Source organism: Hippocampus guttulatus, chromosome 3 (genome assembly GCF_054856545.1).
Source record: "Hippocampus guttulatus isolate MCC_2025c chromosome 3, RoL_Hgut_1.0, whole genome shotgun sequence".
Taxonomy (NCBI): domain Eukaryota; kingdom Metazoa; phylum Chordata; class Actinopteri; order Syngnathiformes; family Syngnathidae; genus Hippocampus; species Hippocampus guttulatus.
In genome coordinates, this window is record NC_141263.1 from 11,591,689 (window position 1) to 11,735,867 (window position 144,179).

The 144,179-nt window shown below is 41.3% G+C and overlaps 4 protein-coding genes across 10 annotated transcripts; 1 reads left to right on the forward strand and 3 right to left on the reverse strand.

The window, feature by feature from the left end:
- Positions 1–2,679: 2,679 nt before the first annotated feature.
- tnfaip8l3 (tumor necrosis factor, alpha-induced protein 8-like 3) lies at positions 2,680–27,280 on the reverse strand. Of its 3 annotated transcripts, none has more exons than XM_086106773.1 (2): positions 26,931–27,280; positions 2,680–5,895 (listed from the first exon to the last, which is right to left on the reverse strand). In XM_086106773.1, the coding sequence occupies exons 1-2, from the start codon at positions 26,974–26,976 to the stop codon at positions 5,333–5,335; spliced, it is 609 nt and encodes a 202-aa protein (XP_085962899.1). In that variant the 5' UTR covers positions 26,977–27,280; the 3' UTR covers positions 2,680–5,332. The 3 variants fall into 3 exon arrangements, with proteins under 3 accessions (XP_085962899.1, XP_085962902.1, XP_085962900.1); XM_086106776.1 differs by lacking the exon at positions 26,931–27,280 and adding an exon at positions 26,782–26,874; XM_086106774.1 differs by lacking the exon at positions 26,931–27,280 and adding an exon at positions 25,354–25,497.
- Positions 27,281–38,875: 11,595 nt separating this feature from the next.
- Positions 38,876–45,697, reverse strand: cyp19a1a (cytochrome P450, family 19, subfamily A, polypeptide 1a). The gene is made up of 9 exons (XM_086106777.1): positions 45,502–45,697; positions 45,244–45,394; positions 43,959–44,113; positions 43,712–43,894; positions 42,063–42,177; positions 41,865–41,976; positions 41,631–41,793; positions 40,394–40,635; positions 38,876–39,133 (listed from the first exon to the last, which is right to left on the reverse strand). Exons 1-9 carry the CDS (start codon positions 45,695–45,697, stop codon positions 38,876–38,878), a joined length of 1,575 nt encoding a protein of 524 aa, XP_085962903.1.
- Positions 45,698–52,463: 6,766 nt separating this feature from the next.
- On the forward strand, positions 52,464–59,017 carry gldn (gliomedin). Its single transcript, XM_086106785.1, has 10 exons — positions 52,464–53,366; positions 54,041–54,092; positions 54,168–54,185; positions 54,275–54,373; positions 54,626–54,727; positions 54,793–54,909; positions 55,022–55,105; positions 55,355–55,480; positions 55,551–55,701; positions 57,330–59,017. The coding sequence occupies exons 1-10, from the start codon at positions 52,767–52,769 to the stop codon at positions 57,793–57,795; spliced, it is 1,815 nt and encodes a 604-aa protein (XP_085962911.1). The 5' UTR covers positions 52,464–52,766; the 3' UTR covers positions 57,796–59,017.
- Positions 59,018–59,738: 721 nt separating this feature from the next.
- dmxl2 (Dmx-like 2) lies at positions 59,739–98,100 on the reverse strand. Of its 5 annotated transcripts, none has more exons than XM_086106780.1 (55): positions 97,651–98,100; positions 89,440–89,565; positions 88,919–88,990; positions 88,714–88,792; positions 88,338–88,482; positions 87,882–87,948; positions 87,608–87,780; positions 87,340–87,520; positions 87,040–87,220; positions 86,706–86,924; positions 86,342–86,613; positions 85,629–85,895; positions 85,301–85,530; positions 85,004–85,206; positions 84,604–84,725; positions 84,243–84,332; positions 84,012–84,120; positions 83,784–83,903; positions 83,415–83,642; positions 82,919–83,205; positions 82,040–82,206; positions 81,303–81,954; positions 80,360–80,689; positions 80,159–80,278; positions 79,787–79,922; positions 78,893–79,003; positions 78,604–78,773; positions 78,069–78,166; positions 77,762–77,927; positions 77,175–77,439; positions 76,845–77,047; positions 76,282–76,650; positions 75,912–76,094; positions 75,548–75,838; positions 75,238–75,429; positions 75,070–75,146; positions 74,712–74,839; positions 74,051–74,296; positions 73,259–73,339; positions 72,160–72,350; positions 71,727–71,860; positions 71,553–71,638; positions 71,237–71,438; positions 70,311–70,428; positions 69,387–69,452; positions 68,638–68,724; positions 68,026–68,147; positions 67,784–67,922; positions 66,054–66,114; positions 64,778–64,905; positions 64,616–64,693; positions 63,501–63,592; positions 63,365–63,417; positions 63,055–63,272; positions 59,739–61,630 (listed from the first exon to the last, which is right to left on the reverse strand). In XM_086106780.1, the coding sequence occupies exons 1-55, from the start codon at positions 97,735–97,737 to the stop codon at positions 61,421–61,423; spliced, it is 9,228 nt and encodes a 3,075-aa protein (XP_085962906.1). In that variant the 5' UTR covers positions 97,738–98,100; the 3' UTR covers positions 59,739–61,420. The 5 variants fall into 5 exon arrangements, with proteins under 5 accessions (XP_085962906.1, XP_085962905.1, XP_085962909.1 ...); XM_086106779.1 differs by having other exon boundaries at positions 74,712–74,842; XM_086106783.1 differs by lacking the exon at positions 73,259–73,339 and adding an exon at positions 73,619–73,801 and having other exon boundaries at positions 74,712–74,842.
- Between the last annotated feature and the right edge of the window lie 46,079 nt (positions 98,101–144,179).

The window sequence follows — 144,179 nt, forward strand, 5'->3', positions numbered from 1 at the left end:
AACGTCTGGTATAGACTGCTGGGTTTGGGTTTCATCATCAATGTTGGTTTAAGATAAGATAAGAAAACCTCGATTTGTCTCACAATGGAGAAATTCCCACTTTACAGCAATGATTGAGAAAAACTGCAATAATTAAATTAGCATTTGAAATCTGTTGTTTTGGCAATTATTGCCTTGGCCATATGTTTTTTTTTTAAGTGCAATACTTACAAATTCTATAGATGGGGATAGAAAAAAATAAATTTCGATTCAGAGTCACCAGAAATAGATTATATTTTACATTGTCCAACACAATTTATGAATGATGTGTTGATGAATAATAGAATACTCTTCCCCTTCTTAGTCGAGTTTATTCTGTTTCGTGAGAATAGGGAGGTGGATCCCAACTGTATTTCACTAGAATTAGCGTGTTTTATTTTGCAGCGGTTTGCAACTGCACAGCACATGATAATATAATCGATAATTGAATTAATTAAAACGGGTATTCAAGTCAAGAGGAGGGTCATGAAAGTTACAAAAAAAAATGAAAAAAATGAATTAGTTGTAATGTAATGCAGCATTTTCTGTACTTTTCTATATTTAGGTCTCCTCCTTAGTACTTTTTAAAAAAATGAAGGCAACCTTCATCTGAGCCCTCAAAGACTACTTGTATGACTCATATTACAGCATTTCCATCCCTTTCAAGTTTCTTCCAAGTCCCACCTGTGATCAAAACATTTGAAAACATCAGCTTGTTATCCATTCACAATCTGCTTGCGTTGCCTTATTCCAAATGCACTTTGTGATCACCAGGCCAGATTATGTTTGTGAAGTTTGCTTTGTTCTATAATTGGTCGTCTCAGCATGATTTAGATTTGTTCTTGGTTTTACTGTTTGGTGCTTTCTAACGTCTTTATTACCGATTTGTTTTACCGTTTTTTTGTATATGTTAAATTGCTCCATGTACAGCACTTTGTATGCAGCGATGGTTGTTTGAAAGTGCTCTATAAATACAGTTGAGTTGAGCATTTATTGAGTCATTCTTAAATTAGATCCTTTCTCTCCAGGTTATAGTACACTTGTATCCTCTTTGTCCTCTTGAGTATTGTTGACTTACCACTAGAGGGCATAGCTTGACATATTTTATATCCATCCATCCATTTTCTAATCTCCTTATTCTCACCAAGGTCGGGGGCGTGCTGGAGCCTATTCCCGCTGTCATCGGGGGTACGCCGTGAACTGGTTGCTAGCCAATCACAGATGAACAACCATTCACGCTCACAATCACATAAAGACAATTTAAAGCAATGGTGGGCAATTCCAGTCCTGGAGGGCCACCATCCTGCAGGTTTTTTCCAGCTCTCCCTGTTGCAACACACCTGATTCAAATGATCAGATCATCAGCAAGCTCTGCTGAAGCCTGATATTGAACCTGTTCATCTGAAACAGGTTTGTTGCCCGCCCCTGATTTTGAGTGTTCCGTTACCCTGCCTGTTAATGCATGTTTTTGGAAGGTGGGAGGAAACCGGAGTACCCGGAGAAAACCCACGCAAGCACGGGCAGAACATGCAAACTCCACACAGGGAGGCCGGAGTCGGAATAGAACCCTGCACCTGTGCGCTGTGAAATTGACGCGCTAATTATTATTATTTATTAGTATTATTTATTTTAAATTTAATATATTATATATTTATGTCTTATGGAATTTTTACGTAAATTTTAGCTGTGTGTGTTCAATGCACTTCATGTTTGCACTGTGGTTGAGAGAGGAAAGTAATTTCATCTGTGCTGTATGTTCCACATAGAGCAGATTTGACAATAAATGCTGACTTGACTTGACTAACCACTTGGCCCGCCATTGAGTAACTATTCAATCAAAATGCTTAGCATATAAAAGTTAAATAAGAATGTTGCCAAAATGTTTTAAAAACATGTCTTCAAGATTAAATGCGAATGTATTGAAGTTAAAAGTGAAACTACACAGAACTGTATGTAGTCAGTGATTCTTTTGCATAGCACGAGAGCCCAAGTTCCACATTTTGGAATCACTCTTCTCTTGGGTGGTTTTGTATCTTGGTGGTCTAAGTTTGAGTGACAGGAAAGTGTACTAGTTGAACTAAAAAGTGGGTTTTTTTAAAGTCTTTTTTTTTCAATCTTTTAACTATTTTTTTTAAATAAAGAATAACCACAAAGCAAATTTTGATGTTTTCATCTTTTAGCATAAAAGAATGAGAGGGACAATGCTGACATGATGTCTGCAGGCCAAAGCACAACAGGACATCCCGGGAACCAGAAATGGTTTGTATGATGATATTTCAAAACGCATGTCGGCAAAGTCATGGTTCGCGTGCATCTTTGTGAAGCCAACAGGAAACTTGTGGCCTCATGTGCAATTTGTGGTTTATTTTCCCAATTCAATCCATCCATATAATTCCTGTCTTGGATGCAATTTCAGCGACCCTAGTGAGGATAAAAGCGGTTCGGAAAATGAATGAATGAAAAAAAAAAGACAGAAAAGCGGAGTTATTGAAGCCTGTGTTGTGCAAAAGAGTGGCTAATGTTGGAAGCGTATTTGACCATAGCAGGCATAGAAATTGTTTTTTCCCCCTGATATGCTGCCTAAAAACATCAATCAATGTTGACAGTGAACACCAAGAAGAGACCATTTTTGTGCTATTGTTGTCAGATGGAATGACAAGATGACATTGACGGGACATTTTTAATAAAAGGCAAGTGACACACTCTGGAGAAATTTGACTTGTCATTGGTTTTATGTACAGATGATTTATGCGAAGCCATATAACCACACACACACACACACACACACACACACACACACACACACACACACACACACACACACACACAGACACATGCACAGGAGTGATTACCATAATCTTTGAAATATACCTTCAATTTTTTGGGGGCCATTGGTGCATTTTTTTGCACACAGAAATGCAAATGAAAAGCCTCGGATCATTTATTCAACATCTTTCCTATCCAGCTTTAGGCCCAAGGAAATTCATCACACTAGTGGAATGACTAGGGAGCACTAGTAAAACTGATTTGATAGTAATGCTTTTCAACTACTGCTATTCATTAATGTGCCCAAGTTCCACAACTTGAACATAGTAGTCAGAAAACTGAATGTTACTCAGCACTAGCTTACATCTACATGCTGCTAGTACTACTAGTGATGTGCTGGGTGTCAACTGGTAGAATTTTATCTCGCTACTAGTGGTAGTAGTATCACATAGGCGTCAACTAGTGCACAGTTTTTCCTCATTAGTAACATGAATTTGTCCTACTAGTAGTAGAACAACACAGTGGTTCTACTACTGTATTGAATTGCCCTAAGATGGGATCAGCAGATCGAGCTTGAAATGGATATTAAGAACATTGAGTAAACGCTCAAACAGGTTTCTATAAAGCAGACTTCCTCAACTGGCGGACCGCGATCCACGACCGGACCGCCGACCTCCTCTGTCCGGACCTCCTCTGTCCGGACCCTCGGCAAATTGTATAAAATAAAGAAATTATAGTGATTTTTACGTTATAAATTTTTATATTTTTGGACTATAATCTGCGCATTACCGCGATCGCTTGTATTCTTTGCGTGCACTAACAGATGTAATGCAGAGGACCGCAGCAGCGCGACTTTGTGTGTATAATGTTTGACTAACTGGAGACCCTGGCTGAGCATGTCGGCGACAACGATGCGCTGATTGGCTCCTCTGAACTTAAGGTGTGTCCATACATAAGCGTCAGCACGCGTCTATCCCAATACACACGCATTCAAAATGGATGATTGTGTCAGGAAACGGACGCATGCTCGACGCCACGTTGTGCTCACAGCTTCAGCCCAGGAGAGCCGCACACAGACAATTAGACAAAACGAATCGCGGGAGGTTTCGATTGTGTGCAGTTCTGCTCCAGTCTACGCGGGGATCTTTGCAGCTGTTTAACAGCAGAACACCGCAACATGGTAAATGAACATCCCAATGGCGTCCTCAAATAATATTTGCATGCCTCAGACATTGCATTCACCTTTAGTGGAAGAACAGCACTGCACATTCCTGTGCTCCCTTGTGTCAGTATTTAAAATGGTTCTTAACTCCTCTTCTGATATTTTTAAGTGATTTCAGAGGGGATGTGAAAAGCGGAATTGTACAAATGAAAAGGATATTTTTGTTTTCATGTTTAGTATTTATTTTGGTAAAATTAGTATTTTGTTTTGTTTTTGTTAAATTAAGGGAAAAAAAAGACAACTACTGTTTAACAAAGTTAAAGTAAAAATGTCTTATTTCCCTAAAAGGGCTATTTCTATTATTAAGCAGGCACAACTTAACAAAATAAAAGAGTTCCTGTGCCTCAACACAATACCTCTCATTATTTGCTGTGTACTGGCAAAGTGAATAATTGTTATTTTCATGCACCCCATTATTGGTTGGTTGTGAGGAGTGTTGATTTGTATAAGCTTGGCTTTACCATACTAAATGGGCATATAGCCCTGCTCCCCATGACCGCCGTGCATGGGATCGGACCTTGGTCTTATTAAAAAAAAAAAAAAGTGGACCTACAGCATTTCTAGTTGAGGACCACTGCTATAAAGTGTTTGTGGGTCCATACAAGTGCAGTCTCTGTCCTCACTTTTAAACGGAAGCACGCGTGCCCCCTAATGGAGCCGACTAGTGTTACTTGAGCAGCACAGTACTGTAATTTGATAGAAAGGTGCAATTTCATATGGTATTAGTAGGATGACAGTGGCACAAGTAGTGGGGAAAAATCTTACTGGTAACATACAGTCGTTCTACTAATGCAATGAATTGTCTTACTAGTGAGAATACATAGCAAACTAGTATATGGACCTTAAGATGGGAACCAAGGATATGGAAGAAATGCTTTTTTTTTTCCATAGAGCAAAGAACAACTTTCTGTAAATCCATGATATCCTGTCTTAGGCTGTACTAGGAGGCCAAAATTTGCACTAGAAAATCTACTAGTCGGGCACAATCATTCTGCTTGTGCACAGAATTGTCTTAGGAGTGAGAGCAAAGGGCATACGAGTACATGGACCTTTAGCTGTATATCAAGGAGATGGAATGAGTGCTCATACGGCTTCCCGTGAATGCATACATAACACACATTGTCCAAGGGTGCACATGGGGACACATGGTCTGAATGAAACAATCCTCAGTGAGCCACAGCTGCAGGATGTTATAACTAGCTCCATGGAAACGGATGCAGGAAACAGGAAGTTGACAGAAACTAAGGAGGAAGTGACACAAGCAGTCCGAAGAAGGTGAACAGGAAGCGATTGGATGCGGCGAAGTGACGTAATACAGGTGAAAGGTTAAAGCGTCCCCTCGTCCAGCAGTTTGTTGATGCCGTTGCAGATCTTCCTCAGAGACAGTCTATACTCGTCTCCGTCCCCGTACAGCTCGGCCAGGAACTCGCCGTGGGCAAAATGGTTGAAAACGTGGTTGATGCGAGCGTGCGAGCGAGCCGTCAGGTGCTGCTCGACCAGCATGTGAAGCAGGTCCCGGCACTCCAGCAGGAGCTCGGAAAGAATATTCCGGTCAAAGGTGTACTCCACCTCGTAGAAGGACACCGCCGTCATGGCCGCCTGGTTCAACTTCTTCTTGAAGCGCTCCACCGTGTCCAGCTCGTCGGGGCTGAACTGGTGGTTGCGGTACAGGATGCCAATCTTCAGCGCGATCTTGATGACATCCTTGATGATCTTGTGGGCCTCCTTCTTGCTCTTGGTAAACTCTCGACTGGTCTTGTAGAGCTCATCCAAGATCTCGCTGCTGGTGTCGTCCGTGAGCATGTTGGCCACTACCATGGTCGCCATTTTGCTCAGGATCTTCTTCTGTGCCTGCAGAGCCAAGGAGCGCGAGTTGAAGCTCTCATGTCCTTGGGGAGGGAGAAGAAACGGCAAGAAATGAGAAGGCTGGTCAAAAATAAAAGTTGCTAGGTTTTACAGCTGTACTTTTGATGCAAACAGCACACAAAGGTGGCAAAAGCGCTCCACCTCTATACTTAAGTAGAAGTACAAATACTTGAAATGAGTAAAAAGTAATTGGTGAAAGTAGAAGTTCTCACTCCTGTACTTAAAGACCTTATTGAGCAGAGGTGTCCAAAATCCGTGTTGGGTGTGAAGATATCACCTATGTTATATGTTTAGCTTAAAACTTTGTATCATAGACAGGTCGACCTTGACTATTAGGTCTCTGTCCTGAACATCCGCTACTTAAAACAAAGAATGTAGTGTGAAGCTGGGCTCCTATTTCCCCTTGAGTGATTAACAGCCCCCCAAGTGTTTTCTTTTGCGTCTCCCACCTTGGGAAAGTCCCTGAAGGCTGTCAAGTGCCTTCGAAGAGGAACCCTAATCTCAAGATTTGTGGACCAACAGATATGGTCTGTACTTTGTCAAAATGCCAAAATCGAACTTTGCTTGACTTTCTTTGTTTCCGATTTTTACATAAGGGGAAGGACTGCCCGCCCCTAATTAATATAATTAACATACTATGCCTATATGTACGTGTGACTGTAGTTGCTCGGGGCTTCCTGATGAAATCTTAGACTCACAGGAGCCCGAATCGATTCGTGTTGTGCCCTGAACGTTCAGTAAAACATCTTGCAAGAACTTCTCCATTTCCAGCCTCTGACTTTTGCACATCAACTCAGCCCGAATCAAACGAACACGCGGAGGACCTGGGGAAGTGGAGAACGGTCAAGGGATCCCGCCGTGTCGACAACAACACGCTTCCCCCTGTTTGATCATCCTCCAACAGGTGCCATTTGTGGTATGCGGCAAGTTTTTCATTTGCTCACCGCATATTCAAATAAAACAACAGAAACATGGCTTGCATTAGAAGTTGACAAGAAAAAGTTAAAATCCTGAAGAATGTCATCACATTTTCGTTTTTTTTTTTTTTTAATTTCCTGATCCACTCTATCCCATGTTTTTGGAATGTGACAGGAAACCGGAGTACCTGGAGAAAACCCACGCAGGCCTGGGGAGAACATGCAAACTCCACACAGGAAGACCGGAGCCGGAATCGAACCCATGACCTCTGCACTGTGAGGCAGACACGGTAACCACTGGCCGCCCTGATGTAAATATGGTATTTTTTTCTCACTGAATAAATGCATTTGAATTTAGGTGAGAGACTATTTTGAAAAAAAAATATTAGAGGCTAATGGAGGGCAGTGTAAAAAGAAATAATCAAAAAATGTGTATATTAACTGGGATTATCAATCTATCCATCCAATGTATAGGTTTGTGAACAAACTACAGTACTTAAATCTTGACACAACTATAGAAATAAGTCATCGCGTAGTGTGGAGCTGACCAGATGTACAGTACAGAAGCGCGGTGCAAGCGCATTCTCAAACAGGGCGGCGGCCTTCTTGGAGTTGGCTGCAATGCGGTGGGCTGACTGAGGGAGGAATGATTACTATCTACTGTGGAGAACATCAAACAGCTGCAGAGAGATAACAAAGCCTCTGCACACTCTCTTTCCACATGCTTCACAGCTGTGAATGCGTGGCAGTAACTATACTTAGCCAATGTTGTCAAGAACAGTGATGTCGAACATGTGAGGAGCTGGCTAATGAAAGGTTTACTGTATTTTTATTTTATGCTCGAGCAGATGTCGCACTGTGACAAAAGTATTAGGATTCTCAACAGTTGGGGAAGTGCTAGCATGGCAGCAATAGGTTGGTCACGATAGAAACATTTTAAAATCAAGTTGGAGTCGTTGCTACACTCTTTGGACAAAAGTGTTGAGACACATGGTCAAACAAGTTAGTTTAAAAAAAAAGTATTTATGAACTACTTTTCACCAAGGGGACACACAGTTATATAATTGACATACCTGTACATAAAGTACAGACATACAAAATACAGAAAAGAAAAAAAAAAGCAGGCAATGTGTTTATGTCCACTGAAGAAGTAGCCTTGAGCTTCGTGGGCAAGGGAAGGGACTCCAAGGCCTTTTCATGTTTCGTTTTCAATTTCATGTTGGGGACCTAACCGGACAATTTTATTTACACCAAATCCGATAAAGACATCTTAAATAGGTGGTAAATTTTGGAGCCAAGCTGTCGGGGGACACAATCCGTCACTTATTGCCACATTCAACTGAAGCACATTTTGAGACATTCATTGAAGTCAAGCAATGAATTGTTCTCATGGCTCCTTTAAGGATTAAAACGAAAATGAATCTATTAGTCATTTGCATACAAATTTGCGGTTGAAATCTCTTAGTGCTTGTAGTGTGTGAAAAGAATGGGACCTAATTTTGACCCTTGAGGAATGCCGCAGGGAAGGGGAACAAACTCTGACTTGTGGGGAGGGGGCAAAAACCACAGAAAAAATATGTATTTTAAAGAAAAGAAGAAATAAAAATACCAAATAAAATGCTAATTGTTCCAAAACACTTTTTTTTCCCCCAAATGCATCATGGGACTTAGAAGTGGAACACCATTTTAATGTTGTTTCATTGTGGTGGTACTTGGAGATCTAAGTATTTAATTAGGTGGTACTTAGTGTAAAAAAACTGAGAACCATTGGAGCACATCATCTGAACATGTTTTTGTGTGTGGGTGCAAATTCACAAGAGGCCCAAAGCTGTGCCACAACTGCCGATCAGTGGCATTTCGTGTGTTAGTTTAAAGCAAAATGACATTTCATGCACATATAATTAGCCCAGAATGACATTTAACAACAAAAAAGCTCATGTCTGTCTGCAATCATTTCAAGTTGCAAAGGACGGCATGTGCCCTCTTTGTGCTCTTTTGTATGGCATCATGGGAGGCCAAGTGAGACCTCAAAAGACACTCAACAGTAGGGAGGTTGGTTTGAAGTTGTCAAACAAACAACAGAATTAAAAAAAAAAATTCATGCTACGCATGCATTAATTAGTATAATTTGGCCATACAGTGATTAATTAGTTGTTAAAAATGAAGTCACGCTTTATACCACGGGTGTCTATTTTCTATATTGCATTTATGTTGCGAATAAATGGAATGGAAATGCAGACACAGACACAGCTTACACTGGATGGCTTGCTCACTCAAAAGCAAGTTGATGTGTAAGGGGGCATTTACTGCACCAACTTGAGGAAATGAGTGGCGGCATACAGAAATCGTTTTTTCTTTTTTTTTCCCGGGGTGCTCGTGTGCCCCCTGATAGACTGCGCCCTGGGCGCCCACCCACTTTGCCCATAGCAAAAACCAGCCCAAAAGTTGCAATTGAAATACATTTAGATCTCACAACATGGATGTCATGGTACACATTATGTCCCATGCAGTAGCCAAGTCAGGATAGAACAGTGTGGTCTGCATTAGGACGATCTGTGCTTTTCATCAACAGGCGCTTTATCACTGTCATTTCCTGTTGTTCTTTGTTGTTGTGAGCCTCTGATATTCCTAAAGCAAATTGGAACGATTTGTGGAAGCACAATGATGGAAGCAACAGTTTTACAAACCACGAAGAATGCATGCGCTACCAACTTAAATGAATCACTGTTGAGTGAAATCTGTCAGGAGAGTTGAAAAACCAAGTACAAACACCAGAAATGGAAAAAGTAGTCAAACTCTGTACTTAAGTAGACATACAGATCATGTAATGAAAAAAATCTATTTAGGTGGTCAAGGAAAATAAAATTTAAAAAATCTATCACTTATACATATCTACTGTATTTCGACACTTGCGTGGGGGGGGGGACCTCTGCCTTGTGTATGAAATGTGCTGTATTAATAAAGCTGCCTCACTTATATTAACTGTAATAATCTACAAAAAAAAGTTGGACCAAAATTCTGCTGCAGAGCTTTGCAATGCTTGTTTTTCCACATAAACTAAAGTTGCAGACTCACACACTCTGTTTAGAAATATTTTGACATGATGGTGGCCAGCCAGGAGGAAGGAATGCGTAAAAGACAGACTGTCCAAAGTTTTGGTTCATCTAACAAACCACATCAGTAAAACTAGAATTGCCAACACAAGGTTCGGATGTTAGATAATTTTAGAGACATTCAGCAGTCAACATACAGATTGGCTAATGGATTGGAAGAACGGTAAACTATATCGGTTGCCATTGTTAGCCTCGTATTTTGTTTGCTATTTGATGCTGTGCCGTGCTGCAAATTGCACACGATGGGATTACCTACTTGGTCCATGTATTCCCACTAGCACTGTGAGTACACGTCATAGTGGGTTGGTGCCCTTTATTGTCATTGCTAAGGTAGTTTTGTTGCATTGTCGGCCACTCCGTACATGATATCGGCAGCATTGTTCATTCCAAACTATTGCAGAGAATTCCATCCATGCACTCATATAGTTTGATTACTCATGAAGTCATACATGATGACATCCTTGTACGTGTATAATACTTTGAATTGAATATTTTGATTAACAACAGCCAGTTATTCATTGATTAGCACACCCACCTTTTTTGCAAATCTGGTTGAGAAAACAGAGGTCTTCTAAATGCTTGTAACAAAGAATGCTCGAAGACATCGGTGTAAAATTCACTTACTATCATTCCAATTCGCTGGTTCATTTATGTGCCCTATTCTTTTCTTTTGACCCCTCAAACAACTGTTTGTCCCAATTATGAACAGTGCATCGCCACGCAGCTCTGAGGCATTTCGCTAACTCAATAACAATGACAAAGAGCAGTTAACAGGACAATCAACAATGAATTGCACTGGGTGACTGGCGCCTCGGCATTCTGTAAATGACGTCACTTGCCAGAGAATGCCAAACAGAAGCATTTTTGTTGATAAGTGCATTGCTATCACCATAACGATAAACCTGGGTGAGTTGTGTAAAAAAAAAACAAAAAAACCTAATGATAGTATGCTTGAAATATATTTAGCCGTAAGAATGACTCAAAAGATCTCTAGACAAATTTACTTCACACCTGACTTTTAAGTATATATACCTGAAACATCTACTAATGTGCAGTGACAAAGTATTTGTACTTATTATTTCCCACCACTGACAAACAACCATTGCGAAGAAAAAGTATAAAGCCACGAGGTGCCAAGCAACTCTTTGACCCCAGGCTTGACTCCCTTTTCAAAGAGTTGCTAGACCGAAAACAACATGGAGAAAGACGGTGAAGAACACTTTGAAATGTGAGTCAGAGTGTTGGATGGAGAAGGATGCGTGTGAGTCATTAAATCCAGGACGTCATAACCGACACCTAAAGCCTCTCGGCTGCAGGGTCAAAGAGGTTTTCGTGGCCACCTGCCACAGCGGGCATCCCAGTTCTTATAACAATTAATAAATAAACATGTCTTCGTCAGTGTGGACAGACTGCAGAGCGAAATACGCGCATCACGGAACAAATTAGCACTTCCGTGCAGTATGTCTTCTGTCACACCGATCCTGGAACTTTTCTGACACGCCCAATTTGAAATGCATACTTTCTTCTTTTGGTGAATGCGGCCCATCATGTGCAAAATGAAGTGTTTCATACAGTATGTGCTTGTGGAAGAAGAGCTCTCCACAGAGGACCATCCAACCATAGAAGCCATGTGTCATGGGCCATCAAAGTGGTTACATAAGAGTCTTTTGAAAGTTCATTTTTCATTTCAGGATTAGGAAGGTGACCACCGGCATTGGCCGTTGACTACACAGTCCCTCTTTGTTCCGCCTGATGTTTCTCGAGTGCTGAGTCAACACTTTCTACTGCATTACATCAAAATATACATAAAGTGTGGAACATGGACAGCAGCCAAAGCTGCCCTGCAAAAATTAAAAAAAAAATTATATGTCACCCTCTATCAAGTACATCTGGATTTAGTTATTCACTTTTAGTCTGGCAATGAGTTGTTACAGGAAATACATGTAGAGGAAACTAAATGTTAGCCTAAAGCATAACACTTAATCAACAGTTAACATTTTAACAAGACATGCTGTATCCGAACACATATCTTAGTGAGTGAACATCTCCTGCGCTGCTGCTGCACAGCATCGTATTTCTTTGATTTTCTGGCGCGATGCGGCGATTGTGTGAGATGTGATTGAAAAGAATGCAACGTCAGAACTGACTGCAGATGAGAAATGACAACATTCTGCCTTTAGATGTACAGTAAGCCGCCTACATTTTGGGGGAATTGCATATTTTCATGGTTCTACTCGTCATATACCACAATCTATGACCCCTTAAACATCTACGTAACCCTTAAAAATAAATTGCTCGCAGATGATTTCTTTTTGAAAAAATGCAGCAGAAGTGCGCATGTACTATACATGCATATGTTTCTCAGTAACTTTCACGACCAGCCCAGGCTAAACTTACAGTGCTGTGAGAGAGTATTTGCCCCCTTTCTAATTTCGGTGTTCTTTGTATCACACACACAAAGGTTCCGGTTCCTCAAACCAATTTGAATATCACACGAAGACAACGCAAATGCACTTTCTACATTCCAATTTAATTTATTAAGGCACCAAAATTTTTTTCGAAACTACCCTATGAGAAAAAGTAATTGCCCCCCCCCCACCCCTCCTCTTGTTAAATCACATAGTAACAAATAACAACAGTGAATCACTACATTTGAATTCACCCAGGGAAAAAACAGCCAATTTAATGCACTAAATATTACAGAAATTCATTGTGGTTGCTGAGCCCTAAAACACGCCAGAATGCTTTTGCGGTGCTTCTCCTGTCTGGATCAGATATCTCACACTCACACGCGAACGCACCACTACGCAGCCGTTGCTCGTGACAACATGCAGATGTTCAGCATTGGATGACACGCCGCAGGTGCATGCGTTGTTTTTCTGCAGGGCACAAAACCCCACAGTAACCATGACCGCACGTCTATGTGCTGTATGAGGACCTTTTTGTCCCGCTCTAAATATTATCAGTACAAACAGTCAAAGAACCGAGATGCTAAAGGGTAGGTGTGTTGTTGGCAAGCGATGATGGTAGCATCTCGGAAATATACACTTTTTTTTTTTTAATCTACAGTACTTTTGCAGTCAATATTCCTCAGATGTGAATAGCCCAATAAAGCCGTCATTGAATCTTTTGAAATGTCACAGTGATTGAGAATGTTCCATGTATGGTAATCACTGTTATGCTTCGTGGTGCTTTGGGAGCAAGCCAAATATGCAGTTTAAGAGGTTTGAATGAAACACGAGGCACCGTGTTATATCAATACCATGGAACCGAGATGAGCGGTTTGACGACTACAGGTGCACCTACCTGCGCTCTTAAAACTGTTGGGTTAAAAGTAACCCAAATTGGGTGAAACAGCTAAGCGCTGGGTCCAAAGGGGACTGAACGAATGCTGGGTTTTTATTTTTTATTTAATTTTTTTTATACCCAGCACAATGGATTGAGGATTTGACCCCAAAAGGTAAGGTCAAGATTTGGATCAACAAGGGGTAAGAACTACTCATACAAATGAGTTAAAGCTACCAAAAAAGTAGTTACCAGGTTATCAGTATAGCTGTGGTTAAAATAGTTATTACCAACATTTTTTAAGAAGCACGAACAAATTTCCTCGGCCAGGGGTCGCCACAGCAAGTCACTCCATGAGACGTTTGGTGCAGTTTATGCAACATCCCTTTTTAAAGGACTAGAAATGGCTCGGAACCACCGTGCAGTTTAAAAGGGTCTTGCCTTTGAACCACAATGCCCATGTCCAAAGTCAGCGGTGTTACAACGAATTTTACATTCAATGTACTTTATCTTCATTACTTCAACGCATTCTGCTGCACTATAAATAACATTGGTGAACAATTTTTTTAACTGAAGAGCCCCAAAAATATGTATTGATGAATTCTTTGCCCTGATTCCAAACCCGCCCTAGTTTTTCTCCAGCACATCACTTTTTCATAATAATAATAATATGTAGTACAGTAATATATTTAATAACATGTATGAATTAAGGCAGGGTGGACCAAACCAAGTGTGTGCTTTTATCAGTCAAATTTTAAAATGAAAATATCCTAAAAACCTGATGTACGAGCTCGACGAAAAGTTAAAAAGGCATTTTGTGCTGATGATCCATCAAATAGTTTTTTGCGGGGTTCGCCGTACTGCTTCCCGCTGGTTAGGGTTGAATTATCTTTGGGAAAGCCCGGATAGTTGACACAGTTCTTGCTTTGGATCCAATACGATTTAGTTGACCGAATATTTGGCCGGTGGTGTGAAACCGCATGTGATTGCAGACAGATCCATTCCTGTGAATCTGCCAGTTGATGTCTGCTTGTTCTGTGGACAGAAATGACTGGATCTGCTCCAAGTTGATAAGTGTCTCCTCCCCCGGGGACCCAACCTCGCAGCAATACTAACAAAATGTCAGAGAAAATTCACTTCAACCAAACTTGCCTGGCAGTTTGCATTTCACAGTTTTTCCTCTGGCCTTATCTTTACATTCCGACTCTCTTTCATATTTCTCTGGGCCGCAACTGGAAAATAACATTTTCATGACCTTCTTGCTTAACAAGCCTGCTGAGGATGGCCCACCACAGCTTGACTGGTGCAATTGGAGGAGTATTTGTTTATTATCTTTTCGTCATTCCAGGTCTCTCCTCCTCTCAATCTGTCCTGTAAAAATGCATTTGCCTATTTTTAAATGCCACTGTCACATAATGACTCAAACACGCAAGGCCTGCTTTACTCCATCTGTAAATATGAAGAACAAGAAAAAAAATCCTGGTTATTGAGAAAGCGATGGGCTCCACGGAGAAAGGGGATAAGTAAGATGTCTTGTTCATGTCACGCCTTGTTCAACCTTTTCCAAGGCGTTGTAGTCTGAAGGAGGTCATTCACCTCAGCACTAACAACTACGCAGGATGGAGAGGGACAATCAGGGTTGCAGGCTTCATGAATAATTCCCTTTTAATTGCTCTAATGGTTTTCATTAGCATGAGTTAAAAGTCCTTTCACTTTAGTGGATGTGGATTATTTAGTGTGGTAGAAACTGGAAGGCGCACATATTTATTGATATATATATTTTTAATCGAGTTTCAGCTCCACGAGGAGATGGTGTACATCCTCCTGATGGATCGCGAAGCTATTCTGCTTATTTGAAAGAAAAAAAAATAGCTTCAGAAATGAATGTTGGGCTTTGGGTGCAAACTGCTGGTGTTCACACTAAGACTTTTTTGAATGGATGTGGCTCGGCACAAACAGCAAACTCATAATTTACACTTACTCATTTGTATGATTTGTTTGATTCTCTGTCAGAAATTAGTTTTTGCCCAATAATGAAATATCGTGATTCTTATTGCAAAGACTTGGTACTGGTGTACACAAGCTTTTCGGCATTTATGCAAAAGAACATGTTAAAATATTTTCATTTTTGTGTACTGAAGGCCACTTCAGGAAAAGTCATTTCATTGCATTACGATATTTTTTATTACTGACACATTTTAAAACAAGTTACTTTACACACAGTTTATGATTATTAGTATGGTAAAACTTCCAGTCTTAAACTCCTCGCAAACCACTTCCAGTAAAAGCCTTTTTCAGTCAGAAAGAGACACGATCACAAAACGCCTTGAGGCTTATTTAATAGTTTGTCCCTCATCTGCGTGACTGCCTTTTAACGGCTATGTCCCTGAAGAGTTGAGACCAGAACAGGAAGTGGCAGGAGATGCGACTGATTAATGCACCGTTGGCTTGATTGCCTGTCACGAGGAAAATGGAAGAAAGAGACATCAGCGACCTCCACCTCGGCTCCCATCACAGCCACTCCGCCCAATGAAGGACAACGAAACCCAATCCAGTCCTCTGGGGATAACAAATGCTATTCAAGACATCCCGTCTTATCAGAGAACGGAGCTTGTGGGTTTGCTGCCCTTTGACCTCTATCTGCTATAAGATTAATTTTTCAACCAGCTGTGGACTGCTACTGTTTGGTTCGCACAGAGCCAGGCCCACTCAGCTGGTTAGTCGGGCATGGGAAACTGGCCGCGGGCTTTTTCTGCTTCTTTCCCGTCAGTGTGGGAGCTTTTCTCTACCACTCTGCTCTGCCAAATTCACATCACTGACGCATAGCAATACACAGGACTGATACACAGGAACAAAATACAGTGAACATCTCCGTTAAAGATGGATGGATGGATATATGAGGATTTAATTAGACATCATAGTGTTTTCGTAGAGAGGCGGACGTGCTAACCAGTCGACCACCGTGCCGCCCAATTCACATCATATGGTAGTATTAAGCACACTCAGTTAAACATTTCGGTGCTTAAATATATACTGTACAATGTTTAATGTCTTGAAACTTTGCATTTGATTGAAGGTTTCGATTGGAAACACATGTCTGGGTTTAAAACCCCACTTTGGAGCCTAGCTTAAATGCCCACTTTGAAACCTTAACACTAGTGTAAAAAAAACCTGACTTTGGAACTGAACACTAGTTTAAAACCCAACTTGGAAAGCCAAACACTCCTTTGATTTCCAAACCGTATTTTAAAACCCACCTTGGACCCTCGCCCTAGTTGAAACTCTGCTTTGGAACCTCAAACCTAGTTTCAAGTGTGGGAGGTAAAACTGTATGGAAAAGCAATTGCCGGTATATGGTTTCACGATATTTATGGATTTTCGCAAACACCCCTAACGATAAAGACGGGTTCATTTTATGTCTTTTTCCATAGTGCATGACAAGATTTCAGAACCTTTAAAAACTTGACCTTGAGATTTATTACCCTGAGATTGTCTCCATTGCAAGTCCTCAAGGATCACATACACACTGAAAAATGTTGAAAACAATATTACTAGTCCTCATACTACTCCGAATATAAATAATTAATACCAAGAGGATGGACAATTGGTGCAAATGCCGTTTTGCAGGTCCATGTAAATATTGTTTTGATGATGCCGTCTCAGTGCAAATTTAAGAAAAAAAGTCAGTCGATAAGTCAATTTCAATGTTTAAAGAAGGACTCGTGTATTGCTGCCATTGTGTCAAATTCTCATGTTGCCCATGTTGAGTTCAAAACTTTATAGAGATGTGACTCATGTGTCTTCTTTAAATGAATGAAAAGGCCGATTATCTTTCTATTTTTTTTCTTATTTTGGACTTTGTGTGAAATGAATCTGATTTACAATAGATGTAGATTTCATTTTAAACCATTCAATTAAGGACAGAAAGGTGGTAGAAGAAAAGTGACCAACACTGGAGCTCCTGTCAAAGTCCCTTTTGCATCAAATCTACTTTCTCACTCACTATCTTTTCTCCTCTAGCATCATCGCATCTGACTCTTTCATTTTGCCAATCTCTTCCTCTGCATCTCCATTTCACTGAGCCGAACGTCAAGGAAGTAAATGTTTTCCGGCCCTGGTTGAGCCGCTTCTGTCATTAGCCCTCGCCAAGTCTCAGCATGGCGTAGCAGTGCTTTAAAAGAGACCCACACGGCGCTGCAAAGGCTCTCACTACTCACAAGCACAATCATCCAGGCAATGCCAACCTTCCCCATAACTCTGGCCTCCAGTTGGCCCGTTTACTTGTTAACCTATTTGGACTCAGTTTACATCCAAGTGGGCCTGTGGGAAAGCTCCAAAGAGGACCAGGATCTAGATGGAACAGCTGCTGGTCTTCTTTTGATTCTTTTTCTGACTTTATTAATCCTTATCCCACAATTAATTTGCCTTTTAATTATATTTATGTATAATTTATTAGTTTTGTATTATAACGGAACATCCATTATTTTTTCTCAGCTTAAATTCAAAATGCCTTTCAGTCTCATGCGCAAAGAAATCTGACCCTGGGCTAAATCCGATGTCGTGCTGTCACTTTGTGGCTTCGACGTTACAATTAGTAACCACCATCGGGCACATCTGCTCTTCTCACATGTTGAATGAGTATCCACTGAGCTTGTACCACTTGGATTTTTTTATATTCAACAGCCATTACGAATAAAAATAACCTGAGCGATTATAGACAGATTGAGAGAGCGGTGGTGCATATTCAGCAGAACACAGACCGCTCAGAACACAGATCCGAGGAACTCATCCAATGGTATGTGGGCAAGTGCTTCGTAAGAATGAACTGACATCAAATGCCAAAAAGAAAATATGAATAGTGGAACCTTTAAAATATAATGTCTCTGGAGTTGTACTGTTCGGAACTGAATCACACATCAAGAACCAACGTCATGGAAGATGTCGACATATCTTGCTAGTAGCCCTCAACATATAGCAAGCATCTAAGGATCAATTCCAGATCTAGTTTTGTATTTTTCCAGAGAATTTTTTTGTTGTATTTTTCCAACTGCAATTGTAAAAGAAGGATGAGCCACAATAAGGGGTGTGAAGAGGGAATTTAATTGAACAATAAACCCATTTTAACCCAATGGATGCATTCATGACCCACCTGTGGTATTTGAAAATCTGTGATATACATTCGCTAAACCACATTATAAAGATTTTGGTTTTCATAGTTCTATCCCCCACATTTTAAACTCATTAACACCACCTTTTCAAGTATTTCATAGCACATATAACACAGTTCTCAGTCATGTTCTCTCAAGGCATGAGAGACTCTCCCATAACATCACTTTTAGTGAACAAAAACAACTGAGACTCTTGCTGGTTGCATGGTTCTACAATTTAGAGGCACAGTGTACTTTCTTCAAACCGTTAATTCGACAACTCCCAGTTCATTTATGGTAAAAATAGCACATCAAAAAGAGAATTAAACATGCTACACCAAAATGTTCAACCAAACCATATCATTTCCCTTCATGAAAGTCCGCTAGCTTTATGCCAACATAAAATGCGCAAAGCTTATCAAGGAAATGGAATAAATGCTCAAACGACTAGCCATAAAGCAGCAGCACAGACCACATGTCTTTTACCGATTATACACCTTAGGAAGCCTCGACTGAAATAAAAGCATCCGATGAGAGGTAAATACAGCAGGACTGGCTAATAAGGTTTCTTCAAAAAATGAGCTGGAGAGATTTGAAAGTGGATGTTGAAAATGATTGGAAGCAAAGGACAGAGGAGTTAGGGTGTCAACGTTCTGGGTCAACTTAATTAAAACCTTTTAATTGAGGTGTTTCACTCTGGCCTTGACGGCCTGATAGCACTGAGTGCAAAGCCCAAGTGCTGCTCTCCTCATGGCTGCGGGCCCAAGCACCGCAGCTAACTAATGACAAGGAAATAACTGTGGTTTACGTCCTCTCTCTCTCTCCCTCACACACACACACACACACACACACACACACACACACACTTGAAAAGTTGTCCCAGCCTCAGAGGGAATCCATTTCTCCTGGAAACTTAACCCTCTCCGCTGACAGCATAAATCCAATCCCCCACATGCATTCACTCTCATCCAAGACTTGGAGAAAAACTCTCACATTTGAGCCTCCCTTTCCTCATTCCCATTAAAATGTCATAAACCACAGATATTTCTGGTTTTCCTTTTGCTTCCCACAGGCCATATTGGATAGCAATAGTGGAAATGATATATAATTGAGAAAGGAACACTTTACAATAAAGCAGTTTTAAATGATTTATAATGGGTTGCTAATGATGTAATAAATAGTTCAACAAAATGTCTGGGATCACTATTTGGCAAGTTGAAGCTGTTGCCGAAGATTTCTACCTGCTCACTACTATGTTGCTAAAATTCATAAGCAGCCAAGGGAGCCTTCTCTCATGATTGACTTCTATCTAGAATTTAGAAAGGGGCAGGGCTAGGTCATAGTGCACACTAATTCTTGTCTTGGGCTACATTAGTGTGTCGACCTCACAGTGCAGAGGTCGTGGGTTCAATCCCGGCTCCGGCCTCCGTGTGTGGAGTTTGCATGTTCTCCCTGGGCCTGCGTGGGTTTTCTGCGGGTAGTCCGGTTTCCTCCCACATTCCAAAAACATGCAAGGCAGGCTGATTGAACATTCTAAATTGCCCCTAGGTGGGAGTGTGAGCGCGGATGGTTGTTTGTCCCTATGTACCTTGTGATTGGCTGGCAACCGGTTCAGGGTTTTTTGTGGAAACCTTGTTCACCTCTAAAATATTGCTGTGGTGGCATCTTGTGGCATTTTGGTGTCAAGCAACTATGTTGAAGTGAGGAAAGGAGCTTCATTAAGTTAGGTCATAGCCTTGTATAGAAAAAGTGATTTGCCGCCATCTTGTGACATCTATAGAGAATTATAAACCTTTTTGGGTGGGTGTCGGTTGCGTGCAGATTTTTTGCCATTCATGATATATGCCTCTGGGCATTGTAATATTGTCTGTCTGCATGTGATGCTCCATCCTTTGTGTTTAAATATCTGTTGCTTCAAAGAGTTATAACATTTGTATTGTGTGCATTAAACTGGCGAATATTGGAAGGCCAAGTAATGTAGTTCGTTTTAAATACACATTTCTCTTTGTTTCACAGTAAACTTCAACTTATAGGGCATAAACAGCTTGAAGTATTTTTTGACAAAAAAGCAGAAGTGGGGGGAAAAAAGAGAACATTCTTTTCTTAATGAAGCTTGTTAGTGTCAATGGTAATAGTGAAACAAAACAAGGGATTTGTCCCGTTTCTCTGGAAATGATCTTGAATGCAAGAATTTTAAGGTAACAAGTTCATCCCGTTTTTGTTTGGTTAAACAAGTGTATGTTATTAAAAAAAAAGATGTTTTTTGAATTTATAGCTACAAGGTAATTCATCAAAGTTGTTGTTGATGCTGAACACTGAGAATAACATTATATGAGGTAATTCCAAGGTAATGCCTCCATATTTTCCATTTCACACTTTATGATCACGATTAGTTGTGTTGTGCCAGAGTTGGGTGTGTGTGTGTGTGTCTCTCTCTCTACGGGGGCAGGGGTAATGTGGAGTTGTCCTTCATGCCACCTCGTTTCTTATATCTGCTATTCACCACAATCATGACCTACCGATACTTTATGCCACCCATTTTAAAACCAGAACTGATCATCAAACTAATAGTCCAATAGGAAGTCACTGTATTCTTTGTGTCACCGATCAAACCACAGACTTCTCCAAGGCCTGGCGAGAGTACCTCTGCCGTTTAAGTACATGTTTTAGAAACCAAATTCCTCTCTGAACGTCCCATAGAATACGCGTGGCATGATGCATATAACACCTGGAAGTCTTAAGGTTTGTCTTGTGCAACAACACGGGGAAAAAAAAATCTCCTGAGTTGCCTTTTCCATTTTCGGCTATGCTTTTTTTTTTCTAATACCGTTTGTGTTAGAATTTTCCAGAAGCACCTCTTGGAGTCTGGGATGTGGGTGTATGTCATGTGCAGGGGCGCAGTAAGCACTCTCCATCTGCGAATGAGATTAAAGAACTGGGGGATGCATGCAAAATCAACACACTGTCTCTTATGGAAAGTCTTTTGAATATTTATTCCTGAAACTCCACATCCAGCCTCATGTCCATGTGCTAGTATGTTCTTTGCCCTACCAATAAGACAGTTTAGCTCATTGGTCCAAAGCAGAATGATTCAGACACATTAGTAAAACAACTGTCTTACTAGTAATGGTTTTTCCACTGCTCGTGCCACTTTTGATCTATAAGTATGCAATTAAACCCTCACCTAAACTACTGTACTGCATTAATAACACGAACAGCATGTGTTGTTTTACTAGTCTGATGAATTGTCTTAGTAGTGAGGACAAATAATATACTAGTGCATGGACCTTAATATGGATTTCAAGGGTGAAGCTGTTTGAGCATTTCTTTGATTTCATTTATACAGGAGATGGTACTAATATGCTCTTTCTTATGAGTAGGACCATTCGGGCATAGTAGTAGGACAATAATAAAGTCATTTGAGCACTTATTTGATATTGCTGCTTTCAAGCTCAAGGTGCATGGACTCATATGTCTTTTGTCCACAGGAGTACGACAACTGTGGCATACTCGTAGGATAAATACATGTTTAGTGAGGTAAAACTGAACTTGTTGACAACTGCGTGCTACTAGTACTACTAATGAAATGATACAATTATCGTTAAGACCGAGCACTTCACTAGAAGCACTTGCAAAAAAAATAAATAAATAAAATAAAAACGAAACAAAAAAAAACCTCGAAGAGATTCATTCTACAAGTGCATTAAACTGACCTACGACATTCTTAACATTCCATAGTCTCTCATATGTAAAACATGTCGTGACAACACTATGGGACGTGTAATGAAGTTTGATTTTATTTGTGACTTTGGCCGATTGTTAATAGATACAAAAATGTCCTGGCTGAGGATGACATTTGTATTGTGCCATCAAGCAACAGCTTTAGTTTCTTTGTTTATAATACAACCCAAAAGAAGCAGCCCTCATGCCCCTATGTCATGACTGGACTACACTTCACAACATGACATGACACTGCACGATACACTCCGCTAAACTACCAAACAGTTTCTGAGCAAGTCTGAGTTCCAATGCGATGTTGAAGTCGACAAAGATGTATGGACATAACATCGGTAGATGGCAGATTGATTTCTGGGTGAGTGAATCATCCTGATTCTGTAGCCAAAATAGGCTGTGAGCTGACTCACTGTCCGCCAGCATACCAGCAATGTTGTTATAAGAATCATTTTCGCCACCAAGGAGGAATATTGTGAGGGAAGGCGTAACAAGTGGACACAAAATAACGGAATGAGTCATTGAAATAACAACACAACCATTTTAAATTTCCACCTGCAGCTCCTGGAAAGGCTAGCAATCATTCAAATATACAAACACTACAAAAGTGCAAGGAAATACTGTATACATTAATGTGACACCAGGCGAATGAAATTATGGCTTGCCCCTAACATATAAAGTGTCACTGCATCTACTTCTACTGCTGCTCAAGAAATGTTTGATAATGTTAGTTATCGGCAAACGACTGATTCACTTTCCGTCCTTTTTACTGAAACATGCAAAAGAGCATCTTAATCACATCCACATTGCACAGAGCATCCAATGACCCTAAAGTTGCTTTCAGGTTGAGTTGCGTGCACCCAAATGTTTTGACAATTTAAACATCTCACTGGGCACCCATGGCAATCACAGCTGGTCACCACTGACTCTCATTTTGTCTATGGTGGCCTGAAACGGGACTGCTGAGAATGTAGTGGGGTAGGCTGATAAAATATGCCTTCCTCAAGAAAGTCATCAACCTCTTTTTATTCTCGTATGGCAGTAAAATGTTAAACTGCTTCCAAAATGGAATGTGCAGCATCCCGAAAGAGGCTCTGATTGCTCGTTCCAGTAAGTGGCACTCGAACACTTGAGCGCAAATGATCTTGTTTTGCAACGGGCTGTATGACCTGCCTGGATCAAACATCTTCCCCGATGCAACGTTAGGGGGTCACTGAGAAGAATGCGGAGGCGAGTTACATCATGAAATATGCTTACTAACAACAACCATAAACTGCTCAAGCCAGAAAGGTCACCTGAAAACAAAACATCAATATTTACTCTTTTGGTGTAGCATACATAATACGTGCACATTTCTCATTTGACAAAAAGTTATTTGTTGAACCGAAAGGCACTTTCGTAGTAGTGCATCTTGACTTCATTAAAAATCATAATCCAAAAATGTTGACCTTTACAAGGCAGTCGAGCTACTTTTTTTCCCCCTTGACAGTAGACTGAATGATAAAAAGTGTGGTGCAGCCACAAGGCAGGATGCATTTATGTATGAGTCAGACTCTACTGGTTGAAGAAATTTCATTTTCCTTCATTCTCACTACACAATCCAGACAGTCAAATCTCCGAGACTTTACTTCATCTGGTTTCATGAAGACTTCTACAGTCTTGGACATAACAGAAAGTTAAGTAGATAGTCTCAGCCTGTGGCTGCATATGAAAGTCGGCTTTCAAACCTGGACGTTTCCATGCCACATTTACACTGCCGCCTGGCTCGCTTATCAGGCTACCTTTGCCAGGGGATCAAAAGACAGACAATGTGCCAGATGGACAAACAGATGGTGGGGTTCAACGGAGCATCATTAACATACAAAGCCCAAAAAACCCCCAAAACAAAAACTGTATTTGGTGTAACATTGATAACATTTTCGATACCGTCATTCTATTGGAGACATAATTGACTTGTGAAGCCACGACAAACCTTTGCTTGCCAACTAGGGGAAACCATTCAAGCACTTATTCGATGTCCTGGCTATTCAGCTTAAGGTTCATGTACTCGTATACTCTTTGTCTTCACGAGTAAGATAATTCAGCACACTAATAGAACTACTCTGGCCCACAAGTACAAGTATGGAAAATGCTAAATCGAAGTCATCAATAATATTAAATAAGGGTTCAAATGGCTTTCCATGAAGAATTCTATACATCTTTGACGTCCAGCTCAAGGTGGAACTACTATGCATGAAGTCTAACTAATAGTGGGCAAGACAGTTGTTTGACTAGTGCAGTGATTCTAAAAGTGCGGTGGGAGCTCCACTAGTGGTATGTGGACTCCCTCTAGTGGTACTTAAAAGAATCACTGAATTAAATGTTCAAATTGTGCATGTTATTGTGGCAGCATGGTGTATTTTTGTTCGGTCCAGTTGTATTGAACGTTTATGTAAACTCAATTTGTATTTAATCATAAAGAAATGTTTGACATTCATTGGGGCAACATTTTTATCATTCAAGTACAATTTGAATCTTGCTATGTTTAAGTGCAGTGTTAATGTTCAAATGTTATTGAGGCCAAAGCCTCAGTCTCATTTTGAATAACATGTTTGTCATCATGATGTAACTTGGGAAGAATTTTTGTGGGTGGTACTTGGTGTCAAAAGAATGAGATCCGCTGGACTAATGCATCCTGGTCAATCTACTAGTGCACTGAATTGTCTTACTTGTGAGGATCGAGAGCGTACTAGTACATTGATGTTAAGATGGGAATCCACGGAATAAATATTCCAACGGCATTTTATAGCTGACTACATAACACTCTGAACCACAACACTCCAATAAAACTGATCACGTATTTATACGAGATGCGTCGGAGAGAAGCATTCAGGGACACCGCACGCTCCCTCGCCCCACTCGGATGTGTTGATGACCAAACAAATGTTGGAGTTCGCCAGTAACTGGCGGCGACTGGGCCGCCTTTCACCAGCAGACTACCCAGCCGGGCTCGCTGGATCCACACAGTAAATAGTTTTTTTTTTTGGAGTAATTACAGAACTGATGAAAACATAGTTCAGGTGTTTGGAAATGTCATGGAAAATGGCACCCAGTGGACAATAACAAAACAAATCAAAATAAGCTTTTTAAAAAAATGATTAAATCATAATGTATAGAGTAGAATGTATGTCTGGGTTTGATACCAGTCCTGATTAGTAGTAGTCAAGAAGGCTGATATTTGGAGCCGCTATGTCAGGAGAGCAGGGTGGACTGGACTGAGCAAAGTATATTAACAAAAAAATACTTACAGGAGTACACTGGAACAACTAACTGAAGTACACAAACAAAGTCCTGAAAACCACTAAAGTAGAAGAAAAAAAAATCCTCCAAGAGAAACAACCCATGACCGGAGCACACGAATAGACACACAGATCCAACAGAACCCAGGGAACTAAATACAAGCAAAGTGACGAGACAATGAGAAACACCTGGACAAGACACAAAGGTTTGAGGGAGCTGATTGGTTAAACACAAGGGCACGGATGACGGGAACAGGTGGAGACAAAAAGGGCATATGAGAGAACAAGCCCAAATGTAATCTAAACAGAAACACAACACGACATTCATTTTCAAGGGAAAATATTGGTGACAAATAAAAATACTCCAACTTCAGCTCTTAACTTTGTTGAAATGTCATTAAGAATATTTCTGGTGAACAACATTTCAGATTTGCAAAATGTTTACGCAATTATTAATGTATCTTATCGGTTGTAAGATATTTTAAAAAGGCACATGTCGATATTTGTCATAACTTCATAACTGCCACTCTGTCATCTGAGTGTCCACTTCATGGCAGTGATCTGTGATTGGCCTGGCCAACTCAACATCATCCGCCCGTGGAGGTCTGCTTGCAGTCCCTTATAAATGTACAGTACTTTACGCACTTGGATCTTCTGCATGGACTCCTGCGAATCAATGTCAAAGACTTGCTGAATTGAAAGGGAATGAATGGAGCTGCATTCATTGACCAAGGTAAATCGGCTGTGTCTACTCCCACAGCGGCGCCAACGCCCTGTTCTAACGACACGTATCTATGAAAATACCCCCCCCCCCCAAAAAAAATTAATTGAAAGAAAAAAGAAAACTCCATGTAGCACACAATTTGATTGCACTTCGCACTAGACTTGCACTGGAAACGAAAATATAGCCCTGAGAGATACTTTTTATACTGTACCTAATATTAAATCAAGAGTACCCTTTAGTTTCTTTATTATTAAATCAAGAACATCCTTTAGAGTTACTTCCAATAAGATTACCCTTTATACTTATTTTTCATTGCATTTTATTTTGTTACATTATTATATTTATTAAATCTAGAGTATCCATGAACATTATTTTGAATATTAAGTCAAGTATACCGATTAATTACTTTACTTCAAATGTAGTATAGAGTTCGTGCTAATAGTAAATCTAGAAATACCCATTAGAGTTACTGATGACATTATGTCAAGTGTATTGACTACAGTGTACTCATCAGACTTAGGATCAATATTAAATGTAGAATACTCATATGATTACTTCTTAATATTGACACTCAATTACTCATTAGAGCTACAGTAGTTTTAATATTACATCAAGAAAATCCATTAGTTATTTCATTTTTAAATCTTGAATACCATAACAGTAACTTTGAATTAATGTACAATACTTGCAGGGTTATGAATAATAATACTTACCCAGAGAGACGTTAAATCACCTGTAGAGTCAGTGCGATGCTTCAAATGAGTTGCGGGCTACTTGCAGAGTACGTGTGATACATGAAATGTAATGAAGAGTATGATGTGTAGCGTTAGGTTAAGAAGTGAAATGAAGGAGAGTTGTGTACCTGGCGAGAGGTCCCCATCACTTTGCTCTCCGGAGTCAGAGTCCATGTTCTCCTGCGGGACACAAGGAGGTTGCAATAGCGCTCTGATTCCTTTTCTGTCACGCTCCCTTCTTCCCCTCTCCTCTTCTGATTTTCTTCTCTCCACGCAAAAAAATAAAAAAGATGGAAACCACAATTTATTTTCTCCCCGCTGAACTTCTCTTCCCCACCCAGCCCTTGGGTCACTGCAGCGGTGGGAGGAATGCGTTCAGGATCATTTGCTGAGCTGTCCTTTTGGTCTTTCTTTTTTTTTTTTCAGCTTGCGCTCCCTTCCCCTGACTCCTTCACTTTCCTTGTTTCTTCTCCCTCTCATCTACTTTTCTGATGCCCACTCTTCTCCCCTCCCCTCCAAACATCTCAGTCCGCCCCCTCTCTTTCTCGTCCCACCTCTTCCTCCTCCTCCTCCTCCTCTCATCCGGTGCTGTCCACTCCAATTCTTTCTGTACCTCTTTCTGTATGCAGCCTGTTCCTCCCTCTCTCTTTCTCTCTTCCTCCGCTCGCTCTCTCTGGGTGAGAGCGCTGCTTGTGTGTTTTAGCGGAGCGGTGGGAGAGACTTATTCGAGGCAATTTAAAATTCATCCCAGCATATGAATCCCATGACCTCTTGTTACTGGCTCTCATAAAATGAGGCCCTAACTATCCACGGTGGTCATATGATGTAAGGTCAGTTGCTGTTTAACCATAGGCAGTAAATGTTCCTTGCACATCATCTCCAAGTCCAATCTGGGCCTCTTTAGGGTTGTAAATAAACTTGAAGCAGTGTTATGTAAACATGGTGTTGGTCAGGGAACCACAATTGATCTATTTATCATGGTTGTTTTTAATGTTGGCCCTGGTGGTGTTGTAAACTCTGCTGTGTGGTGGAGTGTCCTTGAATGAACTATTACCGTATTGGCCTGAATATAAGACGGCCCTGATTATAAGACAACCCCCTCTTATTCAAGAGTCAAGTTTGAAAAAAGAGTTTTTGAACACTAAATTAATTTTTATACAGAAAATAATTACAGTACATCTGAAACAAATGATTATAACAATATATTTGATAGAAAAAGCATGTTATTTGCCTCATTCAAATCTTAATATCTTAAGATTTAAATATGTAAACTAAAGTGCAATCACATTCGTAAATGAATGGCTTCTGGTTTTTGAAACGTAAATTACATCATAACTTCTCATCTGCTGGTTAACCTGGCCGATCTTCGACCCACTTTTCTCCAGATTGTCGCTACGTTTCCCCATTTTCTGTTACCTCTTCTATTATTTTCTTCTCTTTTCTGTCTTACCTCAATTTTTTATTTTTCTTCTTTGTGCTACCGCTATTTTTATTTTTATTCTTCATGACGGGTTCACTTTGGCCTGGGGAGTCAAGTTCAGCATTCTCTTCAATGATATCTGGCGTCATCTAGCGTCTTGAATGGGTATAATGTCTAGACCCCGAATATAAGACGACCCACACTTTTTCAGTCTTATTTTAATGCAAAAAAAACCACCGTCTTATATTCGGGCCAATACGGTAATTTAACCCCCCGAAAAATCATTTACTCCACTATGCACATGTGGCAACTTCCCACATTTAATTTCCTGAGTGTGACCAAAATAATAATTATTTTTCTTAACAAGCTGGACAAAAATGATAGTCCTTCAAGAAAAGACCGAAAATGATTTGACCACAAAGATGTTCAACTAACGTACAGTATGTCCTTTGGTGACAAGCAGTCACTGTACCTTGTGCTGACATTGCATGTACCACACTAAATATGGACTAAACGAAGCAAAGGGGAGAGTTGTCCCCAAGCATGTTAAAGGTAAAGTAAATGAGACCATCTCCAAGCATCTTGAAGTTCCAATGATTATTATGTCATTGTCCCCAAGCAGTGGTTCTTGTGCCCAACCTGTTCATTTGCACATTCCCTGAAGCCTTCATTAGTCAAAAACAAAAATATGACTTTTTACAAATTCAGGACATAAAAAAAACACATTTATTAAAAACAGAAACAAGTAAATTCAATTTCAAGACATAAGTATACGTTTTTTAAAATTTTACGACGTACTCTCACGGCAGTCACACGGTGACTACTGAGCGAACTAAATTTCCCGCAGGACTGATTGGACAAGTACTGTAATGTGATCATCTGCAGCCAGTGATGGCCAAGCAGGCGCGTCATAGCTAATTGACATGATGTATTAACCTCCATGGCAGATGCTCCGTCGAACCCCTCAAACCGATTCAACGAACCCCTAGCGTTCGATCGAACCCAGGTTAAGAAACACTGTTCCCCAAGGGACCCACAATGGTCATCATAATTCAAGCACAGCTACAAGTAAATCTTGAAGCATCACATGGCCTACTTTCAAAACTGAGTCTCACCACCCACCACTTTTTGCTGCATACCATTTCAGCTTGGAAGTGATGCATAGAAAGCTATTCCTCATGGTGTGGAAATGACTGAAAGCACAACGGTCTATTGTCTGCACTCGGTCTTCTGCTATGCGGTGTGTTTTCCACACGGATTCCAGCGTGCGGGGGCAGGTGCGTGTGCAGTTGGTGGCCTGACAACAGTTGCAGGCCAAAGCGGCCCCCAGGTGTGGAGTAGATGGATGCGCAGCAGGAACGTTGGACACCAGATGCCATTAACGGGCCTTGGGCTTCCAGAGAGCTTCAATATTAACCCGCGCCCAAGTGTGTGTTGATGTATTCAGAATCCTTGATATCCAGCTTAAGCTCCACTTGTAAATATGCTCTTTGTCCTCGCCAATAAAACAATTCGATGCACGAGTAGAATGACAAGCGTGAAAAAGTGGAACAAGTGCCTGACTTGTAAAGTTTCTTTTCTGCAACTGTATCACATTTCTGCATACGGGTAGGACAACATACTGGTAGGACAACTACATTTTTGGAGTGAGGCAAAACTCTTCACTGACTAACTAGTGCAATTTCATCATGTAACTTGCAGCATGGCAAGCAGTTTGATCATTTATTCAAGAACTAATAGCATGCTGCGGTCAACTAGTGCAGCTTTGCTTCACTACCCAGTCAGCGAAGGCATCTGGCCCGGATTTGGCATCAAGCTGGCATATCTGGCCTTGAGTCGGCACTGGCATAATGCATGTGGGCCGAACACGGCCCGGGAGTGGCAAAGGAGGCACTGGCTTGACTCTGGCAAACCAGATGAGGGCCAGTTGTGGAGTGAAGTATTTGGGCCAGAAATCAATTTACAACTCCGGCCCGTATATGGCCAGCCAGTATTGAGCCACCCTTAAATGCAGTTTCAGATTTATTTTTTCAACACACAGCCTTGTTTTACAATTGCATACCGATGCGGAATTCCATTCATCACACACGCACACACACACAGACACACATACACACACACACACACACACAGCTGTATAGTAAGGTATTTTGAGCCGAAAAAAACGACCATGAAGAGTAAGGTGTTTTTAGCCGAATAAAACCCCGACTATGTATAGTAAGGCGTTTTTAGACGAAAAAAAAAATCAACCACATATAGTAAGGTGTTTTTAGCCCATAAAAACGACCATGTATAGAAAGGCGTTTTAGCCGAAGAAAATGACCATGTATAGTAAGGCGTTTTTAGCTGAAAAAAACGAACATGTATATAGTAAGGCATTTTTAGCCGAAAAAAAACGACCATGTAGAGTAAGGCATTTTTAGCCCCAAAAAAACGACCATGTATATATAGTAAGGCGTTTTTCGACGAAAAAAACGGCCATGTAAAGAAAGGTGTTTTGAGCCGAAAAAAAAAGGACCACGCATAGTCAGGCGTTTTTAGCCTAAAAAAAAGACCATGTCTCGTAAGCCGTTTTTAGCCGAAATAAAACCTGACCATGTATAGTAAGGCCTTTTTGGACGAAAAAAACGACCATGTATAGTAGGGCATTTTTGGACGAATTTTTTAGCCGAATAAACGACCATGTATAGTAAGGTGTTTTTAGACGAAAAAAATGACCATGTACAGTATAGTAAGGCGTTTTTAGCAGAAAAAAAAAACGACCATGTATAGTAAGGCGTTTTTAGCCGAAAAAAACCTATCATGATTAATAAAAAAAATCACAACTCCGCTGCTCTATGTGGTGCTTTGGCTCAGTGGTAGAGTGATGGAGTGCCACACCAGAGGTTGAGTGTTCGATCACTTATTATTGCAACAATGTCTACTCTTGATCCGCCATATACAACTTATTTGAGGAAAAACACAAAACAACCCAAAGGTTCATTGTGGTGGGTTAGCTCAGTGGTAGAAAGCTGAAGTCCCAAATCTAACGTTTGTTCAATTCCCATTTGCAGCTTTATTGAAGACAACACAAAACAAACGATAAGTTATGTGGTGGTGTGGCTCAGGGGTAGAGAAACCATTTCCCAAACTAGCGGTTGGATGTTCAATCCCCAGAGGTTGCAACCACATCCCTTCTTTCTTTGACCAACATGATACTTAAGGCTTATTGAAGTCGTTTTTTTGTATAGTAAGGCGTTTTTCGCCGAAAAAAACGACCATGTATAGTAAGGCATTTTTGGATGAGATTTTTAGCCGAATAAAACGACCATGTATAGTCAGGCGTTTTTAGCCGAAAAAAATGACCATGTATAGTAAGGCGTTTTTAGCCGGAAAAAAAAACGACCATGTATCGTAAGGCGTTTTTGGAGGAAATTTTTAGCCGAAAAAAACGACCATGTATAGTAAGGCGTTTTTAGCTGAAAAAAAAGACCATGTATAGTAAGGCGTTTTTAGCCGCAAAAAACGACCATGTATATATAGTAAGGCGTTTTTAGCCGAAAAAAAAACGACCATGTATAGTAAGCCGTTTTTAGCCGTAAAAAACGACCATGTATACATGGTCATTTTTTCGAGTAAAAAGGCCGTACTCTACGTGGTCGATTTTTTCGGCTAAAAACGGCTTACTATACATGGTCGTTTTTTTTTTCGGCTAAAAATTTCGTCCAAAAATGCCTTACTATACACGGTCGTTTTTTTCGTCCAAAAACGCCTTTTAATACATGGTCGTTTTTTTCCGCCTAAAAACGGCTTACTATACATGGTCGTTTTTTTTTTTTCGGCTAAAAATTTCGTCCAAAAATGCCTTACTATACACGGTCGTTTTTTTCGGTCAAAAACGCCTTACTATACATGGTCGTTTTTTCGGTAAAAAACGCCTTACTATACAAGGTCGTTTTTTTGCGGCTAAAAACGCCTTACTATACATGGTCGTTTTTTTCGGCAAAACATTTCGTCCAAAAACGCCTTACTATACATGGTCGTTTTTTCCGGCTAAAAGATTCGTCCAAAAATGTCTTACTATACATGGTCATTTTTTTCGTCCAAAAAGGCCTTATAATACATGGTCGTTTTTTTCCGCCTTTTTTCGGCAAAAAATTTCGTCCAAAAATGCCTTATATACATGGTCGTTTTTTTCGGGTAAAAACTCCTTACTTCACATGGTCGTTTTTTTTTCGGTCAAAAACGCCTTACTATACATGGTCGTTTTTTCGGTAAAAAACGCCTTACTATACAAGGTCGTTTTTTTCGGCTAAAAACACCTTGCTATAACATGGTCGTTTTTTTGTATTTTCTTTTTTTTGTTAAAACGCCTTACTATTCATGGTCGTTTTTTTCGGCTAAAAACACCTTACTATTCATGGTCGTTTTTTTCGTCGAAAAACGCCTTACTACACATGGTCGTTTTTTTTCGGCTAAAAACGCCTTACTATACATGGTCGTTTTTTGGGGCTAAAAACGCCTTACTACACATGGTCGGTTTTTTTTCGGCCAAAAACGGCTCATCGTTCACTTCAAAGAGCCGCCTCTTTGTACCGGCTCGTTTGCGACCGACACATCAGCCTCAGACCAGGAAATATATGTCACAATCAAAAGATGGCTACATCTGGCTCCTGATCGGGATGCTGACAGGAAGGAGACCATGAGAAGAAAAGAGGACAAGGAGAGCGCAACAATTTGATGGACAGAAAAATACCGTTCAAGAGTAAGCTGCATCCCAATTTGGACTTTGTGTTCACTGTAAAAATAAAGAAAAGTGCATTTTTCCAGTGTATGTGGAGTTATACAGTATGTGAGGTTCACAAATTATGACAATAAACATTTTTATCACAGTCGTTTTTGAGACTTTTTTTTCATGTGGGTCAACTATGGCTCATGAAAGATGTGGCTTTGTTGAGGTTGAATTCAGGCTGATATCAGGAACCTGTTCTGGCCCAGCGTCGGACCGGAGTAGGGCCAGATATGGTTTTACAATGCGGCTCAGATCTGGGCCGAATGCGGCCCACATCATGGATGCCAGACGTGGGCCACTGCAGGACCGTCATTCATTGAGGTATGTGGGCCGAGTGTACGTGCCGTGTCTGCCCCAGAGCTGGGCCAGACCAATTTTGCTGACTGGGTAGTAACATGCAAGCAGCTACTAGTGAGGACAAATAGCATACTAGTACATGAACCTGAAACAGTTTAATATAATACAATACATCTTTATTTATAGAGCTTCCACAACGGTTGCAGCTGTAACAAAGTGGTTTACAGAACAGTTAACATGAAATGACAAAATAATATAACAGAACAGATAACATAAAACATGTAGTAGATTGATTGCAAAAATGGGGCCAAGAGTGATGTGGAAGTGGAAAAGTCATTATACTAGTGAGCTCAATTGTCTTAGCAGTGAGGACAACAAATGTAACAGTACATGGACCTTAAACTGGATTAAAAAAAAAACATCTCAAAACTGCTATATGGAAAGCTTCCAATGGGCATTTTGGTCGTTAAATAGATAACAGACTTCTCATGAAGCAATGACGGCGTACATTTGATAGAAACCTTTTGTGATGTGTCCACATTTCCAAATGCTTTTTGAAGTGTGCCACTTGAGAGTAAAAAAAATAAAATAAAAATCGGAATTTTGTCATTTAAAGCATACAAGCAGCCTGGTGACTAATTAACATTGGAGTTCTCACCCCCAAATAACATTTCACCTCTTTTACTGCAGCAATAATTGCAGAGAGACGATCTGAAGCATCTTTTTCTGACAGTATGAACTCTCATTTGTTGTGATCCAGTCATTGCGGTTAACATTCCGGACTGAGTTTCTTTGGACCTCCGTGCTGGAGAAATGGTATGCATTTTTATGAGATACTCTTTGAAACTATTTTATACCAATGATCAAAATCGCAAGCTCATATAAACACATCCGGTGAACTTATAAAGGCTAATAAGTATGCACCATGGAAAATGCCACTCAGTATTACACTATTAAACGACTAGCACTGTAGAGAAATTAGTAGATTTGCCTGTTAGATTTCCATGGCAACTACAGCTTTTACTGACGCGGTATTCCAACAGGGCCGAGAGATAAGATGGGGACTGGCATTTGAGAATTTTCACACTTTGTGTGTTGCGTCCAAAAAACAGCACCAAGTCTGTCAGAGAGCAGAGATGAGGAGAAATACTCACTTTTTGTTACAACACTCTTACATTAGGGATATTTGGAAGGCTCACGGGCATCACGCCAAAGCAAACCTGTCATGTATACGCAAGCACATGGAACACCTACTGTGTATGATGAGGGAAAGCGGCATTTGAACTGCAAAGATAACAAGAAGCAGATTCAGTTGAAAACTAAGGTTAAACAATAAAAATAATGTTTGTTTTTGTTCATTTTATTTTTGTGGAAATGTACCATTTTGGAACATAGCAGAGGGAATGGTTCCTATGTGACACAATGGCAAAAAAGACAAAATAATTCTTTCAAAAAAAAATCAAAAGCCATGTTAGCAAGATATTTCCTTCTTCAAGTTGGATGATTACAAGAGAACAGACGACCCTGGAGATCAGAAAGTTCCAGTGCTTGCAATAATCTCCTGTTCTCCTTGTTTACAAATCGAGAAAGAGATTGGGAGTGTCCGGAGAGTTGGTTTGGCATGTGTGTGTGTGCGCGTGTGTGCGTGTGTGCGTTTGTCTGTGTGTGCGTGCGTGTGTGTGTGTGTGTGTGTGCGCACAGCATTTGATTGGCAATAGGAAATGACAGCATCAGGCCCTCATGTGACAAAGCAAAGTGATAATGAAGGCGGTTCACCCTGGAGATGGTAAATGCCAATATGTATGAGTGTTCCTTTTTAAAAATAAAATGTACCTGTTAAATATTTATTATCTCGACCTCATTGTTTGCTTGCGTTATGTAACCGGATATTAAAACTGAATATAAATGGTTTAAAAATAGTATACTGAGAAGTTAGATTTTCTAGGAAGTAGAAAAGGCAAACTGAAAACAGCATACATTAATAACGAATAAAGTTATGCAGCATCCAAAGTGCTAAGCTCTCCCTGCAGGTACTGTAGCGAATTAACTTGTACATTAAACTGACCTTTCAGCAGAGCAATAAGCATCAGAATAGAACAGAAAAAAAGTGAGTTGAGGAGCTTTGTTTTGATAAAATTAGTGCTTTGGAACTTTCTTGTGTCACCTTCGTGCCGAGGAACCATGTTGATGTGAGTTGAAGCTATTAATTCAGACAAAGGTGGTGCTTTGTCGCTGTCTTGTGGCATCTTCGTGCCAAGGATCAATGTGGAAGTGAGTTTAGGAGCTTAATTTGGACAAAACCAGTGATTGTAGCCATCTTGTGCCATCTAAAAGGAACTATAAACCTTTTTGGTGGGGCGTCATTTACACATTTTTGCAATTTTTCCAAAACAAAAATAAAAACATCCTCCATTCTCGCTGAAAACTCACCTATTCATTTTTTTGTGCTCAGGCCAAAGCAACAAAAGCATTATTTAGGTGCCTTCTTGTGGCATCTCGGTGCTAAGGAACTACATTGAAGTGAGCCTCACACATTTACAATGAGGGGCTTCAGGTAAACAAAAGTCAAGTGTAGCCAGCATCTCGTGGCATCATTGCGCCAAGGAACTATGTCGAAATTAGTTGAGGGGCTTCATGTAGACAAAAATAGTTCTTTGCTGCCATCGTGTGGCATTTAGAGACAAATACAAAGTCGGGGTGTCTATGACCATTCAATTTTTTTCTTTTTGCAGCAATGCTCGGACACTACCCCACCCAGAATTGAGATAGCTGGTACTGCAAGTCAATGTTTTCCAGTTTGCCACGGCACATATTTTACACTTGAAAAATCTAATGGCACACCACTAAACACATTTGTCACAAAATGAATACATTATATACTGAGATAATTATCTCATAAGTTGGCGATCACTGCATGTGTAGCGCCTCAAACAGGCCATGTAAAAAGGTAGCTGGTTCATTCCAACCGTTGCGGGCTAAAATATAACCAGAACACAATCCGAGTAGTCGGCCACTTGTTTCCGATGCACCTGGTATGAGGACTTCCTCATAGTTCCTCATGAGCGATCAGATTGGGGGTCTTTTGGGGGGATAAAATCATCATCTGAGCTCCCAGGTGAACTTTTCTGGAGATTCCATTACCTCTTTCAGCAGAGAACACATTTGTCCTTGATCCAGGCGCAATTGCGCGCCATGGCTGCAAAGGGAGGAAGGTGCACACTCGTGCTGAGAGCTAGCCTACATCCTATCTGTCTGTCACGACCAAACTGAACTTGAATTTCTCAGAAAGACACAAAGTAACTTCGAACGTCGAAATTCTCATCCACCAGTCATTTCAATCACAAGAAGTTAGAACTTTCCTTTAAAGGCACAAACAAGAACTGTAAACCACAGAGAATTTATCACAATGCTTGGCTAACAATACACAAGCTTCGTAGTCTGGCAGACAGCGACACAAATACCGCGATCACCAAACATCACGGAGCACAGTTCATTGTTTGTCCACAAAGGAGACGTCCCGACTCCCAAAGCAGACCAAAGCCAAGCACATAGTAAAGCCAACAAAGAAAAATAACATCAGTGAACATACACCTCAAAGCAAAATAACAAATGCCGGAAACTTGTAAAAACGATGAAACACAGGAAACAAACTCAAAATAAAAACACACCCAAACAGGCAGTCCAACACAGATGAAAGCAACACCATAAAAACAGAAGCTTTTTGGCCAAGGGTGCTATGAAAAGCAGTTTCATTTATTTGTCAAGATTTTAGGGTCCATGTACTAGAACGCTCTTTGTCTTCTGAGTAGTAGAATGCCAAGGGTGCACTAGTAGAAAAACGGTTTTACTTGGAACGTTTTTTGGGGGTTATTTTGGCGAGACTATGATATTTCTTCACTCTACTAAGGCAACCGCACGTTACGAGTGAAGCAAAACATCTCGTGGGCATATTCTTGCTAGTAGTAAGCCCTGTGAGGCTACTATTGTGTGACATGTGCCTACTACTTGGTCCTAGTAGTGTTACTAGTGCAGCACAGTCATTGTACTAGAAGGCCAAAAGTGGAAAAGCCATAGTGGAAAAAAACATTTTTTGCCGAGATTCACATTTAGGTATAAAAATTGTCTTCGTTCTATTTAAAGACATCACACCGGATTTGTCAAAAACGTTTCTGTGTAAGATGATTTACTAGAATTGAGTGGAACATTATGAACATCAATTCAAATCACTGGACTGCATGTTGAGGTTCTCAGCACTCAGTATTACTGTATGTTACAGTGACCTCTTCTTTGGTGATGGACAGATTGACAGATGACAGATGAGGTCAGACAGGAGTCTCCCTGTACTATGAAGTTTGCAGATGACATTGTGATCTGTAGTGAGAGTAGGCAGCAGCTACAAGAAAATCTAGAAAGGTGGAGGTTTGCACTAGAGAGAGAGAGAGAGAGAGAGAAGAGGAATGAATGTCAGTCATAGTCATAATAAGACAGAGTACATGTGCATAAATGAAAGGGAGACCAGTGGAACGGTGAGGTTACAGGGAGAAGAGGTGGCGAAACGTACAGGAATCTAAGTACCTAGGATCAACAGTGCAGAGCGGCGGAGAGTGTGGAAGAGAAGTGAAGAGTAGAGTGCAGGCAGGATGGAACAGCTGGAGAAAAGTGTCAGGAGCGATTTGTCATAGAAGAGTATCAGCTAAGGTGAAGGGAAAAGTTTACAGAACAGTTGTGAGACCAGCCATGATGTATGGTCTGGAGACACTAGCAATAGGCAAAAGACAGGAGGCTGAGTTAAAGATGCTGAGATTCTCCTTAGGAGTGACAAGGATGGACAGGATCAGAAATGAGGTCATCAGAGGGACAACTCAGACAGCAAAGTTTGGAGAAAACGTTAGAGAGGCCAGACTGAGATGGTTTGGACACGTACAGAGGAGGGACAGTGGATACATTGGTAGGAGAATGTTAGAGATGGAGCTACCAGGTAGGAGACAGAGAGGAAGGCCAAAGAGGAGATTCATGGATGCCGTGAGCGAAGACATGCAGGTAGTTGGAGTCAGAGTAGAGGATGCAGAGAACAGGGAAAGATGGAAATGAATGACTCGCTGTGGCAACCCCTGAAAAGGGACAAGCCGAAAGGAGAAGAAGAACAAGACAGTGACCTCTTCTGGCCACTATAAGGAAAGACAACTTTATGTTCAACAGGATGAGAACACTTCTGTTGGATTGCCTCCTTCACAAGAGTGCTAATTTTCCCCATTCCTGACATCGATCATCGACAGACGGCGACAACGTTGCACAACACGACGCAAAATATTGCCACAATCCTCAGCAATAATTTATTGAAAGTGAAAAATATAATAATAATAAAATACAGTTTAATGTATGATAGTGAATTCAATACACACGCAAATAAGCCCAGTACAGCCACACAACAGCAAAACACAAAGTAGCTCACTGTATCTAATGCATTCATTTGGCAATTGTTTATCATGAATAATGTGTACCCAATAAATAGGGAAGCAGTATTGTATTGTACGTATGTGGTCACGATATAAATGTCTGGGAAGAGAGAAGGCAAACAAAAAGCCTCAAAGAGGGTCCCAGTGTCCTCTCTTTCTGGGTAAGAATGTCATGGTGAGACTTTGGCTGTCGTGCTGGTGCGCCACAGGCTGCTGGGAGAGGTTGTTAGTCTGCGGGAGGCAGTCCAAAGTCAGACCCTCGTGAGGGCACACGGAATACTGGGAGAGCAGCGTCACCAGGATTGATTTCATCATGACCAAAGCAACATGTTTGCCCACGCAGGCTCGAGGACCGGATCCGAATGGCTGGAAGTAACGGCGTGGAGCCTGGAGAAGGAAAGACACTTAGAAAGTTATCAAACCATTCCATCCAGTCTTCTTTCCAGTGAACGTTCACATGTCAACTGTTTGGCATTTACAGATTTATTTTTTCTCTAAATCTTCCATGTATAAAAATATGAGGCATTTAATTCAGACAAAAGTAGTGCTTTGCCATCATCTTGTTGCCTCTTGATGCAAAGGAACTAATTTGATGTGAGCTGAGGAGTTTATTTTAGACAGACATAGTGCTTTGATGCCGTCTTGCAGCGTGTTGGTACGAAGGAATTATGTTGAAGTCAGTTAAGGGGCTTCATCTAGACACTAGTTGTGCTTTGTTGCCATCTTGTGGCATCTTGGTGCCAAGGAGCTCAGTGCAAGTGAGGTGAGGAGCTTCATTCAAGCTAAAGTAGTGATTTCCCACCATCTTGTGGCATCTTTAGGCAATTATAAACCTTTTAGCCGGGGTATCAATTTCAGTGAAGTCAGCATATTCGCGATTGAATATAAGAACATTATTTTGGTGACATCTGCCCACATGGTGGCGCCACACATCTACGGTATATTGAACTGATGGGAGAAGCTTCATTTTAGCCAGGTCACAGCCTTGTCTCAGAGAAAATTGTGCTTTGCCGCCATCTTGTGGCATCTCTAGGCAATTCTAAACTTTTTATAGAGGGCCCAGCAATCTTGCCGCAGATTTTGGCTAATTTTGAGATAACGCACAAAGCAGGCTCAGAACATGAGGTATATTTCTCGGAAGAAGCATTGAAATGCACTGGGAAAATTGGAGAATCTCTCCCTCACTTTCATTGTAGTAGAGGAAACATGTTGAAATTGCCCCACAGCAACCGCCCCCCCCCCCAAAAAAAAAAACATCTGAAAATATTATAATTTGGTATAATTCATCGAGGCCCCGTGAGCCACTCGTTGCCCATCCCTGACATAAGTGATCTTGTGCCTTGGGCACCAAGATGGTATGAGCAAAGTACTAATTTGGTCTAAATGAAGTGCTCAACTCACTTCAACAGCTTCTTGGCACCATAATACCACAAGATGGCACTCAAGTAATAACATTATTGTGTTTGAATACTTTATGAGATGGAAACTATCTGTTGGACCAAAATATGAATCCCATTAACAGAATTAAGAAAAAGAAAGGTAAAAGCAAAACACGGTGTGAATATCGCTTCTGAAAATGCAGATTCTAAGATGGGTTTTGTTCCTCTTAACGCATTTTATTGTACTTCAAGGAAAATGTCTACTTACATTCTTTTCAAAGTTTTTTAGATTCAATTCGTTGGGTTTGGGGAAGAACTCTGTGCGATGCATTCGGCCGGTGTTCAGAATGATATTTGTGCCCTTTGGGACCCTGTAGCCATCAATGACATCGTCAGACAGTGCACGCCGCATGGTAAAGTCGACCACTGGGTGGTAACGCAAGCATTCATTGATGAAGCTCTCCAGAACTTGCAGCTTGTTAAGGTCATCGTTTTGCAGGGGTCGGTCACCTAAAAGAAAATAATTCACCCTCTGTTAAAAACTGCTATTTTGTCATATTGGCAGTGAGGTCCTTTCATTTGGTACGTGGGTTCCATCAGCGGACTTAATCCACCTCTTCATACCATCAAAATCATGTTGCAGCTGTACAAAAAAAATCCAAAATATATAAAAATGCAAACTAGTATCACACAACTGTGCTACATGTATATTTTCGGGCAGTTTAGAATCAATATTTATAAAATACAATGATAAAAAAATGAAATAAAATAAATCATACTCATCAGGGATGCTGATCATTAAATGTATTAATGAGTGCAGTTTGTTACAGAGACGTATTTTGTTAGTTGTTCTGACCAAGTAATTTGAGGTTTCCTCACACATTCCAAAACACGCATGGCAGTTTAATGGAACACTCTAAATTGTCCCTCTACATTTGATCTGCTTATCCTCGCGAGGGTTGAGGGTGTGCTGGAGCCTAACCCAGCTATCATCGGGCAGTAGGAACTGGTTGCCAGCCAATCGCAGGTCACGCATAGACAAACAACCACTCGCGCTCACAATCACATTTAGTGCCCAATCAACCTGCCATGCATGTTTTATTTTTTGGGGGGAATGTGGGAGGAAACCGGATCACCCGGAGAAAACCCACACAGGCATGGGGAGAACATGCAAACTCCACACAGAAAGGCCTGCACTGTTCGGCGGAGGTGCTAACCAGTTGATTACCATGCTATCTATCTATCTACAGTATATATACAGTATATATATATATCTATATCTATCTCTCTTTCTCTCTCTCTCTATATACATATATATATATATATATATATATATATATATATATATATATACACACACACACACACACACACACACACACACACACACACACACACACACACACACACACACTGTATATAAGGATGGAGTGAGGGAGGGCCGGATGGATATCTGTGACCGGCCTCCTCTGCATGTTGTCATAACATTTCCTGCAAATCCTCACCCTTGGCACTGTCTATCTCCTGAAGGAGCTGCAGCTCCACGCGTGGATGCTGTTTGAGAAGCAGCAGCATGAAGAAGAGGCTGACCGATAGAGTGTCGGGTGCGGCGATCACCATCTCCAGCACACACTGAGTCACGTTCTCAGCAGAAATTTCGCCGCAATTCTAAAACCAAATGGGAACAGTCAAACCATTTTATCCTTGTGAGGCAGAGGAGTCTGTTGTTTTTGTCCAACCTGTGCGAATATGAGCTCGGCAGTGAAGTTGATGTTGTCCAGTTTATCCGCCTGCTCTATTTCTCTTCTTTTATGCTCCACAAGGCCCTCGATGGCATCTTGGAGCTCCTGGCTGCAAAGTGAACGATAACTTGAGCAGAGAATTTTTTTTTGAGGGGGGGTGGATTTTATGGGGTCTATTCCAATCATGGGACTCACGCTGCTGTCTTGTGCCTTTGGTAAATCCAGTCAAGTTTAAAGTAGACGTCTGGTTTGATCAGGACACTCTGCCATGTCTCGAAATACTTCAAAATCTTCTGCATCAGCTGTTTTTCTGGACAGAAATGCATCGTTAGAAAAGCTTGGTTAAGCTAGATAGCAAGTGTTAAAATCAATAAAATAAAATCGATTGCTTCTTTATTGCTAAATGGGTTTGTTCCTCTCATACTGCACTCAATTTACAATTGCTCTTCTATTTTAAGAGTTGCTTTCTTAGCTTCCTTGACAAACAGTCCGTCTTTGTCACTCAAGCTGTCTTTCGTGTTAATGCCACTGGAGAAAGCCGAAATTAAGTTGTTGCAATGCACCAGGGGAATCTGTGAGTGCCAGGATGAGGCAACAGTGTCGCATTTACACAATCGACAGTAAATTAAATCATATTAGTTTTGAGACACGCGTGAATTTGTGAACGTGTTGGAACGATTGCAAGCCTTTATTGTGATTATGATGTGTAATGAGCAGGTACGATCATTTATCCGTTCCTATCCACAGTCTGCAGGGCAACACATGAGAATTGTGCAACTCACAGGATTTTTATGAAGCTGCTTGTCTTAACCGTTACGCAAGACGTGTATTTCAGTGGGCCACCCCCTATCTGTCAGTCAGGTTTGCCTCCACTATGAATGTCTAAAATTTGAAATCACCAATACATTTTTGGCGGTGAGACTTTAACTCATTCACTCCCAAAGACGTTTTAAAACGTCTTTTCAGACTTGGTCCAGAATTGGCTGGTACTGAATGAGTTAAGCACGGCTGTTTCTGCATCGGAGACTTTACAATTAGATGAAGTGAATGACTCATTCTAAATACAACCAAACTCAGGGATATTTGAGTTGCTGACAACTACACTGGGTCATCTGCATGTCAATATAAGTGAATGTTATCTATCATATTTCAGGATATAGTGATAGATCCATCCATCCATCCATTTTCCGAACCGCTTGATCCTCACTAGGGTCGCGGGGGGTGCTGGAGCCTATCCCAGCCGTCTTCGGGCAGTAGGCGGGGCACACCCTGAACCGGTTGCCAGTCAGTCGCAGCGCACACAGAGACAAACAACCATCTGCACGCTCACACTCACACCTAGGGACAATTTAGAGTGTTCAATCAGCCTCCCATGCATGTTTTTGGAATGTGGGAGGAAACCAGAGTACCCAGAGAAAACCCACACAGGCATGGGGAGAACATGCAAACTATTACACTAAAGGTTTTTTAAATGTTTTCTTTCATGCAGCCTACCGTAGATATTTATACTGACTGGGATCCAACCTATGAAACAATACCTCACTTGTGGATAAAAGTATGATTTTAGCTCATCAAAATCATTCTTCTTGTCAAAATACCAAAATCTCACAAAAACACTATTTTTGTTAAAAGCAAGTCTCATGAAGAAGTAGTTATTGCCATCTAAATTATCAAGATATGAGTTGCCCTTATTTTATATCCGCCATATAACTTTAACCCTTTGATGCGCCCTGTAACCTGATAACATGATTAGCTGTCCACTGTAGTTACCGCTATCCACGAAAAGGGTGAAACTACTTTCCAGCAAGATTCCAAAAACGGAATTCCAGTTACATTCCACTTACCATTGAAGGGCACATCCAAGAAGAGTCTATTGGAGATGTCGACCACAGTGCAGCGGAGCAGACTGAGGACATCCACGTTTGTCAATGCATCCCCTCCCGCAGCCTTCCTCAAGTTCTCCAGGTGTTTCTGCGTCGAGGAGACGCACACCTCCGAGGTCTGTTGAAGGCCCCGGCCTGTCAAGGCTGCAGAAGAATGTCGAGGTCGGTGGCGTCCTTCTCATTGAGCCGGTGGAATTGCAATTGTTACCTTTGGTGAAATAGCTGCGTGTCTTTTTCCACTGGGTGACATTGTTGTTAAATATAATCCCCCTCTCGTTCATGCCGATGCAGCTTAGTCCTAATTTGCTCCCAAACCGTGAGGTGTAGTGTCCATGCTTTAAAACGTGGTGCACCGCCGATGCTCTGGCGAGAATAATAATATCATTTTTAGGGTTATGAAATTACAGGATTTAACAATTCATGGGGATGAGTCAGGTATTTACGAAACCGAAGGTAGGTTCTTAACCGGGAAATTACTGGGGGAAATATTTTTCAGCATTTTCTTGCCTAAAACCACATATGGTTCAAGTACAGTGCCATGCAAGAAAGATATTTTTTGGAGGGGGTTGGGGGAGGGGTTCTTTTGCGAAGTAGCATAACTATGTTGTTTTTCACGTATGTCACATCAATATATAAAATCCCAATGCTCAAAATGTTGAGTTTTTTTCTCTATGCTTTTCTAGTTTCACAGTTGTGTAGGTCATGGTAATTCACAAAGTTTGGATTAAAGCAAACTGACTGTTTTTGTATTAAGTTATTGTGGGTGTTTTTTCTTTTTCTTGTTTAAACCTTTTGAATATGGTCGAGGCCAGAGATTCTCAAATTGTGGTAAAAGTTCGCAGAACGTGGTCTGCCACGGGTGCAATTCAAACTGCATAATGTCAAACAAACAAAAACGTCAATATTTGTTGAAATCAATTGTAGTGTACGTATTGGTTAAGTATAATTGTTGTATATTTAACTTTGAAGTGCAAAACTTGTTTTCAAACACTTATTGATGTACTTTGTCTTTTAAGGTAATACTTTGTGCATAAAGTTTGATATTTACTGTATGCAATGATGCTATTAGGCAAAGGATTTGCATTTTGAATGGCATTATGTTGGAAATTCATGTTAATTTTTGAATGGCTCGAGTCAGGGAAATAAGTAAGAATGAACTCAACATTAATGTTTTTGTTATTCCATGAAACAGTTGTTCAATCAAATCTTTAGTAATTCTAGGAAGCAAATCAAATCTGTTGAAATGTTATGCTGTTTAGTTATATTCTTTTGCATGGGTCTCTGCTTATGTTTATCATTTATGCTTGGATATAATACCTTTCCATGAAACTACCCTCCTTTCAGGTTCATTCCCTCGTAATGCCTTTTGTAAGTTTCCGATTGGAGATATTTCCAAAATTCCCCCCACCTCATCTTCTCATGAAATAATAGCAATGCTATTGCATTTTACAATATGAATCGTTGCCCTCTTCAAAGTTAAGTAAAGAGCCAACCTGCTGAGAATGAGAGTCTCTTCCCCATCAATCCAAACTCTGACAATGTCACCATACTTGTCGTTGTAATAATTGCTGGCTGTGCCGATGCCCGTCCAAATAAATCTCACATATGAAAGAAGCGGCCCCAATCCCAGGCAAAAATATGGACCTGTAGAAAAGAAACGTGTAAAAAAACCCCAGTCAATTAACTTCCTCTTCTGACAACTGACTGAGAAAGACATGATTCATCTTGAGAGTTTATTCGAGATGACCCACCTGGTACGCGTCGCTTGTCCATGTGTCCCCAAGCCACCAGCAGTAGACAGACAAGTAAAAGCAGAGTTCTGGTTGCCAGGGAAATCCCAACCGCTGCTCCCACAGTTGCATTCTGGGACGTGGGCGCCAGTTCGGACGCTATCGCCTCAAAGTCAACCACAGTCATGGTCCGTTCACAAGCGGAGATCAGCTCCATAAGAAGGTGGATTGAAGAGATGCAGGACGCAAACTCCGCGATGAAAGCTGCGCAAGCACAAGTGCTTCTTTATTGGCTGTCGACGTTGGTTATGAGCCAGGTCAGGGCAACGCAAAAGCCACAACACATGGGGGGAAAAAGGTAAACAATACACTCGTAACCTTGACGCTTGGATTGAGGCCGGTGTCCCTGAGCATACACTACAGTGCCGTATTTGACATTTGGCTGATGAGAAGAAGGTGTTGCACTCTTGCTTTGAACATCAAATGATTCTGCTTGGAAATCTCTCAAGCGAACACCTGCTTGAGTCACTGACTGAGCAGCGAGGGAGGGAAAGTTTCTCATGACACTCATTCTGGTTGTATCTTGCAATTATAAACTCACACAGGTCACGGCAGAATGTACATGACACCTGCACAATCTATCAAAATCCAGAAGTAGCAAAAACATTCGAACTACCACTTAAATTTTGTGTAAGTGAAAATAAATATATTGTAAATTTGACACAAATTATAGAAGAGTGTGATGAATTCATTCATTTTCCGATCTGCTTTATCCTCACAAGGGTCACTGGGGGTGCTGGAGCATATGCAAGCTGTTTTCAGGCAGGAGGCGGGGGACACCCTGAGCTGGTTGCAAGCAAATTGCAGGACAGATATAGACAAACACAAAACTGGGCCGCCCGAGTGCTACTAATAAGCCTGCTTAATTTGAATGATTTAAAAAATCCTCACTGTTTAGAAAGCTTGGTGGTGGCAAAGCTCCCGAGGTGGGTGAGATCTGCCTCGATTTCTGACTCTGGATGTTGTGGGGCTTGCATGGACATTAGGGGCAATGCCTTTGGATTGGCAAATTGTGGTGGTGCTCACCCTTTTTAAGAAGGTGGACTACAGGGGAATGCTATTCCTCAGCCCCCCCCTGGAAAAAGTCTATTCAGGGGTGCTGGAATGGAGGGCCCACCAGGGAGTCGGATCTCAGATTCAGGAGGAACAATGTGGCTTTCATCTTGGCCATGGAACAGTGGCCCAGCTCTACACGCCCAACAGGGTCCACATGGGTGCATGGGAGTTTGCCCAACAAGTCTACATGTGTTTTGTGCACCTGGAGAAGGTGTTCAACCGCATCCCTCGGGAGTTCTGTGGGAGGTGCTTTGGGAGTGGGGAGTACCAAACCCCTTGATATGGGCTGTTTGTTCCCTGTAAGACCAAAGTCTGAGTTTGGCCCGCACTGCCAGAAGCAAGTCGGATTCATTTCCAATGAGGGTTACACTTTGCTAAGGCTGCCCTTTGTCACCGATTCTGTTCATCACCTTTATGAACAGAATTTCTCGGTTGAGCGGGTCCAGGGTGGGGGTCTCAGTGTCACGTCTCTACTTTTTGCAGATGATGTCGTACTGTTGGTTTCATCAAGCCCCGATCTACAACACTCATTGGAGCGGCTCGCAGGCATGTGTGAAATGGTTGGCATGAAAATCACTACAGGTGCCTCCAAATCTAAGACCATGGTCCTCAGTCAGAAAAGGGTGGAGTTCCCCTCTCTAGGTCGGGAATGAGATCCTGACCCAAGTGGAGGAGTTCCAGTAACTTGGGGTCTTGTTCAGAAATGAGGCCAGGATGGAGCGGCAGATTGGCAGACAGATCGGTGTTGTGTCTGCAGTGATGTGAACTCTTCATTGGTGAAGAAGGAGCTAAGCCCAAAGGCAAAGCTCTCGATTTACATTCCTATTCTCACCTATGGTCACAAGCTGTGGTGCGTGTGTGCCAAAAGAAGGAAATCCCGGATACAATCGGCCGAAATGAGTCACCTTCGCAGTGCGAGTTGGCTCTTCCTTACAGATATGGTGAGATTTATTCATCCAGGAGGGGCTCAGAGTACAGCCGTTGTTCCTCCGGAGAGACGATGCTTCCCAGCTGGCCTTGGGAATGGCTTGGGAGATATATATTAGTAAATAAATTATAATAAAACAACTTTATTTCATAACTGTTTTTAAAAAAAAATTAAGAAAAAAATATTTAATTAAAATTATTTAATTTTGACATTTGTCTTTTTTTTTTTTTTTTGTAAATGGCAAACAAATGTATCTTCTTTTGTATTTAATTTAATTTCATAAACTCTCTGGGATTGGCTGGCAACCAGTTCACGGTGTACTCGGCCTCGTGCCCGAAGTCAGATGTGGGATAGGCTCGCGCAACCCTCGCAAGGATAAAGTGGTTCAGAAAATGGATGAATGGATCATAAACTTGATCACCTTTTTAACACACTCTCATTTCAAGTTCCAAATTGCACACAATTTGTTGACTTTGGTAATGAGATGAATGTCGGGAAAGAGTAACTGCAGTTGAGTGACAAAGTCTTTGTTGTTAGAAGGAAAAGTGTCTCTGTTATGTCGAGTATCAATCAGCCACCGCCCACTCTTGTCCAAGAATGTGCCGTGTTTAAATGGCCCACTGTGTGCTGAGACCCTGATATGATGGTGGTGTTCCACATGATGTCGGAGACCCAGATTGTTTAGCATGATTAAGCGATGCGCCTTGTGAGCAGATGTTAATCTAACCTCATCTCTGGGCTCTGTATTGTGGTAAACCGCATCCCCCTGTCTTGAGGGGTCAACGAGCACATTTAACAGCATACTGTAAATTATGGATGTGCCAACAAGAAGTAAATATATTTATACATAGCATTGACATAACATCAAAATAAATAAGGGGATATAATGGTCAGTATTAAACTACTATCGAATGGAGCTAAGGAAATGTAGGTTAACCACAAAGGCTTTGTTTGATTTTTTTATTTTTATTTTTGGTGCTGTTTAACATTTTTCAACTATTTCCTCTTTCCGTGCGTATAAAATATCCATCAATCCATTTCCTTTAGCGCTGATGTTGACTGGGATCAATTGTGAGCTAAGCCTATCCCAGATGACTTTAGGAGAGAGGTACAAGGTTTGAAGCCTTCACATTCTAGTTACTTTGCACCACAATAAAAATGTTTACAGCCAGTGAACACCCACTAGTGGCACGGTAAGGGGAATAATTGATGCCCCCCACCAAGGTCAAGAGTATATGCCACAAGTAGTGACAAAGCACTACTTTTGTCCAAATGAAATTCCTCAGATCACTCCAACATGGTTACTTGGCACCAATGCATTGGGAAAAAAAGTCACTGTCATAACAATAATGCATCTGTTTATCATTTGAAATATAAAGACTTTCGTCCTTGTCTGGAGCAACAAAGCCTGACATCATAGCTTGTGTTTGGAAGAAGATAAGAGAGACAGCTGCACCTCAGGAAGGGTGGAGGTGGGGGCAGAGCAAAACATTCACTATGTACTGTACTTGTGTTGACTTTTTTTTAAACCTTTTTAGAGTAGCTACACTTCATGGATAAACCTTTTCAGTTCATCATCTAATATAGCAGACTTCCATCTTCTATAGCGCTTGTCCTCACCGGAGTCGAGGGTGAGCTGAAGCACATTCACACAAATAAAAAGGTTTATTTTCTGTCATTTCCCCTTATCCTTCCAGCGGCTACTGGCGAGGCGTCTCAATACTTTTGTCCACATTATGAATCTCCTTGCAGTGCACGCATATAAAAGACGTGCACCTTACCTAGATAAGCACGCGATCACAGTGTGTTATGCTTGCTCTTTTATTTGTTTTTTGTTCATTTTGCCCCCAGCCTCGATTGCCTGGGAGCACCGTGAATGAAAGGCAACAAAGAAGAGAGCTCTGATGTGTGCACACATGTGCGGGAGGGATTCAAGCTGGTCAACAACTGTCTATCAGTGACCCACAGCTTCAGGCAAGAACAACAACAACTCTGCTCCACAGAATGCAGGACCTGGAATGAACTGTAATCTTACACTTGAAGCCATCTCTTCATATGTGTATATGGACAAGAGTGCTTTGACTTTAGTAGAAAACGCGTGTGATCGCATTTGTGAATGAAGCATTGGTTTTCTTAAACCCTTCAACTGCTGTTTGATTCAAATTTCACCAGTTGTAACATTTGACGGCAAGACATGACTGCATGACTCCAGATGCAGTGGGGGCTATCTATCTATACCGCCTCCCTCCATCCAAAATGCTGTGTTACATTTACATCAGATGAAACAAGAAACCTACCAGAAAGTTCAACTTCCCTTGGGTCAGTTCATAGAATATTTTACCAAAAGTCTTTGGATTCATTCATATGTTGTTTTGCAGGGTCAGGGTTTGGGGTTAGGGTTAGAGGGTTAGGATTAGGGCAGTGTTTTTCAAACTTTTTTGAGCCAAGGCACACTTCTTTCATTGAAAAAATCTCGCAGCACACGACAAGCTGAAAATGTGAAAAAAAACCCCGCAACAATTAACGTGTTATATTGTTACTATAACCGTTTTTAACATTGAAGAATGACGTTATATCAGCTCGAATTGGAATCAAATGAACACGAAGAAAAAAGTATTTTATCGTCTTTAACATTTATTGTTTCACCGTCGTCCTGCATTCATACGTCACAAATTCGCTTGTCTCTCGTCTAAACACAAGGCAATTGGCTAGCTGTTGCTGCTCCCTAGCGGTATTGGAGGGGACTCCACGATTACTTTCTGGACAGGTGCACCGCTGGACGGAACCAGCGGTGCACCTGTCACTCATTACAATATACCATTTACGGTTGTAGTAGCCCTGGTCCCAAGTCGATTGCGGGTGTTACGGGGGGGTAAGGCTATGCACGTTATTCATATCATATATTTTTGTGTTTGTGTACACTGCATCCTATCAGTTTCAGTGTCACAACAAAGTATTTAAAAAATAAAAGAAACTAATAAAAGCAGGTCACCTTTAACCTCCGGTGGCGCGTGACCTCCATCATCGGAAGTTGTTAGCGGTCAGCAGTCTGTGCTTGTAGCTTGCAATCAAAGCTGTTGTGATACATTTTTTTTTTTAAATTGTTCTCATTCAGTTTCTTTCATGTACGAGTGCATGGGCGCATGCAGTAACGGTCGATCGCAGAGGTTGGTTGGCTTGAAAAGTACATGTTAGGAACCCCAGATTTAAGGGCTACCAAACTGGCAAGCCGCTGTTGGATTCTTCCACATCTTGCTCATATAATTGTCTCAAGTGTTGAATATTATCAAGTTTCTATCTCATTCACGGCATATATTTTGGTGCGTCGTTTCTGCATTTTCATAGTGTTTATGTTGTTGAAGCTTATTCTCGGTTTTCTATCTTTCGTGGTTTGGCTTTCCTCTTGTCCTTTCACATCAAGCTATTTCCGTTTATATTACCCTTGCCTTTTTCAAGCATTTTTGGTTTGACTTATTTTAGCGTCATTTGTTGTACGTCGTCGGTCTTGCGTATTTTTGTATCAATCAAATATTTTTGTTTTGAAGCAAACCAGAGAACTGCGTACGTTTGAGGTATCTCGAACCATCGACAGGTTAACACAGCATTAGAGAGATCATGCACACTCAACATCAGTAACAGACGTCAGAGGGGGCCTTGATACCCGCGCCAGAGCTGCACCTTTAAAATACTTTCACTTAAAGATTAAGGAGTAATCATGTATTTATTCATGTCAGAAAGGCTATTATTACATTTTGAAATTATATTTCGTTCAGAATTTGATATCGGTGATTATGAGGAGATTCTTGACATGGCTCAATATACTGTATGTGTGCATGGAAAATGAAAAGTTAAAAGATGAGGCATTTAGTTATGACGGAAATGCACAGAGTCCCTTCGGTTCAAGTGGTATGACATTTCAGGATCCTGCATTTATTATAGTTTAATTGGAACAGGAAGTAGCCGATTTTTCACCGTCAAGGAGAATGCATCAAGGCCTCCGGCAACTATGCAGACTTGTCATTTTCCTACAGAAATGTCACTTTTATGGCCCAAATCGAAGCAATGGAAACAGGTCATTGTCACAGTTGGTGGATGGAGGCTGCAAAGATGTGACAAGGACGAGGGCTGCAGGGGTGGGAGGTGGGGGGGGGGTGTTGTAGTGGCGGGGGGCGGGGACGCCTTGCTGGAGGAGAGGTCATGAACTGACTTGTGAAAAAGTCTGCCGCTTTAACACATTGATTACTGATGTAAATCATTGATCATCATCAGGAGCACACTGACAGAAGTGAAATGCCAGTCAAAGTCCTTTCAGTTTAATTGAAAACGGTGGTTTCCGGTTCCAACTTGTCCTATTCATTTAGACTGAAACCAAACTTCACTCGACTTGAACTGAATCAAAAACCGAGAGTTTACATGAAACAGCACCTTGAGGTTTCAAGAAAACTACACTGTTGAAAATGGGTAAATGGTGCTCAGTGGTAGTTGCTGGGAGAATGGGCAATGCCTTTACAGACTGCTTTTGAATTTTGGAAAAAAAATAATAAAACAGAAGGAAGGACAGAGAAGGGAATGAAGATGAAAGGAATGAAAAATAAAGACAATGAACTAGTCCATAAGGGAAGTATGAAAGAAAAATGAAATTAAACCAGATTCAATCCTGGAAAGCAAAGGAAATGGACAGCCAGATTTGCATGTGTGCCTCACACTTCTAGGTTTTGGTTTGAATCTCCAATCAGAAGCAAAAAAGTAACGAGGAAGGACAAAGAGGTGCAGTTTGAAAGGGACAGAAGTAAATATCAAAAGAAGATGAAGAAGGCGGTCTTAAATAAATAAGAAAATTATTATATGTTGTGCTATGACTGAATATGTACAGTATGTGAGTGCTGCGTGAGTGTGTGTGTGTGCGTGTGTGTGTCTGCCCACGGCGATGCTCTAGAATGGACTGTGCTGAATATAAATCAGGTGACTGAACAGGCGGGGGCTTCTTCACAGACAAGCCCAGAAGATTGTGTCATGCCCACTCCAACATAACTGACACATACACACACATGTACGCATCCCACTTGGCGAGCAACACAACAGGCACTGTAGTTACCAGCCAGCCTTTACAGAGCCCGGACTGACTGACTGACTCGCCTCTTTGGAGTGCTCATCTTATCCGTGCAAGGAAGGACTACCGGTACTTATTTTTTGTGAAATCCACTGTGGTGGTTGTAAATATTTTCCAAGTGGTAGACCGCTGATGCTGAGGTGTATGGGTGACTCCAAGAGAAGAGCAGGTGACGCAGTAACCATGTGGATCCCGATCCCCAGCATGACTCGTCCTCAGCGGCTGGTGCTGTATGGGACATGTGCACTGGCATTATTAAACTCTGTGGGCCTTTTAATGCTTCTGATCCAGCAGAATCAACAACACATCCTCCTGGAGCAGGCGGGAGACAGGCTGACTCAGGTGGAGCAGAGCTCAGTGGTGGAGTTTCTCCAGGAGGTGCCCAGAGAACGAGCTGAGAGGAATGTGGGTAAACCGCAGTATCAATACTCCAGAAACAAGAGGAGTGATGCACTTGAGCTGGATGAGGGGCAGGAGAAGACGTTAGAGGTGACGCAAGAGAAGGAGATAGGGACGGATGAGGAGCAGGAGGTAGAGCGAGAGGTGGAGAAGGAGCTCGACCGTCAAGAAGATGTGGAGACCGAGCAGCAGGAGGTCAGCCTGGAAGTCGGAGAGGAAACTGAGATGAAACCAAAGCACAATCGGAAATACAAGCACCGTCATAATCATCGTTACCACAAGCAAGACGTGCACGATGATATGATGATGATGCTCACTTATTCCATGGTGCCGGTAAGATGACATCCAACTGGATGGATGGATAGATAGATAGATAAACACAGGCATGTATTCTTTATCTTCTGCAAAAAAGGCTAATATTACTGCAGCTTACTGAGTCAGTTGTGATACTGTTCTTCGTATGTCTCTGTGTGCATGATACTGCCACCTAGTGGGCAAGGAGTGCACTCCACAAAGAGCAGCACATTGTCCATTGAATTGAAGCAGCAAAATGTGGTATAAACTAACTGTTTAATTATTTACTTTCGATTTCATTGTGTTATGAGGTTATGGTTTTATGAAGTACAGTACAGTATGTTATTTTTTGGAATTAAAAACACTTTTTTGGAGGTGAGGATGGAACATATTAATGGCATTTTCATTCGTGTCAATGGAAAAATAGCATTTTGAGTTTTGAGCAAGGGCAAAGCCAGAAATTTTATAGAGGGGTGGCCAAAGTGATACACCACCTCAGTGAGGGGTGGCTGTGCTTGCGTCCTTTTTTTCCTTTTTTTTTTTACTTCAAATACAGAAAATCTAGCCCATCAAATTAATCAATTTTTTAGCCAAACCTCTTAATCCATTTTAAAAATGGAATGGGGCAGCAGATATTTTAATTCCACATTTGTGACAACATGGTACATTGTGTTAAAATTATAAATGCGTTTAAAATGCTCTTTTTTTTCCAGATTAAATTGTTGGTCGACATTTGTAACAGCACCAAAGGAGTCTGCCTCGCTGGTACTGTCTGATCTACACGTGCATGTTTTAGATTCGCCTTCATATTTATTAATGCTCCTCAATTATCTCTCACAGGGCCCCCAGGACCACCTGGTATGTGACAATCAATCTCGCCATTATGTTCTGTAAATTGTGTATTCTCGCTCCAGTTCAGAGCCTACCAATTTTTTGTGTTATTGTAGGTTTGCCCGGTGCAGACGGCATGCCTGGCATTAATGGGACGGATGGCATTCCTGGGCTGAACGGGCTTCCTGGAGCTGATGGTAAACGAGGAAAAAGGGGTAAGGATGAGGTGGTACTGTGGTACACTTTACGAGGCTTATTCACATTTCCCACAATTATCATGTCACTTTTCACTCACACTTGATCACTGCTTAGCGATGTTTTGCGAGCACAAGCTATGCAAAGCTAAGTTCGATGGAGAAGCTTTGACAAGTTTAACCGGTCATGACAATTTAGTGAACTTTCCAGTTCATGGGATGTTTTTAGAGTTGTGTTGAGTGCATGAACACAGTTATGGTTGTCACCTACAGGACTGCCTGGTGAAAAAGGAGAACCGGGGGATAAGGGAGAGCAAGGAGAGCAAGGGCCCCCCGGAGAAGATGGCCAACCAACCAATGATGTCATCATCAAGGGTGAGTCGCGACGGGCTGTTCTCACTCGGATAAGAATGACCCATGAGGCTTTTATTTTTGTTCAGGCCCCCCTGGCCCTCCTGGACCCCCTGGACCTGTGGGGCCCCCTGGACCTGCAGGACCTCAGGGACCCCCAAGAATGAGGCACCATAGAGCCCACCTACAAGCGGCTCAGACCATGGGTGAGGGACAAGAGATAGATGGGGGGGGGGAAGAAAATTGTAGGGTGTGTGAAACAGCTATTGGGAATTTGAAGTAACTTTCTTTAATTCCTCTCTTTAATGCCTTTTCCAGAACCATTATATTCAATTCCAAATGATGAGACCTTGTTTGTGAAGATAGCTGGGAAACTTCATGAGAAGGCCCCTAAGAGGAATGGTGTGTTCAAAAATTCATTATAGTTAACCCGACAAGATCATGCAAAAAAGTCCTGGCAGGGGAAAAACATCTTGTAACTAGGCAAAGCAATGACATCTCAAACATTTCATACACAGAGTAATTCAATGTGCTTCAGACAACCAAAAGTGTGTCATGTAAAAGCATTAACAAACAGAAATATTATATATATCACACACATAATTGGTCGGTCTGGCCCTACTTATAACTTTCATTTTGTTCTCCCCTTAGAGTGCCTGATAAAGTCTCTGATCAACCCCAGAAATGTGACAAAGATGGAGAGCACATTTGGCACATGGATGAAGGACACTGCCGTGCTCAATGACGAACGCGTATGGGTGGCGGAGCACTTTTCGGGTTTGTTGACGGGCATCACGCTGTAGAACAGATATGCTTTGAAGGAGGAATGAGATGTCTTTGCTCACAGGTCGTCTGCTGAGGGAGTATCAGAGCATTGCGGCATTGCAATCCAACAGCAGTGAGATTGTGAATGTTCGAAAGTTCTACCAGGGGTGTGGTCACACAGTGCACGGTGGCTACTTCTACTATCAGATTGCTGGCACGTCCAGCATTGCCAGGTAAGCAATACCACACAAACTCATGGACAGCCATTTTCACCTTTATTCCACACCCTTGATTTACTAATTGGCTCGGTGTCCTCACCAGTAAGACAATTCAGCGCACTACAATAACTTTGTAGTACCGTTTTTCCCGCTACATCTCCCACTCTGTTACAAAAGACAATTCTGATGTTGTAGTACTGTACGCTCTTTGTTTTTACTTGTAGGAAAACTTTGGCATACAGGTAAGAGAACTGCATTTTACTAGTGAGGCAAAGGTATGCCAAAGTGCAACAGGTGAGGACAAAGAGCGTACTAATATATGTACCTTATGTTGATGGTCATGGGAAGTAGAACTTTGAAGTATTAGAATGACTAAGGTGCACTAGTAGAACGACAGTGTCTTACAAGTAATGCCCCCCTCCCCCCAACTATTGTTTCATATTCCTGCACACATTGTTGGTGAAACCTGGCTTTCCTGGATGACAACTACATTACTCGTGATGCATAACTACCAGTGAACATTTTCGTACTACAGGTTCAGAATCTAGTGCATGCCACATGCCGACTAGTCGGTCATGTGCATAATGTTTCAGTGGCTTAAACCTTTCTCCAGTACAGTTAAGTTGGGGGATGGCTTGACTCGAGTGAGACTCAAGTCGCTATATTCGGGGCTTGCAATTTGCTTGCAGAAAACTTGGGAACACCTTAACTTGAATTGGGACTTGGTAATTGACTCGACTTGAACTGCATGACAAGTCATCGTTTTGATAGTGTGAAATCTGCATTTTACGAAGGAAAGCAAGAAAGACAGAAGAAGAATGTTTTTGTTTCCTTCACGCCAATGTGACAAACCGATCGTCATTTTTTGGTCGTGAGCATGTCCGCCATATTTGATGTGGCAACGCCACCGTAAACACGTCGACTTAACTCAACATTAAACAACTGACAACTTACAAAGGGCAAAAGGTGAATACATCTCAGTCACCCATAGACAGGCACTTATTCGATTTGTTTAAGGGATAGCCACCAGAACCCCCCCCCCCCCCCAAAACATACTGTATGTAGTTTTTAAATCTGATGATCATACATGTTTACACCCACATTCAACATATTTCAATATTTATCACATTAACAGTGTGCCACTCAATGAAGTGTGGACATTCAACAAGTTGAATTTCATTTCACTTTTAGAGATGTAAAGGTTCACTTAATTTTTAGAGTTCAGTGAAAAACAATATCGTCACTCCAATCAATGTTGTGACTGAGCAAGATTGTGTGACTTGACGTTCGACTTGCTTAAACAAAGTAACGACTCGACTTTGAAATTTGGTGGTGACTAGACTTGACTTGCTTCCTTTTTTTCCACAGTGACTAGAGACTTAAAGGTTGCTGCTTAAGACTTGAATGTAATGTGACTGCTTCCCATCTCTGAGATGTACTGTATTCATACTGTATTTAGGAATAGAATCTTTGCCTCGTTATTGATTAAGATTTATGGGTACTGTACTAGCTCTACTGTATATTTTTCTTGTAAATTTTGGTGGTAGCTAAATATTAATTAAGGTTTTACTTGGTGTTAAAAAAAAAGAGGTACTGATTTAGTTCTTTAATGCAAATAACTGGCGTGTTGTGTTTTGTGACAGATTTGACTTGGACACTAAGAAGCTCCTCACACTCACTATAGATGACGCTCTCTATCACAACCGTGCCTATCTGCTGCATAATTCCAAGACCTATTTCAAAATGGCGGCGGACGAGAACGGCCTGTGGTTGATCTACGCCTCCAACTTGGACGAGAGCATCGTGGTGGCCCAATTGGACCAAAAGACTTTCTCCATCACCTCCTATATAAACACCACCTATCCACGCACTAAGGCCGGCAACGCCTTCATCGCCTGCGGCGTTCTGTATGTCACGGACACCAAGGACGCCAGAGTCACTTTTGCGTATGACCTGCTGAAGGGTAAACCGGTTAATGTAACCTTTGACCTGAGGCCTCCAGGTGGAGTGTTGGCAATGCTCTCCTACAGCCCCAAGGACAGACACCTGTATGTGTGGGACAACAACTACGTCAAACTCTACGTGGTCCATTTCATCTCTGATGAGTGATGACTGATAATCAAACTCTAGATTAAAAAAAATATATGTCCAAGCACATAGTTAGCTCTTAGACCAGGGATTCTCAAAGTGTACGCAAAAAGGGTCAATCACTGAAAAGTACAAACTATACATATTGCGGCAGTGGCATAAACTTCCAGTGTACAGTGGATTAAGCATGAAATGACAGTGGTGCCTTGAGATACGATGCATCATTCAGCAGACTTTTTTTTTTGCTTTGACTAGCAAACAAATATTTCATACATCCCTGCTAAAAACAACAACAACACCATACATTAGCATGGTTTTGTTGTGATTTCGTGGTGACCGGCAGCAAAAGTAAAACGGCCGAGATTCAAACAGCCAAACTTTTGGTCACTGGGCAACTTACTCCGAACTAGCCCACAGCCGCCCAACAGATAAGTGTGGCTCAGTTGATAAGGGAGGGTTACCCAGTGTCCGAAGTTTCAGATGTTTGAATCTGGACTTTTGCTGACGGTCTTGCTAGTGACACCAGTAAGACCAAGATACTGCTGTTGCGCTGCTAGACACTGGTGACACCGGCAAGACCAGCATGAAAACACAACAAAACCATGCTGGTCTACGCAGTTTTGTATTTATTTATTGAAAAATGGGACAAGTGCTGTATATTTGAAGGTTGCTGTCAAACTAAACATAAAACAAAGAGATTTGTACCTTGTGTATTTAAAACAACCACGTTTGCCCAAGTCTGCTAGCTTAATGCTAACACATAGGCTAAATCAGGGATCTCCAAGTCTGGTCCTCATGAGCCCCTCTGCTTAACACCCTCCGTTTGCTGCTGCGCGCGAGAGGATTACTGAGAGGAAACTAACGACCAGGGATGCCTCCAGGATTTTCTACTCTCCCGGGGCTAAAGGGGGGTTTGACTGATACAAAGGGGAGGGGGGCAATTTGTAAATATATTGTAATATTGGGACACCAAGTACAATGTTGGAGGAGCTAAATTGGGGTTGCACAGATTTCTGATGAGGCTACAGCACCACCCAGTCCTGCTGTAGCGTCATCCCTGCTCGCGACAGAGACATTCCCAAGATTGACTGCATTGCACTGCTGAACTGTTTATTGAATGCCCAATTGTTGGCTAACTATTCGCACACACCCACACATACACAACTTCCAGGTAAATTGATCAAAGGATCAAAGGAAATTGATCACCTGCCTCCACACACACACACACACACACACACACACACACACACACACACACACACAAACACCAAATATCTACCTGACACATACTAAAATATTATTCAGTGCAGTTTTCCTTATTAGAAACACATTACAAAATGATTACACATCTCTTTGGAAAGGCAAAAGTAGATTTGAGGGTGGTTACGGAATGAATTCAACACCATCCTTTTTAAGTCCAGTGCATTTGCATTTAATTTTTCACTATTTAGGGTACATCTTAAGTGGATCGTACTTTATGTGAAGTTTTCCCCCTGTGTTTAAGAGCAGCGTTAAGGTTAAAACTGTAAATAATTTGCCGTACGATAATAGAGAAAACACTATTTAGCAATAAAACCTCTGCCTCATTTTATCAACATTTAGTACTACTAGCTACTGTGTTTTAATGTTGGTCATTAAGTTGGTACTTGATATAAAATGTTCAAGAACCACTGCATTAGAGAACAATTATCAGGATTTGTGTAATTAGAAAAAAAGTGCTGTTCGTTATATCCCATTTGCAATGTTTATTAATGTGTCTTTCTGGAGTTCCTAACATTTTCACAACTTCTATCAAACAAAATATCATTTGTACCAACTTTTTTTAAGCTATGAGTTGATATAACATTTGTAGGATTTTATCTAAGTGTATGTGATCTCTTTATATCCTGTACATATTATGCAATAGAAGCAGAAGCCAGGGACATGAAGAAAAAGGAAGAACTAATGACAACAGTGCTAAATCACCAGATGAAATAAAAATAATTTATTCACTTTACAAAGGTAAATCTCACATCATGACCTTCTTTCTGGCATCAGTGCCTTTGCAAGCACCTGCCCGTGATACTTGTTTGTGTTGCCGTGCATGCACACACACTAATACACACTGATGCACACACACACACACACACACACACACACACCAGACACCAGTAGGGTTAGTGGTAGAACATATACAATACATATTGTGGGCAAAAGTATAGGGACAGAAACATAAAATTTGTTTCATAAATAACTTCCATACACCTAACAAAAGCTACAACTAATTCAGCCGATATGATACAAACCAAAAAAAAAAAAAAAGAAATGCTTTCATGTTAGATGTTTTATATATATATATATATATAGGAGAGAGAGAGATTGTATACTTCTATAATTTATATATTAAAACTATTTCAAACATTTGACTACTAGGCCAAATAAGCCAGACATTCATTTGTATTTAACAGTTTCTTCTTCCGTAATCTATTTGAAATAAATCCTTTTAGTGTCTCCAGAATGTGAGTGCAAGTATCTTATTTTTTCTGGTCGAACAATAAAAACAACTAGCAAGGTATCACACACTTACAGACAAATAGACTTATGTTGCACGTGTCCCAGTCAAGTCAGATACAGTAAAACCCCTTACATTCCTAAAATAAAAGGCATTTAGTTCCAGTTTTCAACACAGGAATTGTCAATCCAACAAACACATCAATAAATAATAAAATTCAATTATCAAAAACAAACAAACCCTAAAACACAATTTATCTTCTTGTGCAAAAAATATCAGAAGTGAACTTTTGTTTCCGCTGTGGGTGAATGATGATGTGTGGGGGTGTCAGACGGATGAAAACATTGAAATCACAGTCACAAGAATACATCATCTTCCCAACGGGAATGTTTAAGCAGTGAAGCTGCCACACAAACAGGCATTTGTGGGCAGGTGGTCGGGCACACACTGCACAGTCAACACACGCACACACACACACACACACAAGGCCAGACCAGGACAAGTCAGTGTCCGTGAAAGTGTGTGTGTGGGGGGGGGGGGGGGGGGGGGGGGGATCACTACAGGAGCAATGCAGCATCAACTCTTCCATAAGGGCTGAGAAAAGCCAGGCATAAAGGAGGGAGGAGTGGGGTGGGGGAGAAAAAGAAAACAAAAAGTCCAACGAGTTGAATCACACTTTGGATACCACTGACTGAATAACAAACCACAGTGCCGGTTACAGTAGATGCTAAGAGAGTTCAGCTGTGGGCACAAAATGACGACAGTTACATACGTTTTAAAAGTTTTGCCAGAGTACTTTTACAGAGCACTGTCAATAGACCTGTGATTGCACCGCGGAACGAGAACAGGACATGCATAGCTTCCCTATGGACACGCTCTAAGAGTAGAGAGTCTTCAATAAAAGAACAAGAAATCTAGCTTTAAAATCAAGGATGTTACCTTATGCTTGAAACTTCTGCTTGTTGCCTTTGGGGAAAACACACATTTGCAGCTCCGTTTATAACTCAGAGGTGGACTTCTGAACACTTGAAAAGATACCCGGAGTACGGCAAGCTTTTGACCAGCTCATCTATTAATGCCTCGTGAGTGTTGTATAAGCGTTTGTGATTTTTTTTTTTACGAGTTCCTCTTCGGACCTTCAAAAGTGGAAGAAAATTACAGTACATCGACCAAGCTGCTGGGGATGTTGTAGCGGTCTGGGAGGACCCTCATCTTCAGGGTGCCGTCCGCCCCACAGGTGAAGATGCGATTCCCGGGACGCGTTTCCACCTGCATGACGCCGGCGCCGATGTTGCGGAAGATGGACTGTTTGGCGTGCTCACTGCCAAAGGAGTGCATGAGCCCGTGGCCAGCGAGCTTCCACACCTGGTGAAAGACGACGGAACAGTCCGCTAGGGCTGCAGCTATCAAATGTATTTTGGTATTCAGATATACGAGTGAAATTTTAAATTGAATAGTCGCATATTAGAATATACAGTATATACAGTACATATACTGTATATTTTTTTTCTTTTTGCCCCCCCCCCCCCCCCCCACCACTGAGTAATAAAGGGCCAACTGGTTTTGATGCTTTAACATTTCATACTTCAATTTAAATGGTGCATAGCAGTACACTATTTGCCGCTCTAGAAACAGTGGGAATTCAAATAAAACTCTCCATATAAATTTTGGTCTATGAGACAAGTGACATCAGAAGCAGAGGCGGTCATTTAGTGGTAACTGAACATTAATTTGGGACAACGTTGTATTGCTGTCGTCCGAAGCAACAGTTTGTGAGCGCAATATATGACCCCCCCCCCCCCCCCACCAGCCCAAAAAAAAGTCTGGAAAACGACTTGTCAAGGCTGAAGACAGAAAAAAAAATACCTCAAGCATTTTTTGAACCAAGGTACTCAAATGACTCAAGGAGCTTTTTCACAACAGTCCATACAATTAGGCAATTTTCCTCATTGAAAAGAATTGAGATGCAAATCATGTGTTACGCCCACCCCCAAAACCCCACGTTATTTCTCAAGAAAAATGGCACTGTACTGTGAACATCTACAGTATATTCCTGGTCCAGCATTTATAAATGTGCTGATTTATGTTTTTTCAAGCCTTGCTTTAGGGTGACATTTGTGAATTTCTGTTATTTGCGGTATATAGATGTTTGGCAGACAGTATTCCTCTTTTCAATTGAGTGGGTGGATTTATTCCAGGAAATTCTATTAATTTATTCCCCAAAGTCTAATATTCATTTCATTGAATTTCTCTTATTGTGTCCCTTATGTGTTTTAGAGTCGTCTGTGTTGCAACGTCACTCTAATTTGCCTAAGGCCTTCAGAATCAATACTGTAGTTCTCAAATATATAATTTAAACTATACAAACAATGCATCTGTTTCTTATACCAATAAGATTTCTAAGGCTAGCAAGCCGATTGTTTAATCGGATCACCACCTGTTACCGCCAACTTCGACGAGCAAAGTATATCCAGAGTGATCTGCAAACACTCCATTTTGAAATCAGCATGTCATTTTGTTTGTTTATAATGTCATGCTGTGATATAATTACTGATTCTGCACTCTTGCAAATGATGTACATGGCACAGTTGTGTGCTGTTATATTGCGTTTCTCATCTATAATTGCTAAATAATGGTGGATTAAGTTAGGTAAGGCCACATTGAAGAACCGGGTACCAAATGCAGCTTCCGCAACTAGCGGCTTCCAGATAAAATGCTTAGTGTGGTCATTATCCATTGTATCATGTGTGGGATATCTGTGTTTTTGGAGAGGAGCGTTGGTGTCTCACCTTCATATTTCCCTCTGCGGAGCCGGTGACAAAGAAGTCCTCGAAGGCGTCCAGGGCCAGCGCCTTGATGGCGGAGTCGTGGGCTTGGAAAGTGTGGAGCAGCTGTCTCTGGCGAATGTCAAACACACACACGAAGCCCTTTCTGCCTCCAGTGATCAGCAGCTGCTGTTTAGGAGCGTACTGCAGCACAGTGGCCCCGTTCTCATGACATGGGAATGCTAAAGGGACGTAAAGGACCAAATATCGACGTCGTTAGAGGAGAATTTAACAGATGGGGGAATGCGAGGGGAATGATGCATGGCTTTCTTACCGTGGACCATGGTATTGCTGGGTGAAATCAGAGTGTCCCACAGACAAACATTTCTGTGGAAACCCAAGATCAGTTGTGCCACCGTGTACCAAAAAGGAAAAGAGCGGTGATGTTGAGACCAAGACTCGATGCTCACCTGTTATCATTGGACTGTCCGGCTGTGGCGATGAGGCTCGAAGATGTGATGAAGGCAAAATCGCCACAGGTCTTTGTGTGGCACTGCCAACTCTGCAGGCGAGATCAGACAAAAAAGGATGCTGTTCAAGAGTCTATCAGGCCTTCTTCGATTTTACGGCCTTTTCATTATGCTTGTGAGCAGTTTTGGCCATCGAGAAAAATGTCGTTTAAAGTTAAGAAGTGGAAGATGCCTCCTCGATTGGCTGTAAAAAGTCTGTTAACTGCAAGCAATATATTGGCTCACCCCCACTCACCCATTTTTAATATGCTTCTATTTATATTTTATATTGATATTTATTTATATACTTTTTGTCTTCTACTTTCTGCCTTTCATAATTTTGCTGCTGTAAATTGGGAATTTCTCTATTGTGAGACAAATAAAGGTTTTCTTATCTTCTCTTATACAGTGTAGTATTAGTACTTATTAGTACTTATACAGTACAGTGTGTTTTGACAGCTGGCACAGGAAGATTCTGCTTCTGAAAAAAACCCCTTAGTTCTTCTCTATGATCAACAGAGGTTATCACGTCTTCTTCAAATCAAAACTGGTTCATCCATTGTCTCCATTCGAGTGCAGTGAGCAATTCATAAATGAAGGATATTACAAGATATTGCTCCCCTGTTCAAAAATTGAAACACAAAGTCCTCAGACAAAGAACATACTAAACATTTTAAGTGTTGTGTCGAGAACAAAACCCTTTTTACCCAAATTGGACAACTCCATCCAACAAACAACAACGAATTTAAAACAAATATATTGTTTGCATGGTCTTTAATTGGCCAAAAATGGCAACAATCGAGCCAAAGGGTACGATTTATCATATTTAATCAGTACGTTATATTTGAAGTGCTGAAGCTGGAAATGTTGAATTCAACAAAAACACATAACTTTGGGAAATGCCCTTACATTTACAGTACATTAACAAACGACAATGGTTCCTCCCTCCCACAAAACAAAAAAAAAAAAAAAGAAAAGAAGAAGAAAAATAAAAACAGGAAGCGTGGTGGATAGAAATGGCCAGCACAAAGCCTCAAGGGTTAAAAAGTAATTGGGCAGATGGGAGGTGAACTCACCAGGTAAGGTTTGGGGTTGGAGGACGTCTGGTTGACTTGCCAGAGACTGAGAAATCCCTCTCCGTCAGCGACTCCGCACTAGAGCAATCAGAGCAACCTCATCAGACAGACAAAACAAAGGGAATGATGTCACGTGTGAGTGTGCATGCGGGTTGCGTGTACCTTGTTGCCCTGGGAGTTGAAATAGAGTCGAGTGACACGGGCGTTGCCTGCTTGTCTGAAGCAGATGAGCTGCTGAGGTCTGTTCCATTCAAACATTCTCACACTGCCATCCTGGGCTCCCGTCATGTCTGAGACAAACACAAACACATGCATATGGCTTCTTGAATCAATGTCAAGTACTTTTGGAATGCCTGAATATTTGACACACCCCTGTTCATTTCTCGGGTTTTTGTGGGGGTGGTGGGGGGGGGGGGGATAGACCAAGACAATTGCTTTTAAAATTGTTTTTCCAGCAATGACCTATAGTCTGCACAACTACATCGAAAAAAAAAGTGCCAATACATTTAATCTGTGCTTGTAGGCTTGACTTGACTGACTTCCCTTTTCAACAGAAGCCTGAAGGTTAGTTATACTTTGACTGCTATTGTGAACTGCTCATAATTTCCTCTACCTTCTCTAAGGTTCCAGTTCTAGCTGAAGAAAAACAGCCCCAAAGTCTGATGCTGGAACCACCATGCTTGAATATAGGTAAGGTGTTTTTTTTTTTTTTTTTTTGATTTGTTGTGTTTGCACCAAATACAAAAAATTTAAAAAATGCTTCGGCTTTGCCTTGGCACCATTGTGTGGCACCGAGGTCCCAAGGAACTTTAAGAAAAGGAATTGAACAGATTCTTTTTGACTAATCTTGTGCTATTCCCCGATCTTGTGGTATTTATAGGCAATCACAAATCTTTTGAGAGGCCCGTCAAATACTTGCAAGTTTTTGCTATTCACGGCAGGGCTTGCTTTCTATCCCCTGCAAATAGTGGGGGGAAACAGTACAGTGATTCGTAGAAAATCGACACATTTCTAATTACATGAATGAACTTGCCTGTAACAAAAAGAAAAGATTTATTTATTTTAAATAACACATTTTGAGGAGAGGACATCCACAGCATGTTGCATTAGAACCACATGTGAGGTTTATATGACTATACTACAAATACTGTACTCAAGTCTTAGGCATCATTAGATTTGATCAGTTCCATAGCGTATAAATCGAATCTCATTCAGTCGAGAGCATCTCCACCAAGGCCAAGCTGTTCACAGTTTTTATCCTACAGTACCAGTATGTCCAATTCTAACAGCTTATGTTGTGGTTGACTGAGATGACAACACAGTGGTAGGGGAGCCATCGTGATTCTGAACCAAGCAGGTGCTGGCAATTGTATGGAATTTTATTTCTACTGTTTAAGCTACGAAAGCATTGTGACAGCACAGTGAAAAAGATACTTACAATACTGATATATGGGGTGGGACGTCATTCTCTTGACATTATTAAGATTCCGCTTCATGATCTGGAAAAGGTGGTTGACAAATCAATGCAGAATGACAGACAGGTTGAAACCCGCAGCTTACGAGCTTTTTTTTTTTCTCCCCATCTTGCAATCTGCATCATAGAGCACACGTTTATCAACACGGTGGGAACAGGGAGAACCCGGGCCGCATGTAAGCGTGACGCAAAGCTGCACCTTGGGTACACGGCTGTGAGAGTGGCCGCTATCCGTGTCCATCTCAGCCATGCAAACACACTCGATGCCTATATCAGCCTCCACAGACTCAGCAGGCCAGCTGTTTAGGCGGCACAGCTGAGTTTTCCTCCACATTGATAAGAATTAAAAATACAAACTTCTCAAACAGTACACTTGCCATAGAGGAGTGAAACTATATTCCTCTGAAGTTGACACCATCTATGGAAAGCTGTTTTAAGCAGTGATTCAATATCCTTGATATCAATATTAAGTTCCATTCTTATAATTCATGGCACTGGGAGAATGACTAGGGCCTACTATTTTAATGATTTTGTCTTATTTGTAAATTCTTTTCCATGACTTCTGTCATTTTTGGCCTACTAGTATTCATTTAAACCTTACTAGTAAACTGCTGTACTGCACTAGTAATACTAAGCATAAAAGGCATGTGTCATGCACTTGCAGCCTCTGGGACCTACGAGTAGCAAAATGCTCACTCATAGTTTTGCTGTACTATGAACATGTGGTGTCCTAGTAGTCTGGAGAAATATCATACAGCAGTCGACAAATGTTACTAGTAATACACAGTTGTTCTGGTACTGTTGCAGTACAATGGACTTTAAGACAGATATGACGATATTAAATAAATCCTCAAAGGGCATTACTTATTCATTTATTATTCATGTTTTGACATCCTGTGCTCAATTTTTCCTCACTAGTAACATGTAGTTGTTCTGCTCGTATGCCTACTAGAGCGGACAAAGAGCGTACTTGTACATGGACAAAGCAGTTATTCAACACCAAACTTCAGGTTTATGTACCAGTAAGCTCGTCATCAGAAGTGGGATTTTGGCATGTTGCTAGTTAGAGAAATATAAGCATTAGTTGAAAACTCTGCACAACTAGTGACTTAAAATTCTACTAATTAACATCTAGTGTTGAACTAGAAGTAGTTGTGGTGTACAGATGTCAACTAGTGCACAGTTTAGACTCACTCGTGCAGTACATGTAGTTGTCCTACTAGTGTGAAATAGACATAATACCGTAGAGGGGGAAAAAAATCTACTAATTCATTGAATTGACCTTAGGATGGATGTCAAGGATGTCGAATAAATGCTTGGCTCTCCCCAGCCATCTTTATGTGTGGAGTAAATCCATTCTATGGCATACTTAATGGAATACACAAGGGTCTGTTGTCTCTTGCCTCAGAGGTAAACTCAAGATTCCCCCTGGTGGCAATGATTGAGAACTCCCTGTACATACCATTCTGGGTTTTAATCGCCTGCCCTGTGCGCAGCTGTCACAACCACACTGTTCTCTGTGGCGTGCCTACATGTAAGCCAACCACCTTGCGCAGTCCAAAAATATGTGTAAGAGGATCATTCTTACTTATCCATAGATGTGAATGTGAGTTCAAACGAGGTTGGGATTTATAAACGGCATTTAAAAAAATGAATGGTTGCGTGTATATGAGTATGCGTGCAGGAGCCTTTACCACGCTGGCTCCAATGCTGGTCTGCCCACTGCCCAGCCACGGCATGGATGCCGAGACAGGGATCTGCGGTGGCGCAAAGGGACCAGAGCTGGCCTGGGCAATGTTGGTGTGAGATGATTTGTAGTCGATGTCGTCAGAGCTGTCGAAACATTGCATACTTTTACAATTGTAACATGACCAAGTCGTTACTGCAAAAAGCAATAATCTAAGTCGTTTTAAGAAAACATCAGGAGAGATCAGACCTGCGTGACTCCTTATCAAAGTCCTCTCCGATCCAAGTGTAGGGTTGAACAGCCACCAGTGTTGACACATCCACTTCCTGGACATCATGGGTGGAGGCCAGCACTATTTCATTTGAGTTTGCCTGGCAAAGCATGTGAGCAGGTTGGAGAGAGACAAGGATGGAGGGAACCATACAATTAAGGTTTTTCTCATTTCCAAGAAACATTGCCAAAAGCAGAAGCACCAATTATTACAAGTACTCTACTTGGAGCCACTTTATTCAAAACTTTCAATGGTGTGTGTTGATGGGTTTTTTTTCAGGCTTTCTTGAATCAGATCTTACATTTTCAGCTGTTATTCTTTTTGTATGTCAAATCATTTATAAATTATGACATTGGACCATTGCCAGGTATTGTTTATTGTTTCATCTCATCGCTCAAAACTTGGGACTGTAAACTAATGTAGCCAAAACCTATTCAGCACATTACTTCCCACTTATCTCTATTTTCAAGAACCCTAATAATTTACAGTGATATCCAAACAAATGGGCCTGATGAAGTCGGATCAGTGGAGCCTTGATGGCATATTTCCCCAATATAAACTAAGGAGAACCAAAATTCACCCAGGATTACCTTGTTGAGTGCAAATGCCATAATTATGTCAGACTCCTTGTGAATGATTTTTGCTTTGCCTCCTGGATAGCCCAGATCTGCCTCTACCTGGATACATCAAGAGAGCAAACAAAAACAAGGTTCAACAGTGGATATTTAGAGGCCTTTTAACACAAACAGTTAGTTAAGTAAGTAAGAAAGATGGAGAAACCCCACACAGTTTCAGCCATTGGAGTAATTTATAAACACTGTACATTATATGAAGGCAGCATTGGAAGAGCTGAGTTCACAAGAAATGAGTAGTTTGAGAAAAATCTGACAGACGTATCAGAGGTGGACGGATAGAGCGAGAATTGACTGTCACTGTCAAATCAATCACAGCCCTGACAGTGAGCATGCAAGTTAGTCAATATACTTTGTGTGCCAGGTGGGTTAGAAGGAAGCTTCAATGCTGTTAAACCCAAACAAGTGTAAAACATAAGGGGCATCCATCTGTTATTGGTAGGGATTGGATGGGACGTTATGACAGTGAAAAGCATACACATCCCTGTCGGGGAAAAAGATTAGCCTCGACGAGACTGTATGCTGGAATAACTGACAACAGTCATCATCAAGCCAAGCTGGAGAGGAGACATGAACCACAATGTGTATATCTGGGTTTTTATATATATCCCCCCCAATGTTGCTCCTTCAAGCTTTGCCAAGTAGTGACTATGCCAAAGAGCCAGAAGGACAGACAAAGCCAGCCTGGTGATACTAGGTAATACTACCTTGTTGAGACTGCTAGCTCCAGCTACGCAGTTTGGCCTTACATGGTCCATATGGTTGTCTACAGACTACACCACACACGAAAGGCACAGAACACAACACAGGACAACACAAACCCCATGCACACACAACATAAAACATGGAATGAAAAATGAAAATCAAAAAGGGCTGACAGGATTTTAAATGTATAAAATATCATCTGAATGATTTGAGGCCACCTCGTCAACATGCAAAGAGTGTGCACTGGTGGAACACTTATCTGGTAGCTTCTGTCTACATGAGTAACTACAGAGTAATGAGCAGTTCCAGACAACACAAATGTTATTTAACTGTCACGTACTTGAAGATGTCTCAGAAGTCAAAGCAACGATAGTACCGTTATCAATATCAACACACAAATGCTCAGGGCCTGAATTACTTAAGATCTTCATGCGCAACAGGTGCAAACATCATTGCTCAAACAAAACGGACGTGGAAACTGATCTACTGTTGCACCCTGGGATTGAGTCTACTGGAAGCCAAAAATGATAGTGTCGTTCATTTTGCACATTTTGTGAAGAGTATAAGCAAATAAGATATACATACAAACACCTCCACCATATTATCGTGGTGGAGGTGTTTGTATGACCCAATGATCCAAGGGACTAAGTTGTCTGGTGCTTAAAGCCCCTGGCAGGGTCGCCAGGGCAAACATGTCTTAAGTGACGGACCAGACAAAGTACGGCTCAGAAACCCTTATATAGACGACCATAAACAGACATAATTTTCCCTCGCAGATGCGGATTACAGGGGGACCCCTGGAGTCAGGCCTGGAGTTAGGGCACGTCCGAACAGTATTTCAACTGCTTGATGAATTTTCTCCCTTATACCTCACGTATAATTACAACAAAACAAACACATTTTGCAAAAGCATGTAAACAACTGACCTCGCTCTGCTTCCTTTTCTTGGTAAAGATGTAACGAATTAAGGTCTCCTGAAGAACTTCCTGTTTGACCAAGAAATGCCACAGGCGTCGAGCTGGAAAGGACTGATGATTTTTTGTCCTGACAGACATGAACATTTAAACAGATCAGAATGTATGAATTCTAAGATTCTCTCAATATTATTCCTGTGTGGCGTACACCCCGTAAAAGCAGATCAAACTTGTCAACTTCCACGATGCTTTCTAAAATGTCTTCCAAAAACTTAAATTCTCATATGTAATAAATAGAGATATTCTAAGCATTTTCTTGTTACTCTACCCCTCATAAATTGTAACTTAAGCAAGAGTTGAATCCACAGTTATTCTTGACTTCTTTATATGGTTTCAGTCATAAGGGTGCTCCAAGGGAAAGGGGAACTAAAATGTGGCCTGCAACAAAAATGAGTTTGACACCCCTGGGTTAGGTGATAAGGGTGCACATTGGGACACAGCCATACGGATACGTCTCAAAAACCACCATGAGAATGTAAAAACTTTTTTTTTTTTTTTGCAATATTTGAGCGTTTTTTCAAAATTTCTGTGTTTCCATTACTTGTTTGCGATTGCACAATTTGCATTTTGCACATTTCTGAGGGCAACTGAATTCCATCCATCCATCCATTTTCCGAACCGCTTGATCCTCACTAGGGTCGCGGGGGGTGCTGGAGCCTATCCCAGCCGTCTCCGGGCAGTAGGCGGGAGACACCCTGAATCAGTTGCCAGCCAATCGCAGGGCACACAGAGACGAACAACCATCCACGCCCACACTCACACCTAGGGACAATTTAGAGCGTCCAATCAGCCTGCCATGCATGTTTTTGGAATGTGGGAGGAAACCGGAGTACCCGGAGAACTGAATTCCATGCTTGTGTAATTGATTGAAGTCTCACTTGAAAGGAGTGTTGTCTGCCTCCAGCATGGCCTTGTGACGCAGGATGGCAGGACCGCCTCCAGCACTGAGGTCAGTAGGGTAAGTGTTAATGTAGTTGGGGGGCGGACCATCAAATTTGTTCATGGTCTCCAATAAAATATGTTCCCAGTTCTCGAGAGTCTTCAACACAGCATTTGTGAAAGGTGAAGTGACTGGCAAGTCTGTAGAACAAAAAAAAAAACCCAAACCAAAGCACACAAAATATTCCAATTTATTTTGCTGAATATGCAACAGTTCATTGAAGAGTAACCAAAAGAGTAGCAGTATGTTTGTACCTGCAAATTCAAGCCCAGTAATAGGGAGAAAGTTCTTAATGCAGTGATGAAAGAGTTTCACCATGACCAAGCGGATCAGAGCCCAGCTAAGGTGCCAAATAGACAGCACACAGGATTGTTAAAACCAAAGGCACAGCCTCCCAAATGATGGGATAGAAAAGAAGCACAGCCCACCTGTAGGAGTTTGGGTCAGAGTGCTCAGTCATCTGTGTGTCGGAAAGGAAAGCGTCATCATCATCTTCATCATCCTCTGCTCCACTTTCATCCGAGTCACACAAAGCATTGCTCTCTGACGATGGCAGAAAAGGCTGAGAGGGCCAAAAAATGGGGGTGAGAGGCAACATGATCGCAAGTTACAAATATCACATTTCATTAGTTGGAATGTAAATTACGATGTGAACATTTTGGTTCATTTTACCGTTAAGTGTAATGCGATGACAACAACCACATTTCACATTTCATTAGTTGGAATGTAAATTACGATGTGAACATTTTGGTTCATTTTACCGTTAAGTGTAATGCGATGACAACAACCACATTTTATTGATTGATTCAACCACGTTTCATGAATTGATTTAACTTGTTAGAAATGCAGTTAATGCCTTACTTTGGCTACAAAATAGTCCCACATGCTCAGCTCTGGGGGAATAAATTTCTCCCTGTAAGTGGGTCTCTCTGTGGGCAGCGGTGGTGGGGCGGCTGGCGTCTCCTTGACAGGGCGACCAGGTACCAGCATCCTCATATTAAATCTGCGCCTGTATCGGTCCCCATCCTCAGCTTGGGGCTGAGGGGGCACCACTGATAGACAAGACAAAGAGACAACATCTTTCAGATTTGAATTACACAAGCTTGCTCCAGGCGGCCAATTGCTGGATAAGGGGGATCTGCGATATTGCATCACGGTATCTAGAAATACACCAAGATCAAGTAAAATGCATCAACAGCCAGAACAGTGCAGTGTACACATCCAATTGACAAGATGTAATTTGCGCAAAAATGCATTGGACAGACATTCAGCATACATTCACTTGGATAAGCACAAACCTGCACTATTATCCTGCAGGACAATCACTGGCATTGCACCAGACAAAACAAGACAACACAAAACAGAGTTGACAGAGCAGTTAGACTCACAAAGATATGACACACACTCTTGTATTAGTGAAAGTAATGCATCACAGATATATAGACAGAACCACATCAATGATGATTAGGATTTTGTTGAGGAGCTCAAATGATGATGAAAAAGGTGTATCATTTTCTGAGGCGTACCATGTGAAGTGTGTGTGGCTACGTGTTTGCAAAATGGCGTTATCTGTGCTCAAAAGGTCAGAATTTCATCTTTTATTAAAACGATTCCCATGAATCGGTTAGGTTTTAAGAGCGCCTCCATTTTACCTCTGTTCTTCAAACGCTCGTCTCCACTTGCTGCTATCTCTCACTTTTAGTCTAAAAGCCAATCTGTATCTTCCTCCTCCACAAAACAATGTCAGAGCACTGTGGAGTGCAAATTTAAGGCAGCTAGTTTAATACACTGCTACGTAGTGAGTAAGTCTACAATGAAATAGTTAGTTCTAAATACGTTCAAACTACTGGCGCACACACTACCATACATTGTTGCCATCAAATGAACACTCATTAATAAAGGTTATTTATAGAGTTTTGGGTCCACTACTTCATTACTCTAACAACCCCACAGGATGTACCTGGTTTAGCCATAACTTCAGAATTAGTTTGTGGGGGATCAGCTTGGGCTTCGGTAACTTCTTTGCCTGCCCCAACTTTTGCTTCAGCGGCACAACAGGGAAGGATGACATCATGAGTTGAGCACAAAGGACATTGCACGCACATGCAGGACAACACACACTACACACAAACACCAACATATGCTTTTGTCTTATCAAAAACCCACTTCAAATTACACATGGCTGTAATTGACATTCAGCGTTAACCACACAACAAAGAGTAGGGGGGGGGGGCATCATCAGCAACAGTGCAGACCTGTACATCTACCATGCACTTCAATCCTGCAAACCAGAACTGCAAACCACCAGCTTGTTACTCACAGCTGGTTTTAGTTGCTGGTGCCACTGTGGCTGGCCCACCTCCCCTTGAAACGAGAGGAGGGTACTGTTTGGGCCACTGCGTTTCATAGGGAATGGGTTTGGTGTTTTGGGTGAGGCTGCCCTGCTCAAGTCTCCGTGACTCCTGAGACTCCTCTGGCCTGGTTGCCTCAAAATCAGCTGGCACTGGGACACAGGGCAGAGTGCACACTCACACAAGACACTATACGCCTACAACTGCATTCTAGGGAGGACATCAGGGCTGAGAGGATGTTTTTTTTTTCTTTTCCCCCTCAGTGATCTCAGAAAGAAGCGTTACGATAGACGAGACAACAACAACAAGATGGGCCTAGGGCATTGAAGTGTCAAGACAGGTAAAGAAACACAGACCAAATGAAAAGACAGAAAGTACAACAAAACACTCATGATATATACCAGGTGGGGCCTCGGGCCTCTTTGGTTTTATTATGACTTTGGCCCCTCCTCCAAAGACTGCGGCCCACATGCGGTTGTTGAGAGGATGTGCGGCAAGGCGGAAGAGTTCATTGCTGTTGTGAGTGCCCAAGCCATGGATGAGCAAGGCTAGATAAACAGCCATGACTGCCTCACACAGCAGCACGTTGAGTCTCGGCTGGTCCTCCTCCCTGGCAGACGTCAACAGAGAAATCAGGGACGACACACCTGGAAAAACGGAACACACATGCATAACATTATGAAATATCATCATATCAAAGAACAAAAATGCAGTCTCTGCACGATATAAAGGCAATTCACAAAGCATTAACATAATGAGCGCGGTCTGTCTTTCTGTTTCCTTCCCAGAGGCCATGAAGCTCCTATTATAGAACACCATCTGCCTATTTGCATAAACACAGACCTCTTGCTTTGCACTCCTTCCTCTGCTTTTCATATTCTCTTGATATCTTGTCGCTGATGCTCTCTCATAGGCCATTTTATTAACACCCAGACTTTCAATTGAACTCTGAACTAATTACTTATAAGGAACATGTCAAACAGAAGAATAAAAAGTCAAGTCATTCAAGAATTAAAGATTGCGGTGGTGGTAATCTGCCTTTTCAAGTGCAGAACTTCTTACCTGGCCATTGAGCTGGAGCCGAGTTTGGAGTGATATGTTCCTCTATGCTTTCTGTGCGGAGTCGTTTCCTCTCACTGAGCAACAAGCCCTGGTACACCATTCCAGTAAACTGATTGGCCTCAGTCTGGCTACTGCAAAGTCAATAAAAAGGTATGAGGCTTTGCCTGCACCTTTTCAATAATTTTCTTGTAATTGATTGATTGCTTATCTCACAACTGTCACTTTTCAACAAAATTGTTTAAAAAAAAAAAGTAATAAATAAATCAGAAAGGGCATGCTCCAACTGTGCACTTTAGTAGCATATTAAAAAAAAAGCCAGTCAACATTCAAATATGCGAGGGATAAAGTAGTGGACTACCTGTAACTATGGCTGTCACACAACGCCTGATAGATGCAAGCAGACAGAGACGCTGCCAGTGTGTGAAGGGCATTTACCTAAGAACGAGACACACAATTCATTTTTCTACATTTCAATCGAATCACGCAAACGACACTGAAAGACTGTGTGATTAAATGTAATTCTGACCCGATCATCGATGATATCTGGATGCGGCGGAGCCTCCATGAGGGTGATGGTGTGCAGGATATCATGAATGTGGTTGCTGAGATGAAGCACAGGATTGGCGATGACCGTTTTGGTGGGGGCAATGCAGGCCGAGAGCAGAGGCAAGGTGGTCGGGAGAGGAAGGGGAGACTGCAGCTGCTTCACTGTGATCTCCTAAGAAGAAAGATTTGTGACTTCTTCATTTACTGGGCCAAGAAGAGTGATCGGCATCAATCAAGTTGCAAATACATGAGACACCTAATCCATTGGTATTCAATGAGTATGTGGCTACCTGTTGGCTCTCCTGCAGAAGGAAAAGGAGCTCCATGCGTACAGAGGTGACGCCTCCTCCCTTGGCTCCATGCAGGCTGCAGTAAGAGAGGAAAACCCTGAGCAGGGCCTGGTTCTTCCTAAGCCAAGCCTTGCGCCGCTCCGAATGCTGCTGCTTAGCTTGAAGGCGCCGCCGCTCCATTTGGTGACGCTCATAGGCACCAGCGTCTGTTCTCTCCAACAGGTCATCTGATATATCTACTGATGCTGCTCGTTCTGCCCAGTGCTCTGCCTCAGGCTCCTTGCCTTCTACCTGCATATTCATGAAAAATAAATAAATATATAGCATTGGTTTCAAAGATTACCTGGGGGGGTGACTATTTGACCTTGTAGTTGCAGATGTTATGCATTGCCGCTATCTCCTTCTCCAGCCAACTGTAGAGCTGAAAACGAAGTTTGCCTCCATCCACCTCGAAACCCGTGGCTAGTGTGCGCAGTTCTGTCATTAGGATTTTTAGACAGGCACGGAACTTCAGCTGCTCTGCAATCACATCCACTTCAGACTCGCCCTAAAACATAAAAAGAGAAATGACCATTTCTTTAGTCACTACTTAGCGTTGCATCAAGCTTTTCTTGTGATTAATATATTTTTCCCTATCTACAGGATAAACAAAAAGATAAAGTATTTTATTCACTCATTTAAATCAGAAAAATGTGTCTTCCCCTTTGGCTAAACTGTGAAGGTGCTTCTCCAACCTGTGAGTCATCTCTCTGCAGCTTAGATTCAAAAGTTCCCTCCACTTTCATCGCGGTGGCAAGTTTCTTCATAGTCAGACAATCCTCATCGTCATCGACTTCATCATCTTCCTTGTCATCCCCCCAGTCGAGCTTCAGCTCATCGTCTTCCAACTTGCCCAAGGGCTGGCTCCAGTCCATCCCACCTGCATTTTCATTTCCTCCCCATGCAGGGGGAGCAGGTGAAGCCCATTCTATCACTGTGCTCTTTTCCAGTTGCTGGCTTGAGTTGCCCTTGGATGAAGCCTTGCTCAGGGGAGACGAGTTTGATTTCTTTGTAACTTTGGGAATTTTGGAGAGAACTTCCAGGGCCAGAACTGGGCAGCCCACCTGTAGGTATAAAATTAAGTTAAAATAACTCGTGTGAATATTTGTCAATGAGTCTTTGTTTAATGTTTTTGCGTTAGCATTTAAAAAAAATCTGATTTATAATTTGAAACAGTCGAGGAAAGTTCTGGTTCCTGACGATAAGAGAGGAAGGGCAATGGTGAGAGTGGTTAAAAGAGCCAGATAAGTGAGCCCACCTTGAAATGTGCATTTGCTGTGGTGAAGAACAATTTGCGCTCTATGAGGTTGATCTCATCAGCACTACTCTTTTCTGCAGTGAAACCCACTGTGGTTGCTGTGCCCTCTGAGCTCGCAAAGTGCCGCCGGATGATGAGTGGGTGCGTTCTTAGATAATTGTAGAAACTGAACACCACAGGGTTGCAAGACTTGACCATCACATCTAAGAACACAATGCAAAAATAAGTGTGGTAGAGAAAAATATATAAACACTGTCGAACAAACAAAGCCTTAATTAAAGTTAGTGAGATTTAGCAAGTGATTTACTAAATGTCTCAAAAGCAACTCACCAAGGTTATCATCATCATCTTTGGGGATGCGCTCTAAGAGTGTGTCCAGGGCTTGGGTGTAATCCTTCATTATCCAGTATGCTATGCTGCGCAGGAACGGGTCAGGGTGAAGTCGAGAACAGTGGTAGTGACTTCCATCCCTGTTACAACCGAGAACCTTCTCATAAAGGAGGCCTTGGCAGGTGGATGAATTCTCAAAGTCCGCTTCATAGAGTCGAGCGACTATCATGGCTAACTGGAGGTCCTCCATCTTCTCCATCAAAACCTACACACCACAAAACAGGAGATGGTGTGAGAGGCAGATTACAAATACATCTTTAATGCAAGTTTAGGCGTGTAAAAATGTTTTTTTTTTTTTTTTGCTATCTCTGTTTTGACTACTTTGTATGTTAAACCTTGGTCAAGGAAAGATATGTGGACATTTACTGAATGTTATCAATATAATTTGGCTTAGAGCTGCAGCATAATCAGCGACCTCAGAAACAACAAGGATCTCTATTTTCAGCAATCCACATAGATGCGTGAAATATACTGCAGGGAAGAGAAATGCTTATTGAGTGGAAATACTAGGGGAGAGTTGTTCACACCTCTATCGCGTCTTTGAGTGATCCAGCCAGCAAGAAGAAGGCGGCCGACTGTTCAAAGCGTTGCTTTCCAAGCAAGGAGAAAGCATTTTTTAGAGCCGCCTTTCGCCAGCGGTCTTCACTGAAATTATTCTTGAAGAACTGAGTCATCTTCTCATCATGTTGGGACCTGAGAGAAACAAACTATTTATTTTGATATCCCCAATGAGAGTATACCCTTAAATAAAACATTGCTTTAAAAAACTACACATGAAAACAAACCAATATTTTTGGAATTATTTTTTTAAAATAGACAAAAAAAAAGTCCCACCTGAAGAGTCCCCACAGGACAGCCTTTTTCTTCATGGCCAGGTAGAAGAGCGCAGCATCTAAAGGGTCATTGTGCCTCTGGAATGCAGCTTTGCCCAACTGATACAACCATAAAAATAAAGAGGTTCCACTTTTTACAATAAAATGATAGACCGAACACATTGCCAGTCTCAAATGCAATTCATGTAGGTGGGTATTTAATTGTAGAATGTTTTGGGAAGATTATTTTGTGACACAGCTACACTGTCGATTCTTCAAGTCCAAGAACATTTGACATGCAAGCGTGTTACTTTGAATTATTTTTGTTAGCTCTTGCATGAAAGTTAAATAACAGGAGAGGCACTTGAAGGTAACATTTAAACAATTTGGTGATAATCTCAGTGACCAAAACTGTTTTGTAAGATAGTCATTTAAGAAGTAGCTGTCTCTTAAGTTAACTAAAAATATTTAGGACTTGAAACAACAAATCTTAGGGGTTTTTAATGGCACATTTTCCCATTAGTAACATGTTTTTTAGAATTTGGATATCTAGGTACCTTCTCCACCATTTTCCGCAAGGTGTTAATGTTGCGTATCCACCAACCAGCACCGACAGCTCGGAGCTCAGACCACTGGGGGTCACCTCTCTGCATGGCCGGAATCATGTTCAGCAGCTCCTCCTCTGCCTCAGAGTGAAAGGCCCAGGCAAAATGGCAGGTTGACAGACCTAACAAGGACAGATAGACCAAGAAAAGGAGTGACGATGGCATGAAAGAAACTGTCAAGACTAAATGAGCTGGAGATCAAATAAAATAAAACAACAGTGTTAAGAGCAAAGTGTTTTACCCTGGTGAAGAAGCTGCATGCGGTAAAGTGGGGGCAGAGAGGTGAGCAGACAAGTATGAAGACGCATGGCCAGCAGGTACCTCAGTCCACACTCATCCAGAGCCTCACCTCCTACAAACATACCAGGTAGCTGTCAACTAGTGCCACTCGTGTCATTGTTATTCATTGCAGCAGGAGCACTTCCCTTTAAACGCTTATTATTAAAAAAAAAAAAAAAAAAAAGCCCTTTTGTGTCACTACATTTCGTGCATTCCTGTCACTCTGTTTCTCTTGTCCCTGAACCTTCTTACCGTCTCTGTGCTGGAACAACCTGCTAATGTCTTCTGCTCAAAAGACTAAATAAATAGGATTACAGTATGAATTGCAGAGAAAAGGCAAAAAGATAAGGAAATGAGCAGTCTGCAAAAGCAGAAACAACGTTATTTAGCACAAAGATTTGATGGCTGAAGATTACCAATGTTCAGGAACACGCAATCAAGAAAAATTCATGCTGATCATGATGTTCCTAACCCTTCACCAACCTAAAGACTGTAGGATCTCTTTCCAAGGCTCTTTACGTTCTGGCAAATTACAATATAACTACTCAGAAATATGCGCACTGGTGGTACCTGTTGGAAAAAATGATCGTAATTTCATGACATTTTTCGATTAGCATGAGAACACGGGACAACATTTTCTCTTCATACTAAGTAGGGACAGTCGCGACATAAGGACTCTTCATTTTTGGTGAGATCAATTTTCAAGGACATTTGGATAATGCTGCATGAAAGTGCTTGAATAAACTTTTATCGATAGAAATGATGGCACCAGTTAAACATCACAAAACCACAAATTGTATGCTGTATATTCCATGGGATACAATAAAAACTGTAGCATCTTGACACCATTTCTGACCTGTGTATTGTTGATCAGTGGAGTTTGTGACCTCAGCACTAGTGGTTGCTACCGTGTCAGCCAGGGCCACCAAGAACATTTGCTCAAGTCGGGTTAGTCCAGGGAGGCTGGAGTGCATTAGATGACTGGACAACACCTAGAGAGACACAAGGTACTGTATGTGTTGGTCATAGGTCATGAAGCTGCTTAATGTTGTAGCCATGTTATTAGACTGTTTCTAATAAGTAACATTGATGATTTCATTAACCATCAAAGCATTTAAATTCTCATCAATTTCTACATGTCACCCCCCCAAAAAAAGGCAATACATAGCTGATATACCAAGCTCATTTTTTTCCAGTCTTACTGTAAGCGTGTTCTGCTTCTTAATACCTGCGCATGCTCTGGTCCAAAGTAGGCAGGACCGTATTGAGAGAGGTTGATAACGCGAGACTTCTTCTCTGGTTTGTCAGTGGCAAAATTGACAAAGTCATCCGTGGTGACTGTTGGCACCTGTTAACACAGTGCTGCGTTTAATAGAAATCTGTGTCAATCTTCAATGACAAAATGCATTCGATTACATTGCGTACAAACCTGGAATAGGTCAGCATATTGGTCCTCGGCAGACATGTGCCCTGCCTCACCATTGACCACTTTGGTTCCTTTGACAGTGTCTTCTGGTCCCTTGAAGGAAGTATCTTCGTCAGCTAACATGAGTGCATAGAGAGGCAGCGGGGGGATGGAGTTGATTTCGGTATAATCCCGCCCTCCGTCACGACCGGCCACGATGGTGTCTTTTGCTGTGCTGCCGGTCACACTGATGGTTCGAGACAAGTGTCTCCTGGCTCCACCCTCACCTGCCTCGACATCTCTTACTACAGCAACCTCCCCAGCAATACACTTCACCAAATGAGCAAGAATGGCCTGACAGAAAGATAAACATATACAGGAAATTAGAGTGACATACGATTTAAACAGTGGTTATCGAAGTGTGGCTTGTGTAACATTAGTGGAATGGAAGCTCCCTCTAGCAGGATTTTAAAGAATCACTCAATTCTGTGTTGAAACTTTGCATAATGAATGTTAAAGTGGCTGAATGGGGAACTAAATTCAAAATTTACTCATGCGGATTCATCTTCTTAATTCTTATTCCAGAAATGCAATCTATCGTGATTAGACGAGTGGGTGCACACACAGCAAACTATTGCAAAGAAATGTACCGGTATGTATGTTTCCCCTTACACTTGTTTTAATCCAGTACCATACATTATTGTTGAGTACAGCTGAGGTGCAGTTAATATTAGGTACAATTCACTTAGATCCAATTAATTTGTTTTTCAAATAATTATTTAGATACAATTTTTATCAAACATTTATGAGCAATATTTTAAATGAATCATTATTACAGGATTTATTTTTTAACTTTCCTACATTTAAGCACAGTGTTCATGTAGAAAGTTAATGTAGAACATCTTTATACAGTACATGGTGTAAAAAGTTTGAGAACCACTGTAACTAGGGGATGAGGGAGACTCACCTTGGCACGGCGAACCTTTCCCAAATCCATGAGCTCAAGGAGCTGGGTGGGATGATACTGGGGTAGAGTCGGGGACAAAGAGTGAGCCGCCTCAAAAAGCCCACCCTCTTGAAGTCCCGCCGGGGCACGTAGGGCCTCATCCACGGCTGCGCTCCCTTCAAACACACTCTTGGACCTGGTTCTCCCTTCAAAGACTGAAGAGGAAGCTGTGGTTTGACCTCCAGCAATATCGGCAGATGACAGGTTGCCCTCCTCTCCCTCACCGGGCTTCTTGTCCTGGTGCCACTGGGCATATACGTGCATCTCACAATCCATGCCCACCACCAAAATGCCATCCCTCACCCAAGAGAGTGAAACTGGTAGACAAGGAGTGCCATCCACAGAGGACAGAAGGTCCACGGCCCTGAGTAGGATCCAGCGAGAGCGGATCCCTTGTTTGATACTGCCCCCCAGAGGAAGGGTGATGACAGCCACACCCTCTTTGCTGCTTGTCTGCTCATTAACCATGCCAGAGATGCGACCATACATGAGAATGTTGGATCCGACCCCCACTGTAAGGATGTGAGAGCCATCTTCTTTTGACAACCAATCCAGGTGGACGTAATGCTTGATATTGGGTGAGTTGTGGTCTCGGGTCATGTACAGGTCCGATCTAGTACAGAGAGAAATTCCCTTTTAAATTTAAGACAGCTGTTAGCAGTACAGAAGCTTACTGACATAGGCAGTATCCTCCTGACCTGCTGTAAACAAAGAGGTTGGAGTCCACGCTGACTCTTGGGTCCAATGTTGATGAGGGTCTGTTAAATTCTTCTAAGTGGAGAGTTTGCTCCAAAACCCACTCTGAACCACCAGTTGATTCACATTCATAGATAGACACGTGCATTGAGAACTCTTTTCCAGAAATCTAGAGGGGGGAAAAAAAACATTTATGAAAAAAACAGAAACAATCAAAGTAGTATATATGAAATGCCTTAAAAAATGAAAGCTGAAACGCTTCAGTGGAAAGGAACTTATCATTCACAAAGGTAAGTTTGCATGTGGATTCTTTTCTGCCTTAGTAAGCAAATTACATTGTTTATTGCACGTCATATGCCTCTTCGACCTTTTGAAAGAAATGTTTGGGAAGATGATGTAACCACAGTTGTTTGCCTTTGGCTTTCAAATCAGGGGGTCGGCATGAGTACAGACTTTGATATTTACTGCCGGTGGCAAATCTGTACCATTTAAATAAATGAGCAGTGGTGTGCACGTCAGTCTGTCAGTCATCATTCCGTCATCATTTCAGGCGGGCACAGTCAGTCCGAGTCATTGGTGACAGCCAATCGGCATTGAGAACGTACTTACCAGTACTGCATCACACACAGGCGCTTTCATTTGTATTTACTGACTTTATTTGGCTAATAATGTTGGACAACACGGTACTTGGTCACTTAAGCAACATGGCGTTAAATGGGGATTTTTCTGAAAAGTTGTGATTTTGGAGATGCCAAGATCCTGCTGGAGAGCTATGATGTTTATCTTGTACATGTGGTTTGCTAACTATTATAAACATTTAAAAAAGTCATTTCACCTGAATAAATGAAATCATCTATTTAATATTTAATCAAATACCTCACCTGTCCTTGACGTGGTTGTTTAAAAGCCACAGCCAGCCTACCAATGTAGGAGCATGACACGGCAACAGGCCGTCCCGACACAAACACAGCGCTGTTGTTGTCTTCCTCCTCGTTCATTAGAGCCCACGGCTCCCACCGGTACATCCGCTTGTCCTGGCCATAGTCACTATCTCCATGATCACCCTCTACGGCACAACGCCAGAATCGCACCCGAGAGTCTGAGCAGGTAGTCACAATCAGATAAGGAGCCAAGCATACAGGGTAGATGGAGGAGGAACTGAGATGGCCTAAAAGAAGAGGGGAAAACAAATTAGAAAAATGGAAAGAATCTGTTACATGTGGTGCCAGAAAATCTCTTCTTTATCTGTACCTATTTAGTATGTCAATGATTTGCAACACGTTTCTATTTATTAATTAATACTAACCAAACATAGATTTGAAGTTCCAATTCTTGCAATTTGTGCATGACATGAGTGAGGACAATGCTGAGGCTTACCAGCAGACGGTGTGGCTCTGGTAACCTCGACCCCATGGGGCAGGTCGAGTCGCTTGCTATACACCAGTTTGGAACTAAGGATGAGTTTGCTGGCTGACTGCAAGTTGATCGTGGAGGCTGAGCGGGGAAGAGGTCTGATAGGGGAGGTCTCCGGAGATGAGTCAGGGTTCACAACTTGATTGGGAACCATTAGTTTGCTCTGGAAGCTAGAATCTTGGTTCAGATCATCTGTACACAATGATACATTAAGATTAAAGCTGTCTTCCACCTCTATTTTAGAACGGAGAAACGATTATTGGATTGAATACGATAAAGTAAAACCGGAAAAGAATGCTTTAATTACAATAAATATCAGATGCCCCCTCTTACCAACACACGCCTGGACAGACTGAAGGTGCAGGTGCCACATTTGTAGCACTGAGTTACTGTTGAGATCCTTTTCTATCACCACCAGGAAAAACTTCTCCGAAAAAGGAGGATGGTGGTAATCTGGTTTCAGAAGAGTGTAATTAATGCAATCTTCGAAAACATTTTACTCTGGTTTGCAAATTTTCAGAAAGTATCGACATGCAGCATTAATCAGATGGTGTAGTGCACCTTCACCAGATGGAAAAGCAGTTGGTTGTTTATCTGGTTCCTTTTGAGGCTTATAACCTAGAATGAAGTCCTCTTGGAAGACATGCAGCAGCTGGGTGTTGGCTCCACACTGTGTTGTACATGGAAATAGAAAACATTTATTTATATGGTCTGTGTACACAATTTTGAGATTTCAAGATTTGGATTTTTTTTTCTCAGGAGGCTGATGTGAAATATAGAGCAATGGCTCACCTGGTTTGTAATGACATCTAGCTCTATGATACAGCCAGGTCGGGCGGTGGACTGCTGACTGACAATGTTGAACACTTCACCAACTAATTTCTGAACATGACACAACATGATTATAAGGATGCAGAAACATTAATTCTGTGAATTAATGCTTTGGTTAAAATGATTTTCCAATGTGTGTGAATTATATTGACAGTATTAAAGTGTGTTTTGGGTAGTTCTGCATCAAATTTGACACGCAATACCCTACAAGTTAGTGCCCAAAATACAGTATATTTCAATTCAAACAGAGGAAAAAGGTGACAGATTATTCTGATGATCACATCTCATTTGTGTATGGGCGTTCGTGTGTTAGTCCACTCACAGATGTTTCTGGATCTGACAATTCATCGAGTAGCTTTCTGGCATCAACCACAGCTTGATACAGACGCAGGTTCTTACCATCTGATGCCACAAAGCAGGCACTGGCACTATTACAGTACGTTCCTGACGGGAACAAAACATAGTTGGACGCTAAATTAAAACTGATGCATAAGGCTGGAGAACGTATGGAGACAAGGTGTTTATTTCCTTTGCATATTGTAGTTGAGTGCTGCATGGCATTGAAGGTACTTTGATGCTCTGAATCGTTGATATCATGCACTCGTAAATACCAAATGCATAAGAGCTTCATAGAACCGAATGAAAGGCGGCTGCACTGTTTTGTTTTGTTTTTGAAACATGTGGTGGTCTTGACAAATTGTAAACAACTGTGTCATGTTTACCAAGTACAGAGCTGGGAACTAGTGAAGGTAGCCAAGCAACATTGCTGAAAGCAGAGGTGTGCAGAGAGTTGATCCGAGCCAGTTCAGAGACCCCTCCGGTACATGAGAGGGGTCCAATGTGATCCACTCTCCACAAGATGAGTTCACTGTAGATGGCATTGGGGTCGTGGAAGGTTCTTGTTGCTGCATTGCGAAGCTGCTTTCTGATAAACAAATAGAGAAATACTTGTGACTTTAATTGTCCTTACCTCTTCTGGTTCCTGTATGAGTACATAGTGCGTTTTCTTTGCCCCTTACCTAGGGAGTCCCTTTGGAAGGGGAAAGGTGGGAGGTTGTTCCCCATCCATGCTGCCAGGAGCCGAGGGAGGTGTAAGCAGTGCATTATGGTGTGAGGACGTGAGCAGCAGTGGCAGCACTGTGTGACAGGCTTGGTCATTCAGATGGAAACGGTGGCCACAATAGCGAAATTTGTGGGACACGGTCAATACGTTGGAGAACGCAGAGCGTTCTGCGAATGTCACAGCCCACTGGAAACAATGACATTTTTTTCTTCAATGATTCTGCTAGCATACAAAAGCAGGTGTTCAGAGACTTCTCCCCACCACAAACACACAATCACACACACCTGGTTAAGAGATCCGTCAACATGCTTGGAGACCATCATGACGGCAGGACTGGTGCCCAGATTAGGAGAAGAGGAGGCTAAGGCAGGAAAACCAAGGCCAGCCGAGGCTGAGGCAGAGTGAGCAACATGTTGACCCATCCTTCCCTGCTCGCCTGCCCTGAAACTCTCCCTCTCGGTCAAAGTACAGGCATACATCAGGATGTTTTTACTCAGAGAGTTGGCGTCACCTGTAGGAAATGCCACTGGGATACGGGAGGAAAAGGACACCTGTAGGCACATTTGAAGGAAAGAAAAGCACAATTGTTCATACTCATTTGATGTACAGAATGACAACTGGTTCCCAGGCATAACAATAAACTGCATACGTTTGATAATTGTTAAAAAGAGGAAACGCAAAAGCTGCATCAAACAGTCTCCATTTCCAAAATAATCATAATGAATTTAAATGCACACTGTCAGAGATTTGAACTGCGCTACGATACTGAGAAATGACTGCAATACTTTGGTTGCCTTATTTAGCTTCCTGAAAGAGGCAAATCCTCCTCCACTATAATCACCAGTGTGCGTACTGTATGCCTGAATGAGCATGTGGCACAGTAATCAGTGATTAAAAGCAGGCAAGCTAATGTATTGGAAAAACACTCAACAATTACACTTGGGTGACATTACAAGCAGGACACCACAATGTTTTACATCATCAAAGCTGTACTTACCTGAACCTGCCTGAAGATGCCTTGGTTAAATTCATCCAAGTACTTGACATGCCAAACAAGGAACGAGCCGTCAGTTGGGTGGATGGTGAACAACATGTCAGGACTCTTATTCCACTCTGTGGTTAGAATCTCCATCCTCCTCTCTAGTAGCATTGAGGGCAAAGGTAAGCTGGAGCTGGATCCTGGTGAGGATGCCTTTGTGCTTCCCTGCTCCCCTGGCTCCCCCTCCTCTCCAAGTTCAGATGAGGCTTTGTCAGACATCTCATCCAGGTCTAGAAGTCCAAATAACGTGTTTAATCATGTGCTCGTGCTAAATATGCATTGAATTAGTCATTCGGGGTTGTCCAATGGACTGTGGTCATACCAAAGTCAAACTTCAAAGGGGATCCTTCAGGGTCCAGGGGGTCTTCTGTGGCATGGTCTAACTGTTGTTCAGAGAACTTACGGAGCTGTAGCATAAAAAGATCCATTGAGCAGGTGAAACTTAGATCTTTATTATTGAGCCAATGAACCACAAATCCTCCTGCCCCGGTGCCATAATCTGTGTTGAAGAGTGTAGAGTCTGCCAACATTAAGGGGATGTCTGCGAGTGAAAACAAGGAATAAACAGGAAGCAGAGACAGATCGATCATCGAGACACAGTAAATCAATACAGATATGAAAAAGAGACAAGACAGCTGCTTCGGAGAAAAGGCTACCTGTGTTGGGATTAATACTGGCTGAAATGTGGAAGTGACACAACGCGTTGGCATGATGAGCAATGTGGCGGTGAGTGTGCGCATCCTGCGTGCTAAGCTGAGAGGGGAGCAGCTCACTGTGAGCTACCAAAGCAGATGATCGTCGCCTTCCCCGACGCAGATGCTTCAGGTGGTGAATAGACTGTTCAAACGAAGCAAAATTAGTAATTAATAGTTAAGGTGTAGGGAGCAAAGAACACAATACATTTTTGCTATAAATTATTTCTGTTCAGGTCATAAAAAGCATCCCATGTTGGATACCTCCAAGGCATGCTGAATCTTATCCTTATTGCCTGCCAAGCCTGGCAAGCTGGAGCTAAACGAGTGTGTGTTCTCAGTTATTTGGCCCCCTAGCAAGCTGTCTTCTGGAAGCAGGGTCTCAGACCACAGTCTACACACGCCATCCTCACAAGATGTCAGCAAAACATTGCACACCGAACCCCTAAAAAGACACATGAAGGATGCACTTGACGTACATTTTTTAAGGAATTACAGGACTTAATTTTGCTCATGTGGGTTTATTTCTTACTTTGGCATGTACTTGCTAGTCTTCCTCCAGGACATACCGGTGACCGAGCGAGGATGGGCCAGGTAAACAAAAGAGAAGTGAACAGCAGGAGGTTTCTTATCTGAAGGGTCCTGGACCACCACTGCAGAACGCCAGCCCGTGGTGGGATACCACACTTTGAGTAAACAGTCATCCTACATTGACAAACACGCAAATGCAGATAAATACGGACATGAATATCATTCTTGGTTCTTTAGTACGGTATCCTTATTTTGCAGTCACATTATGTGCATACTTTCCCAACTGTTGCGAAGTACTCTCCATCAGGGGACCACTTGGCACCATGGACAGATGCAGCAGTCCTGTCGGACGCACAGTCACATGAGCTTTATGCAAAAGACAGCTCACTTCCACATGAGCAGCCAGTTTGCAACGGTGATTTTTTTTTTGTTTGTTTATGCTTTAAAAGCTGTCATTTCCCTGTTTTTGTGGTTTTAGTGATCATGCAAGTTTGTCATAAGATGACAATTACAGAATGGACACTGACTGAAGTTAAATCACATGACTCACAGCGGCACATGCTCAATTTGAAGCATTCCACAAATGCGCTTGGCTATTAAAAAAAAAACCCTCAAAATATTCTCTCATTTTTAAAGATTCAAACTAGATTTGAGGTTTACTGCAAAATGAGATGAAAAAAGTACCCATTTCCCCTTGTCCACTACACTAGAGATGCATAAACAAGACGCACTTGCACTGCCAGACACAGTTCCAGTCATTTAGAACAGGATGGAGCTTGTCCTCAGACGCCTGGCCATCCTCCTCCTCGATTAAGATGTCTGCCAGCGGTGGAGCCCACAGCTGAAGACGCTCGGTTGCTGCTAGGATACGGTTCCCTGAGGAAACAAAGGTACTAGGTGACACATCTCACGGCCAAGTTGAGGACTTAAGAGCACGGAACATCACGTGTATTATGGGGGATACATAATACACAATTGTGTGAGTTCTTCAGGGCAATAAAGGTGGTAAGGGAGTACAAGTGGTGTGTGGAGAGGATTCAATTAGTCTGTTTTTGGAAAGAAAAACATTAACAGGTTGATTTAAACGCACAGAAAGCATTGGCATACCCTGTGGGTCCCACGCCAGGTTGTAGGTGATGGCATCAAGGAAGAACTGCCCTGTCTTTTGCCACTGATAGTTAAGCTGCTGTTAGTGACAAGAGAGCAACACACACACACACACACACCATGCAATGTTATTGGCTCCCTCGCTCACTTCATCATATTTTTCTTGAAACAACCATATTTATTCAATAACCGTTTGTCTGCCTACCTTGTGGCGTTTGTTTGGGTTGGTAGAGAGAGGTTCAAAGATGCAGACTGTGTTTCCGTAGGAGGCAGCAATCTATATAAAAGCATCATTTCAAAGCCATGAAGAAGTCTAGTGAAAATGATTGTTTTCTAAAAAGTCACATTTGAACAAAAAAAAATATCTTCACAAAATAGACCGGAGAATGTCTTGAAAATTTATTAAGATGAACACAAAGCCCGGTGGCAATTTATTGACTTTAAAAAGATGAATCAAGAGAGTTTAGTGTAATTATCAACACCATCGTAACAAAAGAACAGCAACAGTAACATTTCGTCTTTCTTCTTGTTCTCTGTCCTCTTCTATCTGCTGCCTTTTAAGAGCGGGCCACACTTTAAGACCTGTGGCCAACAAAGTTAAACATGCACAGAATTTTAACTACTTTCACACTTATCAAGTGTGCTGTGGTTTGACTGCAGACAAAGCGTGAAAGAAAACAACACATTACAAGAGGGAATGAATTTGAGGGGGCGGTCAACACTTACCCTGCCAAGCTGATGGGAGCACTCCACACAGCCCACCTGAATGTTCCCATTTTGAGCTCCTGGGATTATCTGCACACACTCGAAGTCACTCGCCAAGATCACTACATCACAACCTGAGCCATAGGCCTGGAAATGAAAAGGTTCAAATTAAAATGCGCCTTTAACGATTCTTTTTTTTTTTTTAAAAGAAGAAAAAAGAAAAAAAAACAGAATAATAATAGCGAGGTGCAGAAAATAGTTTGGCATGTATATCATTTATACAATGCAAAAAGTAAAGCTTTTGAAATGGAGATGATCATAAAGCATCAACGTAATGTTTCAAGAATGTACATACCCATGATGAACCTAGCCAATAGCCTAGATGTTCAGTGAACAATGGAAGACAGTTTTTTTGATAGAACCGCGGAAAATGAATATTGAGTAATTATCAGCTTTTGTCGGGTATATTTTAGGTGATTCCAATTTTGTTTTGTTTTCCCCCTTTCAATGGGCCTCAATTATAGGCCGATTTTTGCTATTAGGGGGCCGGCCCGGTCTCGATCCAATGTATATGTATTATTCATTCATTCATTTTCCGAACCGCTATTATCCTCACTAGGGTCCCAGCTGTCTTCGGGCAGTAGGCGGGGGACACCCTGAACTGGTTGCCAGCCAATCGCAGGGCACACAGAGGCGAACAACCATCCGCGCTCACACTCACACCTAGGGACAATTTTGAGTGTTCAATCAGCCTGCTATGCATGTCTTTGGACTGTGGGAGGAAACCGGAGTACCCGGAGAAAAACATGCAAGAACATGCAGAACATGCAAACTCCACACAGGGAGGCCGGGATCGAACCCACGACCTCTGCACTGTGAGATCAACGCGCTAACCACTGGACCACCGGCCCGCCCGTATTATTATTAATACCTAATATAATATATAATGATGACAATATGTCGGGGAAAGCATATCAACAGTTTAAACAAATCTGGGTCAGAGGCAAAACTTGATCTCTGTTCAAATTTAAATTCGAAAGAGCAAGGTAAATTGGCCTCAGAGCAACAGCAGTGGCTGAAAAGCAGCTTGTGTCTTTCATTATTCAAGAGAATAGGAGGCGAGGCTGAGAACCACTGAGTCACACAATGGGGACGCTTTACAGTCACCACTCAAAAACAAACTAATCGTAGCGGTTATGGCCCCGGTGGTTGAAGCAAGATGACTCTTTGCACGCGGTACGCGAGAGGCAAGTAAAAGGAAAACTGCAGTCAGTGCGTTACTAGTCCCTTGCTGCATCTGCTGCAGCACATTATGACTCTGAATTAAAACGCGGTCACCGTCACGCACTGTCTGAGACTGCTGTGTAGAGGATGGAGATTGCCTTTAACTCTCTATGACAGCGAGTAATTTCCACCTAGCAGGGCTCTGAGCCAGACAAGTAAACATGAGTACACCGGTCACGAACTGGAGTCTCTCATCACATCTTTGTTCATTTGGTTTGTGTGTCCTGTTTCTCTTTCATCACCTGCATGCGCTACAGTCTCATGCATGACAAACAAGGTGCTGAGGAAAAAGTGTGCAAACGGGGACTGTTTGTTACTTTTCAGAGCATAATGCTGATGTGCGGCAGTATGGTGTAGAATGACAACATTATTGGAAGCACATTATTAATCTCCTTGACGAATACAGTTTAGTTGTTTTGAAGGATTTACAACATCAGCACCGGCAGTATAAAAATAGACCACTTATCACCTCTGGTATCAAATTTAATACTGACTGTCTTTGCTGGGATGATCAGCATCTGTGCACATGGGAAAACAACCACTTCTATCCATCCATTTTCAAGACCGCTTATTCTGTTCAGGGTCGAGAGATGCTGGAACCTATCACAGCTAACTTTGGTCGAAGGGTGGACTACACCCTGAACTGGTCGCCAATCAGTCGCAGGGTGTAAAATGGAGATAGACAACCAATCATTTCCACTCACCTACACACCGTCATTGAGTGTGAACTGAACCCCCGCTGCCTGCACACAAATTAGGCGAGTGTACCCGCTATATCATCGCTGACCACACTCCGATCACAGGCTCGTATTCTACTTTGTAAATAAATACACTAGACAGGAGGACTGTGCAAATTAGGCTACCGCTATTCGAGTTGTTTTGATTTGAACCTTTTGCATCGTAGACTAGCAGGTATGTCGACATGAGAACTACAATTTAAACAACAGGAAATAATACCGATAAAAGCAGATGGCTTGCTTCAAATAATAAACAAAATAAATAACTAAATAAATAGCCAATATGAAGAAAACTTTGCTGAGGGGTTGTGCTTGGGCCAAAGATGAACCTGTTACATTTTGGTGAGGATGTGGATCTATTTTCACTGCTTGGGGGCAATATACTCTACGTCAACTCCAATATCATAATTATGATCAATAGAACTGTTCACCCTGCAGGATCACAATGCCATTAACTGTGTTGTCATCTTTTACAAAGCAGGAATTCAGGGTCAACCTAATTAACTCATTCAGTACCAACCAATTCTGGACCAAGTCTGAAAAGACGTTAACAGATGGACATCGGTAAGTATGACGCTCCTTGTCAGTCTGGTCAATGTTTACATTAAGAATGGAGCTTACTCTGGATAAATATTAGATAAATATGACCAGTAACGTTGACAGAGTAACGCAATCATGAGTGTGGAATCAGAAAAATATATCAAACTTCGTGAATGTCGCAATGAGAGATTGCGAATGGTTTCCAGTAAAAATGTTTGTCCTTGCTCAATTTTGGGAAACCCAAGTGGTGATTTTACACGAGAGTCAATTCCTGTTTCCTGGAGGGCACCTTTGTCATTCTATCGTTTTTATAGTTCCGATGAGATCAGGAGACATCTTTGTTTGCGAAGAGCATCTTTTAATGGCAATTCTGAAAATACTCAAACCTTAAGAGAGGGGAATGCAGTAGATTCATAGAGCTTATTTATTTATTTTTAGAAAAAGTCTGTTGTTGTTGTTGTTTTTTTTTGGTTTGTTTGTTTTAATCGAAGAAATGTGTGAATGTTGTCATGCATTGACTGCGGCAAGGAGAGTGGGTGTAGATAAGAGGAAGCGAATGAGGGATCACTTCTGTCTTTCTTCCATCCAATGCCTCCTATTCCCAGTGCCTAACTCAATCATGCAGACATGTTCTGCTGCTGCAGCTGCTCCCAACACTTTCCTGCACGAGATTGGCTGCCGCAGTCAAAAGCCTGAGCTGAAAATATATTTTTATCCCAAATTAAACATTTGCAGCTCAGCGAGATCTCTTGAGTATTTAGACCGTCTACATCCGCGAAATGTACTTTGACCGCATCCAAGCTATCGTCACGCTGTATAGGCTTTTTTATATTTATATTGCAGCATGGCTTCTGTAAGCAGCGCAATGGACTGCCGCGGACATTGAGAGTCAAACAACACCAGACTGTTTTTTTAACCAAGTGGTTCCCTGAGACTTTTTGTTTTACTATGAGTAGTCCTCATTTTACTCTCTAAACTCAATTTGAACATTTAATTATTACGCATTGTCTTCTTATATATATATATTTTTTTTTTTAATGAAATGTTCTGCATAAAGAGACTTAATGGAGTGATACTATTCACACAAAGAACAACAGTCAGCAACAGTAAATTATGAGAAAATATGATAAATTATTCCAACCCGTTATTGGGTTGCATCTCAAAGACGAGAATGCACTGCACTTGAATAAAATAAGCATGATTGGAGGGTTAAGGGAGTAGAGATAATGATAATAGCAAGGAATTTATTAATTCAACACTTAACCAACCAATAAAAGAAAAAACAGGTAAAACGTGCATAATAATAATAATAATAATAGATTTTATTTATAAGCGCCTTTCAAGACACCCAAGGACACTTTACAATAACAAAAAACACAAAACAATACGGGTTGAGCAGCGGCAGCCAAAACGCGCCAGCGTTCACTCAACCCGAAAGTCAGAAAGAAACAAGGGAGGGAGAGGGGGAGAAAAAAAAACCACGCTCGAACTACCCTCATTTGAGATAATAACATTTCCTATTGTCCAAGGTAAACATAACACATACAGCATATATTACGTGCCATAATTCGCATTTGCCATTATACACCACTTTGAAAACGATCATGATAAATTCAAAAACATTAAGTAAGTAGTTGGGAGTGGTGTAAAAAAAAGTGAGCAGTAGCCTCAGGACAAGAACCCTAACCATGTTCTCAATGATTGTTAAAATTACGAGCATACCAAGACACGGTTATCAGCATCATGTGATGCTTCGATCAACTTAAAATGGTTGCTTTTCCACCATGTTTTTTTTAAGCTTTGTGTACAGACAACATAGTGAACTATCCCTGCTCACAAGGAGCCAAAAATGACAGACGACTGCGGTAGGATGCATGCCAGTCAAGTAGTTGGCAATGTCAATTTGGGGAGGGGGGGAACTGTATGCGCATGCAGACCAACTGTTTGTCCTCTGGCTCTTATTTAAAAGCCTTTTTTTGCATTCCCCTGACACATGATGTAAGTCATGCGAGTCATCTTTGCTGGACAAGCGCTAGACAATACTCCTCTGAGCAGCACAAGCCCATTGATAGCTGCCATCAGTCACTGAATTTTTGATTGTGATGTATTTTCATATCATCATACGTTGAAGTCCTTCGTTTTTACAGACAACCGTTTCAGATTTTGCGCGCAAACTCAGAACAAAATAAACCTACTCTGAGACACATGATCAGCTTTACATAGTGCGGTTGTGTCCACACAAACAAACATAATTATCACTCAATTTTTTAATCAAGGCTTTTGTATCAACAGATATTTTGGCCCACTATCCATGAGTAAATTATTCTAACCTTCTCAGGTTTTAAGGGTGCCTTCTCCAGATTGGATGTTTCAGCTTTTTTCAAGCTGTCAGTTATGACATGGGGCAGCACATTTTGCACCAAAGTGTCAGGATAGTTTTGAGATTTCTTTGCACCCACCAAATGTTGAATACACCCTGTGCTGGGTTTAGCAAAGCAACCCCAGAACGTTTTACAGGAGGTGCAGTATTGTTTTCTATGCACACATGGCACAGGCACAATTGAAAACCCCATAACTGTTCCACGACCACAGTCCTAGAAGCCTTGTGGCTTGTCAATATGTATTTCAGAAAATTCTACTTTTATCAATTTCAAGTTATTTCAGTCATGATTGTAGGGTCGAGAAATAAAATTGTATCTGTTTTGGCTGGAAATTGAGTTGTGTCAACCATTATTGTGCTTGCATGTGTTGTGTGTATTCCAGGGGTCTGACCCAAGAGCCCACGGGGTCAGTATGAGTCAAAATACACTGGACAGATTATCTAGTGTTCTTCAAACGTCCTCTCGGACAGAGAGGGAAAGCACCAAGTGCAGAAACTTTGGCCTCAAGGCAATGTGCACAATTTTGCTCCAGAGCTAGCTCTCCTCTACATTGATGCACAATAGCTAGCCTCAGAGCAAAGCTCGCATGCATTTATAGCCTCCATCTGAGGTTAACATGAGGGCAGAAGAGAAAAAGTCCGCTATATACAGTTCAAAAAGTAATGAGTGGGACTTCATTCAAATACCCTAATAAACTTCAGGAAGCAGCCAATGTCTGGAAGAAAATCTATACAAACAGACAAAGCATATATTTGACAGCCATCGCACCGGCCTCAAATTTTATTTCAACAGTCACAGCACTTTTGAAGCAAACAGTCAGAAAGTTGCTATAATGTTTACTAAAATCTTGACAATGCAGCTTGTATGACAAAATGTCAAAGGAGTACGACATATTAAACAAAGCTTCCAAATCAGGTATAGATCCAGATAGTTTCACAAAGGGCTGCCATGAAAAAAATTGAGATTTACAGGGCAGTGTCTCATGAGACAATAAAATACTGTCTCTGTATTATCATCCCCCCACCTACTCCCCGCCGCCCCAAAAAGGCAATACTGTACTATCATCACCATTATCATTTACTTTACAAAAAACTGACTAAAACCATTTTGTTTACCACCAGTCTCTTCTTGGTTTATTTCAAATGGTCTGTTTGAGGGAAACGTGAAAGGTAATTGGAAGGGATTGAGTGAACTATTACACATTAGTGGCCATCACAGTGGCCACTGGAATATTATTCTATTCTTGTCTTACTGGGCAAAATGCAATATTGACCAATTGTGAGGCAGAGAAAAATGTGGGGAAGCTGCCAGACATCAAGATGAAGAATATTTGTATCACGAAGGTCATGAAAACGTTTATGCATGTACTGTTAAATCCGGAAGTGCACTCATATTCTGCTTGTAAACAGATTGGTACGAATAATCTTACTGGTATGTGGGCTCCCTCCATTGGTCTGCAAAAGAATCACTGAATTTAAATGCCCAAATTGTGCATATTAGACTGTCATAATTTTTTTTTCACGCGGTGTAGTACATTTGTTAAGTACACTTCAATTGTATTTAACTTTAAGTACATCACATTTGTATTTAATAATTTTCTGTTGCATTTGACATTAAAGTACAACACATTTGCATTTAATCATTTCAAATGGTTAGTTTTCAACACTACACAACTGCCTTTTAATATCTGTCACGATAGCGGTACTTGAAGAGCCAAGTATTTTTTTTTAGGAAGTTCTTTTGAGAAGCACTGGTATATAGCATTAATAGTTTTCAAGATACTTCTGATACTACTGAAATGATGCCAAAAAATTGTCTTTGGGTTTGCGCTGGCAGATATACCCAAAAGGTGTTTATTTTTTTTACTTCCCCCCAAAAAATCTAAAAAATGTCATTCAAACGGTGAAGATAGGAAATCGAGGCAATGTTACAAATAGTTGTGCGGAGAAGATTGCAACACTGCCTGATGGAGTACTCACCACTTCTAAAAGGAACAGAAAGGGTTTGTGGAAGACATTTTCTCGCAGGTATGGTATGTATAAATGGTTTTGTTGGGTTGTCTTTAAGTCAAGAATAACAACAAGGCCAGCCTGTTACTAGAAGACACTAAAACGTGCACTCCATCATGACACAGTCGACACCATTACAGTCAAAAGGGTACATCTGTGCCCAGCAACAGAAAAAGTCAAATAAAAAGCGAGTCTTTCAAAGATCATGTTAACTATGTCCGAATTTCCGCCGCATATATATTTTGTTAATCAACTCACCTGTTTAAATGTAAATTGCGACTGGTGTGTCGTCTCTCTTGGAAGCAAATAAGGAAGGCTAAAATCATCACTTTGTTTTCACAATTGCTCTGCCTTGGTCAACTAACATGTAAGGGTGTCTTTACAAGTGGCACAATCAGACAAAGTTCTGACCTTTGCCACCTGGTATAAATGATTATGTGACATTATGGTGAAATCGCAACAACAGGATAGGTAACCCAGAGGGATGGGAGCCCCGAGAGGTGTCTGGCGCTAGTCCACATGAATGCCACTGCTTTCACCACTGCAACAACTAGCCGGGGGGCAATTTGCTTGCCTGAGAACCCTGCCTATGTGAGAAAATGTGCATTTATGATGTTTCATAAGCATCGCATGAGTTTGGCATAATTTCCGAGACTCACTGAATGCTCCAGCACGTGTGTATCCATATAAGGTCGTCTACGTCATGGCTGATGCTGGGATGACAGGGAGCTAATGATCCGTGAGGAGGATTTAACGCCAAATGGTTGCGAGCTAAGCCACTTCTACAACCCAATACTATAATGCCTCTCACGGTCAACGCACAGCCCCCCTCCTCGTTATGAGCACGATAATATTTAGACCACCATAGAGTACAGTATTTTCTAGTTACGATCATGGATGCGCAAAGGGATTCCCTTGCAGTAATTGTAACGTGACAACATACTTCTAAAGGTCATCGAGTTGCTGGTATTAAATCCGCTGCATAAATAACAGCGGTAATTGACGAGTGTCGATATTGGTGTGAAAAGGTCAGTAATTGAAGATGTTTTTCAACGCAATGCAGACTATCAATGAGGAAGGCAGGGGAAGTCTCGAGTATTTGGGATTCTTACAGTGCGGCATATTTGCTAGCTTCCTAACCGGTTAGCCGATAGCTTTAGCTTCAGCGGTCTGGTTCGCCCCCGTGCAGCAGCTGGTATGAGGCTAGCTAGCTAACCACCCACTAAGCCCGTCACGAGTTAACATAAACTAAAGTCAAATAATATCCAAATAGAAACTCACCGTGAACGGGACGTCATTCACGCTCCCCACCGAGTAGCAGCAATCCCCCGGGTTCACCGCTCCCGTCAGCACCTGATGCAGATGCATGTTCTTTTCTATTTTTCTTTCTTTCTTTTTTTGAGCAGCAGCAGATGCCGTTTTTAATTATTCACGAGTCCACTATGTCGGTTTCTCCATCTACCAGCAACTGGAGATTCCATCAGTAAACGTTCGAGTTGTCCACGGCCTCGCAACGTCGTCTTGCTCCACAGACGTCGTGGTTGTGAGAGGGGGGGGGGGGGTATTTTCCAGCCTTAAGAATGTAATTTCATATGACCGTCTCATCCATTTACGCGAGTTAAAGCGCCCATCCGTTGCCTCTCGCTGTCAACACCATCCTCGCGATTAATCGTCAACGCCGAGGCAACAGAGGCAGCTGAGGCTCTGCGGCGAGCCAGGCTGACATGCGCGTTCACGCCGTTGCCTAGGCACGACTGGGTGCTCATAGAACTACAGCACATAGATCATAGAGTGTGACAACTAGTTCATTTACATTTACGTTTATGCAGTGCATTTATGTGACGGATTCAATTGAATGAAATAACGGATTTACCATTATAAACGTGTTTTTATTTGAATGAGGGGCTGTTCTGACTTTCTCCCGTGACATTTGTAACTTTTAACACAATGTAATAAATGCCGTTTGCAAAATAGGTGGTGCTGGTGGATTTCAACCCACCCAGGATAGTTTTATTTTTGCCAACTGACACCAAGCTGCAGTGCTCTACATGGAGCAAAAATAAGTCATACAACAACAAACAATAAAACTATTCATCAATAACGAAGACAGTAAAAAGCACAAAATTGCTGATACAATTGCAACCAAAGGTTTCATGAATTCTCAATCAACCAATCATCTTGATTTCCTCACTCGAGTTGCAGTTGACATGGAGACTATTCCAACTGACTTTGGGTGAGACACAGGGTTCATCCCGGATTGATTGCTAGCCAATCACAACAACAATTCACATCTATGGACATTTAGTCTTCAACCTATCATGCATTTTTTTTTTCAAATTTAAAACAGGTTTACAGCCCAGATTCAACCAATTTAAGGTGATGATGATGATGATTAGTGATACATTTCTTTCTACTGTGCCTTATTCCATTTCCTAAAATATTGCTCAAGCCCACATTTTTATGTGAACAGACAGAGACAATAAAATATCTGATATTTCTACAGTGGCTGACATCCAGTTCAGGGTGTACCCAGCCGACTGCCCCAAGTCAGCTGAGATAGGCTCCGAGCGAGACACCCGTGACCCTTGTGAGGGTAAGCGATTCAGATAATGGATAGCTATTTCTACAGTGAAATTAAATCATGGCAAATGAATGAGACAGCCCTGGCTAAAGTTCAGTGTCTATTGTCTGTTATCACTCTATTATCGGCTCTTACTCGTCTCACACTGATGAGATTTAATGAAGCAAGTCACATATTATTGTTTTCTTCCTGGCTGTTTTCCTCTGATGTCCTAGAACAAATCCATTGTCACAATAATGTGCTCTCCTTGAGTTGTCTTTGTCCGTAATGAAAGTATGAACACCGACTAGTACTGTATGTAAAAAAGCAGCCGTCAATGCAGTGGCCTAATTATTTATCCACTGTGACATCATCAGAAGGAGGCTGCCTCCCAGCAAACATGACACACAGGACAGCAGGATGGGAAATGGTAACAAGGCTTGTGACATGAACAGCGCCAGTAAGAATGCATGGCATATTTTGTCGTTTGCGTACCTGCACACCTATAATATCACAATACAGTGATTATGCAGCATATTGGAAGAAAAACATTCATGATACATTTTGTGCTGTATGCTACTAGGGAAGGGATTTTATTCATGAAACAGTCTTATTATGGAATACAATGCACTTCAATCCAATCAAGCTGACTTTAGAATTCTATTTACTTTTCCAAGGCCCCAGTTCCAAAAGAAGAAAAACAGTCCTTCAGCATAGTGCTGCCACCACCATACTTCACTGCTGGAATTATGTTCTTTTGTTGATGAACGGTGTTGTGGACAATCATATACTTTGGAAATATGGCCATTAAGTACAACATTTGTTTCATCGGACCATACAAACATGAGTTTGGAAGGAAATATGTACAAATAAAAAATATCATACATTATAAGCTGTTGGCCATGGAGTTAATAAAACTGGCTTCCGTTTTTTAGTTCCATGACCAGCATCGGGGGTGGGTGTGAACTTTTAAAAAATGGGGTCCAACAACCTCCTAAAGAACATACTTTTTTCACGCGTAAAAATGTTGCACATTAGGGAGCACCATTCTGCTAAAAGTATCAGTTTCAGGTCTATATACTTTACCTTAATGGTGACATTCATGTGTGACCAGTAAATTTGCCAGTAAATAAATTTTTGAGTACTTTTTGTTCCTGACAAACTTCTGCTCCACTCTTCTTTCCATTTATAAGTAATACTGTGTAGTGAAAATGAGTTAAAATGTAAACGTTTACTTTGTAACAATTGTACATACCTATGGAAGCAACACGACTTGCAAGTACTTCTTTGGTGCTGGCAATACGTTTTTGCACCCACAAAATGTGCTGATTGTCAGTGAATCTTATAGCACAGCACGAACAATGGAAATCACCAGCGCTTGGAATGGGAATTGAAGCTGCTACATTGTTTGTCACCATGAGTTTGGAGGTCTGCAGTGCACACAACTCTGTACAATTTCAACTTGGTTGCCCTCTAATTGTTGCTACTGAAGCACGGATTCTAAAAGACAAGCCCATATAGATCTTATTTTCTTTCTACATGTCACAACAGTGCATTTCTTGGCAGGTGAAATAAACATAGAACAATATTCCTTGTAATTAGGTGCACACCTTTCTTCACCGGATAGTCTAAAACAGTGGTTCTTAACCCGGGTTCGATCGAACCCTAGGGGTTCAGTGAATCAGTCTCAGTGGTTCGACGGAGCCTCTGCCATGGAGGTTAAGACACACACAACTCATCCATCCATCCATCCATTTTCCGAACCGCTTAATCCTCACTAGGGTCGCGGGGGATGCTGGAGCCTATCCCAGCTGTCTCCGGGCAGTAGGCGGGGGACACCCTGAATCGGTTGCCAGCCAATCGCAGGGCAACACACACAACTCAACATGTCAATTAGTTATGACACGCCCGCTTGGCCATCACTGACTGGTTCATTTTTTGCACAATTAAAAAAAACATACTTTATACTTATACTAATTGTGTTGACTTTTGTCTGCTTTTAATATATGCTTTTTTTAATGTCTTGAATTTGTAAAAAAAATCATTTTTATTTTTCACTAATGAAGGATTCGGTGAATGTGCATATGAACTGGTTGGGTTCGCTACCTCTAACAAGGTTAAGAACCACTGGTCTAAAACATGCGGCTGCAAGTCTGATGACACAACTCAGTACAGGAACAGAGTTGGGGGGTAATTAATATGCTCACTTCTGCTCGGCAATTCTCACCACAAGTATTTTTTTTTTCAATATGTTGAATTATGAACTATCAACTGAAGTCATTCATTTAAACATTTTTGAACTGTACTTTGACCTGGTTCATGTAGAAAATGAAAATTCCCAATACTGGCTGAATAAGACAACAATCAGTGTTTTTCAGTAATTAACACAGATTACAAATGGGGTTACTGACCAGGATGTCAGTCTCCTTGTTCAGTTTTAAGGCTCATATATCCCAGTCTTGCATTCAAATCCATCATCATCAGTGTACTTCAACGAAAAGACATACCACAGAGTTCACGTTTATGATCAGCCTTCCACGTTTTATCAGCCAAGGTGTCATCATTGCTTTGAAAGTACAGTTGCAGGAAATGTGCAACATGCATTGTGTAATGTGTTGGACTTACTCTAGATAATAGGAAGTAGGCTTTAATTTCCTTCAGGCCAAGACTATTCTGTTCACCATTTCAGAACGAAACAAGTATTGTTCTCACTTGTGACATCATTAGTTGACCTGTGAATAAGGAATGTAAAACGCATTTCGTTCATCTGTGTTACTGAGTGTGAAGCACAGATGGTTGACAGCGTGAATAACAACGAGCAAGTATATGTATTTAGATTCCATTAAGGTTGGTTGGAGGGTGGTTGATGTTTGCTCGACAAGCCTGTACCATCTAGAAGAGAACAATGAAATGCATTATAGATTTTCTCATTTCATGGATGGTTGCTAGCTGGAGGCTGCACAAGTGTTGCCCTGAGGTGCAAGACATTCTACGGGTAATCGTGACGACGGAATGGAACTTGGATGCGTAGTTGAATACATAAAAGCGTGTATGCTGAAAGTAATCCTCATTGTACCGATGTGAACGTGACCATACATCATATTTCATATTTTAAAAAACGTCAAGTGGAAAGGGGGGAGTAAACCATGAATATTTACTATTATTTATGAATGTAAGCAGAAATGACACAATATTACAACAACAGCAACAACAATAATAATAATAATCTACTGATTACCACATTTACTGATTAATTGATTGCTACTTTGAAATCTCTGCATATTTTGGATAGTTAATGAGAAGGGATGACTCAATGCACTCTAAAGTAGCAGTAAGATTTGTTTTTTCGGCATCAATAATTAAAGCACAAAAAAGGTTTGATGCATTACACCGGTGATTCCTAACGTATATTGAGCCGAGGCACATTTTTTATCCATCCATCCATTTTCCGATCCGTTTATCCTCACAAGGGTCGTGGGGGGTGCTGGAGCCTATCCCAGCTGTCCTTGGGCAGTAGGCGGGGGACACCCTGAACCGGTTGCCAGCCAATCGCAAGGCACATACAGACGAACAAGCATCCACGCTCACACTCACACCTAGGGACAACTTAGAGTGTTCAATCAGCCTGCCATGCATGTTTTTGGAATGTGGGAAGAAAACAGGGTACCCGGAGAAAACCCATGCATGCCCGGAGAGAACATGCAAAGTGAACACAGGGAGGCCGGAGCTGTAATTGAATGCACATTTAACTCATTCAGTACCAGCCAATTCTGGATCTGGATCTGAAGACGTTTAAAAACGTATTTGGGAGTGAATGAGTTTTATGTCAAGCGCATACTTTTTGCTCCTTTTTTTTTATTAATAAATATTTTTCTCACCAATTAAGTGAAATTTGTTAAGTTCCGCTGGCACACCGTTAGAGCTCTCACGACACACTAATCTGCCCCAGGGGAATCACTGCATTACACAATGTAGGTCAAAATGGAAGTATAAAGTGCTAAATAAGAATGAAACCAAAACTACACTTGTGCATGTGACTGGACATCCACCCACATGTGAGAGATAATAAAGTGAAGCGTGAATCACAGAGGAAGATTGGAGAGCAGGCAGGCAAGTCAAGTGTTCAACCATTCACCTGATTCATGAACAGATGTGATGCACCCGACTCCGGTCTTCTGCTTGACCCACAATCTGTGTCACGGTCTTCATCTTTTTTCTCCTCTCGCTAAGCTGATTGTGTTGTAACTGAAACAGTTATTTTATCAACAGTGACATTTCAACTGTAACTGCCGCCTGACTTGGTTCAACACCAGCTATTTTTGTTATATGTAGTTATGTTCGCTATCAATTCTCCTTAGTTCAAAAAGTGGGCTGTCTTAATAACTGGCTTATTTGGCCTGTAAAATGAAGACTGAACTTTAAATGTCAAAGAGTCAGGTGGTGACGCAGTAGTAACATTTTTTAAATGATTCAGTTGTGACCTGAATTGGGGAATGCCATTCTTCCTTATGATTAAAAAAAGTAATATCATAGACCGCCAATTGAACATTCCCGTGTTTAGACAATTCATAACCAACATTAATATGTTTAACATTTTTCCATCACATTTGACTTTGGTATTATTTATTTATTTTTTATTTTGCACCTTCAATCTAATTTTTTTTTTACGCTCACCGCCCCCTGGTGCTCCTGAATCGGTCTTTCACACCCTGCAATGCTGCACAATCTCTAAAAGACCTCTGTGCCTGCAGATATACAGAAGATTGATGACGGCTATCAGAGTGTTGTCTCTCTTTTTGACACCATCCTGCTTTTTCTTCCTCGATATACCTTCTCCTTTCGCCCTGAAGAAGGCCTTTTATTGTGGTTGGATGAGAGTCATGTGAAAAAAGACTTTGTCATTTATTGTCATTGTCATTCAACTAGAACTATTTGATCTGTAATGTAATCACATATAGCCAACGGGAAATGTAAACTATAAATGAACAATAACACAGCTCCTGTAATTAAAATAAGTATTCCCCTAACCTTGAAATATATTTTATTGTCTATTCATTGGACATCAGTGAAGAAATGACATTGCTACAGTGTAAAGTAGCCACTGTGCAGCCTGTATAGTATACCGGTGTAAATTTACGGTCCCCTCAAAAGAACAAAAGTTCGTATTCCCCGAAATGATAATGTTCAAATTGTCTCCAAAAATCGACCTTGTCATTTTTATCTCCTACATCACAGGTGTCAAACTCAAGGCCCCAGGGCCAGATCTGGCCCGCCACATCGTTTTATGTGGCCCGCGAAAGCAAATCAAACGTGAACTTTCATGATGCTTGCTAAAATCTCAAACAAAATTTAAAATTCTCATATGTAATAAATAAGAGACATATTGCAAGTATTTTCTTGTTGCCAAACCCCTCATTACAGTAACTTAAACAATAGTTGAATAAACCATTATAATTGTCTTTTCTATGTGGTTTCAGTCATAACGGCCCTCCAAGGGAGACGGTAACTAAAATGTGGCCGATGACAAAAATGAGTTTGACACCCCTGTCCTACATGACACACCTGTTTCCCCTTCTTTCAGCCTTTCACGGTCTTCGGCTCACCGATAAATCTCTCACTGCTCTTCCCTGCATGTGAAAAGTTTGTTCACAATACAATGTGGGACTTTGTGTCCATAACTGTATGTCAAATTAAAATGGGATTTCTTATTCTTTGTCACACTTAAAAGGCCATTGCATTTCGTAGGTTTTGCACACAATCTGATAGATTAGCTGTGTCTGTTTCACTTATGGCCTGTCACTGTGAGCTAAATTGTCCTACAAGTGTGAATTTTTATTCATCCAGAAGTGAGGTTAGAAATCACGGATGTCCCTAAGGGGGCTTCACTCACACTCTTTGTTCTGTTTCATCCCAGGTTTGGTTTCCTCCACACGAAATGTACCTGACCATATTTTTGAGAAAACAGTTTTGCTTTTTGGCCACGCACCCTGGTTTGATGGATTAATGCTAAATTTGTAAGCAATTCAAACTTGAATCTATAATGTTTTTCCTTTCAATACAATGACTATGAAAATGTGTTCGTCATGGTAAATGGAGTGCACTTCTACAGTGTAACGCTATTATCTCCACCACCTGGTGCCAAAAGCGCTTTACAAAGCCTCACATTGTCAGTATTCAACATCTGTGATGACAGCAACTTGCTTTTCAGGTTTTCCTTCGATATCGACTGCTTACTTTTCAACTCCATTTAATTAGATTCCTATACAGATACGTTCAAATAGTTAGGCTATTTCAATACAATACTGGATAGCCATCCTTCCAAACCTGGAATAAGGTGTAAACAGAAGTAAAGTCAGCCCCAGAAGTGAAGTCAGGTTAAAAACATTGCTTTTTTTCCCAATACTTTTGATTACCGGTATGTTCTTTGAAACATTTTCAATTAGTTTTTCTTTTCGTCATTTTAGAAACCTTCTCCTATTTCTTTACTTTGCTTTGAAAGGTTTTTAACATTTTCTGTTACGCTTTTAAATGTTGTCAATGTTCTGTCTGTTCTTTAAGTAAATTTTGGAAGCGACTTGATTTTAGAAGCTGCTTTGCTTGTGAATGTCATTAACTGTTGTGTTTGTAAATGTGTGTTGTGTACAGCACATTCAGTTGACTTGAGTGTGAAATGTGCTATAGTATATAAATAAAGGTGCCTTGCCTTGCCTCACCTCAAACATTAATGTTCATTAAGCCATCCATCCATCCATCCATGCATTCATCCATTTCCTAATCCATTTATCCTCACGAGGGTCGCGGGCATGCCGGAACCTATCCCAGCTGTCTTGGGGCAGGTGGCGGGAGTACACCCTGAACTGGTTGCCAGCCAATCACAGGGCAATCAGAGACGCAAACTCCATATAGGAAGGCCGTAGCTGGAATTGAACCCTGCACCTCTGCATTGTGAAGCGGACGTGCTAACCAGTCGTTCTCCGTGCCGCCTCATTTTCATTAATGTTAGTTTTATTCTATCCAGGGTTGTCAGGGTCATCTCAAATGTAATCATCCAGGTACTGTATTGAACAACATAAATTAATACTGTAACATGCAATTAATGGATTATTAGTTGTTCCTAATAGATTCTTGATAATAATGAGCATTATTATTTTTAGCATTAAAAAGTATGTATATAAAATATATTGCTTTTTTTTTAATTGCTGTGGATGAAAAGAGAGCTCATGTCAATGATGGAAACATACAAAAACGGTCAGATATATTCTACAGGTAACATTATTCAACCATTTTGTAACTTGATATTATAATTTGTGAACGTGAGAATGGCACAGTGAACTATGATCTCGAAAATAGAGCAAATACTCTTTTATTTTTTTCCCCAAGTCCAACCCCCCCCCTTTTTTTAAATTAATTTATTTATTTTTTAATAATTGAGGCTGGCTTTTTTTCATTATTCCCCACGTACCATGTGCAGTAGAAAAGAAAAATAGTGTCATATGCTATTTTGTAGTATTTCATTGTACTCCATGTTTTCTATCCCTTTTATCATTTTTCCCTGGGGAAACAAAGTAAATGAAACCTGAGGATTTTATCTGCAAAAAAAACCAAAACAATAAAGAAATATAAAATCATTATCCAATTACATTTTTACTACATAAACCTTCTGCTTCTGTTACAAATTACGAACATCATCAATTTCACAACTTGTTTTCAAATCAAATTTCACATCACACTTTTAAAAATGTCCTCATAAACTGCACAATACAGTATACATGAAATTGAATGTGATGACCAATATTTACCAGAAGAGGTCACTAATGACTTGCAATATGCCAAAGTGGAATTTGACTGAAGCATAAATACTGCACTGTATAATTTAAAGTGAACAGAATTGCAGTGAAATTCATGTTCATTTAGCACACAAACATTCTTGCACTGAGCACATGGTTGTCAGTGTGCCGTGCATGATACAAAACACAGAGTATAGGTGTTGATAACCAAATGAATGGGAACATGTTTTTCTTATTAAGATTAAGAATGTATACTTACAACAAGTACCCAGATTTAATTGGCAAATGGAAGACATCTTAATTAATATTTCAAACAAAAACCAAGGGATATAAGATCTCAAGGAAAGAAACACAATATGTGCAAATATACTCTCTCTCTCTTGCCAAAAGTTGAATCTTTCAAAAGCTTATGGGTGTGTTTTTGTTCTTTGACCGACCATTACTCTGAACCATCAGATAAAATGTTCAGCAGAGAGATAATGAAAGGATCGCCCAGACTCGTTGCATTTTGAGTTTTTGCGTGCATTCAGGTGGGAAAGAGTGACTTTGAAAAGCCATAACACTGTAAAAGATCTTGAATTTAATGGTGCTCATAGAGGAGCCCTTGTAAATGTTAAAACAAGCTCATAATAGACTTCTTATCTGTGTAGAGGAGACAATCAACCCAGCCGAGATGCCCGTTCCTAATAAGGGGGAGAGGTCAATGAATTAGAGAATTAAAGGAGACTCTTCTCAAACTGTTAAAAAAAAAAGAGTCGTTCTTTGAGAGGCAAAGTACTCAGAGATTTAGGAGTAAGGAATTCAAAGGTAAGGGTATTTAACTTTATCGCCATGTAGAGTGAAAGCCCCATTGGGTGTAAAATCCCTGACATCTCTTTTTACGACACCTCGTCATTAGTGTGACTAAGAACTTGAAAAAGACAAGCTTGGTCTGGTCATTTCCCCTGACAGTGAACGATATACAAAGGCATTGTTTCAAGGCCATAAATACTGGGTTAAAAAAAAAGAAGCAAGAACTGCATTCATCTTCAAGATATTTTCAGTTGAGACATTAACATGTTCCTCTTCAGTAAGCAATATATGGACTCACGCACTTCTGCAATCATGCATGCACAGTGGCTATGGAAGGTCTACACACCCTTGTTCAAAGAGACCAAGACAAATTATTAAAAACGTTGTGTAATTTTGTACCCTTTAACGTGTACAGCTAAATCGAAAAAATAGAAAATCTTTTTGAGACTGGAAGTCAAAATTAAAAATGACATAATGCGGGTTACATAATTCTGCACATCCTCTTATAACTCGTTTGCCGTGTTAATCAGATTTAAATTGATCATTTGAAGTAGCACACAATTGCCACCATTGCCACTGAGGAACCCCAAAGAAAGTTCAAATATTCTAATAGGTTCACATTAATTTTTAAAAAAGTTTAGAAATTATTTCCATCACAAAGAAATGGCATTTGAACAGGGCAGAAGAGGTGTTGACTTCTTATAGACTCTGGAAGTTCATTTCAGAATGTTTAAAGATCATCCTAGTGCAGTGATTCTCAAGCTTTGCATGCCACGGCAAAATTAGCCAATTTTATATACCGGTGAATATGCCAGCAACGTATAGTGACAAGCAAAACCTTTGAAATGTGACAGTTTTTCCATCATTTAGCAAAAAGCTGGTATATGTGTCACAATTAGATGGTGACATAGTTTCTAGATTTCTGGTTTTAGCTCAACTTGAGACCCTCTTCAATGCAGTTCTAAGATTAGTTGGCTGCAGCACTGGTACATTTTTCCAAAAAAGGCTTTTCTTTATCAGCGTCCATGTTATATCTCCCCAAAGTTCACCATGATTCAAACTTCCACAAATTTCAGATCTAACACCACGGAGTGTTTCAAAGTTCATGTGAATTGAGGCCAGTAAGAGAAGTCCATTTTACCAGAACCAATGGCCTACCATTGGTTCTGAAATGACTTTGAGACTGAACTCAAACTGGCCCTTTTGGTGTCTTAGTTTAGTTTTCAACAGCAAGTTGCTGAATTTTTTGAGACCAGTTGCTCCTGCTCTGACATGTAGCACTTTTCTTTGCATATTGCCTTTGTAAATCTTCCTCATGATGTTGTGTTGTGCTAAACTGCTCCTGTTTGGTTATGCTTGCATCATGTATGTTTGGTCAGTCTTTCCTGGTCCCCCTTCTGGGTGAATGGTACTCTATCAACAGTAGTTTTCTGTTTGTAATTGTACCGTGTTGTTTGATGGATACTTTTATGTAAACCTTTGTGTGTACCGGTACTGTGTTCTTTTATGTATACATTTATACTCTGGTATTGTTACTGTTATGATGATGGCTACATCACGCTTGTAAAAGAGACATTGGCCTCAATGGGATTTCATTTTCTGGTGTAACAAAAACGTTTTGATTGAACTACTCTGTGAATTCACTTTTGTGATATTTTTATTTGCAAGTGTAGTACGTGTGATTTTATTTTCTGTAAAATACTGTATGTGCTATGGCTCACTATAGGTTGGGAAACAGTTAGTGGACATACATTGTATCTCCCTAACACTAGGGGGCAGTAAAGAATAAGTAATAAATTATTGTACCATCAGAGTGCCATTTTAGAATCAAGTTTCTTTCAACAGACGTTTGAAGAAAAAAAACAACAGATTTCAGCACCTTTGGTTACTTTTATGTGCGTATATGAATGTTTTTTTCGTCTTCTGCATGTGATTTAAAGCCATGATTGATGCTGTCTTTAATGGTTTCTACCACTGATGAATAAAAGAAGGTCTGAAATTCTGTACACAAAAGTGCTCTCTCGTCATCAACACAATGCAGAGTTAGTAATGATAGATGTTATCTGGACACTTGTATTTTGGTATGTTATTGGTATGTTAGCAAGAGCAGGCATTGGCCTTAGAGGGCCATTTGTTTCTGTGATTAGATTGTGCCTCCTTCCATAATCACCTCATAAACCCCAAACACCCTTGCGAGTCACCTCTGCCCCCCCCCCCCACAACCTCTCCTGGTCCCTGCATCTTTTTAAAATTCCAAATCAGAGGCCCCTATCGGCCTCTTGTTTCTTCAGGTTGTGTGCATCTTCCTTGCCTCTTATCATCATTATGGAATGTGGCTAGATCAGGCCTGAGAGAATGAGCAATGAGGGAGAGGAAGCTGTGAAGCGTGCGGTGGCTCAGGCCGACACAGTAGCCATTATGGGGCTAAAGCACTACCAGCGTGTTTGATGAGGGGGAACAATGGAGACTTGCCCTAGGATAGCACATTAAACTCCCCCTCTTTGTCTTTCTGTCTGCTGCCAAACTCACGCACGCACGCACACACGCACGCACACACGCACGCGCGCGCACACACACACACACACACACACACACACACACACACACACACACACACACACACACACACACACACACACACACAACATATACTTCTTGGGTCTTGGTTGTGTTCTAAGATATCCTAAAGCCATATCTGTCATCTCCTCTTAAAGTATAACTTGGAGGAGGGTGCCTTGACTTCTTTCAACAAGCAATACTTCACTTTTGTCATCATTGTCAACAATACGTACGAGATAAAAGAACATAAGCATCAACAAATCCAAATTAGGTAGAAAAAATAATCCAAATTAAGATAAAATAACCTCTCTAAGTACCACAAAGGGGCAATGTACAACCAAAATATACAGTGGTGCTTTGAGATAATTTAATTAATTCAGATTCAAATCTTTTTGATAATTACATTTCATTAAGAAACATGTAGTTTCTTATGTGCCTGTGTGGGTTTTCTCTGGGTCCTCCGATTTCCTCCCACCTTCCAAAAACACTCCAACTTGTCCATAGGTGTGAGTGTGAGTGCAAATGGTTGCTCATCTATGTATGCCCTGGCAACTGGTTCAGGGTGTATACCCTGCCTACTGCCCAAAAACAGCTGGGTTAGGCTTCAGCACGCCCACGACCCTTGTGAGGATGTACGGATTAGAAAGTGGAGAGATGGATGGATGCATCATGATTAATTAATTGCCTTGTCTTTTGATGTAAACAATTTGGCCATGAGGTAGCAGTAGAATAAAGTCATGTCTCCCAAAAAAAAAAGACTGATTCAACGGCTGTGATTCAGTAAATTTCAGTAATAATCTTTCAATGGAGAGGATAGAGAATTTGTTCCCATTGGTTTGAGCTATTTTGTCTGTCAGCTTGAATTGCTTCACCGTTTGTGTTCAAATTATCACTTGTTAAATCATTGTAATTTATAACACCGCCATGTAAATGATATTGCATTTCTCTTATGGCATTTCCCATTATGTATAGCATTAAGACAGCAATTTTAAAAAATAATATAAAAATGAAATTTAAATTTTGTCTTAACTGTTTTATGTGAGATTCAAGTTAATCATAAGGGTTGGGACAAGAGAAAAATGGCATTTTAAGGGGTACTCCAGACTTATTTGGTATTTTAAAAAAGATTTTCAAGTATTCTTTTCTCTTATTTATTATTATTATTTTTTTAGAATTGGTCTCAGGACAAGTAAATTTACTCAGAAACTGCATGTTTTAGTGCTGTATTTTGTATGTGGATTATTCAAAATGTGAAGGGTGGGTTGTAAAATGTCCTCCAAATCTGGAAAGACCCCTACATTCTGTTCTTCGAATACAAAGCACCTGCAAAGACCTTGAAGACAATATCACTCATTTAAATGTGAAAAGTAGGATAACATGCATTATCGCCTACAATAGGACGGGAGTGGACTTGTTCAAAGCCTTAAGTGCATACTGTACATTCTGTAGTTTTCAGGCTTCTGCTGGGAACTGTGGAGTACTTTGTCTCAGCACTTAAAGGATTGCTGAGAGAATGTGTGGGTCCCTGTTGGCCTAGTGTTTCACCTGAGAAGTAGATGAAACAACTCTCACTGTCATACACTAAGGCTCGTACCGCGTGCATGCTATTTCCCATCCGCAAAGCAATCACAAAGAATCAGAATCAGAATCAGAATCATCTTTATTGGCCAAGTATGTAGAACACACAAGGAATTTGTCTCCGGTATAACACGCTGCATTAGTATCATCGTAAACAACAAATCATTGAACCATTTTAGAGTAACCAGTAGCAGTATTTGTAGTACAAGAAGAGTGACTACGTCAGTGACTGTTTAAGGAGTTAATGGCTAGAGGGAAGAAGCTGTTTAAGTGTCTACTGGATTTGGTGCGCATGGATCTGTAGCGTCTGCCTGAGGGGAGTAGCTGGAAAAGGTGGTGGGCAGGGTGCGGGGGATCCAGGAGGATTTTCCGTGCCCTTGTCTTGATTCTTTGCAGTGTGCAAGTCCTCAAGAGTGGGTAGGGCGGTGCCAACGATTTTTTCCGCCGTCCTAACTGTCCGTTGAAGTCGGATTTTGTCCTTTTTTGTGGCGGCCCCAAACCAAACCGTGATGGAAGAACACAGGATTGATTCGATGACTGCCGTGTAGAACTGTCGTAGCACCTCCTGTGGCAGGCCATGCTTCCTCAGCAGCCTCAGGAAGTACATCCTCTGCCGGGCCCTTTTCAGGATGGAGATGGTGTTGACTTCCCACTTCATGTCCTGGGAGACTGTGATTCCCAGAAACTTGAAGGTCTCGACGGTTGACACAGGGCAGTTGGATAGTGTGAGGGGCAACTGTGGAGAAGAGTGTTTCCTGAAGTCCACGATCATCTCTACAGTCTTGAGCGTGTTCAGCCCGAGGTTGTGTCGGCTGCACCAGAGCTCCAGCTGCTCCACTTGTTGGCGGTACGCAGACTCGTCGCCGTCTTTGATGAGACCGATGACCGTGGTGTCGTCTGCGAACTTTATGAGTTTGACAGCTGGATCTGTTGAGGTGCAATCGTTTGTGTAGAGAGAGAAGAGCAGTGGAGAGAGGACACATCCCTGTGGGGCTCCAGTGCTGGTGGTGCGTATTGATGATGTTGTTTCTCACCTGTTGTGTCCGTCCCGTCAGGAAGCTGAGGATCCACTGGCAGATCGTAGGGGACACACCGAGGTGGAGAAGTTTGGGGGTGAGGAGTTCCGGGATGATGGTGTTGAACGCAGAGCTGAAATCCACAAACAGAATCCTTGCGTAGGTCCCTGTGCTGTCGAGGTGCTCGAGGATGTAGTGCAGACCTATGTTGACTGCGTCTTCCACAGACCTGTTTGCCCGGTAGGCAAACTGGAGAGGGTCCAGCAGGGGTCCGGTGACGTTCTTTAGGTGGTTCAGCACAAGGCGTTCAAAGGACTTCATGACCACAGACGTCAGGGCGACAGGCCTATAGTCGTTCAGTTCCGATGTTCCAGAGATCTGTTGAAGATTTGTGTGAAGACCGGAGCCAGCTGGTCAGCGCAGACTTTCAGGCAGGAGGGGGACACTTTGTCGGGCCCCGCAGCTTTCTTGATCTTCTGCTGCTTGAAGAGCCGTCTCACATCCTGTTCGTGGATCTGTAGTGGAGAAAAAGAGGGTGTGGGGGTAGGTAGAGTGGTTTCTGGTAGAGGTGTGTGTGTGTGGGAAATGGGGGTGACCTTTTCAAATCGGCAGAAAAACATGTTTAGTTCATTAGCAAGACCCTTATTGTTCACTGTTTGGGGGGGTGGCATTCTATAGTTAGTGATTGCTTTCAGGCCATTCCATACAGATGCAGAGTCGTTAGCAGAGAACTGTTTTTTCAGCCTCTCTGCATAGCTTCTCTTAGCGATGTTAATTTCCTTTGTCAATTGGTTTCGGGCGTGTTTGTACAGTGCCCGATCTCCACTTCTATATGCGGCCTCTTTCTCTTTCCTGAGTTGCCTGAGTTTGGGAGTAAACCATGGCTTGTTATTGTTGAAGGAGCGGAAGGACTTCGTTGGTACACACATGTCCTCACAGAAACTGATGTATGATGTTACAGTGTCTGTGTATTCATCCAGTGTGCCCGTTGAAGTTTCAAAGACGCCCCAATCAGTGCAGTCTAAGCATTCTTGTAGAGCTAGCTTTGCTTCATCTGTCCATTTTTTCACAGTCTTAACAACCGGTTTAGCACATTTGAGTTTCTGTCTGTATGTAGGTATTAAGTGGATTAAATTGTGGTCAGAAAGACCCAATGCTGCACGGGCGACCGATCGGTTGTAAATGAGTCGCAAATTAGTCTCTACGTCTTCTAGAGTTTGCATTTCCTGAGGTATTTGGGATATATCAGAGTATCTAACATTACTCTGTTAATAATGAGATAATGTAGAATGTTAGATATCAGAGTATCTAACATTCTACATTATCTCATTATAACCAGTGCTTGGCAAAAGGTTTGCCCAGGTGGATTAATTCAATTTCAGAATCCTAAGTGTAGGCTAGCCAGTAGACATATGATCAGCACCAATGTTTTTTTGGTTGTCTTGATAGTCAGAGCTACCCCATTCCGTCCCTACCAGCATCTGAAAAAAACCCCCAACATATTTTGCAGATGTGTCAAGTGTTTTTGTAATTCTCAGCCTTAAAACTAATATTAATTTGTATCAGACTTAAACCATCAGACTCCTTGGTGAGAAAACACTAGTCGGAACTGGTTGGCACAGATAGACTCTAAAATGTACCTGTAGTCACTGAACTCTGTAGTGAAGGAACATGAGGGGAGCTACTGCTTGAGTTTGTATACAGTATTATGGCATCATCATGATGCTATTCGACAGTAGATCAGCAAAGGGACCCCGAGGGCCAGCCTGCACAGAAACAATTGTTTGACTGCTTAGAAAATGGAATAGTTACCTTTGCCTCTCCAGTGGAAATTTTAAAATAGCACCTGGATTGAACCATGTTCAAACGTGTCACTTCTGACCACAAGAAAGAAAGAAAAAAAATACCAATTCGATACATTGGACAGTTCATATATCTCCGAAGATAAGGTTCTCAACATGATACTCCTACATCTGTCATCCTAACATTGCTTGACATGTTGAAAGGACTTCAGGTCCGTCTGAACATAGTACCAACAAAAATAGGCAATCAGGCAGAAAGATGTACTTTGTATGTGCCGTTGATCATCGCAGGATGGGTTTATTGATTTGCTGTTGCAACTGTGTATTCGTGTCTGTGTGTTCTGTCACTGGGATGTTCGCCATAAGAGCGGCAGCATTGAGGACTTAACGGGTATCCTTTACTCAGTTTCAAATATTTGTGCTAATGGATAATACTAATTATCATTGACAAACGCATGCCCTGTCTGTTACATGGATGTATTTGAAAGCTAACAGTAAACCAGACTTATGTACTCAAAAACATCCATCCATCCATTTTCCGATCCGCTTATCCTCGCAAGGGTCGCGGGGGATGCTGGAGCCTATACCAGCCGTCTCCGGGCAGTAGGCACCGGACGCCCTGATCTGGTTGCCAGCCAATCGCAGGGCACATACAGACGAACAACCATCCACGCTCACACTCACACCTAGGGACAATTTAGAGTGTTCAATCAGCCTGCCATGCATGTTTTGGGAACGTGGGAGAAAACCCATGCAGGCCCGGGGAGAACACGCAAACTCTACACAGGGAGGCCTGAGCTGGAATTGAATCCGTTACCTCTGGGCTGTGAGGTCGGTGCGCTAACCACTGGACCACCCACGGGCCACCCTCAAAAACATCATAAAAGCAAAATGTGATACTTTTTAAATTTACTTAGCAAAAAGCGATATAATATGCAGGATGGTGCGGTGAATTAGCATGTCTGCTTCATAGTTTATAAGGTGTCGAAAACTTTTATTGAGTGAATGTGCGAGTACACTTTATTCTAGGACAGCAAAATAAAAAAAAAACATGTTCCCTGGGGTCACATATGTCCTCTCTGGCATCGCACTGTGCCACCCCAGGGGAATGTGCCCCCCTATTTGAGGAAGGCTGCACTATGGAGAGAATGAGTACCACTAATGGTACTCGTAGCACACTTTGGAAACAACAGGTGTAACTACGTACAATGTGTCACCTAAGATGGCCGCGATTGCCTCTCGCCCAAAAGTCAGCTGAGATAGGCAACTGCTCACTGGTGACCCTTATGAAAAAAAGCGGTGTAGAAAATGGATCGTTGGATTTTATTATTGTCTCAACCTTCGCTTCCATTTCAGTCGGCTGCGCTGAAAGCGGCTGCGCAACAGATCATGACCGTGGTTCAGTCAGAGAGCATTCAAAGCTGGAGAGCCTGATAAAGCAGGCATGTTGTGAATCGTTCCGCATAAAAGACCTGTGGAATTTAAAATTGTGTCCAAAGAATCTGTAATGAAAGAATATTTGATTAATTAGACAGACAGTTCATGGTAAGCTGGGCACATTTAAACTTTGTGTTGAGGAGTGCAGTACACAGTAGTTCAAATATAACAGAAGTGTGCCTAAATAAATGTACTGTTTTTTTTTTAGTCGTACATACTGTTACCTTTTGATTCCTGACCAGTGCCCCAATACCCAGTTACTATTAGTCTCATGCCTAAGCTCATTTTAAAGTTGTATCATATAATACACTTTCAATTTTCTGAGAAACACATAGGTTGGATCCATGAATTTTTCAACTAAATTGTTGGCACCTGTGTTGATGTTCGTGAGAGAACCTCCTTTGAATTGCAAATGCCTGCCAGCTGCTCCAAATTGTCAACTTCCTTTTTCCAACCGATGAAGATGTCGGGAGTCCAATGAAATGAAATCTGCAACCGAAAAGCTTTGGCCAAGAGGCAATCGAATAATTGAGGGTCGAGGTCATCCATTTACCTGAAAGAAAATGTTGAGCTTTTTAAAACATGTGACTGAATGATGTGTAGAATCTAGCAGCATCAAGCAGGGAAACAATTTGAAAAAAAAAAACAACAACATTCTGTTGAGTTAGATTTTTACATTGATTAAAACTCAAATTGGCATGCTTTGTGACTGGCTCCAAGTTAGCCAAGAAGCTCCAAAAGTGCCTTGATGAATATACTACTTGCCTTAATCATTTTTGTTTGAACATTTCAAAATGTTTACAGAGTGTCAAATATCTTTTTTCTCTGTCACCTCTCATTTTTCCGTCTCCTGACCCACATCATTGTCTACAGTGGTGCCGGTTTGCAACTGCCTTTCAGCGGCAGTATTTAACCCTGGAGAACCCACGGGGTCAAATTTGACCCCTATAAATTCTGCTACTCAAATGCTACCCTTAAATCCCAAAGGGTCAAATTTGGCCCTAATCCTAAATTAGGATTAAAGCATTAAATATTTGAAAAAACATATATTTTGGTGTTCAGTGAACAAATAGCAGGCATTTAATGTAAAATTCATCATTTTCCAAAGAAAAAAATGGTTCTTGGGTTCTCCAGGGTTAAAGATGCAAAATCAGCCACTGAAATTTGTCTCAAATTCAATAAATCACATCAGTATTTTGCATCTAGAACTGCACAAAGTGACGTTACATAAACCTGTGAGCAACCAGTTAGCCGATCGGCTTCCACATGTCTTTCAGGAAGCACAAACCTTTCATGAACCTGACACAGTGCAGACAAAATATTGAAATGAATACCGGTACAGAAATTCTGAGATCATATTGAAAAGTCAAATTCATCAGGATGCAACAATGGTCTGGTGCCAGGCAATGAAATATACAATATCTAATGTTAGTCTATCAATACTGGACTGTGCGAAATGTAATATAATATGTATTGCATCAAGTATACTGTTGAGTCTTCTCGTGTAAGAAATAATTTGCGACTGCTACAAAGGGTGTGGCCTATTTTGATTGGGATCAGCTGGCAGGCACACATCTACAAGGCTTTCAATAAAAGCAAATGGAAACACCAGACAACAGCTTTTACTTCTAAATGTCTTACAGCAAGTGTCAAACTCAAGGCCCGGGAGGTCAGATCCGGCCCGCCACATCATTTTATGTGGCCCGCGAAAGTAAATCGTGTGTGTCAACTTCCATGATTCTTGCTAAAATCTGTACCGAAATGTCAAATTGTCATGTGTAATAGATAACGTTGAGATTTTGCAATCATTTTTCACCCTGTTAACAGTCACTCAAACAATAATTGAACAAACTATTAGTTGATTTGACTGATTTCAAAACTGGTCAATTTGTTGTGTACAAATAAGAACATTTATTTATTTTCACTGTGATAATGGCCCTCCGAGGGAAGACGCAAGCCCAAAGTGGCCCGCGACAAAAATGTTTTACAGCTACCTTCTCTTCAAAGCATTGTATTCTAATTCTTTTAAAGCGACTTTCCATTCTATTTTATGAAAAATACCTGCAAATCTATACTTTTCCCTTCCTCGCCATGTTCTCTTTGCTCCCCTGACCCTCTTTCCTCCACTAATGAAAGCCACGCACTCAGCAATGTAATCTCAAGTGCCGTAATCAGACGTTTAAGAGCAGAACATTCAAGTGTGTGAGCCAGATCATCAGTCAGGTTAGAATTAAGTTCGCAACGAGCACACTATGAACAAGTTTGTCATTGGGCAAAGTAATCATAAAATGTATGATATTCTTTCGGTAGATTCCCCTTTATTATGACAAACAAATCTGTCAAATGACATAAATCTGAAGTGATGCTGTTACTGTATACTCATTAAAATATGTAAAAGTTTTTAAAAAAAAAACTTGCTTGAAATCTCTGAGTTCGAACTTCTGTCGTCAAACTGTGAGTACTCTAACCAGTCAAGTAAAATGACATGCATGAGGACATGCAGACAAAGGGAAGCGAGTACACCATTTTTAGCTTCCATAAAGACAGCTCATCCATTTAAAATATTGATGTACTGTACTGTGTAACCCATTTCATACAGCTGAGGTCAGGCCCTTTTTACACATTGGAAAGTGGTCCAGAAATGTTCCCGCTGGTTTTGTCCCACCATGTTTACTCTTGGGCCTTATTTACGGTCCTCAAGTCAGAATGTACGACACTCTTCCGAAGACACAGGTGGAGTTTTGTGTGTTTTTGCGGAAGACATCAAGTGGTCCGTAATGGAACACTATTAGGGCCCTCATTTGAAATCATAAATAACAGATGTCATGGCGTTAGCAGCAGACTCAATTATTCATCATCCTGAATGTCTTGAAAATGGCTCTGACGAGGCAGAGGTTTAATTTTAGCTCGCTATAATTTGTACTGTAAATGGTAGGGTTCCAAACAGCCAAACCTCATTAGGAAGCACCAGCATGACTCACTGTGGAAAGCCAGAGCTGCGCACAGAGTGAAATAAAGTGCTGCTGTGTTTTAATTTAACTGTCGTAGGCTACCTGCTGCTGGGGAGTGACAATCAATGGTGCCCTTTGAGAGCAAAATCTTATTTTCATTTTCCCGTTTGCTTTCCTCAACAGAGAGGGGCCTATCACACAATTTGAAGTACAAGTACCCTGCAGTAACAACACAATATACTGTAACTGACAAGTTGACTAGAAATGTTGTGCTTCCCAGAGCAACCGTGTATTATGAATGCACGAGGTGGAGTTTAACAATGGTTCGAGCCTCAACTCATATCGTTGTTGAAGTGTTAATACAAAAATGGGATTTTGTAAAGTATTTTTAAGATTATACATGAAAAAAAATCTTAAAATATCCACTTAACGTAAGACAACAATATGTAATCTATAGCTTTCATAACTTAAAAGATAAGCTTCAAAGATATTCCCTCAGTTGAGTCATCTGTGCCATCAGTGTTTTGCTTTTGTTTTTGTTTATTGTTTATTTTTTTTGGAGGGTACATGTTACTAAACTGAGGATACAGATGATCAATGAAAATACATTTTCCTCATACTTTGGCACCAGGATGGCTCCGTACTAATGTTTTATGTTGGTGGAAAGATCGCAGCATCTAGGCTGGGCAAAAAAATACAATTTCCAAGTGACATTTAGAATCTGTTTTTTTGTTTTGAGTTGTGAGTCAAAATTTGAATGCTGACCTAGTTAAGTGAAAAAGAAATGAGGGCGCCAGTCACAGATACACTTTCAGGCATTTATTGACTCGGACAAACAGTCAAACACAAAATGGAAACACTCCCAAGTAGCATGCAGAAGACACTCACACTGAACTAACTGGCCAACCGGAGTTGAAATCAGAGCTCGTGTTACTCACTAGGCCACGCCCTTGAAAGGCACACATCAACTCACGCATACTACATTGTGTCTGTGTGTGTCCGCCTACTTACGCTTCATAAAACTAGTCAACTTTGTTTACAACATTTCTTGACAATACAGTGCTATTTTTCTTTATTTAAATCATTTCACAATAAACATACCTGTATGTGGTGGATCTTTGGAGACTGGAATAGATTAATGGAATTACTATTCATTTCAATGGGAAACACTGATTTGATGTCAAATTAAGAACACTTGGGACACACAGTGTAGAAAATGGATGGATGGGTGGAACTGTTTTAAATTGTTAAAAAATTGTGCATACTTCCTCAAAATAACCTTGACTTACATCTTTGTCATGAGCCAAAAAGCATGCAGACATACCTGTACGTGATGACAAGTTTATATCAAGACGATTACAGTTTGGCTTAGTTGGACTTTCAAATGTTGATGACCATGGTGACTCACTGGAGAATAAGAATGATCTATTGCTCTCAAGGCTCTTCCCTGTTCAAAATGAGAAAAACAGATACATTTCATATTCCCCAATGGTGCGTGCCACCACGCTCATTTCCATTGTGCTCACACATGTGTGAAATTAAAGCTATCAGGACCATTTGACTGAGAATGCTATTACTCCAATAAAACATTTCAAGGCAGGAAGTATCGCTGAGAACACATTTTCTTGCTTTGGTAGCCTGCAAGTCACAAGGGTAAGAGCAACAACATGATGCATCCACGTGGACGACAGGTGGTGTCAAAAGAGTGAAAAGTAGGGGGAGAAAGCACAAGTGTGTGTGTGTGTTTCGTGTGCCCACAGACACACGCTGGAATACATGTGTGTGTATCCATATTCATTAGATGAGCAAAGGAAAAGCCGATAATGATTGTGTCGCTCGAGATTAAGGAGATTGACCTTCAAATGACTGGAAATGGATGACGGAAAGGCCGCAAAGTTGAAAGAAATACAGAAATGTCTCCAGCAGCGGGAAACATGTCGTTTCCATCCAATGTGGCTCTGCCTCCAGGTGACCCTGCTTTGCGTTTGGACAGGTGCAGTACAAGCTGTTCTTTTGGCACCTGAAGAGCATGCTGGGCAATAGCTGGAGGTCCAGAAAAATATTTCAGTATCAAAGGAAAATGAAACAAAAAGATATTGTATACAAAGGGGATGTATCCACGGCGTTCTACATATTGTCGGCCACATAGCTTTTGTGATTGCTTACTGTACCGCTAAGTCATTTCGGTGTTATTGGAAAACAAGAATAAAACACAGTATTTCAAACACACTTTGGTATTTTTTCTTAATTAATATAATAGCAAAACACTCAAACAGATGTGAGAACAAGTAACCAAAAGGAAAAAGACCCTTCATTAATAAATAAAAGTACCGATAAGTGTCTTGGGCAGAATGTGCCATGACTTACACATGCAAACATAATCTAACCAAAGTTGTTTCACTCTTCTAAAGGTAACCAAGTTATGTAACATGTCAACATTAACAAAGTTGTTTCTTCATGTTTCACAAGTTTTCTTTTGCCAGGGACACTTGATTGGGTTGAACATTGGCACTTATAAAATAGGTCTCTGTAAAAATGATGTCAGCACTAAAATTCATCCAAACTAAAAAAACGTCATCACGATTTTATTAAGTTTCCTCTTTTATGCCAAAATGATGCCATGATGGGTTTTTTTTTTGCTTCTAGGTTAATTCTATTATTTCTTTAAGTGTCCAGTTTTGTCAATGTAAATATTTAATCACTTAAAGATAGAGGGAAAATAGAAATGGAAGTTGGACATGTAGTATAAATCCAGCATGATATGAATCATAATGGTTTATTTCTAACAAAACAATACAATAAAATAATAATAGTAAGAATATTAATAATCTGCAAAAAATTGCGAAATTCTGGTCACTGTCAAAAACTTCCTTTTTGTCCCTATATACAGTATATATATATATATTTTTTAATGTAATATATAAACGCATGCCTTTTCCCTCCAAACAGACAACTGAACAGAAATCAAAATTCCTAATCCACTGACATATCATATAATCATACGGGAGGATTATTACTGTGACCTTTAGTACAGTTGGGTAGTTGAGAGCTGAGTGATTTCCATCTTCCCAAGATATGTGGCAGAGAGTGATAGGGGTAAGTAGGACGAAGAGAGCTTACCAAATGAAGGGTGGAGATCAAAGAAACAATGGGGAGAGAAATGAAGATGGCAAAGGTGTGCGGGGAAGGTGTTGCTCATCTTGCAGGCACTGACATTATCGGGGAGACAGACAGCCACGAGGTCAACAAAGTAACATAAGAGTGTGAAGGAAAAATGGTAGAATGAAAATGAATAAAATGTACCGGCTCACACCTGACATTTACCGTGTGCACGTGTGCCCACATGTGTGCGGTCCTCACAAATGGAGGTCAGAGCAGGCCACTCAGACTCGATTCGCTGCATGAATCCAGTGGTAATGCTTAGGCTTGAAAAGAAATGCAAACAAATCAAGCATGAAGAAAAAAAAAAAAGGAAAGTGGTTATTGAAAAACAAAACCTCAGTTATTTTAAGTTGAGATAAAATAATATTAAGAAATATTTTTAATTAGCCTTTCTTTCGTTCTTTATGTCAGAACAGTGCATAATATATATATATATATATATATATATATATATACACACACACATGGAAATTTGTAAATTTCCCCAGTGTGGGACAAATAAAGGATGTCTTACATTATACATTATACATTATATATATACAAGGGCTCAGAGAGGAGCTGGAGAGAGCCTGGAAGGTAAAGGTGACAGTCGTGCCTGTGGTGGTCGGAGCACTCGGGGCAGTGACCCCCAAACTAGATGAGTGGTTGCAACAGATCCCGGGAACAACATCGGACATCTCAGTCCAGAAATGTGCAGTGCTGGGAACAGCAAGGATACTGCGCAGAACCCTCAAGCTTCCTGGCCTCTGGTAGAGGACCCGAGCTGAATGAGGGACGGACACCACCCGAGGGGGGGTGAGACGAGGAATTTTTATATATACTGTATATACATTTTTTTCAGAAAAATAAAATACATATATTTTTTTTATCGCAGTTTATCTGAGTCTGCATTTGTGGAATCCACACGCCATCTGGTTCGACCTTGTCACCCTTTGCTGAACATCTAGTTCAGCTGTGGTCAGATGTTTGAATGTTAACAAACTAGCGAAGAGGCGGGAACAACAAACCATGAATGATTTTATAGCTAAAACATAGATATGAATATTTGACCAGGTCTACCCATCTAGGTAATCTGTGTTTTTTGTAATATCGGGCAATGATGTGAGCACTTTGGTTTCTTATCTACAATGTTTACAGTTTGTTTGTAACGTGATTGTAAAGGATTCAGAGATGTAACCTTACCTTGAGACCAAATGGGTTAACAGTAGGTGATATATGAGAAAACCATAGAGTGCATGTACAGTATATTTTTTTGCTGTCAATGTGGACATCAAAATGTGACTCTTTATAACACATTTAAAATATAATATCGAATCATTGAAGATCCCCAGACAATTATAATCTGAAACGATTTGCAGCCTTCCCCCTGAAAATAAAATATCTGGCTCAACATTGGTGTTATCGTTGGACTTAGAGAAGAACATTGCCGCAGTTTTTGATGTATGTATTTAACTGCACACACAAGAGTTCTTCAACCAAGCTGTGATGTGAACTATGGGGCAAATGAGCCTCTGAGCCACCTGAGAGATAGGATTACCATGAACATAAACTACGATGTCATCAAGAATGCATTTGGACAGATACCAGAGAGATATTCTTACCATGAACATAAACTACGGTGTCATCAGAATACATTTGGACACATACATCAGCACAGACAGATGGAAGATCACTTATACAAAGTGAGAATAACAAAGACCCTAAATGTTGTTTGTCTTTTTTTCTTTGTTTATTGTTTATTGAGCATATATAGTATACACAATAACAGGTTGACAAAAGTCAAACATAAATTATGTAAGGAAAATTAGAAAGTAGATAAAAGAAGAAAACACACATCATCACAGTTGTATGCTCAAGGGAGTAGGAAGAAGTAAGTAACTTATCTAGTCCTACCCCTTATTTTGTAGCAATTTGATTTGATCATTTTTCAAAACAAAGAAGAAAAGAAAAATCTACATATCATCAAATGCTTTTACCCTTATGTATACTATACTATTCTATTTATACACCTTTTGGTTTGTATATATATAGTTATTCTTTCTCCTTTTGTATTTCAATTTTCTGATATTCATTATAATTATCATTTGTTTTTGAACTCCTCCAACGATTTGCTCATTTTCAGGTCCGTTTCAAGCTTGTTCCACAGGTTGACAGCTATTACTGATACACACCTTTGTTTGATGTTTGTTCTTGTTCTGGATTTTTTGTATTGATTTGAGCCTTGAGGAAGACAGCAGCACAGATTCATGGCTGCCCCAACCCGAATATGATCAAATATGTATATGTTTTACAATCTATCTTTCCATGTGTATTATTAAAGGAATCATTTACAGCATTTTTTATAGCACTTTGCACAGAGAGGATTGACTGAAGTATTTCATATCGTGAGAGTCATGAACATATAACAGACGGAAGAAACATAAAATGTGCATTTTATATTTGATACAAACACCGCAATCAAATAAAGGTACCATATGTACAAATAAAAATAATACAAACAACAACAACAACAGAGAGATCTTTAAGGTCATATCTGAGTTTTTATTTTTTTGCCTAGAAAGCAACGAACCTTACAAAAATCCCCCCTTATTCCACCTGTATAAGGCAGTTTTACAATAAATGTATTACTAAGGTATGTCTTCCACACTTAATTTAGTCTAAAGTGTGTCTTCCACATTTAATTTGGACCAGACTTTGTGACAGTGTGTAAAAGGATTTTATGAATAAGACATTTCAGAATGTTAGTAAACAATGCATCAGGATAATTCCTGGATGGCAGAAGTGACTACTGCCGACCTGGATTAAAAATGTCAAAAACTTGTGTTTGGGGTTACACCGCCTAATATACCCCAAAAAGTTGAGATGTTTTTCACTTTCCTAAAAACTAACAAACACCCCCCCCCCCCCCCCCCCCCCACTCAATCCAGCATAATAACCAGTTGTAGAGATTAATGGCTTTGTGGACGGCAATTCTCAGAGGTCCTGTACATGTAAGTAACGTTTGATTGGAATGTCTTTGTTTAATTAGCCAAAACAGAATGGAAACCTTGAAATTATTTTATCGAATAAGAAGACAAGATGAACATCATGGCGCTAACCTGTTGCAATGTAAATTTCGACTGATACTCCATTTGCCTTCCAAACAAGTTACCCCGCCTGACTTATTTTTGACTGACACTTCACACATTCAATCTCCAGTGGTAGAGAAGAGAATGTTTTAAGCCGAAAAACATTATTCATGCCTTTTAGCCTGTCATCTCAGTCACTCTGCCTTGATCGAATAACTTGTACTGTAATTGTTTACTAGTGATGCCATCGGAGAGATGCTTGACATCATGGTGAAATGGTCTAAAAAATATCCTATAAACAACTCATGGATAAACCATGGTCAAATGATTTTTTTAATGTGAACAGTCAGATTTGAAATGTCCCTTTAAATCTATCCATTCAATTTATAAAGTCAGATATTGGGTATTAACTTTTAGTGCCTTCTTTCCAAGCTTGACAAACTACCTCCCAGCTGAACAAAGATGATCTCCCTTCACTATCTAAAATTGCTCATGTGGAAAAACAGTCGACTTTCCCACAAGTGTTAGTGTCCATTATAGCAAATTGCATCATTACAAAAACCAGCGCTGACAGAAAGTTATTACAATTAATGAGAAAGTACCTCATTAAACTTAACTAAGATGGCGCCAACATGCTGACCTCAAATCAAACCAATCGCACAACCCCCCAATGTAAACAGTGGTGGTCCATTCCTCATGTCAGTTAGTGCAGGTTTGCAAATTCAGCATTATGGAGTGGGTCTGTGGAGAAAAGCTCACTGGAGCAAAGATTATTCCATCGTCATTAAAACTCAGCCATCCAAGACTTTATCACACACCAGGCAATTAGCCTACATGACAAACTGGTCATGGATATGCATTTCCCATAAGGGGTCTACAGTACAATACAGGCACAATACCCAGATCAACTGTCTGAAGGTCAAATGACTCCTTGCATGAACTGTATCTGCCACATTCAATCCATGAAAAGAAATCAATCTGACACCTTTGTCTAAGGAATGCACAGAGATTGTCTCTGTACATGAATGCCCAGCCACCATATCGCTCATTGCTTTAGTTTAGATTCACCATCGTGGCATCACTGTAATATTGGAGTCGACAATTGACCACAAATAACACGCATGCTGAGGGATGGAGAGCAAAGGAGAGCAAAGCTGATCCATAATTCTGCAGTGGAAAAGCAGCATTTTGTGATTTTTTTTTTTCCAGAGTTGCAGTAAACCCCATTCATTGCATTCCAGACCGTGATAAGGGAAAATCTGTGATAAAGAGAGAGATGCTATAACATGCTTTAATGACATTTAAACTTACAAGAACACACTTTTAATAGTATTTCTTCTTTCTTTTGCAGTCAAGAAACGGGAGACTATCATGTAGCATCATATCAGTGGAGAAAAAGACTTGCTCTGCAAGCTGTTATTTTTCATTGTTTGTCCGACTAGAATTTGCAGCTTCGCCACACGATATGACTGCGATTAAAATCTTAAATTGCCGCAAAACCAGGAGCCAACACTCTTCCACTTGTATAATCCTGCGGCAGAGTCCTGTACAGTGCGCGAGTGTGACGTGGAGGCCTATTGAGTGCGCTTTGTGCTAGACTTCACTGGGCACAAAAATAGGGCCCATAGTCTGGTGCCACACAATGTCAACTAAAATAGCATAAGATATCATTTAATGAAGCACCGCAGATAGACACCTTCGGAGGAAGTGGTTCTACCTCAGGACCTGGCCCGGTCGGTCGATGCCTAATCCATGCAGCAAACGCATCAGGTTCAATCATCACCACCTAACCCCCTCTCCGAGAAGGAGAAGAGGGGGCAAGAAAGAAGTGGCAGTAAAATAGGTACAAATATGTGTTCTTTAACTAAATACACGTACAAGTATAAAAATCATCTTAAATTGAGATTTAAACATTTCTACTGAGGTTGCAGTGCTAATTTGACCAGGTAGGGCAGGGGTGTCAAACTCATTTTAGTCGCGGGCCAATTTGGAGTTACGTCTTCCCTCGGAGGGCCGTTATGACAGTGAAACCACAAAATTATTACTTGTACACAACAAATTAATAGATTACTAGTTTTGAAATCAGTCAGGTCAATTATAATAGTTTGTTCAATTATTGTTGGAGTGAGTGTAAACTGAGTAACAAAATTATTGTGAAATCCCAACATTATTTATTACACATGACAATTTCACGTTTCGGTTCAGATTTTAGCAAGTTGACACACATGATTTGATTTTGCGGGCCACATAAAATGACATGGTGGGCTGGATCTAGCCCTCGGGCCTTGAGTTTGACACCTGTGGGGTAGGGCATTCCAGAGTACTGGAATAGCGAATGCTCTTGAACAGGGGTAGGGAATTCCGGTTCCTCGAGAGCCATATCCTGCCTGTTTTAGATCCCTCCCTACTCCACACACCTGATTCAACTGTTCATGGTTGTTTCAGGCCTCTACAGGGCTTGCTGATGAGCTGATGATTTGAATCAGGTGTGTTGGAGTAGGGTGGGATCTAAAACAGGCAGGATATAGCTCTCGAGGAACCGGAGTTCCCTACTCCTGCTCTACAATCTTTGGAAGATTCTTCTTTGCACCTCTTCTTCTAGTATGCCGCTTGAATAGAAGCAGATCTTAGTGCTGCATGAAATGGTGCAGCACAATGTGGTTCGACACTGTATGTGCACAGAACTATAAGACACGTAGCCTTGTATTGACAACACATTTTCGTTTCATGAGTATAACTCAATCAAAAATGAGTTTTTGATGGCTGTTGCTGACTGCAGACTTTCCCAGGACTTCCCCCCATCACATTCGACTTTTTAATGCCGCTCACATGCTATTGAGTGACATCTGGCTGTGGCTTCTGTCTGTTTGACTCTGTACCAGGTGTGGCGGCACACAGTGAACTTGTGATTGCATGAATATAACGCTTTCAATAATGCATGGCCTATTGAGTCAAAACCAATCACGAGCGAGCCTCCAGGTGCAGCAAAGTGAAGCCGTGCTGTGCTGAGTGAAATAATGACTACAGCAGAGCATGTAATATTGAAGAGACGCATGTGCGCCATTGATTTGATATTTCATCCAAATACTAAATGTTTTAACATGATTTTAGTTGAGTGTGCGTGCGTGTGTTTGTATGATATCATCTTGAATCCAATGATTCGCTTCACTGACCCCTGACACATGATTGGTTAAAGATGGTGGGCCGATGGTTGTTAAAAGTAATTCCCCTCCAATCAGTGGCTTTTTGGTCTCCATGGCCACACTAAGGTAGCTTTCGTGGTAAGATCTCACCGCACTTGCTCTGATCCACAAACCTTCCCCATTACTTATAATTTGGACTATTAGTCAGGGAGTACCATCTGGTTCCTCTAATTATCCTCTTATGTTCTCTAGCTTCTCCATGCCTTGCATTTGCTATCTTTTTCTTTCCTAGACCCCTTTCCACCTCATTTTCCAGCAACCCTCGTGTTAACCAGAAGAGCGATTCTGAGGAGAGATAATCGCTAGGAGTGTTGAAGGGAGACATACTAAAAGATATAAAATGGTGTTGGGAGAAATCAAATTCGACAATTTTGAAATATGAATATTAAACTTTTTTTAATGCTTTCACTCATTTCCCCTGATGGCCTCTTTTGTTTGAATACAGCTTTTTGATACAAATCATGGCCACGGTCTCCTCAAATTACAGTTTTTTTTCCATTTGTTGCTGGGTAGTGGTCAAGGGTGGGTGCCATCAAGAAACCTTTGCTTTGAAAATAGAGTGCACAGCATGAGGATGAAATCCATTTAAATCGACCGCATAAAATTACATAAAAAGATACAGTGGTCCCTCGATTGTCGCAGGGTTACGTTGCAAACCACCCACGATTGACGGAAATCTTCAAAGTAGCAACCATATATTTATTATTTATATATATTTGGCATCTTTACGACCCACCACACACTCGAATTAACCTTTCCCATAGTCAAATAAACATTCCCTATTAGCGCTGGGGCTACTAAATATTTCACAATCCATTATTCAAATAATATAAGTGTTGCATAAGATCAAGAAAAATATAAATGTGAAGTGCAAGTATTACTTAAGTCCAACTGTAATTCTAATTCTACACTGTAGTATCTTTGAAGGTGTGTAATGTGAGACTCAGCGAATGAGAGCATAGAGTTGGCTGTTTTTGGCTCGGGGTAATTATGAGCCAGTCTACATGTTCACCATTTGTGGAGGGATTACAGTTTGCTCTAACAAACAGTGGTAGGCTAAATTTGTGAATGATTTTTACTTTCCCATATATGTGCAGTTGTGCAAGCCAATCCTGCTTTGCAGTGAAGACATTCAGGGGCGGTTCTGGATCAATTTCACTGAGGGGGCCGGGCTGGGGCCAGGGGTTTTGATGGGGGGGGGGGGGCACATTCAACCCAGGGCTAAAAAGACAGATTCGAAATCTTATTTGACTTTTTATTTCTTCAGACTTTGAAATTGTAGTCATAACATTACAGTGATGAGAAAAAAACAGTATTAGGAGGGCTAAAATGTCTGCAAGCGTAACAATATGTCTGTTGAGAGTATTCAAGCCAGGGGATGATATGGTACCAGCCTGCCGGGGACAAAAATTGCAAATACACTGAAGCTAGATGTTTTATATGCATATAATTATCCAAATTTTAAAAGGCAATGTCTTATATATTGATCCTGTTAAATAAAAATTAAAATAAAAAGGGAGACTAAAAAAGTTACACACACACACACGCGCGCACACACACGCGCACTCATACACGCGCGCACACACACACTCACACGCACACACGCGCACACACACGCACACACAGGCACACACACGCGCGCGCACACACGCACACACACACGCAAATAGCACTCGTGTCGTGGTAATTTCCTTCTCTGCGGACTGCTTCTCATTTTCCCGCTTATTTTTAAATGGCGCAGCGCACTAAAGGGTCCGACTAGAATGTTAAATCACGCACTTTGGTTCCACCTTTCGCGTCAGCGACTCGGCACGACTGCGTAATCTGCGCTCGGAGGGGAGGTCACAGGGGGGGCCAGAATCGGTGCTACAGGGGCACTTGATTTATTGCTACACAGTAATGGGCAGTGAGACCAGGTCCAACGAGTGCTTGTATTCACTGATGACGTGTCACCAGGTTTAAAACTGTGACCCTGGCGCCAATGTTGCCTTGTCTTTTAAAAGCCAAATTGTTAGAAGTTGTGAGAAGTGCCTGCTTGTCTTGAAGGCAGCTTGCATTCTCTGTGAATGCCAAATGGTTCACTTTACAGCTAAATGGATCCGAAAGATGTGATGTTGTCAAGATGGGATTGAAAGTGATACCAATAATATTCAAACACGTCACCAATCCATCGGAGAAGTCTCAGCAAACTGCTGGAACTGCTCTTCTGCGAAATCACAGGTATAGGCACTGACAGCTTGTCATACTTGACACATAAAGCCCACAGCGGAGAGCTTCCTGTCCTGAGTTGAAACGTTCTGCCAGTCTCAAAAGCTAAAATTTGTGTTCTCCTTGTATAGAACCAAGTAGACCATGACTAGAGTTGTGAAACACCCTCTTATACACAGGCATGCATACACCTACACAAATAATTCCTTCGATGGAATATTGCTATGTCAACAGTGTATCAATGGTTCTCAAAATTTTACACCAAATACCACCTTAAAAAAAGCATGACTATTGTCTAGTTGGGCTTAGTGTTCTTTAAAAAAAATGTTTCATTCCTAAAAAGTTAAATAGTTTTGGATGCCACTTATACATGACACCGTCTGAATAAATGCCATGCTTAAAAAATGAAATAAACTTAAATAATGATTTAACTACAACATATTGCACATAAAAGTTACATAAATATTGTATATATAAATGAATATGCATAAATGTACCTGTGGTCACGAGTTATGGGTCGTGACCAAAAGAACAAGATCCCGGATACAAGCGGCCGAAATGAGTTTTCTCCGCTGGGTGTCCAGGCTCTCCCTTAAAGATAAGGTGAGAAGCTCGGTCACCCGGGAGGGGCTCAGAGTCGAGCCGCTTCTCCTCCACGTCAAGAGGAGCCAGATGAGGTGGCTCGGGCATCTGATTAGGATGCCTCCTGGATGCCTCACTGGTGAGGTGTTCGGGGCATGTCCCACCGGCAGAAGGCCCCATGCGATGACCCAGGACACGCTGGCGAGACGATGTCTCCCAGCTGGCATGTGAACGCCTCGGGATTCCCCAGTAAGAGCAGGAAGAAGTGGCTGGGGAGAGGGAAGTCTGGGCTTCCCTGCTAAAGCTGTTGCCCCCGTGACCCCACCGATAAGTGGTAGAAAATGGATGGATGGATGGAAATGAAAAATACTTGGGCAGAGATTCTCTAGCGCACCACTGCAGTAGCACCCTTTGAGAATAAGTGATCGATATCATTCTTTTACGTCTGATTTATTTTGTCAGTTCATTGCCCAAAGTTTTATGAGCTTCTGATAATTACTCAAAATGTAAATGCCAGAATTTTGAGAAATCAACAAATGCAAACCAGAAAGCAACCTTAATTTCGAATCTACAGATTTGTTTTATATAACAAAAAAAGGAAATTGTGTCATTGTCCAAGTAAACAGCATTTTTTTGGACTATATTTTGTCTGTACGGTCTCCTGAAGTGTTTATCTGTTCCCACTTTGAGCAGCTCTTGTTCATCAGGGAAATTCACCGTGCGTGAATGTCCCTTCTCACCGCGCACGCTTTACTTTTGTTCTTCGGTGTGTTGCTTCTTGTGACAGGTCCATGCCATCCTCTCCATGTCAAAGTTGCCGTCATTACCCCAGAATGCCACACAAGTGAGTCTTTTCTTGTTTCACTGGAGCAAACAAAACAGTTTCAACTTATCTTTGGACCCTGACAGCATGACAGCCAAAGTCATACTTTTTGTATATAAGAAAAAAAGAGAGATAAAGTTTTTCCTGGTTGAATAAAACGCAGCTCGGGTTACATGTGTTTGTGGTTAACTTTAGACCATCTCAGCTTGTTTTACCAAAATCTTATCCGGCTTATGTATACTGTTCTGTTTGGGAACACTTTAAGAAGGTGCTTTTCCGTTGCTGCATATTGTGCCCTGGTATACAAAAATGCATCGTTGGATGAGTTTCGAATGGAATTAAACCATTGTGAATCAGGCCCCCTCATCCAACATCAGTGATCTATGACCTCATCCCAAATGGTACATGAAAGAATGAATCACTGATTTACGTTCAAACTCTGCATATGTTACAGTGGCTTAAACCAGCTTAGAGCAATTGAATTCAGCACCACAACTTGATCCTGTCAATTGCGTTGTCGCGCATCCACCACGCATGTTTTAACAGGAGTAGGGAAGGATTTGCACGTCTCTGAACGGTAGACTGAAAAAGAGATGAATAAAACAATTTCACTCATCATGAAAGATACTTTTTAATCCTTCTCACATAAAAAGTTATATTATCTCATTTAATTGTACAGTGGGTATTTATTGAGGCGGTCCAGTGGTCATGGTTAGCCTGTCCTCCTTACAGTCCAGGGTTAGATTCCGGGCTCCGGCCTTCCTGTGTGGAGTTTGCATGTTCTCCCAGTGCCTGGGTGGGTTTTCTCCGGGTACTCCGGTTTCTTCCCACATTCCATAAACATGCATGGCAGTTTAAGGAAACACTCTAAATTGTCCCCAGGTGTGATTGTGAGCGTGAATGGTTGTTTGGGTATGTGTGCCCTGCAATTAGCTGACAATCAGCTCAGGGTGCTGCCCGAATTCAGCTGGGATAGGCTCCAGCATGCCCACGACACTCTTTGGATTAGCAAATCAGATGATGGATGGATATTTTACTGACTTTTTTTTTTTTTTACCTTCAAGGAAATCAATGTGGTGACCACCTTCAGAGGTGGGGTGGGGTCCTCGCGCCCTCTATTGGCCAATTGCCCCTGGCTATTTTGACCCACATTGATGCGGCGTAATCATTATTGAAGGAGGGGAAACCGGTGGAAGAAGACAAAACGTCTCTGAATGTGACAAATTAAGTTAACATGCAGTTTCTGGCAAAAGCCAAGGGAGAATGTGAGTTGGCTTGGGGTGCAGCTCAACAAGCTTTGGTTCTGGGATGCCGTACAGCTGATTAAAATGAAAAGCGTGTTTGTGCAGGCCAGCTGAGAGCCGAGGGTGCCATTTCACAAGCTTCTGGTTTTAGGAGCTATGTTTCTATCATGGCTACTGGCTTGAGCACACTTCCAAATCCCACAGCTGTTGGCATGGTGATCTGTGGGAGATTCTGGGACTCTAACGGCTGTGTGTATACATGTTATGTGATATAAAAATGTCAGGTTGGTTTATGTCTGTCTTTTGTAGCTGCTCATTGGGCAGGCTGGACAACAAAGCTTTTGATGTGTTCCCAAATGCATTTCGAAATCTTGTTGATAATTTGATTTCAAGAATGATTCTAAGGGAAAAAAAAATAGTCACTCTCACTTGTGGTAATAAATCTATCGAAAAGGGAAGCGGCTGGCAGCTGCACTTGATTTAGTATCAGCCCTTTCTCCATCGAAGAATTTGAGACTGAAGAATATGGGGATTGAAAATGCTTGGGAGGAACGCCATGGCTCTCCAGAGCAGAAAAGTCTGTTTTTGAGAAATACAACTTGATCATATTCTGCGCGCGATGAGCCAAATGCTCTCGAAGCCTGCTGATTTTCATAGGATGTCTTCTCACTCTTCTTACTACTTTTACTTATTTGTAATGTTATACAGTTTAATTGAGACGGTAGCAAAAACACAAGAAACGTTAACAAAAAAGATTAAGAAAGAAATGACATTATCAGATGAACTAGAAGAATTAAGAGCTCAGATGGTGGTTTCATACGAAAAATGTCAACAATGTTACTCTCTTGGAAAAGTGGTCACACACAGACACTTTCCTGAAAACTGCAGGTAACAGTGCCACAATTGCAAAAACCTCCAGATAGACACAAACTCATACAGTCCAAATACAGAAGATATGGATGAAACAATTAAAAAACAAATCCCAAAAGGATCACAAGAAAGCAGGCGGCAATGATCTGAACACTCTCCGAGGAAAAATTCTGTCGCATTGCCTCTCTGTAGTCACAAATACAACAAAGGGTTTCCATAATTGAATAAAGAAGTATTTGAATTAACAGAAATGCTCATTCCGATTGGCTTGCATTTGGGGCAGATGTTTACCACCATGTTGGCTGAAGGACAACTATGCTGATACACTAACCGCGAGCTTTGTCTCTTGTGCTTTATCACAATGTGTTCGCCGGTGCATAAAGGAAAGAGCAGCCCTAGATCATATTCGCTGAACACATTGAAGCAGAGTAGAGACGAGTTGATGTGCCAAAGCTTCTTTTCTTAATCCCACGATTAGTCAAATAATAAGAGGCCAGTTTTCCGGCTCTCTCGCCGAGTTCTGAAATTGGAACTGGTATCTGCACTCTCTCAGAACAGTCCCTTGCCCACAGTAGTGGCAGTGCTCGTGTGAAAGCCAAAGTCTTGATGCCAGACAAGCTTTTCCTTGAGTGTGTTGGGTTTAGGTATCCAACTTGGAGCTGGACAGTGGGTCCCTAAACTGGATTGAAGATTAACCTACTGGCACAATTGAACAACTTCCAGGCTGTTTCTTTCGAGCGCTTTCTTTCACGGAACTTTTTCACTTTTTCAGATTTGGCCAAAAACAGGCACGCACAAAAGTACTCACTTTACAGGCACATTTCCATGCTGTAGATGTACAAATGTGTCTTTATTTTTGCCTCATGAGGCAGCGACATTCTATCCATCCAATATTTATAGCCCCGATAAAGTGAATTCAGAGACTTGTTTCTACATTATACAGATTTGAAGATAATGACACAATGACACAATGCTTAAAGGACCAGGAACAAGTAAGAGCTAATGCTGAGGCAAAGCGATAGTTCACCATCTTCCGTCCGCCTGTCCTTTGTGTGAATGAGATTCTAATTAAAACTGCCAGCAGGTGTGACGCAGAAGGCTCCACCCACCAACACCCTTCCGAGGAGACTGCAAACAGAAAAGGAAAAAAACAGAGGAAGAGAGCAACAGTAAAGTATCATGACACAGCTTGAGAACTATGTACTACTCAGTTGTGACGAGAGAAAATATAACTGTTTTTCAACCATTAAAATTTTTGCAATTTTTTTTTAGCCTGAATAAAATGAGACCCCGTGGCACACTTGGGCCCTGGCATGAGTCACCCTCTCTACTTTCTAAGAACTTGAGTGATTCTGTTGACATCAACAGTTGCAATCGTGACATACATTTAGCTAGCTAGCAATGCATACACCCAGAAGATCCATCTTGCCTAAAGGGGGAAGCAGGGGGCTCTTTAAAATAATTATCCCTTTTTTTTTTTTTTAAGTGTGACTTGACAGGCAGCTTGTAGACAGTGGCTTTGCGCTGTCAAGGTCGCTTGAGAGTGCCTCCATGTTGCGCTATGGAAGAGCCCTTCTTCAAGATTTTGAAGCTTCAAAGCCTGTGATCTTTTTTTACTCATTCAAATTTGGCCGGGTTGTTAAAAACACTCTTCTCTGTGGAGTGTCAAATTTAGAAGACACATTTATTTTCACTTTACACCAGATCCAGCAGATAATTCATTCATTCAGTTATGGTGTGGAGACAGCAAAGACATATCTTGATCAAAATAAATATCTTAAGTGGCACACAAAACCACACACACAAAAGAAAAAAGAGAAAATGGAAAATACAATTATGCATGTGCCCTGGACCCCTGGAAACTCACACTGAGGCGACTGAATATATTTTATTTGCAAACGAGTTGAGAAGGATGTAAAGCCCAATTCACCATGGATAGAGACCACGAAAAGACCTCTTTTACTCCAATTTTTCACGCAGACAAAAAGCTGTCGCATCTTCACCCCATGTGAAAAATGCAGCTTTGAATCTGCATCTGTGGCACAGGCACCCTGGCTAAAAACAAACACTCTCCATGAATGAATCTATATGTTTGCTTTTCACTCAACACTTTTTCAAAGAAACTCTGTCAAAGGGGGCAGGGCAACCGAAGGCCAAATTATTGTCGGCAACTCTCCTGACATCCGAATAAGATTTTGGAATGCCTTTTAATTTATTCTTTTTTAAAAATACAACCCGGTGGAGCGTGAATGGGCCTTTTCATAAGCCTCGTACTGGTGAGAAATGAAGTGAAAATCTTCCGACTGAGAAGAGCTGGCATTGCAGCACGTCTTCCTCAAATGTCTGTGGAGGTTTGCTGAGGTGACCAGAGCAAATGAGCTTTTGAAAATAAGTCAAGGGTGAGTTAATTAAACACTCCAGAAACCACATATACATGCAAAGTTCTCCCTCTCACATGTTATTTTTGCTAAACTTTCATCACATGGTTCATTCTTTGTGGGCCCTAGAACTACAGAGTGAAACAACAACATGCTACACACAGAGACACTCAAGTAGAGCCCCCCCCCCCCCCCCACACACACACACACTCAATTATACAAGAGAACTTTCAGGAAAATATATTCGTTGAAAATACAAAATATTTGATAACTGCTCTGAAGTAAGCCTGCAGCAGAAAGACATCTCATTTGACAGCATTCGAGTACTGGATATTCATCAAAGTGACAGCAGAAAGCAAGGGATCCAACAGAACCACTTACTCACTAATGGATTACACAGCCATGGATCATTATCCTTCACAGCATAGCACAGCACAACTGTGCACTGTAAAGCACAATGCCGCATAGCCAAACCCCTCAGCTGCCACATCGTCCCGGATCCATTGCAGTAAGAATTGCGTTGGAGGCTGATTAGCTCCCTTGCGGGAGTGTTTCTTTAGTTTCACATCAAAAAATATTCATATTTTTCTATGTGCTTGCCTATTGTAAAATATATTATTATTGAACTGTATTGTTTTGTTCTGTTTATTGTAAATCTGCAAAGTTTATGTTTCAAAACATCTTTGTTGTATGCGAGGGGGTGTTCAACGTTTACAATCGTGATTTCCAAACAGAGTGCCGTAGGAAATGTTCAATATCATCCATCCATTTTCTTATGCCTATCTGAGATCGGGTCGCCAGGGCAGCATCTTTGCAGGGAATCCTATATTCCCGCTCCGCAGCTGCTTTGTCCAGCTGTTCTGGAGAAAACGAGGCATTCCCAGGTCAACTGGGAGACATGGTCTCTGCAGCATGTCCTGGGTCTTCCCTTGGGTCTCCTCCCAGTGGGACCTTCCCGGAACACCACATCACGGAGGCTTCCAGGAGGCAGCCTGATCGGATGCCCAAGCCACCTCATCTGACTCATCTCAATGTCGAGGAGCAGCGGATGATGGAGCTTCTCACCTTATATTTCACTGCATTTGTCCAAAATTTACTGAATAGAACTTGTTTTTTCTGTGCAGATGATGTAAAATATAGTGAGGGACACAGCAATCAAATGCTCGTACATTAATTTTGGAAGTGAAGAAGCTGCCGGTCATTCTTGATGGTCTAGCGCCAATGTCCAACACTCAGACTCAAGCGGTGACTGAGCTCAACCGCAATTGCGGTTCTGGAGCGTCTCCGTACGATCGACAACAACATGGAGAAGTTGGAATTCTCGCTTCGAAAAGGAATTGAGGATTTGGCTGATCGGAGCCAGTGAAGGGATACAGCCACGGACTCAAGGCCACCTGAAATTGTTGGCGGCCGTCCCTCCAAAACAAACAACGCTATTTGGACCCCTTTCCCCTGGATGGAAGGTATGCATGGAAGCTAGTGCCCCCACCATCACCCCCTCCTCTCGGCCGTGGACTGATAAGCCAGGACTGTCTTCATGAGCAGACCTTGACGAAGCAGCTGCGGCCTGTTCACGCATACACAACCAGACAATCACACGCGCACACACATCCTTATCATCACCATCTTCATCGTTCCTATTCTTTTCCCCCGCGACGTGGAATGATCTGCGGAGCGCTCGGTGGACCGTGCAGCTGGTCGCCCCTCCCCTCTCCCCCTTCCCATTCATCCGCCCCCTCATTACATGTTATGTCTTGTGACTTGTTGTAACTGTCATATGCTTATTTATGTGCTAGGGTCTTTTTAAAAAAAATTTTATCCTGGACTTAAATTATCCTCAGAAGAGAATAGTTAGAGCGTGTTTTTTTTCCCCCTCTCCCTACCTAGTGGTTTCCTTTCTGAACTCTGACTGTAAATTTCCCCATTGCGGGACAAGTAAAGGATATCTTAAAAGTTAGAAGGTAGGGTGACCCAAAAAGATGCGTACCCATGAAAATTTCAATTGTGAGTTTGATTAAAAAGCTATTTATTTCAAATTACAACCACACATTATTCAGTTTATGGAAGACCATTCACCAGAGTTTCAGCTATTTCTGTCAATTTTTAGTCAATTTATGGCTTTCCCAAGATGTGTCCTAGGGCTGCGTTCTATTGAGTCCCTCACTGCAGCAATGTTTTCTTCTGTCCTTGCACTCTTTTTCCTGCCTGAATAAGTTCCCCCTGTGGCTTTAGAACATAAGTTCACTACAGTCCCATGCTCTCTGAACTTCGTAACCCAACTAACAATCGTTGATTTTGGTGGAAAGTTGCGACAATGGAAACGTTTTCGAAACTGAATCTGTACACTCTGGTATGATTTTGTTGCAAAATAGATCTCCAGGGAGAATATCTTCTGCTGATTTGTCCAAGACATTTTTGGGGCAACTATAGCTAAAAACGATCATCCATAGGTTCACCTTTCACGTCCTGCAACAGAAAAGACATTCGTTAAAAAATGGATTTTTTTATCGAATAAAATATGGGTACGCATCTTTTTGGGTCACCCTGATAAGTCGTTAACAGTTGCTACCCGTGAGTGTATTGGCTTTGTGTTCAATTAAATAGACTCAGATTTTACACTGAGAAAGTCTATTTGTAAGTAGCACGCACATTATTGCCATCTTTGAGAGCACACAGCAGCACTTTGAAACCGTATTTTATGACTTCATTAAATCTCAGCTTGATTATTTGAATGGACTTTCGTTTGAAGTCTGCCAGCCTTCCCTCAAATGTCGCCAGTTGGTTGAAAATGCAGCTGCTCGCCTCTTAACTTGAATACATCATCGACAGTGCATAACTCTGTTCTGGCCTCCCTCGAGTTGCTGCCGTTGCACTTTTGAGAACATTTTAAGAAACGCTTTATGCTGCGCCATCTCTACGCTCCTGCCCGGAGCCTCGGGATGCACCAAAGTCGAAGCGGAAGTTGAAAGGGCACACAGCCTTTTCTATTGCTGGTCCCAAACTATGGAACAACCTCCCACAAGACAAGAACCCAAGTTGACCCATTTTTAAAACCTACATCAAAAATGATTTATATTCGTTGGCTTTCGATACAGCTACAGACTCTGCCCTTGAGTGAGAACTCTTTTTTCTTTCTTTCTTTATTTATTTATTTGTTGTTTTTGCATTATTGTTTTTTTATTGTTTCTAAATGATGTTCCATTCAATTTTCTTACTTTTTTTTTTTAAATTTATGTACAGCACTTTGTTCTCCATAAATAAAACTGAGCTGAGACAAGTATTCATACTTTTTGGGATATTGGGAAATTTTGCTGCAACAGTTGGTCAATGGACATGGAGTTGGCAGTTAAACTGAAAATATAAAACAGTGGTGAGATGTGACATATTGGGTTCATGAAAATAGACGAGAAGCAGTGATCCATCTGTTACTTCAGGCAAAAAAAGTGGAGATGGGTTAATTGTTCTGGCCAATTAAAATTCAGAGGGACAGAGGGAGAGATCAGAGAAGAGAGCGTATAGCGCAGCACGATGAGAGCCCCTGTGAAGAGAGTGTGATTTCGCAGGCCAAGTGTGAATGGTTAACAAGGCTGAGTGAATGAGGTGAGAGCAGTGCCCGAGGTGAGACAGAGTTGTTCTGGTGGAGGAAAGGGTTGTGGGTCCAGTGGGTGGAGATTGGATGATCTGTGTGTGTGTGTGTGGGGGGGGGGGCAGGAGTGGACACAGCTAATATTTGGTTTTGTTTTACAAAGGCCAATAACATGAACATTAGACTGATTATCCCCTCATTGTGCGTGTATTCAGAAAGCTTCACACAGACGCTTCGGGGTCAGAACATGCTTCAAATGTGCGGTTCAGTTATTTAGAGGCGGTGCGACGGGGCGCCCAGTTAGGGCAGTACAAGGAAAGTAAACAGTTGTGTTCTGAAATTGGAGCAGAGTGCATTCCGCCTTTAACTGCATACTAGGAACAACCAACCACGTTGAAGTTTTTCTTTTTATCCAGACAAAGGTACAATCCTGAGGGATTAATGCACCTTGTAAACCCTTGTGGAAACTGAAACCAAGTTGCCATGACTACAATTCTCTACTTCTGTACTTCCGTCGGAAGTTGTTTCTTCCCCGTCTACTTTAGGAGAAGAAGAAGAAATCGTGATGGCAACTTTGTTTCCGCAAGGATTTTCCAATAGCATTAATTCACCAGGATTGAACCGACAATGCGATGCGTCATCTTGATGAAAGGTAAGCCATTTTAAGATAAAAAGAAAAACTTTCACGTAGTTATTAAGTGAACATTCTGTCTGCTGTCGGAAGCAGAGTTTCTTTTTTTGTTTGTTTATCAGTGACTTTTGGAGTATGATTTTTTTTTGCTGAGTGTGAGAGAGTTTTTTGGTGTATATGAATATTTTTATCGAGTTGGTAAGGTGTTTTTGGGGGGGGGGGGTCTGCATGTGAGGTAAATGTTATTTTGGTCCTATTCGGCAGATTGTTATGCACAATGAAGACACCACAATAAAAATTTAAAAAACAATTTGGGTGTTCTTCTACTGCAGACATTTTAAGATAAATTTACCAGTACAAACTTAATTGAAAGGGGAAATCAAGTCACACATTTTCTTTGTGATAATATGTTCTATGTGCCCCCACTAGTGTACACAGAGTACTCATAAGAATTGCTTTCTTGGAATAAGAATTAAATGTAATACGCACACAAATCATTTTTTTTCACCCCCATTTCCCTCTACAACCCTCGCAATCGACGTGGGACCAATCCGCGAGCTACCGGTCGATCGCAATCGACGTATAGGGCACCCCTGGTGTAGAAGCACCCATAAGAATTGGCCCTAGGTGGGTAAAATAGTGTTAAAAGAAGATGAGTGTTTTTGCAGCCAAGGTACAAGAAAAAAAAGTGACAATGGCTGTGGGACATCGAACAAGAGAGAAGCCGAGTCCTGATTGTTTTTTTTTCCCCAGATGACCTCAGAGAAAACATGATGACATAAGCCCCACTGATTGTGCCCGTGTTGACTTGTCCTGCAGGGCACTGTAACAGTGGAACCTTTTTGCTTTCACAGCACTTTTCCACTGAGACTGTCGGGGCTAATTGAATTACACAGGCACTTTGTTGGAACTCTGCATGACGTATTTGTATGCAAATCAACGTGTGCACCTAACCTATGAATAGCAAACCATTACATGTGCGTGTTCGAACACACAGATGGGTCCCCTAAATTTAAGCTAATGAATTTGATTATAGCGTGCATATTTTACTTACCATTAATATATAATGACCCGAGCCACACAAGGAGGGAAATTCTATTCATATTTTAAATGTCAAATTTCTTACACAGTTTTAGTCAATAAGTCAGGTGTGATCATGCACGCATTTGATTCAGAGGCATTATTTGTATGAAGCAATTATTTGAATCACTTATATTAAGAGTGGCGGCCAATTATGGAATCACTTTATTTTACTCACTTCCTTGTCCTTTTATTAAATCAGCCCTTAAGCCCTTGACCCTTGAAAATGATTGTTGTTTGTGTATGTGTGCCCCATGTTGGCTGGTAACCGGTTCAGGGTGTACCCCTCCCGCTGCCTGAAAACAACCAAAGACCAATGCTAATTGTTAGCCTTTCTATGACAATTTTTATTGTCTTTTAGCATTAATTTCAACAGGGTTATCTCAAGCAAAATCACGTGTTTGTTTCAGAAACACAGCAAGTAATTCTCTTTGTTTTATGTTTAGTTTGACAGTAACCTTTAACTGGGAGAAGCAATCAATAGCTTCAAGCCCTCTTTTTGGCAGAACTGTTCTCTCTTTGCCAAAATGCTGCTTTTTGTGAGGTGAGGAGAGTTGAGTTCACTGCCACTATGCAGCGCTTGTATCTCAATTTTTTTGCTTACAAGTCATCCATCTATCCATCCATTATCGGAACTGATTAGCCTCACGGGGGTCGCGGGCATGCTGGAACCTGTCCCAGTTAAGAAAAAAAGACAGCTCAAATTGCGAAAAAAACCCCCCACTGGTGTATATCTCAAGGCACCACTGTTTTTTAGAGTAAAAACCTTGCAGCTGAACTTGCATCTTTTTTTTTAGATCGATTAGTTAATACTGTCTTATTAGCTGTCATTCTTTATTTGCCATTTTTGGCTTTATCTTATCCTCCTCCCCTCCATCCTACTCTTTCCCTCAAACATTCTCCCCACGTTCTCTCCGTTTCTATTTTGGCTGTGTTGAGCCGACCTTTTCTCTTTTGTCCATCCATTGGAGATTTGGAGCACTCATCAAACATGACCTCCGCAGCATGGCCTCTTGCTTTTCTCTCCTTCCCTAGTCCTCTCGCCTCTGTATGTCCTTCTCTTGCTCGCCTTTGTTCTCCTTGACATGGAGTGAGAGGGACAGAGGGTTGGGACCTGCAGCAGCGGTTGCTGCTGAGTATAGACTTTGATCATGGTAAAGGCCAAGAAAGGTTGCTGACACACTGATGTTGCTCATCCTTGGTTGCCTGAAGATGTGAACTGTAGTTTACTTGTTAAAAATACACTGTGGAGTTCAAATACATCATTAATTCATTCATGGAGTATAGAGCAAACATACTTAATTCTATACAGGTTGATGGTGTGGCATGATAGAGTTCTTCAATGTTTTTTTTTTTCAGGTGCCGGTACTTGCATATCCAGGAGAATACACAGTAGTTATGATGATTATTGTTATCACGAATATGTGATGACACAGCATAAAAAGGTATGGCCAGTTACTGCCGTACCTATTTCAACCGCATGACCTTAACTGAATCACTCAATCACTTCCTGTGTGGAGTGCCTACGTGGGTTTTCTCCGGGTACTCTGGTTTCCTCCCACATTCCAAAACCATGCACGGTAGGTTAATGGTATACGTTAAATTGTTTCGACTCCCCACCAGGGCTGATGGTGAGTGTGAAATGTTTGTTTGTCTATCTGTGCTCTGTGATGATTGGCTAGCAACCGGAATACGACTGAGATAGGCTACAGCTCGCCCGAGACGCTTGTCAGGACAAACACACACACACACACACACACACACACACACACACACACACACACACACATATATATATATATATATATATATATAGATGGATAGAGAGAGAGAGAGATATCTGTTTATTTTTCAGACTTGGTATTTGGTAAGTCAAGTTGGAAAAGGAGTATTTTAAAAGATTACAACTACCTCACTCAATTTGTGTTGCATATCATTTGAACAAATGTTTGTTTCAGCAAGTTACTTTTCAAAGGAGAGAAAAATAAGTCGTTTTCTCTGCACAATCAACGTAAGAAAAATCAACACTTTTCCCTGCATATATTATTTCCTATGACTGTAAAAGTATTTGCTGTACTTTGAAACTTGCCAAGGTTGCAAAAGTTCTCAAATTTTGCAGAAATAATTGGCGGTGGCAGCTGCTCAGTTCATAAAGTACTTAGCTTTGGACCGGCGGGTCAACTGTTCGAATCCCACCGTGGATGAAAAATACATATATGGAAATTGAGGTTGTCTACTCCCTGAACACTCTTAAGATGCCCTTGAACTCTGAACCTCTCCAAACTCAAGCTCAGGAGTGCAATTTGCACAGCTCATCATTCCAAAATCTCATTGTGTGTGTGGTCTGATTCTCTGTTTGGTGTAATTTCTTGCAGGGAGACAATAGAACCTTTCACCGTCACCTCACACACACGTACGGGTGACAGCCGCTTTTGTGACCTCCAACGGTGCCGCTAGTAAAGAAACCTTGACATGTCATTTGACCAAAGCAGC

What these genes read in the sequence shown, in the direction of transcription:
- tnfaip8l3 (XM_086106773.1), bottom strand. Translation starts at nt 26,976, where the DNA reads ATGGACTCTGACTCCGGAGAGCAAAGTGATGGGGACCTCTCGCCAG. An exon ending in TGATGGGGACCTCTCGCCAG is followed by an intron (nt 5,896 to 26,930) that starts GTACACAACTCT and finishes TCCCTCCCCAAG; the next exon opens with GACATGAGAGCTTCAACTCG.
- cyp19a1a (XM_086106777.1), bottom strand. Translation starts at nt 45,697, where the DNA reads ATGGAGCTGATCTCCGCTTGTGAACGGACCATGACTGTGGTTGACTTT. An exon ending in CTTGGATGTGCCCTTCAATG is followed by an intron (nt 42,178 to 43,711) that starts GTAAGTGGAATG and finishes ATTTCTGTCCAG; the next exon opens with AAAAACAGCTGATGCAGAAG. An exon ending in GGAGATAGACAGTGCCAAGG is followed by an intron (nt 40,636 to 41,630) that starts GTGAGGATTTGC and finishes ATTTTCTTTTAG; the next exon opens with GTGACCGACCCCTGCAAAAC.
- gldn (XM_086106785.1), top strand. Translation starts at nt 52,767, where the DNA reads ATGCTGAGGTGTATGGGTGACTCCAAGAGAAGAGCAGGTGACGCAGTA. An exon ending in TCACTTATTCCATGGTGCCG is followed by an intron (nt 53,367 to 54,040) that starts GTAAGATGACAT and finishes TTTTTTTTCCAG; the next exon opens with ATTAAATTGTTGGTCGACAT. An exon ending in TGGTAAACGAGGAAAAAGGG is followed by an intron (nt 54,374 to 54,625) that starts GTAAGGATGAGG and finishes TGTCACCTACAG; the next exon opens with GACTGCCTGGTGAAAAAGGA.
- dmxl2 (XM_086106783.1), bottom strand. Translation starts at nt 97,737, where the DNA reads ATGCATCTGCATCAGGTGCTGACGGGAGCGGTGAACCCGGGGGATTGC. An exon ending in CCCTTTGAAGTTTGACTTTG is followed by an intron (nt 86,614 to 86,705) that starts GTATGACCACAG and finishes TTGGACTTCTAG; the next exon opens with ACCTGGATGAGATGTCTGAC. An exon ending in AATATGCTGACCTATTCCAG is followed by an intron (nt 80,279 to 80,359) that starts GTTTGTACGCAA and finishes CTGTGTTAACAG; the next exon opens with GTGCCAACAGTCACCACGGA.